This window comes from Amblyomma maculatum, chromosome 2 (genome assembly GCF_055883805.1).
Source record: "Amblyomma maculatum isolate TAMU_Amacu chromosome 2, ASM5588380v1, whole genome shotgun sequence".
NCBI lineage: Eukaryota > Metazoa > Arthropoda > Arachnida > Ixodida > Ixodidae > Amblyomma > Amblyomma maculatum.
The window spans coordinates 196,123,620-196,267,798 of record NC_139345.1 but is presented as its reverse complement, the minus strand read 5'-3'; the positions used below and the strand labels follow the sequence as shown (position 1 = coordinate 196,267,798).

Sequence of the window (144,179 nt, the reverse complement as noted above, 5' to 3'; positions counted from 1 at the left end):
TAATCGTTCTCCGATAGTCGTGGGAGAGGACGTCTGGGGTACAGAGAAAGGGGACGCTGCGTCTTCATGTCCGCCGTCTCCTGTTGTTGTCCTGGATCCGCGTTCATCGTGGTTTGATTTTGGACGCCAGCGTTTTTCGACTTCCGGTAACGAATTACTTCTTTCCAGTCCGGTTCTTCGAAAATATCCTTGCTAACGGCTTCTCCTTGCACACTGTATGCCACGATGGGGGCTCTATTTCTATTCTTCGACTACGCCGAGCTAGGCCTGATGGTAGATTTAGCGCGGTCGCCTCACGGCGCCGGCTTGTTGTTGCTTTTGTGAGACTACTTCTGCTCTGATGGCGATGAACTATGGCTCAGAGTGAAGCGGAAACACTCACGTTGCTTGCCTGGTGACAGGAATTGTGCAGATCGGTGGAGAAATGGCACAAGAAGGGGCAGAAAGCGGAGCCCCATGTCAAAGTACTTGAATGCTGTCACCCGTTAAATGTTTCTGGCATATTCCAGCTGGATTAGCCCGCGTGATCGCCGGGTGATGGGAAAGAGGGCGGCGGCGACGCGTACAAAGCTACGCGCTCTCTCGCGCTGGGAAGGAGGCTTTTCTCGAGCTTTCCAAGCGAGGCCGCGCGGGCCGCGCGCCGTGCCGGCTTAATTAAAATGTGCGCCGATTTCGTGACACTGCCCCTCCCTTAAAGAATATTGTACTACAATGTTCACAACAACCACGAACATCGCGCGCACATGCATGCGCTCACAAACTACATTGGAAAAATGTCCACGTCACCCACATACATCGCACAAATTTCACAAACTGCAGTCACAAATTACAGTTCACGCATCAATGCCATGTTCACAAACTTAATAACAGACTGTTGTGAAGATACACATAGGAATGAACAACACAACAATACGCAGTCATTCAAATGCGAAGCGCACAAACCTAAGGCATGCTTTCGCCTATATTTCCAAACTCGTTTTGCACTTCCTCCTTGGAACGTATCAGTTCCTCTCCATCTTACAGACATGCCAGTTTTCTTTCTGACAAAGCACTGGCGTTTCTTTCGTTCGCGCGTCCTGCTCCCTTTTCTACTCTCTTCTGAGTTTCTCCTACGGGCGCGGTTCCCAATTCTCCTGCTGCTCACATCTAAGTGTGGTCTCCGACTGGAGATTTGACATTGCTCTCTCATAACGCCTTAGGGTTGTTGATCTTGGTCAGCGCAGGTCGTTTTGCGCTTACGTTTCCAGTACGTCAGGAACTTCTTCCTTGTTTCTTTGGGACTCTTCCCGCTCGACTTTGCCTACATCAGTAGCGTTGAGTTTTCTTTTCTTTCTTACTTTCGCCCGTACGACTGGCCGAGGCAGGTTAGCTCCGGTTTCCCTCGCTTAGTCAGGACATTGTTGTCTCGACGGAGCTTCTCGTTGAGAATCAATTTGTTCTCCCTTGATTCTGACGACTTTCTTTCTTTTCTTTACGGCCTTCCGTACCTTCTGGGCGTAGTGCTCATATTTAACTGGAGACTCATTCTCCTCACATTTTATTAATTCTTCTTCCTTAAAGGTGTCCATGAATACCTTCATTGCAGTGCAGGCATGTCTTTCTGGCGGTTTCGGTTCCTCATCTGCACTGTCATTCCCAACGGAGGGAAATATTTCGTCCTCCTCAATGAGTAGAGCCTCCTCGTCAGTCGAACCGTTCCTTGAAACCGGTTCTTGCATTAGTAAAATATTGCTGTTTTCAGTTTCAGCTTCATCTGAATTTTCGGTATCGCTGTTCGACAGCTCTTCCTTTCCGGCAGTCATGCAACCATACGTGGAGCTAGAATTCTGCCCATTCTCTTCAGACGAACAGTACATGAATGAGCATTCTGGCTCAACAACAACCTCTGCAGCATCTGTGCAACCTGTCGTTTCGGAGGGCACATTCCCAATTTCCTGAGAAATTTTTGTTCCAGTAGTCTTCTGAAATTTCTGTTGCAGGAACATGCTGTTCCACAAACTCATTCTGGCTGCTGGAGCTAGTGTTTACAGCACTGGTGGCTGTCAACGAATCGATTGTTTCACTGTACCTCCTAATATAAGGAAAGGTAACCTCCTGAGGCTCGGTAATACCTTTCAAACGCCGAACCTCAGCCAGCTTCTTCGGAAGAATATCTCTCTTTTAAGAATTCTTTTTCTTTTTCTACCTGCTTCCTGAGCCATTCTTTCTCTCTTTCTTTCTCAGTCTCTTCTCTTTCCTTTTTAGCCTGTTCTAGAACCTCCCTTTCTTTTCGGTCCACCCATTCCCGCAGTTCAACTCCTTTAAGACCTTTCTCTAGGACCAACGCAATAATCTCTTTGAAATTCATCTTCAATCTGAACTGCCTAATGCTAACACATAGCACTCTCAATGGGCACTTACACAACCGCTTCAGCGCGGTACCTCTCGCTATCGCTCTGCTGTTACACAGTTTACGACCTCTTTGTAAACTCTTCAAACTCGTTCTCCGTCCTCTGAGCTTGAGTGCAGCAAACGTCCTGTAGCGGACGCCAGAATAATTGTCACCCGTTAATAATTAGAGGGATTATTAACGATGCGCCCTTAACGGTACGCACACTCCCAGACACCCTTAGAGTGAGTGGGGGTAGCTGTTCCGGCCGCAAAGGAGATGCCCTCGACCTGCGCGGCAAGCTCAGCCGGAATGCAACTACCTTGTAGTGACAAAAGGGGGTGGCCGTTTGGTGCCCAGCTGTCGCCGGTTCAAGCCAGAGTCAGAAGCAACAAAGAAAACAAACTTTATACACAGCAAGATACGATACAGAGGCATGCACAAACAGTAAAATTGCACAGACGAGAGGTTCACAGAATAACAAACGCTAAGCATGCAACTACAGAGGTATTCAATAACATAGAGGCTTTACAACACAGATGAGACACGAGAGAGTTACATAAACAAACATTCACCGGGCACTGTTGCAGTCCGACGCCTCAAGAGTCGCGATGTGGCCGCCATACAAGACGAGCACCGCTCCCTCGCAGATCCGTGGGCTTGCCAGCAGCGGGTGATCCCCGGGAGTCCAGCCGAAGCACTGGCGAACACGCCGCCACCACTGACTGACTTACTGACTGCACAAGCGGCGCGGTCTCTTTAAATAGGGCGCGCCGCGTCTGTCTGTTAACCCGCGCCAAAGCTAGCGCGCACACACACTTAGCTTCGCTGGTTAGAGCGCTCCCTTCTCCTCCCGTCGAGCCGCGCGTCGTCATTGGCTAGGTCCCATAGAAGGTTCTCAATTTTTCTGGCATATTCCAGCTGGATGAGCCCGCGTGATCGCCGGGTGATGGGAAAGAGGGCGGCGGCGACGCGTACAAAGCTACGCGATCTCTCGCGCGGGAAAGGAGGCTTTTCTCGAGCTTTCCAAGCGACGCCGCGCGGGGCTCGCGCCGTGCCGGCTTAATAAAAATCTGCGCCGATTTCGTGACAAACTCTGCTGTCTTAAACTCTGCAAATATTCTCGCGTTCAAGAAGAGGGCTTTGTCGGGCTAGTTGGTTCATGATGAACGAAAGGAACAAACAGCTCAAACAGACGGGACGTGTAGAAAGGCGAAACAGACACGTGAGCTAACAACCAAATCGTTTATTGCGACACAAGGAGCAACATAAAGCAGAGTAGAAGCATATAAGAAAAACCAGTTGCGTCACAATCATGGACCTGAGATACACACAGCAACTATCAGAACATTTCCCGATTGAGATAGGTAAGCTCTTGTGGGAATAGAGCAACGGACGGTGCAGCTCTGTCGCGTGTCGGCGTGTGCCCGAGGCAGCAACCATGGCGTGGCGAACTTATAGAGTAAGTTCTACCCGTTCGACAAATTCACCATGCACATCACTAAACAGCGAAATGACACAACTTGAAGCAAGTCTTAGGGCCGCTGGCATGCTCAGCGATGCACATGTCGCGTTACATAGCTCGTCTCAGCATGGCGTTACCAACCCTGTGGTTGACAGAGCTTGAGTGCAATGGTTTACGGAGACAAATGTTTTTTGCTTCACGGTAGTGTCACGCTAGGTCGGCGACAAAATTGCGTGCTTTTTTTATTGATTTCTAAAGAAACCTAATCATCGCAAGTATCAAATGCGCGAAACATCAAATACGGACTAACTCCACAGTCGCCAACATCGCAGGCAGCTCAGGGACGGCTAACTCCAAGCGATAGCAATCTGCCATCAGCTGTCTGCATCAGGCTGTGCTCGTTATCATTGTTGCTAAATATGGTCCTTTTCGGAAAAAGTGACTTCAGCAGAGATAACCGGCTTGGCTAATGCCCTTGTATCTTCGCACCGCATATATGGCGAAGGTCGGCCGCCTAAAAAGCTTATCCTCTAGGCTTCGCTTCTATTTTAATAGTATCAAGCATAATGCTTGTTTACTGAGTCCGTTGCTGTCACTGTGAACGGCGTTGCTTGCTATCGTGCGAATTACGCGATTGGCACTGGGGGCACGTGGCACGTTTTGAGAAGCTTTGCCTCTCCTTAGTGGTGGTAGTGGTTGATTTTTTTTTTAAATAATCAAAAAGAAGGAAAAGAGTATTGCCGGCCGCGGCAACTGCTATCTAAAAAACTGAAGCACTTGAGCTGCGGCCGGCGGGAAGGAAAAGGGGATAGGGAGAGGATAGCGAGGGGAAGTAGAGAGGGGAGCGATAGGAAGAAAGGACAGGGGGAGCTTTGTACATTATCCTTAGTTGAGGTCATAACCATTTCTGTGAGCGTGCCCGTTTACAAGGTTAACGCAATATCGCTATCGCCATCACTGGTAATCGGTTACTGGATAAAATTGAGGTGTGACTTTCTGGGCTCTTGAACTCATTAGCGAAGATTTGCTTTTCTTGTTCAATTATTTGGGTTCTGAAGTTTCTAGTCCATGAATATAACATTTTAAGCTTCATAGGTACTGATCGCATATTGCTCTGGATGCAGGTTTACGACGTCGATGAAGTCGTTCAGCGTCCTCAGGCATCTCAATATCTGTTTTCTTGACTGGCCATGTGCTCAGCGTTGAAGCAGGCGCGCGTTACCACACTCGGGCGTAGTGGTCGGATTCACCTGATAGTCAACGGGAACTGAACGGATGTACGATGATCATTGCTTCCTATACATCTGATAACAGGCTCCAAAGGACCGTTTTTAGACGTCTTCGGGAAGTTCCGTCATTGTGGGGTACCTGAATCATAATCCAGCTGTTATGTTCTTAACGGGGACCAGAGTACTCCGCAGTGTGACTCGCAGCCAGCATTTGAGGGCTCGCAGTCGTACCGCCGCATTAATGCGTCTCTTACGCGTAAAACAATGCTACTTTCGAAACAGAACAGTCCGGTAGTTTTGGATTGTAACTTCATCCCTAAAGCAGGAATCATTGTCGATCTGTATTCAGGCAGCTACCGATAAGCCATTAATGCAGAACCGCTCAAGTTGGTAACAAAGATAACAGAGCGTCACTCAAATCTTCTAGTCGCTAAATTAAACTATCCAATGGCTTACATGGACGACGTCGTGGCGTTTTCAGAGGAGCTACAGTGCACAAATTCAACATAAAAATGGTTCCTCTACTTTTTGCGTCTTTATATAGCCTCGGTTTCTTTGGGCCGCTAAACCATATAAACCAACCAAGCTTAGCATGCAGTCTTATCGCACAGTAAATTTGTTATCGCTTAGACATGCATTAATGTGAAAATATGCACTGATATTAATATCTCTCTGGCACTATAAGGGACAATTATTTATTGCCTATTACCACATTTTTCAGGTTGATTAACAGTTATATCGCTATTGAAATACATGATCTGCACATAAGTCGCGTGAAATGGGAAGCCAAAATGGAAAGCTCAACAAACATATTGCAATATTCGTGGGATGCGGAAGATTGCTCCGGTCCTCTTGCACGTATGATGCAATTGTTTCACCAGGACACACAGTTAACACCGCCGGGTCCTGGCATCAGCAGGAAAGTTTACAGTAGAAATATATGTCAGTTTGGCGCACCTTTTTACTGAAACTGTGTAAATAGGCGAAACGCGAAAAAGCTTTAAACGAATGAAATTACAAATAGGATCAATATGATTTACCGAACCTCGCGCGCGAACAAACGCAAAATAGACTTATCAAACTAAACGTCGAATATTCCTACCAGTAATTTCCAGACATTGCGCCATTTCCCAAAGTTAATCTTTGGTTTCTAAAAGCTACATTGACAGCCGACCACGCGTTTTATTAGGTAGAAATATTTCATACACGGGCGGCAAGAACACATTGGATACTAGCCAGACGTTCATAGTGTACCGAGGAGCAAATGCGTGGGTGGAATGCATGTTGGCGTGATACATAAAGCAGGAAGCTATAATGATCCTGAAATTGGTCGCCACATATTTGCCTTACTTGTTTCTTGAAAGTTCCCGAATAAGTTTCAGTACCCGCCTTATTTAGTATTTCATTAAGACGGGAGCTATTGGTAAAGGTCAAATACGGGCTTTAAAAATGTAAATCTACCGCAAAAGCTCTACTTCACGTAAAGGACAAAATAATCAACCACCTAGGAAACAAAATTTTCATACTTAGGCCGTTTGTAGAATTCTGAAAATCCTCCGATTGGGTCTGTCACCTAATTTCAGTGCTCAATTACAACTACATGGTATACGAGGCCGCACTCTCAGCCTTATTCATAGCTGCTGGTCATCCACAGTGCAGTTCCAAGCTGCCAAAGACAGATTCCAGCTACGGTCTTATACCCACCCCTAAGCCACAGTGCGCATTACTAGGTCGCATTCTGTTACACCCCCACATAAACGATAACAGCTTTCAAATTCGTATTCATTTCTTTCATGCCTCTTAACCAAACTGTTGATCACGGCTATCCATTATGAAGTTCAGCGGTGATGTCGGCGTTTGTTTGCAGCACCTGAAGCACCTAAGAAACTTCTTTGTTGCGCAATTATTTCATTTCCTTTATTCTCTTTACGTGCATTTACTATCTCCGCAGAGCAGGGCTGATTACTCACTGGAGACTCATTCTCCTCACGAATAGTTAACTCTACTTTCTGAAATTTTCCATTTCCATTCAACTTCGCTGTCGCACTGCAATCGTCACTTTCTTCCAGTTCTGACTCATTGAGAATCTGCGCTGCCATCCTGTTAAAGAAAGAGGATTCCGCATCATCCTCAGCGGGACGAACCTCCTCGGTAGTCGAGCTTTCACTCGGAACTGTTTCTTCAATTTTAAGGACATTGCTATCCTCCTTTTCTGCGCCCTCAAGCGAAGGACTCATATATGAACCTTCTTTCTCGACAACCACCTTCCCAACTCTCGTGGAACCTGTCATCAGGGGAGCTCCATTCTCACCTTCCTCAGAAAGCTGAACTCCAATCAGATCTCTTTCTCAAACTTCAGTCGTAGGAACGGTCTGTTCCACAACCATACTCCGACATCTGTAGCTAGTTTCTACCTCATCTGTGGTTGTCAAGGGATTAGTCGGTACACTCTTCCACTCTCCATAGTGATAGGTTACCTCCACAGGATAGGTAATACCCTCAAACGCTCGAACGCAGCCAGCTTCTTCAGAAGGTTATCTCTCTTTTAAAAATTCCTTCTCTCGTAATATACGTCTGTTCCATTCCTTTCTTCGCGCTGCCTCTCTACCTATGATTGCTTCTGCAGCCATTCTTTATCTCTTTGTTTGATCTCTGTTTCCTTTCGCTCAACCAATTTTCGCAGTTCCGCTCCTTTTAGAGCCTTCAGTAGGCGGAACTCAATAATCTCCCACGGATTCATCTTGAGCCTGAACTTCCCAATTGCCAGAACATAGCGCTATTCGGTGGACCTTTCTCAACCGTTGCTGCGCCGCACCTCGTGCTATCGCTCTGCTGCTGCTGTTTACAAGCTCTTTGTAAATTTACCCTTCCGACTTACTCTCAGCCGGAGTGCGCAAACGTCTTGTCGATGACGCTATAATGATTGTCACCTGTAATTCGTTATATTAACAATGCACCACTCTTTGTGGCGCATGGGGAGTGTGGGAGCTGTTCCGGCCTCAGGAGGTGCCGTGGACTATATTGACAACCTGAGCCGGAACGTAGGTACCTGTAGTAATACGAGAGCGTGGCCGTTCGGCGTCCATATTTCACCGGTTCAAGCAAGAGGGATTCACACTAGTGCTTAGAACAAATGCTGAACGTTTTTTAAAAGCTTGCTGCGAACGTTGAGCGCTGTGTTTTTTTTTTTTTTTAAAGGGCGCCACGTTTCCTCTTGCTATACGGGCTTAGGGAAAGCTTTCTTTCCGCGTTTTAAAACGCGTTATGAATCATCGTCCCTGTGACACAAAGTTGTCACTGACTCACTTTCCTCTTCTTGCGAAGCTCTGCGTGATGTTCAGGGGCACAAATGAACGCTTGACTTGTGGAGTTAGTAGCAGTGTCCACTGAAACACCTAGAATATCAAATGATACATATTGTTCAACGCAGATATCCGACCTTGTTGGAAGGAATATGTAGTTATAACATGAACATAACGCTTTTGTTAGCTATGACACATGTTTCTATATGGAACCGAATTTGCATTGCTGCTTTTTTTTTGCGACCTGGAGGATATGGTTGTCGCTACACATGGAAGCGTACCACGCGTATGCTGATAAACTTCGGAGTATGACGTCATAATGAAAGAATTCACTTTAGATTTTGTACTCAAGTGCAAAAGCTGTGGATGGAAGGAAATAAAAATCGAGGGTTTTCTGTCCGGAAGTGCTGATGGCGGATTTATATGTATTCCTTTATTGTAAACTCAGTTGTGATGTATGGATGCGAGAGTTGGACTGTGAAAAAGGCTGACCGCCGAAGAATTGACGCGTTTGAATTGTGGTGCTGGCGAAGATTCTTGAGAGTTCCTTGGACTGCCAGAAGATCAAATCAGTCGATATTCTCGACCATAAACCTTGACTGCTCATTGGAGGGTCAAATTCTAAAGTTAAAGCTCAGCTACTTTGGTCATCTGATGAGAAGAGAGGAGTCGCTGTCGAAAGATTTGATGTTGGGAAAGGTTGAGGGTCGCCGGAGAAGGGGTAGGCAGCGAACGCGATGGTTAGATGGCATCCTCGAGACACTGCAGATGAAGTTATGTGACGTTAGGAAGATAGTGAGAGACCAGAAAGCGTGGCGTGACATGGCCCATAGGGTCACGAAGAGTCGGACACGACTGAAGGACTGAATTAAACTGATTGTAAATTCTCTCATAATGACAAAAAAAAGAAACTAAATAAATGTGAGAGAAAGCCTGCACAGAACCAGGTATTATCTCAGGCAAAAAGCAATTGAAAATAAAATAAATGGGGAAACTTCCAAGAGAAAATTTAAAGAAAGGCAATAGGCAATCAGAAAAAAGAAAAAGAAAACTGGCACAAATGTCGGGCGGCAAAAGTGGGTTTTAGGGCAGAAATTCCCCGAGACAAAATGGCTCATTATAGAGACGAAAAAAACAAACCACAACGCTGGATCCAGCGTGCCAAGATCCTTGCGATGTGCTCGCAAGTGTCCACGATAAAGGAAGGGGCTGGGAACTGTGGGAAGGAAGAGAAGTCTAGAAAAAAAGACGAGGGGAATAAAAATGTATACCGTTCGCCTTTCCGCGAATAAATGAAAAATTAGTTTCTTTTTACGCCAGATTTTTATTTCTTAGTGGATTGTCACATCTGCCTAGAGCGCGTGGACTGTAGACATGTGTCGCGTGGTTGCACTCTCTTTGCATTACTGTGTGTTTGATTTTCCTTCGATTTAAACTTCTTCATAGAAGGAATGCGAATTGCATTGCTTGCAATGAGCTTGTTGTGCAAATGTCAAATTCACATTTCCCTCCTTGCTGGTCGCAGGCAACCGTGGGAACGTTTGACGAATTGTGGATAGTTTTGCCGACGGAGAACAGCAAGCCTGTGGTCTTGTTTTTTTTTTTTTTTTTTTTTTCGATACTTCAACTTCTTTCCGAGAATCTCCGCAGCTCTTGACGCCGTGGATAGCTAGAACATTCGCAGCTATGATTGCTGCTCCAGGGCCGATTTAGAGGATTAGTCCTCCTCCATTGTTACAACGGGGTCGGTGCGTGACTAGACCCACTGGGCGCACCTTCAGTGTCCGCTGCTGCGAGACACACGATGATTCATTGAATAACTTTGGTACTCTGAAAGAGTATTCTTAGTCGTTAGCCCTTTTTTCATGGAGCCTTCCTCTTTGGTCGGTGCCCTCTTCCAGGGATCCTTTTGCTTCTGCCGTCAGTAGACTACGCTGTATCAGCACTCGTTGCTGTTCAGAGCGGTTGCTGAACTGCACTGCATCCCACTGCTCAGAGTTCGGCTTTTGTGAGCCCTGTAGCATGTGAGATTTTTAACTGGCCCGTTACTATGTGATACATCGTAGCTCTTTCTCACGCCAGTCACACACCTGGACATGCCACGGGATTTATATTGTTCCGAGCGTACAGATTGGGGTGAGTCGGGTTCAGCGATGGAATTTCATCGTAGTGGGGTCGGGACGAGACCACGTATCGTGACAGAAGTCAGTCAGGGAGAAGGGGCAAAGATATATATTTTTGCTCTATTTTTACATGACAAAAATGTACCTCTGCCCTTTTTTTTCGAGGCGCCAGATTGATTGTGTGTGAGATATTCGCGTGACGAAGGCATGTTCACTAAAGGTTAGTGGAGGTGGATATATTTGAATCGCACAAGAGGGACCCGATAGCGCAGCCACTTTCCCTACTTATGCACATAATAAAAAGCACACCATACGAACTACGTAATTCATCTTTGTGATATTGCCCAATAACGCCGCAAGATCAAAACAGACCATCCTGAAAAATTTGTACTTTTACTAGCAGGGCGTATTCCTTTACGATGCGTTGTTTGTTGCGTTCCAGCACGCGCACGTAATAGCCTCCCACACTCCTGTTCTTGTCCGCACTCGACGGGCTTGCAGTGGTCGCCTTTATTTTCCTGGTGAGTGTGCTTGTGTGGTTTGCTTGCTGCGTGAATAAAATTGCAGCAATTATGACTCTGCACGAACTATGGCGTCTTCGTTTCTTACATGGGCCAAATTTACTTCACACGTGATGGAGAGCAGATGGATAGCCAAAACAGAAAAACAAATGCCTGCGCTCATACGCCAAAAAAAGGCGAGTGCCATATTTCGTACGGGATGCGCCATCGCTGCTGCCACGCGGCTGCTGAAAGCAGTCCGTAAATATTTCTTTTGTGACATGCTTTCCTTTAATGTCATTTGCATATGTCTGGGATCTCGGCAGTGAAGAATAGATGCATTCCTGTGCTGGGCAGATAAAGTTGTAACAAATATCCCAGATTGCTCCGGCTACGTATTTAACGACGATAAATTGGAGCAGGTGTCTTCTTACAACTATCCATCTTGAACTTCACATTATCAATAGCTTCTTTTTGCAATATACATATGTATATGTACATATACACATGTAAATTTATATACATATACATTTCAATTTTGCCAGCGCTAACTGTACATTTTAAATATCAAACTGATAATACTAGATACTCTAGTAATTCCCGAAATGGAATACACATCGCCAATATGGTATTCAGCTCAACGTACGTCAATTGTCATTTCGAAGAAGAGCAGCGCGACTCAGACGAGGAGGGAAGGAAGACTCACGAAGACAAGCGCTGAACTGCAACAGAAGTTTACTGCTTGGGACGTGCAAATAAATAGACCCGGCTCCAAACAACAAAAGAAAAACATGATGGTGATCACACTTGCCCATAAACATTGAAAAAAACAGACGCAAATGGTGGTGCATCTTCAATTCGCAGCTGCTAGAAATAGGAATTCTTTATCAGACATCTCTACGAAGGGGCTGTTGACAGAGACATCCTTGACCAGCCGGTTTTCACTACTTATATAATTTCTCGAGTTAACTTGTCTGGATGTTTACTTAACACTTTTGTTTGATGGAAGTATGGCTGACAACCATTACTGTCGCAGTCTCTGCAGTGGATGCCGAGATATGTCTTTTAACTGCATTGAAAACGACAGTTGTTAGGGCCAAAATATATGCGTTGTTTTCGTTTTTTGATGATTTTCTTGTCCTGCTAGACACCAATGCCCTTGATTTTGAATCGGTCATGCACGAGATTCGAGATAATTTTGTTCAGTGCCGCCATCTGCTCAAGTTTACTCACGAAATTCACACGAAAAATTTACTCGAAAAAAAAAAAGCCAATACTCAACTCAAGGTTTTTAATACGAGGTTTAGTCTGCGTCAGGCCCAGAAATGCATTTTGAATCTCCACAGTAGGCGGTGCACCTTCTATGGGTACTCAATGTAAAATACCCAGTGCTGCAAATAGGCAGCATATGCCTCCAGAAATGACGAAGCCTCTGTAATCAGAACTGGGTCCACGTAGAGTGCTACTTCTTCAGTGGTGCGCAGACATGGCATGAATGGCGCCTCATACTGTGGGGTTAACGCAGATTCATTTGTATGTCACTACACTGCTCACATGTGTTCATGCAGGGGTCTAAACTACACACATATTTGCTCCTAACATTCTGTACACTTCTGAAAAAGGGTAAATGTTTGGGCTAGACAGAACAGTCCGGATAACTAAAACATTAATATAAAGCACTAATATCCCCTTCAGGAGCGAATTAAGAAATACCAACAGTAAAACTTTAAATCCTTTATAAATTGTCTCTAGAAAAACACTCATAACAAGAAATAAGATTAACAACTTGTTTATTTTGCATACAAAATTTTTCGTGCTGTGTAAAATTTACACATGGCGCCTTAAGAAGAAAAAATAGGCTAGGCTAACTACCGCTTTTTCTAGTGACTTTGATTTTGTTGTACACTTAATCTTATAAAAGTATTATTTTGTGAAGCCTCTCTACTTGCAGCACTTAAGGCACCTTATTTTTTCGGCGGAACACGTAGTAGCAGCCTTTTGCAAAACTGAGGCAACGAAAACCTCCGCACTTGCGATAAGAAATGCTTGACTTGGAAGTGCAGCCTACGTCTCGACTCCTTTGTGGAAAGTTAGCACTCGTATGCATTGACCAGTTGTTGGTGCCATTGAGCCTCGTTGAGTTAGTGGCATTGGCGTCCCACCGTGTGATTACTGAGGAGGCTTTGGATTGGAGGTTGTGGTCTTCCTCGCTTAGGTTGTGCACTCGTGTTGCTTGCAATTAAGCTGCGCGCGATATTCGATTTGAGTGCCATCACATCCTCCATTTATTTTCTTGGTAGTGCCTGTTCATTTGCATCGCGGACATAATCAATCCAGCTTTGCAAACTGTGAAGGAAATGAAGTGAGAGATCACCCTTACTGGCCTCTTCTTTGTTCCTATGTAAAGCGGATACAACGACATCAAGAAATCCAACTTGTCGACGTCGCCAATAAATCTGTTGTATTCTGCGATTACCTGCGCGTAGTCCATGTCAACATGTTCTTTTGCTAGTTCACTCGACCGTTTCACCGTTGTGAGAATCCCCAGTCCTGTTAATGGGACCATTGTCATGCCATCGCACTATGACCACGCTCTCTTCTTCGTTAATCCTGAAATCATGACTTCCACGCCCTGCCTTCTTCAATTCCTTTACTTCCAATTCAATTCCAAGAAGCCTGTTGGACCTGATAGTGTCAGGGGCCAGACGATCTGGCAATTAGAGCTCTCGGAACAGTCGTCATAATCATCAGCCTGACTATACCCACTACAGGGCGAGGCCTCTCCCATATTTCTCCAATTAACCCGGTTCTGCTGCATCCACTTGACCCCTGCGAACTTCTTAACCTCATCCGCTCACCTAACTTTCTGCCGCCCCCTGCTACGCTTTCCTTCCCTAGGAATCCAGTTTGTTACCCTAAGCGACCAACGGTTATCCTCTCTTTGCACATCTCCTGCCCATGCCCATTTCTTCTTCTTGATTTCCACTAAAATGTCAGTAACTTGAGTTATTTCTCTGACCCACTCTGCACGCTTTCTATCTCTTAATATTACCCCTACAATTTTCCGTTCCAAGGCCCTCTAAGTTGTCCTCAACTTAAGTAGAACCCTTTTGGTTAGCCTCCACGTTTCAGCCCCATAGGTGAGTACAGGTAAGATGCAATTGTTGTATACTTTTCTCTTGAGCGATACCGGTAAGCTGCTAGTCATAATCTGCGAGTGCTCGCCAAATGCGCTCCATCCCAAGCTTATTCTTCCTGTTATTTCCTTTTCATGGTCCGGATCTGCGGTTACTACCTGTCCTAAGTAGACATATTCGCCTACTACTTCCAGTGCTTCGCTTCCTAACGTAAATTGCTGTTCCTTCCCGAGGCTGTTGAACAAAACCTTAGTCTTCTGCATATTGATTTTTAAGCCTACCTTTCTACTTTTCCTTTCTAGGTCATCAATCATTATTTGCAGTTCATCCCCCGACCTACTTAGCAAGGCCATCAGCAAATCGCAGATTACTGAGGTACTCTCCATATACCCTTATCCCTAACTGCTCCCATTCCAAGTCTCTGAATACTTCCTCTAAGCAAGGTGTGAATAGTGCTGCGGAGATCGTGTCTCCTTGCCTAACACCTCTCTTTATGGAAATTTTGTTACTTTCTTTATGCAGAACTATGGTTGCTGTGCAGCCACTATATATATCTTCCATCACTTTCACGTACGGCTCGTCTACACCTTGATTTCGGAATGCCTGCATCACCGCCAAGGTTTCAACTAAGTCAAATGCTTTTTTTTGTAATCAATGAATGCTATGTATAAGGACTGATTATATTTCGAGCATTTTTCTATCACCTGGTTGATGGTATGGATATGATCGATAGTAGAGTACCGTTTCCGAAAACCTGCTTTATCCTTTGCTTGATTGCAGTCTAAGGTTGTCCTGATTCTATTAGCGATTGCCTTAGTAAATACCTCATAAGTAACAGACAGTAAGCTGATTGGTCTGTAATGCAAGGTCTTTAGAGTCCCCTTTCTTATGGATGAGGATAATGTTTTCATTCTTCCATGGCTCCGGTACCATCGATGACACCAGGCACTGCGTATACAGGGTGGCCGATTATTATAGCACAATATCCCCCCCCCCTTTCTTTAACAAATCTGTAGTTATCTGATCCTCTCCAGCTGAATTTCCCCTATTCATAGTTTTTAATGCTTCCTTGACCTCGTCCTTCGTCACTGGTGGAACGTCTGACTGTTTTTTCCCTACCGCCAATCTCATTACGGTCCTGACTACTTTGGCTACTCTAGAGATCTGTATAGAACTCCTCAGCTACTTTGACTATCTTGTCCATATTCGTGATGACGTTGCCCGTCTTGTCCCTAATCGCATACATCTGGTCTTTGCCTATGTCCGATTTCTTCTTTACCGCTTTAAGGATTCCCTCTTTCTTTACAGCATGCTCAATTTTCGCCATGTTGTACTTCCTTATATCGGCCACCTTGCGTTTAGTGATTAGCTTTGATATCTCGGCCAATTCTGTCTGGTCTGTTGGATTGTAAACTTTCATACTCTGCCGCTTCTTAATCAAACATTTCGTCTTCTTAGACAGCTTACCGGTATCCTCTCTAACTATCCTACCGCCTACTTCTACCGCGCACTCAGTAATGATATCTCTGAAATTATTGTTCCTTGCCTCTAGGGTAATGTCGCCATCCTCAGTTAGAGCTGAAAACCTATTCTGTAGCGAGATCCTGAACTCTTCTGCCCTCCCCCTCACCGCTAATTCGTTGATGGGTTTCTTTCTTACAATCTGTTGCGTTCCTTCTTCAGATTTAGGCTAATTCGGGACCTCACCATCCTGTGGTCACTGCATCGCACTTTCCCGATTACCTCTACATCTTGCATAATGGCGGGGGTTGAACAGATTATGAAGTCGATTTCATTTTTAGTAGAAGCTTTCAACTGCCTGGTCATCATAACTACATGTGGGTGCAGAGGCCTGTACAACCTTCAGTTTATACCGCTTATTAAGCCTAATTCGATGCCTGCCACCCTCCTATTAATACTATAGAATTCATCCGTATTACCCGCTATAAACTTATTGACAAGGAAACCTACTGCTCGTTCTCGCCTCTCCGGTAAACCTCGATAACACAGTACATGAGAGTACGCTTGTGCAGGCTAGTTGGTGCCTAAGCATTGTTTTTTTTTTTTTTGCGCAAAAAACACGACACAAAAGAAACGAGGCAGACAGTAGACTCAGGTTTTTATTGACGGAACATTTGCTTAAATACAGCAGCTGCTCTTATCAACAAGGAGAAGAAAAGAAGGGACTTCGCATACATACATATCAGATCTGCACAGATCCCATCATCGCACGAGTGCATGCATGTTTCGAGTTTTAATTCTGCGCAAGATAACTGAATTCTTTTTTTTTAGGGCAAAATTGAAGGATTGCTGACACAGGAGTTACCCGATTTTTCTATCTCTTTAGCCTCAATTATTTCTCTTCCAAGTTGAGTCTTGCACCGGCGCAGTATTGACGTTTTTTCGAGCGCGGGAGTGCAGTTGCGGCAATTCCGAATATGGTCAATCATTTTGCTACCTGAATTGTTCCTTGCATCTCTAGCGTGCTCCCTCAGCCTATCATTAAGGCACCTCCCAGACTGGCCAATATACTGCTTACCACAGGCAAGCGGTATCGAGTACACAACGCTCTTTTTACAGGCCACGAAGCGCTGCTGGTGACGCTTTGAACAAGCGATGCCCTCCTCCTCCGCATTCATTCTCTTGCAAATCCTGGAGAGTTTCTCTGGAGCGGTAAAAACCACTCTAACACCAGCCCTAGCACCGATCTTCTTAATATTATGCGAGATTCCGTGAATGTACGGAATAACCGCCACTTTCTTCTGGTCAATTTGATCGTGCATGCTGGCTGGTTTCTTCAGCAGGTTCTCGGCCGTTGATGCCAGCAAGGCCGGCTGACAACCTGCGCTTGAAAGGCGCTGCAACTGGATGTCAAAGCTGCGTCCTACGAAATGCAGGTAGGACTTGCTCAGGGCGTTGGAAAGGCACGATCTCACAATGCCTCGTTTTACGGCTTTGGAGTGTGCCGAGCTGAAGGGAAGTAAGGGCTTGTTGCCTCTGGGCTCGAAGGCCCAACATTACGTGTTCACTTGAAAAATGAAGCCCTATATCTAAAAACCTAATGAAATTATCTTCCGGTAACTCGTGCGTCAATTCTAATGGTGCTAGGCACTCTGCAAACGTCGTTAGATGCTTATGTACACTAGCCGAAAAAGATCCTTTGTCATAACCTACGAACACAATGAAATCATCAACGAATCTAAAAAGTTTTAAAACGTTAGTGTCGCGAAGGCAGTCATGCAGCATCATGTCACGTGTCGCTAAAGCGATGTCACTAAGACATGGTGCTAGGCACGATCCAATGCATACTCCTTGTTTTTGAATTACTGTCATATCTTTCCACTGCGCATACGTGGAAGTCAGGTACATTGTTAACAGTTCGACGACGTTGTCAACCGATAAACCTGCATTATTTTGGAAGGCTGTTGCACCATGGCTGTCAATAAAATCGCGGACATTTTTTAAGAGACATTCGTGAGGTATGGAATAATACAAGTCCTTTATATCTACTGACAGAGCTGACATGCGTTTGTGGTTGTTTGATTTTAAAAACTCAATTATTTCGTCCGAATGTTCTACCCTAAAGGAATCGTCAATTTCTAAAACACTCAACTTATCCTGCAAGAACCTGCCTACGGCTAGCTGCCAGGATCCCTTTTCCGAAACAATCACTCGGAATGGGCATGCATCTTTGTGTGTCTTGGCACTGAAGAACGTGTTTATGGATAACTTCTCAGCTTTCTCTACAGAGTGCACTAGCCCATCCAGCTTTAACGCCTCGATAAACTTCATTGCCTTTGTCTTAACTCTCGCGAGTGAAAGCTTTTTACACTCTTTGAAATTTGTAGCGATCGCTTCTGAAGCCTTCTGAAGATACATCGTTTTTTCCAGGACACAGAAGCCTCTCTCCTTATCGGCCGGTACGATATTCAAGGCATTATCCTTCAGGTACCGAACAGTCTTTTCAACAGGTAGGGCCCTAGTTGACGACCTGTGTCGTTGGAGGAAGTCAACGCCTTCGGAGACACACCTCTCGGCTTCAGCCCCTGAACGTCGTGAGACTTGCCTGACCATTTCCAGTAGTTCAGCTGGAGACTTCCGAGGTTCGGTGGCGAACTTTGGTCCGAGGCTGAGTACATGCTGGGTCTGTTTCGGAAGTGATACGTTCTCCAATGTGTGGATGTTGTTCCCAGGTGCAGCGTTCACTTTTGATACGCACCGTCGAAGGAAGGAAAGTGCTCGTTGCCACAGGAATTCTGTAGTACTGTTGATCACCACGCAGAATTGGCGCCATTGCGATGAAGCTCTAGAAAGCTGCGTGCACTCCTGTAGCAGATTCCAGAGAATTCCTCCCCTTGTTGATAAGAGCAGCTGCTGTATTTAAGCAAATGTTCCGTCAATAAGAACCTGAGTTGTTAGTAAGCGCTTGTCCTGTCTACCTTGTTTCTTTTGTGTCGTGTTTTTTGCGCAAAAAAAAAAAACAGAACACAGTACATGCCCGTCCTTCACAGTACAGTATATGCCTCATTCGGCCTCCTAACCTCACTGAGCCCTATGACGTACATCCCATTTCATACCCTCTAGTTCCTCTAACAGCACTTCTAAACTAGCTTCACTAGATAGGGTTCTAGCGTTAAACGTTGCCAGGGTCAGTTTCCAATGGCTGCCTGTCCAGCGGAGCCAGGAATTCTTAGCACCCCCTTCTGCGTCAAAGGTCTGACCGCCGCCGTGGTCAGTCGTTCCGCAGCCGCTGGTGACTGAGGGCCGGGTTTTTATGGAGCTAATCATGAGAGATTGCGGCCAATTACTGCACGAGGGTGGCCAGCTCCTGTTCTGGCGAGGGCATGGCCTTGTGATAGAGCATCCGCCTCGTGTTCGGAAGGTACCAGGTTCGATCCCTGGTGCCGCCGGGTACCCACCGGCTTTTCAATGGGTACAAGCTTTCCCCCGGCCTGGTGCTCGGCTCTTTGGGGTGAAATGTTTGGGAAAAGGGTTATAGGTCTCAAATAGATGCTCCGATGTGGCAGTGATCAGTTCCGCCATCGGACAACAATAAGTCCGTCTTGTGCGGCAAAAACCCATTATGTGGCCCTTGCTTCTGTGCCAAATGCAGTATTTTAAACACAACTAAAAAAAGGGGGAAATGTCAAGGGTCAGCTTGAGGGAGAGAGAGAGAACTTTATTTGTCCGACAGGGTGACTATCCCGCTCTTCGGGGGTTAGACCCGGAAGGTGGGACAGTCGCCTTAGTTGCAGGCCGGCAGTTCTTGGACTCCGGCGGCATCTTCGGCGAGTGGTGACTGGCCGAATTTCTCTTTCTCTTTGGGCTCTTGGGTCTGAGCTTCGCAGAAGGGTCTCACAGGTGTCCTTAGTTATATTTTTAGCCCTGCCTGGTGACTTCGCACATTCCCATATTATGTGATCTAGTGAAATGAATGAATTAAACCTTTTATTTGCCATCAAATACAGATGGGGGATTGTAGAAAAAAAGCTGTCCATAGAGAGCTTGACGGGTCCACAATCCCTTATTTCGGCAGCATGACAGCATCACATACGTACACATACTCTTCATTATAACACGCATACACATACATATTTAATATTATGCAAACATAAACATAGCACTAATTAGTAACAATTTAAACAAAAGCAACATAGGAACTTATTGTTACAAATGAAAAAGAAAACATCAGCATGGCTAGACAATACTACATAGAAATCAAATACATCTCCCGGAGGTCTTTGCAGGATGCCGTGAAAAGATCAAAACGGACAGAATTATAATAATTTAAAAGTGTTGGTATTGTGTACTTAAGACACTGTTTCCCTTGATTTGAACGCGACGTCGGTACCGTGGTCGGTACTGACAATCTTCGAAATTTCTCGTGATGTAACTTTGAGTTGCGTCCTGTAATTGGCATAGGTTACGTAGATTGTTCACATTCCTGTGGGTTTCCTGTATATATATATATACGACTTAAGCGATATCTATAAAGATTATAAGCTGGAATTACGCCAGAGCTCTTAAAGAAAGTTGATGTCGAAGCAGTATAAGAAGCGTTATATTGGTTCGGAGATACTTTTTCTGTAACAGGTTGATGTTCTCTATATTAGTGGATCGTGTGTTTCCCCATACTAACTGACAATAGTTCAAGTTTGATTGAAAGAGTGAATTATAAAGCAAAAGTTTGATGCGTGTGGGAAGAATATATTTTAAACAGCCTATTACACCAGTTATTTGACTTATTTTGCTGAGAACATGCCTGACATGATTATCCCAGGACAGGTTAGCGGAAAAGGTGACACCAAGGCATTTGAAATTCTCGACTAAATCGATGCATCGTGAGTTTATTTTAATATCTTGATGCGGAGGTATGAGCTTGTTTTCCGGCCTGAATATAATCGCTTTTGTTTTGCTTTCATTTATCTTCATTGCATTCACTCTCGACCATTCCTGTAAGGACTTCATTGCACTGTTACGTTGTTCAACAAGGAGATTAATATCATTGCCGGCGAAAAAAATACTTGTGTCGTCTGCATAGATGATAAATTTTGCTTTGGAGTTAATATTGATGATATCATTCAGATAGATTAAAAAGTAGAGTCCATAAAAAGATCCCCTTCCCTTACATAATGGGAATAGGTCTGATCGTATTTCTGGCCATATATGGTTGACAAGAACTGGATTCGGGTATGTATTTTTCTCCATGCTACTGCTTCCTATTTCCCTAACGTGGGGTCTGGTGGTGGTAGGACCCTCCTGCTTAGTCTGTAGTGCATTGTTATTTCGCTATAGTTAATCAGGTCCTCTTATTTGCCTTGCTCCGGTGGCACTCCTCCAGCCCGGTGTGTGAGATCTCGGGCTACTTCGTGGGCCGTCTCGTTTCCGGGCACGCCTGCGTGGGGTGGCGTCCAAACAAGGGTGACGACTCTTTCTATTCGCTTTTGATCGAGGATTCTACCCGCGATCTTTGCTATTACTCCAGCGGTGCAGCTCCTGATTGCGCTTTTGCTGTCACCGACTATGTATTTTGCCTCGGTCTGAGCAAAAGCCAGTGCTATGGCAGCCTCTTCCGCTGTCTGTGTCGATTTTGTTTTTATAGACTCTGCTGTAACCATTTCTCGCTTGCCATTGAGTACGACTGCATTCATTTTTCCTTTGTCGCAGTATGCAGCGTCTACATATGCAATTCTACCTGAATGTTCCGTCTCGAATATCCGTGTCTGTGTTCCGGCCCTTTTCTCTCGTCTTTGCTTATTATATTCAGGGTGCATGTTCTTTGGTAATGGGGGGATATGAATCCGTTTCCGGACCTCCACTCTCATTTACTCCGTCGTGTCTCAGTATTCCTTCGGTTTTATACCTATTTCCCTCAATATGTTCCTTCCACCCTTAGTTTTCTCTAGCCTTCTTTGTTGTGTAGCTAGTGTTGCCTCAACTATTTCATCTAAGGTGTTGTGTATTCCCAGCATCATTAGCCTGTCCGTGGAGGTACCTGCCGGGAGGTGTAGTGCTCTTTTAATGCATTTTCTGATCATGCTATCGATCTTGTCTTTTCAGCCTTTTTCAGGTCTAAGTATGGGTGGCATACCCGACCTTGCTTTTTACGAAAGCTTGTATGAGCCTTAATAGGTTACTTTCCTTAAGGCCTCCTTTTTTATTAGCTATTCTCCTTATACGGTTTATGACCTGTCCTTCCAGTTTCTTTATCGTTTCTCCGTTGTACCCGTTCGTTTGGAGGACCATTCCTAGCACCCTCATTTGCTCGACTTTCGGCACTGCTTGTCCCTCCACTTCAATATTGACGTCCACTTGTTCTTTTTGCCTTAGGTGTTTCGGATTGTATATAAACAACTCCGATTTTTCTGAGGAACATTTCATGCCCCTCTCTTTTGCATATCCTACAGTGTTGTTTGCCGGCTCTTGCAAGTTTTGCTCGATTTCAGCATCGCTGCCTTTATTTTTCCAAATGGTTATGTCATCCACATATAAGCTGAATTTTATGTCTTCTATTTTCTTTAGCTTTTCTGAAAGTCCACGCATGGCAATGTTGAAAAGTGTGGGCGATAGCACCGCTTCTTGTGGTATGCCCCTGCTCCCCAGTTCGAATATCTGAGATGCTATCCCCTGGTATGTTATTTTTGCTTTTCTGTCAGAAAATATCTTACATATTCATACATCCTTTCCCCTGCGTTTAGTTCCATAAGGACCTGCAGAATAGCATCGTGTTTTACACTGTCAGATGCCTTCTTCAGGTCGAATCCTAAGATAACTTTACCATCTTTTGATCTTGATTTTACTATATCATGGTGTATCCTGAGCTTAATATCTTGCATACTAAGATGTTGCCTAAATCCCATGACCGACCTCCCGGGGCCATAGCTCGTTCTCCTCCAAGTATCTGGTCAGTCGTCTCTGAATCACATGTTCGAATAGTTTACCCACACATGATGTGATGATATTGGTCTCAAATTATCAACCGTCGGAGGTTTTCCGGGTTTGGGTATTAGCACTACCTCAGCAAATTTCTATTGCTCTGGAATTTCCCCTGATTCCCACCTCCTCTGCATGAAATTAGTTCCTTAGCATCTTGTTTGTTATCCCATCCGGCCCTGGGGTCGATTTTGTCTTGGTCAGCTTGAGTATGCAATCTTCCTCGATGCTCAGAACCTTCTCTTGCGAAAAAAAAAAAAGAAGGTGTTCTACTCGGAACAGTGGCACTGACGAAAAGTAGTCCAATAAAAAACCTCATCTTCTAGCCGCGGGGAAGGTTTTCTGCCGGACGGGTTACCACAGATCCTCCAAGGCCCAAGTATGAGTGACCTGGGCTCGCCGTTTCCTTGGGAAAACATGAGCCATGCCATCTGAACTGCAGTGCACAAACACCTGAAGCCTTCAGGATTGGACTTTTTTACGGACTGTTTTGCAGGGACCCTCCCTGTAAAAGGTACCATTGGTTCATCAATGCTGGCCTCTTCGAGTGGTTCCAGATTAAGGCATCGACTTCTCACTGCATCACGAATTGGGGCCACGTTTAAAAACTTGTTATTGGCTGATTCCCTTCGAGCATATTTATATCAGTCACGTGCAGCGCTGCTCGCAGCTTGAAGAATCGCTTGCAGGTCATTGCTTCAGCAATAGTAGGTTCTTTCGTGTCCTTTTGCCAATACATACGCACTCTAGAAAATTTGAGGAGTTCCATGCGTATCATGATACAACAATTAATCATTTCTCTCGTGTGGCATTTGGCTGAGCTCCATCTCTCTGTAGAGCATACATGTTGGTGTAGTCAGCCTGGCCACAAAACCCATGCCTGTAATGTGTTTGCTGAAGTACTCTAGTGGCGCTAAGGGAGCTAATCTGCACCTGGGGATGAAGGAGCATGCAGTGTTCTGTGGCGAAAAGTCCGTCCTAACCCATTTCACTTTCGTTCTATTCCGTTTGGGTGAAAGTCTCAACATTCTGTTTCTCATCCTCGTCACTGCTTCTGACGCAATGGTCTGCCGCCACAGGATCTTTGCTTGCAATCTAGCATAAAAAATTGCAAGAAATGCAGTCACAGGCTCTTCGGTTGAAGTCTAATATGAAAAAAAATTAAAGAAATAAATATTAGCAATGTTTAGATTGTTTTTTTTTTTTTTTTTTTTTTTACTAAATGGAGCACTTCTCACGCATTGAATGGCGAGAGAAATACAGGTCGCTGTGAAATAACGGAAGTAAAAGGCTTGATTAAATAACTTCTAGTTAAGCCTGCAGTCGAAAAGAAAAAAAAATCTCACCACCATTATGGTACATTCTGCAACTTCAGAGGAGAAATAATAATCCGACACATTCCCATCCGCTATATTTGCCAAAAGCGCTTGTGCCGTCTTAGTTGACGCTTTATGTTGGCCTAGAGAATGTTCTTGAATACTTAAAATACTTAAAAAGATCGTTTAGAAGAGAAAGAGAAGAAGCTCAAAGCGAAGTGGAAAACAATATGGTTCTGCTATTATTAGTTCTGAGGCTCCAAGTGTACAATCGTACATGCACCAATTTTGCAATGTGATGTAGGTGGCTACCTAGAACAACCTGCAAAAACTGCCTGTTAAGATTAGATATAAACCTTATATGATAAGATGATATAAATATTATCTTCATAGAGGTTATTTCTATGCTATAACAACAAAAAATTTGATGCACTCAGGAGCAGATCTATAAGTGCCGGCGTCCATCTTAAGCCAAAAATTCGCACTTCTACTGCGTCGTAGTTAAACGAGGTGACACTAGTTGTCCACTCAGGAAGTGTACACATGCGCACGTCGCGTCTCAAACCGGGTGAAGTAATACGCAGAGCATGGGGCATCTTTTAAGTTGATATGTACATTTATACACGTCGCCGCTGAAGGGAATATTTAGTTTTATGCATACTTGTGGCTTGCTCACCTTAGGTGATAATGACGTCTAGTGGATCACCGCGCTGGTTTCCCGAAAACGGCAGTAATCCTAAGATGGTGTCCTCTATCTCTACACACATTTGAAATGCGACCTCATAACAAGGCAACAAGGTGCCTACAAATATAGTTCAGCGCAGGTAAAATGTTTAGTCTTGCAAAAACTAAAGCAAGAATAGTTGCTTTTAAATACTCTTAGACCTATGCTGCTACCATTGCCGCTAAGAGATTTACTATGTTCCCCTTTAGAACCTTAGCTCTGAAGTTAAACTGGAGCAAATAACACAAAAATACGCATGCCAGTAATTGCCCCGTCCTAGTCCAATGCTAGACCTCCGGGCCAAGACTGTTCAGTCGAAGATTGAGCTTGGACGTTTTCACTTACATAAGTTATAGCACTGCCTGCAGTAAAATAAAATATTTCTGCGTGTGCGAAATCGCTAACTGAACAGATGAGATTATGCTTAGTATGAGCTTTTGACCTTGCATTGCATGATATTTTTTATTCCAACCTTTATATATATGTTGCTTAGATTATTTGCTTTTCTTTCCACATGCACACATTTGCATGCTTGCCTCTTAAAATATGACTACATTACACATCTTGCAATGTCAATATTGAACCATTGCAATGCCATAATCATCAATGCGTACACTGGCCATAGCACTCATGCAACAACGCCTGGCGCGGCATGAGGCTTATGGGGCGTTTTGCTTTTTCTGTTTTCATTTTCAGCCTTGGCTGGTGTGATATTGTCTTATAGTTAAGGTATGATGCTTGTTGATATTGCCTTTTGGTATTGCCTTGTAACTATTTCCTACCCTTAAAGTTATGACCGTCATCTGCCTTTTTACTATAGCTCACTGAACTGTTCGAATATTGATTTCATTGCTGTTTCTTTACCTCCTAAATGTGTTTATTGATTTTATTTACAGATTTCAGTATATGCTACGTTCATCCTCTGCAAAGTAGTTTTAACTTTCCATATTTTATACTTAAAATATGGCTGCACGTTGATTCAGTTAACGTTTCCCTATTACTATGTAAATGATCTTAGCACAAACGAGGGTCGTCTTCTGGGAATATTCCCAAGTGCAGCGCAGTACACAGCAATAAAACGTGGTCCTTTAACAGCATTGCTAGAACAGAAATTATAGACAGGCAGATTGTTACGTGGTGGCGTCTGAGTGAATGCCGCAACTTCACGTTCAAGGCTACATTTCAAGATGGAATTACAGAGGTAGTTAAAACTTTTATGAATTCAATTTTTCATATATTTTCGAGAAATGACGTCAAATTCGATTCACAGCTGAAAGAGCAGAAAAATATTCTTATAACTAGAATGTCTAAATCGGCTGAAGGGAATGGAGTTTCAATCAACGTTAGTCTGCATGCGTGTCTGCAAAATACATATGGTTGCATCAAAGCCGAAGTATGGCGATCGCTTCCAACAATGTCATCCCCTTCAGATGCTCATGCCTCTCAAATCTCTCAATGGCTGTAGCACGCAGCGTGTTTTCTAGGACAATGTCATCAGATGTGTCCCTTAAAGCTGTGTCCATAAGCCACGCCTTATAACTAGCTAGTGAACCAAGCATCTCTAGTCCCAGCTGCACTGGAAAGGTGCAGCACAAACGCTCTCAGCACAATAACTTCTTTTTAGCAAGTAGAAGTCAATATTGCTGCTTCTGCTTATGCTTCCGTACCTGGCAGAGCTAACAGTAATTGTAAAAACGATATCCTGCAGTCTGCACCTCGCAGAGCTACCAATAATTCCAAAAACTATATACTCTGTTATCACCTGGCACAGCTAAGCATCAATAAATGCAGAATAAGTGGATAAAAGCTATATACACTTCTGTACCTGGCAGAGCTAACAGTAAATAGTGGGAAAACAGCTATATACACTTCTACACTTAGGAGGGCTAAAGATATGAATTGAAAAAGCTGTGCGCTGTGTCTGCCCCTGGCAGAGAAGAAAATAACATAAATACTCATGAACGTGCAAACATAAATGTTACAAGGGTCAATCTGATTATGGAGTCGAATCGTTAGTAAGCCGATAGCTTGAAACGAAAGTTTTCGCTGCGCCCCAGGTACTTCTACAGCGCGTAATTCCGTTCTCTCACGGTAGGGTCCCCCAACTTCTTTCTCCTCTCTGGTTTTCTCAGCGAGGTAAATGGCGACTGCTGCTTGTAGGTGTCTCTGAACGAAGCGTATAGGTAAGATACACTCATGAAGGCAATTTACAAGCTGCCAAATACTGAAGATGACTGAGCTTCACTACAGTGACCGGTGGGGCAGCGTACTTTGTAAATAGCTCTCTATTAAGAACTCTGATAATTGCAGATAACAAAGCAAAAAAAGCAAAGTAATGAGAATACATATATTTGTATAGCAGTGTCAGTAATGAGAATGGAACAACATATCTATAAGTACACTAGCATCAAACAATCAATAATTTTACAATGAAACATTTAATGAAACTCGAGAATGTAATGAAGCATTCCTGAGAGCTTCGAAACATCCTTGGACCCGGTTTCAGCAGGATTTCCGCAAAATAATGGCACAACTGCTATAAAAAAAAAGTTCAACAACGATGGATGATGCAGATGGACTTTGTCCCACCTTGCCTCATGGCATTCATACCTTCATGGTCGCCTATCTTCCTGCGTTCGGTTGCAACCTGGAGACATTGACGCGTTATAATTTCAGCTGCTGCCAGTGTCTGTCGTGTAGACTGTTCCCAAACGCTTCCGAACTGGTTGCTCGGCAGCTGAGGGTGTGACATCAGCTCTGTGCTTTCATCGTCAGCAAACGAGTTCTATCCACAGATTACGGCTAAGGTGATTGCATAGTGTAAACAGGCCATACCGTCACCTCTTATCTCTATTCACCTTTTTTGCCGCTACTAAGATGAACAAACATCATGCAATTGAGCCTTAAAAGAAACACACCCCAGGAAAGATTTTAGTAATATATTGTAATGTTGTTAATTGTAAAAGAATGGGAAAATCATTCACAGGATTCGAACATATATTTTGAGCGGTGAGACAAGCATATTAATCCATTCCACAACAAAAGCTTTTTTTTTTCTTTGCGACAGCAATGGCGGGCGTTAAATGCGATCTTACTCGTTTTAACAATACTTCCACTATTTGACGCCACGTGACACTGCTCGGAGGACATTAAAGGTACTATATAGGTTTTGCCGGAGTTCCGCGTTCCTTTTCTTTCGCCGTCAAGCAACCATGTAGCATCGTGCAGCCGACCGGACGGGCACCCCGGCTGCATTCGCGGCTCGTGTGCGCTTTTGCTTACTTATCTGCCTATTGAAAAAAGAATTATGAATAGGCTATTATGAACCCTACGCTCCATTAAAAAAAAAAAGAAATACGTGTCCATGTCGAGTATGTCACGCTGGAAAGGACATATCATCAGTCGCGGTTTTCGGCGCTTAAGATTCTTTGACAATTTGGAGGCTTTCTTACGCCGAGCTATCGATTTCGTAAAAAGATGCACTTTCTTTTACCTGCTCTTTTTCCTCACGCCTCCCGGACGGGTCGGCGATCACAACTGTGTCCTCGCTCGTAGAACATACAGGTACTTGAATACCTTCCTGACTGTTGTGTCCGGGCAACTCGTTTTCGTAGCTGGCATCCCGGGGCGGCGGTAAAGCTGTGCTGTTTTCGCTCTCTGCCGGAAGCCTAGCCTCGCTTCCTGTCCTTTCTGCAGCTTTGCCCGAAAAAGAGATGCCATACTGCTAACCGACTGGTTGTCCACCGTTACTTCTCTGTCGTATTTGTGCGACCTGCCTGGGTAACTGTTTTCCACGGCCGGTAGCGTAACTGTTGGCTCTGTGTCGGGAATTGCGCCCACTGCCCTCATCCACCGTGTTGCCATAGCGATCTTCCGATCAGCTTCATGGCGCTCCGCTATTGCAATTTCAATCAAGCGGTCCAAATCGAGCATACTGTCTTACTCTCTCTGCTTAGCCCGCAGAGACGCCCTATCGAGTGCGCCAGTAAAGTTCCGATGGTGGTTCTTTTTACCTTGTGCACCAGGGGTGCGCCACCAGAGACGTTATATACGTGTTACAGCGGAAGTTCTTTGCGCCAGAGACGTCTCGTCGGAGACGATATGAGCGAAGACTTGAGGGCCGGAGTTGACCAGAAGAAAACTGAATTTTATACACACATCAAATATTTACAATATTTATAGTAGAGATATAAGTTGGAACTAGCTAAAAGGGAAATATTCCCACTTCGGCATAGCCGACGATGAAGAGCATGAAAGCCTATTCTGCCGGATCGTGCCCTCGGGCTCGGTTTTAACCCCGTTAGGTCTAGTCCTAACTTCCGCAACGCCCAATCACAACCAACATCAACCTGATTGGTTCGTTCCGACGTCCAGCTCCTCCTTCAACTTTAGGAGGACTAAACCCTCTCTCTCATAAAAAAAAAAGGAAAGGCAAAACACCGATGGTCACGTCGTTCGATTGGGCGCTTACAATCACCTGCCTCCGCGAGGTCGAGACAGCGCGCTCAACCCGGTGTACAAAAAAAAAAAACAGAAAAGGAAAATAAAGAACAGAGCGGTCCTGTCACGACACTCCTGTCGTCACGAGTGCGTTCGCCACAGCGTTCCATCGGGGCCTGCGCTAATCTGTTGTGCCCGTCGGTCCCTTACACTGGGTGTACATCAAAATTGTTTCCAGAGCTGGGTGCTGTCTTATGTATTCCCTCCTAATATGAAATGTTTTGTTCATTGACTGTTTGGTCTTGTGAGCATTTCCGCCTGCCATGCGGGCTTCTTTCTTCATAAGGTCAATGTGACCAGCAAGACTCCTTTCATCGCTAGCATTTAGAAAAGGGGCATTCGAAAAAGTGCTCTGTAAAATCAAACACATACGCGACACATGTGTACATACAAAAGCTATTTCAAGATACTTAAAAGGGCCACTCATAGGGTAAGAGTTACATGAAGGGTAATAAAAGCTGAAATATTGATAGGTATTAAATAAAATATCATTACCCGCAAAAAAAAGTTTTCAGTCAACCCGGTGAATACCGGAGATATCGCCGGCCAAACGCAACCTGTTTGTTTTCCCTCTGAGCTCATATTCGCCGCAAGATCGACCTTGATGTATAGCTGTACCACCGCTGCTCTGATTGTGTGCATTGGCAGCCGGCGGCGCTTGCAGAAATGCACGCAGCGTTGTCCGCTTCCGAATTTACAGCGGGTTTGTTGGCGAAGAAAACGTGCCTTCTGTAATGCATTAAGATTTACTGTTTAGAGTGTTCCAATATTGCAGAAAAAGATCCGTGTATTTCGCCAATGTTGCGGAAAAGAAGTGCGGATATTAGGAAAGCAAGGCACGCAATTACCGGTCTCTTAGATTAACAAGCATAGTTTTGCACTCTTTTTGCTTTGTACCGCACTCATGGGCCTGATATTTTTATTGTGTACCACTTGCCTATGACAGATCCGGAGCTACTGGTCAGAAGCCTAAGGTTGGCAGCCAATGGGCAGCTACTAGTTGTCGGAGACTTCAATGCCCCGCATCCGGAATGGGGATACGTTAAAGCCAGCCAAAAAGGCAACATAGTATGGCAAGCGATACAGAAGATCAGTCTTTTCTTGTTAAACAACCCACAGGAATGCACGAGGCTAGGCAATAGCATACGCGTCGACACGTCACCGGACCTCACCCTTGCTAGGAATATAATGGGAGCCTAATGGCTAAACACAGGTCCCACACAAGGTAGTGACCACTATATTTTAGCCACCACCATCGAAACGGCTAAGCACAAACAAATAATTAGGAATACACATATTACGGATTGGGATAAATTCAGGGACCTAAGAGAGCAAACAGCCGCAACAGAAATCACGATGATTGGATCGATACACTTAAAGAGGATATTAAGCAAACCACATTGGTGGTGCCGATAGAACAGGAGGGCCAAATCTCCGACTCGCGGCGACTCCATATGTGGGAAGCCCACCTCAGCCTACAAAAAAGACTCAGGAAGCACACACACCTAAGACCTCTAAGGAAACGTAAAGCGAAACTAGAAAGACAGAAGCCTACACACTGGAGCTTCAAGAAAAGCAGTGGGGCCAGATATTCGACCGCATGAATGGACAACTAGGATGTAAAAAAACGTGGCAAATGCTCAGACATCTACTAGACCCGACACAGACAAAATCGACACAGAAAAATCAGCTCGCTAGACTGATCCATAAATATGAGGGCACCACGGAAGAGTTAGATATCTCAGCAAGGCCTCTTGGATTCAACTGCCAGGCTACCGAGGACTCCCAAATCCAGAACTAGATTCCGAAATAACAGATGCAGAGGTCGCTTCGCCATGGGACAGCTCCGCACAGCGTCCTCGGCAGGCCCGGACGGGGTCACAAAGCATTAAGGACATTAGACGCAAAATCAGTAGATGCAATCACAGGGCTCATGAATAAGTACTGGAACGAGAGTGAAATCCCTCAAGCCTGGAGGCATGCAATGATTACGTTTATTCTCAAACCAGGCAAGAAACTAGATATAGCCAATTTGCGCCCAATCCCGCTCACTTCATGCGTAGCCTAAACAGACTGCAGGTGTACGCAGAGGACAAAGAGATCTTGCCGACAACTATGCTAGGCTTCAGAGCTAATTTATCCATGCAGGATATCATGCTTCAGCTCAAAGCAGACGTCATAGACACTGGGAAATGCACGGGTACCAAAGCAGTGCTAGGGCTAGGCCTCACCAAGGCCTTCGATAACGTGGCACACGAAGCCATTCTCGAGAACCTCTGAGACATTAACCCGGGAGAAAAAAACCTTCGGATACATTCGCTCATTTCTCAGCCATAGGTCCGCGATAATTAAAATAGGCGAAATAGAGTCACTGCCTTTTCGGCTAGGGGGTAGAGGGACACCGCAAGGATCGGTGCTGTCACCGTTTATCTTAAATCCCCCCTACTGAAAAATCCTGTATAAAATTCGTACAGAAAATCGTATACAGGTTTACTGTACAGGATTGGGATACAGGATTGGGGGCTATTTCAGCATTTTCCTGTACTGCCCTGGAAAGTTCGGAATGAAACCGCGCGGAGCTCTGATACGGGAATGGCCTATATGTTTGATGGCTCTCGTTTCCGGAAAAAAACGCGTCGCCAGGGTGGAAAAAGCATGCAACAATATAAAATAAAACGACTGCATTTAAAATAATAAATAACATTTAAAAAAAATTAAAAACTTCTACTACCCAATGTGGAATCCAACCTCGGTCGTTATGGTCTTCAGACGGGCACCTTAACCACTACTCTATGGCAGATTATGGTTACATTGGTTATTATTCAGTATATGTAGCTACTTTTGCTCTTTAGTACTTGTATATTTTCCTTGGCAGTAGAATTTGTGGCCGTAATTCCCCCATCGCCCTTTAAACACGCTGAATATCTTTGCAGCCTATCACGAGGGTTCACAAATGTGCCGTTTCTTTATAATGCGTCGCTTTATTGAAGGCAAACCTTGAGATACCATAATTTACTAGTGCTGATGTGTTTTTCATCGTCTACGAACGCTTGTAAGTTTTCCTACATACAGAGGTATCCGGTGCACTAATACTTGTAATACTGGGCGTTTTAGCTTCACGTGCTACCAGCGGAGCATCGATGTCAATGAATACACTTCCGACTGAGCGGTTTCAATATGTAAACATTCGAGAACGCGTCGCCCGGTGTGCGGCTATCTGCGCATCTTTCGATGGTCAGCGATGTTTGTTTATTTTCTCTCGAACAGTTTTTTGTCATCGCTAGCGAAACGATACGTTCGTGCTTCTACTTTCGTGTTGTAGGCGGCAGATCTTCAGTCGCAGATATGAAGACGCACCGCAAGACGCACCGCACCGTACGAGCTGCAGCGACTGTTGTACGCGCAAAAGCGACGCGATGCGCGTATATGCTTGCTAGCGCACACCTCGACGGCTTCGCATTTTTGAGGTATTTGGGAAACTGAGCGTGCCCTTTATATACAGAACAGTTGTATAACATGCTTGGTATCATGCTTATTTAGTGCGCTGGCGTGTCCGGCATGGTCGTTCTGGTTGAGCTTCGTCGATCGGCCCGGCTTCTGTTCAGAAGCGGAATACTCTGCCCGGTATCAATTCCAGAAATGACGCGTTCGTCCGGTTTCTGGTTAATTGATACAGGCCGAACAATATATAACACACTACATTTGAAAAAGAAAAAAAAAAGAAAAAAGAAAAAGAAACAAAAAGAGAATAGAAAAGGAAGAAAAAATTTCATGTGATTCGAACTTCGGTCTTTTCAGCCAGCAAGCACGCACTTTAACCACTACACCATGGCAGGACACGGTGATGGTGGTTATATATCTGCTTATGTAGTCGATTTCGATGGTCAGCGATGTTTCATTTATTCTCGAACGTATTTTATCCGCGCTAACGAAACGCTACGTTCTTGCTTGCACTTTCGCATTGAAGGTGGCAGATCTTCAGTCGCAGATTATGAAGATGCACCGCAAGATCGTACAAGCTGCAGCGACTGGTGCACACGCAAAAACAAAACGCGATGCATGTATGTACTTGCTAGCGCACACATCCACGGCTTCATATCTTCTAGGATGTACGAAACAATACGTACTCCCCATATACAGAGAAGTTTTAACGTATATTATGTATGGTTTCATGCTTATTTAGCGTGAAGGCATGTTCCGACGTGGTCATCCTGGCTGAGCTTCACGATCCGCCCGACTTGTACTGAGAAGCGGAAATACTCTGTCCCGTATCAGTTTCATTCATATCGGATTTGTCCGGTTTCTGTTAAACCGGACATGACCTGTCCTGTATATGAGCTCAATACAGGACTGGTCCGCCCTTTTTCATATCCATACCGGATTGGGATGTCATGTATAAGATCCATAATAGAAATGGTCTGCCCTGTATTAACTCGATACCGGATTGGATCGTCCGGATTGAGATTCATACCGGACATGACCTGTCCGATATAAACCCGTTTAAGCTTCGTACAGGACTGGTCCGCCCTGTTTCATATCCATACCGGACTGGGATGTCATGCATAAGATGCATACTGGAAACGGTCTGCCCTGTATTATCTCTATACCGGCCTGGACCGTCCGGTTTGAGATTGATACCGGACATGACCTGTCCGTATAAACCCGTTTAAGCTTCATACAGGACTGGTCACACTGGTATCAAATTTATACGGGATAATACAGGGCCGGTACAAACCCGTTTGTCGCGATACGGGATTTTTCACTAGGGCCGCCATGATAAAGCTTCCATCCAGACTAGAAGCCATTCCTGGGCTGAGACATACATTCTCTGCAGATGGCATCACACTCTGGACCATTAACGGGAATGACGGTGAGATAGAGGAAACGTTACAACGCGCGGTAGACACTATCGCAGAGCTCGCAGGTCATTCAGGCCTCTCATGCTCATATCCAAACTCAGAGCTACTGCCCGGCTCCAGGAGCCAGGCACCCCCAACTTCCAACCCTGCTTAACGTGTGCGGGGGGGGGGGGGACTTTCAATCAAGTAGGTGCAGTCAATAAGAATCTTGGGGCTGAACCTACCAGCTAACAGGAAAAATAAAGAAACCCTGCAAAAGCTGAAGACATCAGTTATTATGTCAATTAGGCTGATCAGAAGAATTGCCAACCGTAACAGAGGAGTAAAAAAAAAAAGACCTCTGTAGATAGTGCAGGTATTTAACGGCATCTAACACGTTGGTTCAGAGACTTGTTAGCTGCTTGGTTGGCGAACTTGTTCGGTTGATGTCTCTGATGTGTTTCCGCAGTGTGACTCCGGCTTAAAAGATATCCTGAAACATCCTGAAACCGAGGAAGGTGTAAGAGATTTCTGATGTGTATGTGACGTCGATAAATGGTATATTTTTATAATGATTTGTTTTTACAATGGCAGTAGATTTCACTGTGCGAGACGTTAACACACTTATCAAAATTTAGGACTATCAGCGCTTAATTTTCAATAAAGTTAAAGTGCAAGCTATAAATCACTCGCTGCAAAGATATAGTCAAAAACTCCGCATGTCCGCTGTCATGTTCAGGCAAGGAATTATCAGAGGCTGAAGATTTCTTTATCACTGTAATTAAAGTGTATGAGTGGCTCAATCTCACGCAAAGAAAAATATTAAGGTTACTTGCAAAACAGGTGCCGGATATAAATATGTCCCGAAGGAAATTAATGGAGTTCGTCTTATCATGAGACTACGAAGATGTGTTTATTTCCTAGCTAAACACCGATATTTAAGCCAGTATGAAGCAATATTTTACTTCTCAGACCTCTTCCCAGACACAAGTTTTTGGGAGACAGCAGTCGCACTTAGACAAAGAGATTTTAATGGGCTACCAGTAAAGTACATTAATCTAGGTGTAATATGTGTGTAACAACTAGTTACTGGCAAGATTTTTCTAAAACGTTTGAGCTTTTCTCTATAGCGAAATTTGCTCACTTCCCCTATTACGGCTCCGCAGAAGCCTTCAATAACAAAAAAAAAACAGCAAAACATGGTGTTCAATGCACCAACGCAACTTCGGCCATGACGGACGACAGTGGCGGGCTTTGATGTCGACCACCATGGTGTTGTCTAACGTGGAGTCAAATCCCACACCAAACGAGTGCCTTGCGAAACAGCCATGACTGAACCCCCCGTTCTAGAACTCAACAGTCGAGCGGCCTACCCTTCAGGATTTAACACCGCGACGGAGATTTAACAGAAGAAAAGAGAAAAAAGAGGTACTCAAACAACTCGATCGTACATATAAAAAGACACAGAGGAGCCTGTTCAAACTGCATTATGCTATGCAGCAGTCTGTGGTCGCATGCTTCAGTAGCTGCGGTATTCCAAACAGAAATGGGAATGTTCAATTTCTGAGCTTTTGTATTAATTTGTAATGACGGCAGTTACCTGTTTGCTTGATGCTTGACTATGCGCTAACAGCATCACCTCGTTTGAGACGCCGCACGTCAAAGCAGCGCTTCAAGGCGTTCAAGCTGCGCTACGTCGTGGATCACATGAACAACTAACTGCAGAGATCCGCGTGCTATACCACTACGCTACATCAAAAGGTCATGATATAATTTTCCAGTGGCTACCTGGACATTGCGGTATTGAGGGAAACCACCAGGCAGACCAAGTTGCCCGTTCTGCACACAACGACGGAACTACAGGGAACAATCCTATATCTAGAGTTGACGCAGCTTGTCGACTTCGTTCCTTAGCGGCGGAGCTAACGCTTTCAGCCTGGAACAAAGGAGAATTTTCCAATCGACGCCTTAGGGAACTAGACCCTGGGCTGCGCCTTCGTGTTCCCCCTAACAAAGGGCGGCGCGAAACAACACTGATGTGCCGTATGTGGCTCGGTGTTGCATTCACCAAAAAATACGCTTATGTGATGAGAATGGCGGATAGCCCTAACTGTGAAAGATGCGGCTGCGAAGAGACCACACAGCATCTCCTTTGCGAGTGCCCTGCTTTTTCAAGCAAAAGATATGCGCTGCGTTCGGCTCTGGACCATCTTGACAGCCGTCCTTTCACAGAGGAGAAAATCCTCGGTCCATGGCCACAGAAGGCGTCTAACGGCAAAGCATTCAAAGCACTTATGTGTTTTATGAGACACAAACTTGATTGAGAAACTGTGACTGTGCTCCTCGCCGCCTTACCTTTCCTATCATTTTCTTCTATCTTTCTCCTTTAAACTCCTCATTCGCCTTCCCCAGTGCAGGGTAGCAAACCGGAAGCTTTCCTGGTTAACCTCTCTGCCTTCTCTCTCTTTCTCTCTCTCTCAAGCGCCGAAGATCGAATGATGATGTACTTATCCCGCATGACTCCTTTTTTTTAGCATGGGATGCTAGGCTATTCACATGTCTATTGCCAGACGTAGATTGATAAGTAAAAGGGCGAGGCTAACACGCATCCACGCTGAGAAGGGTTCGCTCTGTGCCGCAAGGTGATGACTCTGCTCGATCTCGAGGCCAATATACAGCGGGTAAAGTGAGAAAAACGAATATGGCAGACCCGTACCACACTTCTTCCACGAAAATGTAACCAAACCAATCCAACTCAGTTTATGTTTTGCCTCGTTCCTGCCATGGCTAGAAATTAGAGAATTGACCAAAAATAAAGTCGCACCACAGTCTCTTGCCCAGCACGCACCCCATCTTTTTGCTGCATGAACCAGACCACAAACTTATTTTTCAACTGTAACAAAGCTGGACAGTGATATTTCAATTTAATATAATACTTTAGAGGATGTCTTCACCTTTCTTTCAAGAAATATTGATCCCCTAGTACTGGCGGCATACTCATCACTGGCAGAACTGCGTTTTTTTGCTTCGCATCTCCTTGCGTCCGCTTCGACAAAGACGTTTGGCAGTTCCTTCTCGTATTCTTTCCTTTAAACTTTAAGGTAGTCTGCCACGAGAACTGCAAAGTAAAGTTTTTTGCAGTGTGACAGATCAGCAAATCAGCATTTTCGCTTCATACAAGGAGAACTTTTTCGAGGCAAGAGGGAAGGATTATACACAGCAAAGTGTTATATTCAAGAAACGAAGCAAACTGCGCAGTGAAGCATTTCACGTCCAGATATACACAAACAAAATGTAAAGATAATATAACAGATAATCTAAATAAAAAAGATTGCAATTTAATGAAAACAAATTCTAACCAAAATATCTTTACTATCAATTTTATGTTCTGGAACATCTATTCTTTCAAGATGAGTGTGTGGCATCAGTTCTAAATGACTCGCATTTCAAGAGCTCATTATTGCCAAACGAGCAAAAGTTTGTTTCATTATTATCTTTGTAGCATTAAATTTCATGAAGCTAAAGCGCCTGGCCCCTTAGCATTTGCCTCTTCACCATAGCTATAAAAGCTCACGGCCGCTTCATAGACACAAACGTAGCTCGGCATTACATCGTGCTCACTGCAGTAATCATAGCAAGAGCTAAATTCCACTTTTTTTATAAACTGACATCATTCAGTCAGTTCATACAGGGTATAATGAAATGAAGAGGATGGCTACACAGTATGAAAGAGCTGAACAAGGGTTGAGGGAGAGGCTGAATTCGCAAGATGAGCCTATATTTATACCGGTTTCCATTGGGCGAACAGGAGCAAGAGCAACGAGCAGCCAGAGCAGCGCACGAAAGCACTGGGGACGCGCGTTCTCGTCTCCCCAATGGAACGTTCCCGCTTCTCGGAGAGCAGCGTACCGAGGCGGAGCGCGTGACGTCAGACGTCATGTGATAAAACTTTTCCCGCGGTTGCGTTGCCCGTATCTGCCGGCCAAACGCCACCGTTGCCGTCTTTCGCCATTTTTCTCCACCGTCCTGCCCGGGCGCAGGGCGGCGAATAACTAGAAGCACGGCTGGTCTCGAGGGAGAGAGCGCGCGCGCTCTCCCTCGAGACCGGCCGTGCCAGAAGTAACATGAAAAAGGTCACGTGACTTCTTCCGTTCTCCCTGTACTCCGCCGCTGGCGACGGAGCACCGGGGACTGCTCTCGGCTGCTTCCGGGACCCCAAAAGCGCGCCTCCTCTGCCAATAGAACACAACGCTACTGCTCCTGTTCGACCACTGCTAGGCGCTGAAATTCATGAGAGCACTTTTAGTGCAGCTAAAAGGGCTCCTGTTCGCCCAATGGAAACCGGTATTAGACAAGACGACTTGTCTCCTTCTGAGCAGCGCTGTTAATAGTGGTAGGGTTTAAAACGCTTTTCTTTCCAGAGAAGCAAAATTTGAGGGGCCGCTCAACCTCTGCCTTCAAGGGTATGACATAATAGCGTATGCTACCAGCCCTCTTATAAAGCCCCAGTTTAACCAAACCGTATTACGGTGCCTGCCTGGTATAGGGGTAACATTAATCCAAGGGGTATAACCTTCCCATATGAAAGGAAAGGCCCGAGTTGGCAGCTCTTGCAAAACACTATGTCAGGCAACCTATGTTCAGTCAGTGCATGTTTTCTTATTAATGGCGAGTTGTGCAACATAAAAGACAAACTCAAGAGGAGAATGACGGAGATGGAAAGAGCGCAAACTATCGACTGTTTTATTCATATCGGTAGTTCCTTATATAGGCAGTATGCACACGTGCCTTATAAAGGGGCGAAGGCAAATCAAATCTGCGCAAGTCAACAAAAGCCGCGCAGGAAGTTCTTTTCCGTATTATACAACATTACAGAATTATCATTTATACAATCGTTGCCTTTTACTTTGATGCAGTCCTCGCCTTTTACTTTGGTGTGTTACGCTTCTACACGCTCACGAGCTTATTTGTCTTTGCTCTTGCCCAGAACCTTAATGCTCCTGAGCCGTGGCTCGCAACCTTTGCATGCAGTGCAGCGAGCGGGCAAGTTCGCTCCTTCTCGAGACATGCGTTGACCGAGCATGCTGCCCTGCGCGTTTGTCCACGCAGTTGTCGATCTGGCCAACATACGCATGTCCACACTTTAGCGGAATTTCATAGACCACACCCGTGGCACACTTCACAAATGTTCCGGCATGTTTTATATTGCAGCTATTTCGTTTATCGATTTCACCGCTCGACCTCTGGCATAATCCGGAAAGCTTCCGTGGCGCAGAAAAAACCACAAGGACACCATGCCTGTTTGTCACTTTCTTGATGTCCCACTGGTTAGTACCAAGACCCTCAACATCAAGAAAGAGGAAAACAGGCATGGCGTCCCTGTGGTATTTTCTGCGCCCTGATCTCTGATCCTCAGTACACTGAGCAGGGAGCTGGGAAGAGATAACTTTGCACTAATCGGCTTAACAGGATAGAATACCCAATGGCAGATACGACACTAAATAAGAACCAATTAAGCATCTGAAGGCGCTTACAAACAAGGATTTTTTCCGAATCCAGTTAATCTTCGCCAGTGGTACCTGGATAGATGGAAACTGTGTCGGGATAGAGCGTATTTGGTAGAAATCCAAAGTAAAAACCAAGAGACAAAACAAGGATTTTCGAGACATTACTTTTGAGCTCACATCTTGAAACTAAGCTAGGTCTAATCCACTGGCCGAACTGCGCCGCCTTGGTCCAAGGGCTCCCGGCCGCCGTTTAGGCGGATTTAGGAATTCCTTTTTTTTCCGCGTGCTATTTGTGAATGAATGCGTTGCCCGCCGACGCTGTTGAGTGTCCAAAGATTCCCTCATTCTCAGCGCACTTGCTCATAAATGATAAGTTAAATATACCTCTCCCTGACAAATCACCTTCATCATGTAAATATTCTGTTTTGTCCTGATTTATCCCTCAGTGTCTATAGTATCCATTTTTTTTTCTGTTCTTGCTTTTGTTGAATTCAATTGTTCACTCCTGGCTAGCAGCGCATGTCAAATAAATAAATAAATAAATAATAGGCGTCAGCCTATCTGCCTAGATCTATCTGTATCTGTTGGAAATTAGTTGTGCCACCACCTGAAATGAAAAATGAATATTAAAAAGGAAAAAAAAAAAACATCGTCCGTGTCTGCGCACAGCTATCGTGCCATATCCTTAACGGCGAAGATTAGGTCCTCCCCTAATTGTTTTTGTACAATATACCAGCTGGCACTGGCACTTACAACACACTTGTGCGGGCCTTCCTGAGGTTGCAGGACTTTCGGTTTCAGGTACTGAGAACGGGAATAGCATGCGAGGCTTTTTGGCGCGGGGGTTTTAACGCAGGCTTGCTGGTGTGGTGCTTTTACTAAGGCGGGTTACAGCGCGGAGCAAATGCTTCCGAGGTTTTGTGACAAGGGGTTTGCACTAGGGGCAAACACCGGTGCCTATGTGGCTATCCCCCTACACATTAAACACGAATTCACCCAAACCGGAGCAAAATGGCTGCACCTCTAAGGTACTCTTTAAGCGATATTCGATTTAGAACGCTACAGTTGAGGTAAAATGTCGCCCCCCAAATAAGAGAGTTCTGTCGGCTGGCAGAGAAACCAGAAAAATGAGAGTATTTGCGGCTCTCAGGCGGAGCAGACTTAAATTAGATTTTTACCGTCCAAAAATTGACTTCTTTCAGCTGGCAACGGGAGCAGATTCGGATTATCCTTATGCAAAAAAACACGGATCCCTTAATGTTGGCAATGGGAGCAGATTGGGGGTCAGTTTTTCTCGTCGGAAAATGCGGAGCGCGTATGGTTGGCAACGGGACAAATTTTTTCTTGAACAATCGCCGTTTTCGCTGTTAGTAAAAGGGTCATAATTTTACCGCTAGATCCACAGATTCACACTTCATAGAGGGAGCTCTAATTTCTTGCAATTTGTATAGCCGCATTTGGCGCTGACGTAAAGCACAAAACAACGGCTGAGACAAAAAAAAAATTCGAGCAAATGGAAGTGGAGACGAGCAGTACAAATGCCTAATTGAAGTCCAAGAATGTAAGTGTTTTATCTGCAGGTAAATAAGCTGCACCCGGTATTGAGCGGATACATTGTAAAATGCTCGCCATGATATGTAAATGTTAATTAGAAGCACTTTTAAATTTTTTAACAAACTATGAATTGCTAGAATACTCCCAGAGACATGGAAGAAAGCGATAATTGTACCGTTCGTAAAGCTAAGAAACCAGTTGTAAGCCTATTGCACTCACCAGCTGTCTAGCCAAATAATTTGAAAGCATTCTTAACATCATATTATTGTTTACAGTTGAATCCTGTCAACTCCACCTATGTGGCTTTAGAAAGACATGTTCAACAACATACCGTCTGGTTCGCCTTGATAACACGGGAGAGGCGTTCACACACGCAACAATGCCTTGTCGTTTTTTGTTTATTTTTTTAACCAGAGAAAGCGTGCAATACAACCTACAGGTTCGAGATCCTGCACGATCTAGCCGACTTAGGGATCCGTGGCAGAATGCTATAATGCTGAAAGTTCTGAATGATTTTCTGACCAACCGTACATTTGAGATGCGTCTTCGCAATACACTGTAACTAAGCTTTACCCAAGTGAATGGTGTTCCTCAGGGATGTATTTTAAGTACGACGCTCTTTGTAGTAAAAATGATTTCCCTTTCCAAAATATATTATGTACTCGGTCTACATTGACGATCTTCAAATAGCTTGCACTTCCTCCAACGTATCAACATGTGAGAGGTAAGTACAGCTAACAATAAATAAACTTGTGACATGGGCTGGGACATAAAAATGGATTTCAATTTTCCCCACAGAAAACAGCGGTAGTTACGTTCTCACAGACGTGGAATACAACCCGACCCCACTAAGCACCTAAACGAGACCGAATTACTGGGTAAAATAGAGCACAAATACCTGGGGAAAACTTTTGACAGAAAACTCACATTCTTGCTTCAGACCAATGCTCTTAAAAGGAAAGCCACCAAACTCCAAATATACTCGATGTTCTTAAAAAAAATGGGGGTCTGATTGAACATGCCATTTCCGCTTTTATCATTGTTGTGCGGTGTTGTTTTGGTTACGTGTGCGTAGTGCACGGGTCTGAAAGAGCATGATACCTAAAACTCCTAGGCCCTGTGCATAACCTGGGTTTGCGTCTTGAATCTGGTGCATATAGAACCTGTCCCGTAAACAGTTTGTACATTCCAGCAAATGAACCCTTTCTCGAATACAGAAGAACCATGCTTACGCTTCATATCTTCTGGGAATACGTTTATTACCAACACATATATGCTACCCTATTGTTACGAAGTGTGCCTCCAGTGTATTGTTGAACAACAAATCCCAGTTAATCAAACTCTTGTTACTACGGTTTGAGGATAACTTCTAAGAACTAGGAATACTCAATGCCCTCCCTGATATTGCATCAAGGCTTGATCAACTGCCATCGTGGTACACCCCCCCCCCTTTTGTTCGTTATTTCACATTAACTCTGTTTTGTAAACAGAAAACACCACATGAACACATTTCGCAAGAATTCCTAGTTCCTAAAACTTCGAATCGCATATAGTTCTATTCAAATAATTCCAAGACAATAAGCCACTTTGGAAGTGCAGTAGCAGTAGGAAAGGCTACCTCACTGTACTAGCGTTTTTACCGCTTAATGTTACGCACTTGCTATGGCACCAAGCTAAATTTTCAACGGGAACATCACAAACAGTATTATTTGCATAGATTTTCGAAGTGGCCTGACTGCCCTTCACCATAAAAACTCAGTTACGCCACTACTTGAGGAAATCATACACAATATATCAGAAACTTCTGCTCAAGAACATAACATTGTGTTGGGTCCCCATTCATGTCGGTAGGATGCAACGAGAGCAGACGTTTGCGCTGCTTAATGACAAACAGATTTAACACATAAATATTCCGTACAGAGGCTGCATGGTGTTAGTGCACTGCAAACTAAAGGAGGAATGGCCGTCTTCATGGAGTAGGAAGTCAATAACAAACTGCTTTTGGCGACGTCAATTTTGGTTAGATGGAAATCATGTCACCATCAAGACCACTTCATAGAAGTGATTTTTCGCCGTCTCCGCATTTGCCACACACACTTGACGCATAATGTTTTGCTCACAAAAGAACACAAACCCTTGTATGAAGAATGTGGAAAGGAACTCACTATAAACCCGGTTTTATTTTCGCACGCAAGGCATTAAACACAAAGAAAAAGTATTTTAACTCGATTTCACAAAGAACACATTTCGTTCCATTCAGCATTGATTTTCCAGGTCCACATGTTCACAACTCCTAACAATGTCTCGCACATCATTACAATTGATATATTATTCAACCTAAATTCATGTGCACATAATGCTTTAAGGGTAGCATCAATTATGATAATATCACAAAGGCTAAGTTGTAGACGAAATGCAGCACATACTCCAAATACCTGCTGTAAGGCAACAAGTAGACAGTTCACATTAAAAAAGACATGACAAAAAAAGTTTCAAAAATCTATTGTGGTTCACCGCGCTAACACCTAGAATGGCAATAAACACAACGCAAAAATGGCAACTACCCTTCGGTAGATGCCATTCTAGGTGTTAGCGCGGCAAACCACTATGAATAAACAACTAAGCCCGATTCTTGCTATTTTAGCAGTAAATTCATTGTGTATAAGCTCTGCAAAACCTTCTCAACTCAAGGTGCGGAGTTTAGTCTGTGTCACACCTAGAAATGTTCGAATATCTTCACCCCTTTCATTTCAAACCTTACAGGAAAACAGCTTTGAAACCACAGGTTTTCTTTTTTCCCTGCCTATATGGAATCGCTCAAAGACGGGCCTGAATTACGTGGGTACTGAGGGTGAGACATGCTCATCAGTTAGTAAATATTGAGATCCTACTTATTTACGCGCAATTCTATAACTAACTAATGAGGTATCTGAACAGAATAATGGGCCTACCTGTATACACGAGAAGCTAAAGTGGAAGACATTAACCTAATAAATTAGATATTACATTTTTAATCTACTCTTACACACAGCTTTAACCAGTAAATGCTTTTAGTTTGAGCTGGTTTACTTGCGAAGTTAAAGAAAATAAATAGAGAACGGCTATAGAAATCGAACTAGACTATTGAAATCGAATTTAAAGGTTTGTCGATACTTGGAGGTACCGCAAACCATAGGGCGATACACCACACACTGCTGGGACTGCTGCTAATACCTAAACCTTAGCAAAGTACATATAGGCTGTCAGGAAGTGCTGGTGTTACCTATAAGCGGACACTTTAGTGCAAAATGAGCAAACGCGCCTAACTCGTGGTTACTTTTGAAATTAAGAGAGAAAACAAAGAAAGCAATATCACCGATGGCATTTGTCGTGACAGCGACAGCTCTGCCCCTAAACCAAATCAAGCATGGAGCTACTTAGGTAGTGAAAATAATAATAATAAACAATGAAGGACCCTATCCACCCACTAATTTGTCAAAATTGCCGGAGCGAAAGACAAATTAGCAAAGAAATGTATGGAAAAATACCACATACTGGCAATTGCCATCCAATTTACTGATTGGAAAATTAATTTTCTATCAAAATAATAAAGTGAACATTATCCTGAGGCTGGCAAGTGCTAGTTCCCAACAAGAAGTCTCATGCACACAGTTTTTGTGATCTGGCGTGAAGATGAGGTGACACGATGCGGGTGCGATCCGCTGGCAGTTTCTACACAATAGTGAAGATTTGGCCAGAGCCACCCAGGGCAGAAGCCCCGAAAACCTCAAGCGACCTCAGGTTCGCTGCCAAGGCTGGGGAGGCATGCTACTAAGCGCAGTGGGACACAGTAATATTCTCTGTGCCGGCGGTCAGACTGAAGCTCGTGTAGGCTTGCTGTCGCATTTTTGTTACATGCATACACTAATAGCGATCAGGCGCTGGCACATACACACACACCAGCAAACACAACATGCAGCACGCCCGCCAGCCGCACCGAACTCCGATGTCTGCCACCGAAAAGAACAAGACAGCAAGAAGAGCTGACGCGCACGGAGTTGAAAGGGGGGGGGGGAGAAGCAAACACACACAAAACAGAGAGCTCGCGGAGATGAAATGCGAGCCCGCGACGCAGCGACCGCCGCTGTTAGAGAGGAAAGAGGGGAACGCCGGAGAGGATGAGTCACTGTCTAGCCAGCGCGGCCCCAGGACACAGCGACCACCAGCTGTCTTTGAGGATGAGTCACCCTCTAGACAGCGCTGAGGGGGACGTATACTGAACTGCCATCAATTTCTTGATATTTTGAATCGCTTAACTTAACCGATCATGCTTTGTGCACGGAATTTTAAATGAAAATGCGAGTTAGGCGGAAATAGGAGCATGTAGCCATAATACAGCACACTCCTCGATTAAGGAACACATGGCATAATAATTATAGTGCTGCGAAATCTGCAGAATAATTGAAATATTAAGAGTCGTAGCTATTTTCTAAATTGGATACAATTATGTCGAACTAGGCATGCAGCCATGCTGAGTGTAGAAAAATTGAAGCTCGGCCACATGATGCCAATATTGGATATTTGCAGAAGGTAGACAAAGGCCATATATTGCTAATATACAGTCAGTATGGCGCCTACATTATTAAGGCCCCGATGACGCTGTATAAAGTCCCGTCAGGCATATTATGGCCCTGGTCTGTCTATATATGGTCATGACGACGCCAGATACGCCCTTTATCAGGTCACATAGGGTCGCGAGGATACCATATACGCCCCTGATCAAGCCGTACAAGGTCCCATTAACCGTTCAGATATGGATTATATGTTGTATGATATGGCTAAATGTGAGCCATTGAGCAACCTTTTGCACATTATGACCTTATCTGGTTTGCCCAGATAAGGTTGTATTCCATATCTGGAGCAGATATGGAATTTCCATAAGGATGGTCTTGGGAGATCATCCTTACTGGCCATTTCTTTGTGTCCCATGCAGAGCGGATACAACGACATAAAGAAATCCGTCGACGCCGCTAATCAATCTGTTGTATTTAGCGATTACCTGCGGTTAGTCTATGTCAACATCTTATCTTGTTGATTCACTCCACCTTTTCATTGTTGTGAGGATTGCCAGTCCTACATGTTTGGAGATCATGTTAACGGGACCATTGTCATGCCATCGCACTATCACCATGTCCTCTCCGCTAATCCTGAAATCACTTCTACGCCCTGCCTTCTTCAATTCCTTCACTTTTCAGTTCTCAGCCAAGAAGGCTGTTGGACCTGCTAGTGCCAGGGGCCAGAATATCCTGTAATTTGAGCTCTCGGAACAGTGGCACTGACGAAAAGTAGTCCATAAAACAACTGATTTTCAAGCCGCGGGAAAGGTGTTCTACCGGACGCATTACCACAGATCCACCAAGGCCCAAGTATGAGTGGTCTGGGCTCGCCTTTCCCTTGGCAAAACAAACTCATGAGCCATATGCCATCTGAACTTGCGCGTGCAAACCCTTATGAAAATGCCATATCTGGACTTATAAAAAGCAGATAAGGCATATCAGGAATTGGGCAGATATGGCATATTAGAACACATCTGGACAAGACAAGGCATATCTGCCCAATTCCTGATTCGGAGTACCAGATAAGGCATATATAGTGGGATATGCTTGATCTGCGTGATTCTTGATTTAGAGTACCAGATAAGGCATATCTGGTCATATATGCCTTATCTACCCAATTTCTGATTTAGATGTCTAGCTCGGATGGCATGTAGGTTTTGAACTATAGATATATCTCGATAGTTCAAAACCTACATGCTTTAATGCTGTGCATATAAGAACGCTGTGACCTGTTTTGTATTGCACATATATATTTCGGCACCATATCTGCCCAATGCATAAATGCAAATCAGCAAATTTCCTTTATTGACTGTATCATATACAATAAAAATGATAAGTAAAATTGTTGCAAAATAAACTAGCTCACACCAAATTCACTCACTCAAAGCACACCTGCGAAGTGCACAACAAAAGAAAACGCTGCAATTGAGGATATGTCACAATGTTAACCCTGAGCATATTGCGATCAACATCTGCCAAGTGCACAACAAAAGAAAACGCTACTATTGAGGATGTGTAACAATGTTAACCCTGAGCGAATTGCGATCAATATTCCTAAACAGCTAGGAAATGGAAAAGAAATTCAAGGATGCATGAGCATGAGCTCATGCATCCTTTAGTAATCTCAAAAACAGAATGACAGTCAAGAACTGACAGAATTAAGGTCTGAGAGAAATGTGCCGAACAATTAGCTACATTAGCAGTTGCTTCCTGTGCAGTTGATCACTGCTTGGCCTCTTCGCTACGCATTTCACTTAATTTCGTTCCCAGGGACTGCAGTATTATTCTCTCTGAAAACTCCTAGCCCTTCTTCATGGCCATGGTCTTGGTGTAGGCTCAAAGAGATAAAAATAATGTTTACACATGAGAGATTATATATGTGTGATTGTCATTTTCAGCATATATTCTTTCTTTAATTACGTCTGCCTAAGCCAAACTATTACATGCAGACATGTATCAAAAGCTTATTCTGTATACCCCTGTCTAAAGGTACTTGTAAGGCCTTTGGAATCAGGTTCTTCGCCCCAAAGGCGATTGGCGTGCAGCTACACGGCAACAAAGTCTCAAGATATTTGAGGCAGCCCAAACATAGCGCCAGTGAGCGATCAAAAGACAAAAACGTTGACGCATATAATTATTTCAATATTATATTTAAGTCTTCTATTCAAGGGTTAATTTCACACTGCATCATCATCAGCCTGACGATACCCACTGCAGGGCGAAGGCCTCTCCCATATTTCTCAACTTAACCCGGTTCTTTGCTTGCTGCATCCACGTGACCCCAGCGAACTTCTTAATCTCGTCCGCCCACCTAACTTTCTGCCGCCCCCTGCTACGCTTTCCTTCCCTTGGAATCCAGTTTTTTACCCTAAGCGACCATCGGTTATCCTCTCATCGCACTACATGTTCTGCCCATGTCCATTTCTTCTTCTTAATTTCTACTAGAATGTCGGTAACTTGAGTTATTTGTCTGACCCACTCTGCACGCTTCCTATCTCTTAATGTTATCCCTACCATTTTTCGTTCCATAGCCCTCTGGGTTGTCCTCAACTTAAGTAGAACTCTTTTGGTTAGCCTCCACGTTTCAGCGCCATAGGTGAGTACAGGTAAGATTACATATGACCTTTTAAAATCTGAACTGTGCATAACACTTCTGTTGTATTCGGCAGCCACATTGACACTGACATTGCAGCCACAGTTTTTCCTTTTCAAACATATGATAACATATGTGCATGAGGTTTATTGTTCCAAAGCAACTTTGGGAAATATTGCACCACCAACCGAAAGACCTCCACAGTGCCTCTGATGTGCAATTTCAGCCGCATTGCACTTTAAAAATGCAATGCCATCACCTAGTACCTTCCCAAGCAATTTAAGCTTTAATAATAACGATACTTATTATACTTTTGGAACTTCTTAATATGAGAAGTTTCCAATTTCAACACTTTCTAGTGCTGCAGGTACAGGCAGCTTATCACCACAAACTTATATCTTTCTAACTTCTATCCCTGCCGTGGTCGCCTTTAATCCCTTCAAATCCGCTCCTTAAACTTAAATGACTATGCATTGATTATTTTGACAATTAGCAATATATACATGCTGCTCGATCATTCTGTGAAATTAAAAAAAAATATATATATTTACAGACCAAATCTGTGCCAATCAATACAGATTGTATGTATTCTGGGTATGCTTTGGAGAAACAGATCGCTGGTTTCTGTTAAATGATAAACAATGCATCATATAGCAACAATTAAAGGATATATCGTATCTTAGCGCTCATAATCCACTTTTTTCATACAGCCAATGCAGTCACTTATTTTTGTCTCATCAGTATTATCACGAATTAATGACAAAAACCTCTGTAGTGTGCCTCCAACAATGAGCAAAGGCACCAACATGGACTAAAGCAGAAAGAATAGAGCAGCTAATTCAACAGAAACCAAACAGATACAGTCAAGAATGCAGAAACTACAAAATCGCACTGACTGCAGCTGGCTCCAATGGTGGGCGTTGCTCATGAGGCCTGTGAGTGCCCTTCGCACAATTTCTTTTAACAGAGCAAGTGAGTAGCGCTTGCTCCGTAAAGACTGCTTTCAGCAGTCCGCGAGAAGCCGCTGTTGCAGTCTTAGAGAGCTGTTCAATGTTTTTAGCAGACAATGCCATCACAAAAACATATTCAGGCTCCAACTCCATTACCTACACAAACAAAGCACACACCAAATAAAGTCAAGTTTCATGTTCATCTCACCTGTCAGTGCTACTCCAATTCCTTAAGGGGACATTGAGGAAAAGATAGCTTAATTATATCAACAGGCTACTGCATTTTTTTTTAAACGGAGACCACTTCTATTGTAAACTGAGGTATAATATTCTAAAAACTACTGAAGCTCTTAAATCATCTTACATTCTGAGAATTCATAACCATGAAGTGCGGCAGTTTCACTTCTGTTGCTTTCTTTAACCAAATTAAATGTGGTTTTGCATGATTCAGCATTTGATTTTGGATACTAATCGTCGATACTTTTTCAATGGTAATAAGACACTGTAGCCCACAGATTCAATTGTTCATCACAATTCCTTATAGCCACAGATTTACACAGCAGCTGCTCTGAACAAGGTAAACGCTGCCACACGATTATGACATCTTATAAACAGTGTAAATTAGTATGATATGAATGGTGCCGCACACAGAATCTCTAAACATCCTGCATACTATGGCTCAAACTCATGGCTTTTGGGAAGCTGAAGGAAAAATGTCTTATTTTCTTCCTGTGTTCTTCAGTCGATAGAGTATAGATTACAAACGCAAGAAATGTGTTTTAATATTTTAGGCTGAGCTCTTCCACACCACATTTTGCCCAAAGAACTACTTTTTGGAGTGTATCTTTAGAGATAAAAGGGGGGGGGGGGCATGTGAAGAAAATTGTTCATACAGAAATATGTAGTGTGAAGGAAATCCAAACCAAAACAGTCAAGCCCTATAGGCTGGCTGCCCCACAGGTTAAAATATGGCTATCTCTGGTCGAAAGTGGGAGAGACATTGCATGCTGGTAATGTTTTACTTTCACTGAGCGCCTGCCCTGTCTGCCTCCTCTTATTGCATTGTTTAAAAATTAATCACATTTTTTCACATTAAATACTACTCCATATACAAGGAACGTTTTCTTCAGATATTAAAATATGAAAGGAAGTTCTCTTCTTGTAGGACCGTGCTGCATTTTTTCTGTCGGGCGTAAGCCCAACGACACAAGTAGACCTAACAGTAGTGTTTCTCTCAACTGCAACATTTTCACAGAGCAAGAACTGTATAAGATCTCACAGTACCAAATGCCGTACTACCTATTGACAAACTGTATGATAATACTGGCATGCATATTTGATCAATAAAGCTCTATTTCACATTTCTTATAACCAACATACTTTTTGTCTAGGTGTTACTATCACAAAATGCGGTGCGCATTTGTGAACAAACACGCATAAATAAAGACCTAGAAAATTAAAAAATACCAGAGATATGACCTCCAGACTAGAGCAGCAGAGAGCGCTTAAGCGTCATGGTATCACTATGTTCAGTACAAGACCGTGCAGCACCTTCACACAGAAACATCATGCATAGACTACTTGCTCTGGGGTCACTCCATGTGTGCCGCAGCTGTGACGACATGGTCAGGTTAGAAGGTGCCGCAGCTGCACAAACTCCAGCAGCCCGCTGTTCATTTGGAACTGGTCCCACAGCACCTTCTCCAGTATCCTTATGGGCTTGCACGTCACTGTTATCTTCAGGCAGTGTTTAAGCATCTGTCGATTCTTTTCTAGATGGCCCAGCTTCGTCCATGATGGGTAGTTGCCTAGGGCAATTGTTTTGCTCCAGTTCCTTGACGAGCTTTTCAGCTCTTTTAAGGTAGCCGTCAAGCCCTGGTGCCAAAAAATACCACACACTTCAGTAAACTTTGATAAAAAACAATAAAAAGGAAAGAAAAAAGTTGGCAGAGGATTCTCTTATAAAGTATTTACTATAGTTAATGCAAGAACTAACGCAGCAAGTGAAAATGCACCTATACATTTTGCTCAAAACTCTGTACGGCCAGAAAAAAAGTGCAAAAACATTCACACATTCTTGTAAACCTTTCTTTGTGCTAACAGTAAGCGTAGTGACCATGGTAGCAAGAATTTATACATTATATCGCCAAAGAATCCAGGTAGAATTAGAGAAAGAAGACGGCTACATGGTATGAAAGAGCACTGAACAAGGGTAGAGGGGGGAAGCCTCAGTTCGCAGGTCAAGCCAAATGTTTCATCAAGCGGACTTCTCTTTGTGTGGGCAGCGTGGTCATCACTGCAGGGGTTTAAATATGCTTTTGCTTCCGAAGAAAAAAAGCTGGGGAGGGGAAGGCTGGGTGAGAAGACAGTAGGTCAAGAAGTGATAAACGTTTCTTCAGTATGTATGTCTCTAGCTGGAAAATAAATAATTGTGGCAGCAACAAGAAAAACTACAATGCAGGGTGAATGACGAGTCAGCAGGTAAAGCAGGTTCGGTGCAGGCACATCTTTCTTGAAAATGGACAGGCAAACCAAACGGTTCTGATAAAGAATACATCTGCAGAACAATTCTCAAAAGCTTTCCGCAAATGGGGGAGAAGGACAAAAGAAACAATAATAACAGGACTGCGAACCACACCTACCATGCAAAAAAAGGGAGTATAGAGTGTACACGTGCTGTGGATAAACTGTACAATTAGCCCTATATGAGATTGTTTTCCTAACATGTTATGGTGCAGAGAAAATATATTGTATACTGATGTTCCTCTACACATTCTTGCTCCTGCTGGTTCGAATGTTCTGAAATTATGGATTTGATATGCCTCTTTATATTTTCTGCCCCTTCTAAATTTAAAGCCTGACTGGAGAATATATAATTTAATTTCTTCAAACTTATGGTCTAGCGCTTATTGAAATGCTGGAAAACTGCTTCGGGAGACTTTTGCTTGGGTCTTGCCGACGGCCTCTAAGCCCTATGTTCATTGATTTCCCTGTCTATCCGATGTACTGGTTATGACAGAAGGAAAAATTGCAAAAAAAAGAGGCATATAGACAGCTTAACATTTACCTCTTGCCACTATAAAAAGTTAAACACTGATCCAACAGAACAGTTCAGTGAAGTCATCCTCAATAAAATTGGAGATCTATTCGCGAGGGAACTAATTACAGAGATTGGTTATAAATTTCTTGAACCATCAAACAAGCAAGTCGATTTTATGTACTGCCCAATATTCACAGGGTTTCCGCAGAAGCACTGTTTACAACACACATACCAGGAAGGCCAATTGCTTCTAACAAAACAAATTAAAGAGCGCTGTAGAATCTGCATTGGAGTAATGCAAAAGCACAGATGCTGCTGTTGGTTGGTTCTCGTTGCTTCTAGTTGCTTTATTAACTTCTTGTTTACCCATTTTAGTCTTTGGTACTTTCAAATAGCGTGTCAATCCATTCCTATGTCCTTTTTCCGCTCTACTTGCGGTTGCATGATGCCACATCCTCTACGTCACATTAATTCACTTCTTATTTACCCATTTTAGTCTTTGGTGCATTTAAATTGCGCGCCAATCCCTTCCTATGCATTTTTTGGCTCTACTTCCGGTTGCGTGACGCCACATCTTTGACATCACCTTAGTTGACTGATTTAATTACCTACTTTAGTATTTAACACATTAAAGTGGGGCGCCAAGCCATTTGCTAATGAGACCATTTCTGCCTTTAAATTTAACATTTCTGGCCTCTAAATTGTTACCTGTTTAACTTATAGGCCCAATAATGTTTTGGACAGAACATTATGTTACCTTCTATCGATTGACGCCACTCATTAACCTCTACCACTTCTCAATTACTCACAACTGCTGCGTACACGATTTTGATGACGCGGCCTGTGGACACGGCCTTCGGACAGAAATTTGTGAACATAGCGAAGTAATGCTTTCTCCTTAATAATACGCCCACAGAAATCCTATCAATATTGCTAAATCAAAACCTAGCAGACCTCCCAACCCAGCTTAATATTCCTTTGTTTGCGCAGGACAAACCTCATTTTCTACAAACTATTGAGTATATTAATAACACAACCATATTGAAGATCACTATAGACTCGTCGCACTTGAAATCACAGCAGCCTACACTAATTTTTCTATCAAAGAATGTATCGACACCCTCTCTCAAGTATTAATCAACAAACCCCCCTCGCAGGCCTCAAGTTACCTATCACTCCTTGAACAAGTCCTAACTGAATTCTTCCGAGTTTTAGTCATCATATTATCTGAAGATATTTGGAACCAGCATGGGTACTCCATTCGCGCCAACTTATGCAAATATGTTCATAGGAGCTCTAGAATCCATCCAAAATAATTTCCGTAAAAACCAGTTATATATCTTCGCTATATTCATGATATTTCATGATATGGCAGCATGAATCAGAATCACTCCAGTCGTTCGTCTCGCACCTTATTAATCGTAACAGTAGCATTAAATTCACTTGTCAGTCGTCGGAATTCAAAACCAACTTTCTAGACACCATGGTGTAAATGGACAACTTAAAACTTCCATGAACGGAAAAGCCAATGGATAAGCAACAAAACCTACATTTGCCAGTCATCATCCAAGATATTGTAAGCAAAGAATATTTGTAGGATAAGTGACACGGCTTAGAAGAATATGTAGGGATGATAATGACTGCATAAACAAACTACATTGATTGAAAGCAACACTAATTCAAAGGAACTATCCCGGTAACCCCTTTAATATGGCCCTCAAAAAAACAAGCACTTTAAACAACATTGATGTGCTCACGAAACGACCGAAGGAAAACACGGGACGCCAACCTACTTGTGTAAATACTCCAATGCCCTTCCAAATATAAACAATATTTTGCGGAAATTCCACATCATGCTAGCGTGTAATGAACGCCTGAACAAAATATTCCCGGAAGCATAAAGGGTAACATACAAATGTAATACAAACCTCAGAGATATTCTAGTTAGTACATTCTATACTTGACAACAAGCATTCAACACAACCACATCCTTGCTCTTGACGCAGATATAAGATGTGCAATCATATACAAAAAGGCACCAAGGTTAAAACTACTGCAAGCGATGTCACTTTTCACATAAAATAAGGCTTTAATTGCACGTCTTCAAATGTTGTCTACCTTCTAGAATGCTCCTTCTGTCATAAACAGTACATCAGACAGAAAGGGCAATCAATGAACATAAGGCTTAATGGCTATCGGGTAGATTTCAAAGGCAGAAACCTCCAGAAAAGTTTCCCAGAATTTCAATCAAAAGACCAAACGTTCGAAGAAATTAAATTATATACTATCCACTTCCATTTTAAATCTTCAAGGAACAGAAAATATGCAGAGGCATATCTAATTCATAAATTTAGACATTGGAACTCGCAGGAATAAATATCTTTAAAAGAAATGTTAGAATCCCATAAATAAATTCCCCTACCCATAACTAACAGGGAAAACAATCCCATATAGCGTTAATTGTACAGTTTATTCACAGCACATGTACACTCTATTCTCCTTTTTTCTTTTGCGTGCTTATGTGGTTCACAGTCCTGTCATTATTGTTTCTTTTGTCTTTCTCCCTCCTTTGCAGAATGCTCTTGAGAATTGTTCTGCAGATGTATTCTTTATCAGGACTCTTTGGAATGCCTGTCCATTTTCAAGAAAGGTGTGCCTGCACCGAACTTGCTTTAGGCACTGACTGCTGCCAGCGCTTTAATTCCTTTTTCAGGCCACAGAATCACCCCTTCCAGGCTGAGAAGTACATGGTGAAGGAAAAGTTTTTTTCACCCCTTGACCAACTTTTTCTCCTCACCCTCATCCCTCCCTCATCCCTAGCTTAGCTTTTCTTCTTCGGAAGCAAAAGTGTATTTAAACCCCTGCCAGTGATGTTCGCTGTACCCAGATGAAGACAAGTCCACTTGTTGAAATGTTGGCTCGACCTGCGAACTGAGGCTTCCCCCATCTACTCTTGTTGAGTGCTCCTTCATATTGGCAAAAATGTGACACCATAGCTAACTACAGTTATGTGCTGCACTAAAACTAAACATGCCGTCCAAGCAGTGAGGCTGTGTCACGTGGAGTGAAGTATACAACACTATGTGAAAAGGACTGCTGCAGTACAAAGTATTATTTTAGATAACAGTTCTAAGTGCCTATTCCTACTAAGTGAATATTCCTAGTGATCAACAGTGTTGGCATCATTTTCGTAAATGAAGAAGTGAACGTACTATGAAAGAGCATGAGGAGAAAGCAAATGGAAGATTTTTAGGCAGGAATATGAAGAGGAAAATAGAGAAGTGTACGGTAGAAGCGTGAGCCAATTGCAAGAGAGGTGGAGGGTGTGGCAGGAGGAGAAACTCAGAAAGTTTACATCTACTGTACCAAATTCCTCGGCCTAGCAGGGGCACGTCATTGTCATTTGTCCATGCTCACATACCCCAACAGCTGCACTTAAGTTTTGCACTGTTGGGCAATTTTTTACTGACTGAAACTGCACATTTTTCTTCCTTCAACTAATTACTTTTTTTTCCATGGTCGTTACTTACTAAAGGCAAACTGAGAAGAACTTCATTCAACATATCTTCTCTGTAAAGTTCCATTCGATTGCTATTTATGGGCATATGTAGATGTTTGTTCAACAAGACACATTTATTTAAAGAGGAAACTGCTTCCAAAACAGAATACTAAATGTATAACAGTATATTTGCTGCAACAAATGCTTTGCGAAGCGCTCGCAGCAGATCCTAATTGATGGCAATCTATAGTCCCTAGCAGGCTTATTGGACTTTATCAGCTGACAGCCACCAAGCCTATATGCCTGCTCAGGTATATATACTTGCATATCACACACACACACACACACACACACACACACACACACACACACACACACACACACACACACACACACACACACACACACACACACACACACACACACACACACACACACACACACACACACACACACACACACACACACACACACACACACACACACACAAAGAGCATTATATGCAATGCGGAAGGAAAAACAACGCGCCGATGGTGGGAGAGAGAGAGAGAATCTACTTTGTGTCTGTGCATGCACGCTGTCCTTTCCATAAAATGGTAAACTTCTCACCTTGACCAGGACCTTTTTGAAAATCAGTTTGTTTTACTCAATTAAAATTGCACTGAGCTGATACTGAAACATTGCCAATGAACTACTAATTTCCTTCCTGTCCCAGCACTGGCGTTTAGCTGTAGGTATGTCTCTGGCGTGTGGCAATCAATGATAGAATTGGATAGATTGGGCTTAGTAAGTACTCCATGATGATATGCACCAACTTTTTGCAAACATGTTTGATAAGGAGTTTGATTTCCTTCTGAGAAAATGACAGGTTGTGGATGCACTTTTCGGCATCAGCAGGACTTATTTCTGAACAGATCTCTGTCTTCTGTGATCTCTCTTTCTGTTTTATGTTTTAATGTGATATTCCTGCGGCTCTTTACACAAATGCCATGCATTTTTTGCAGCGATGCCAATGATCGGCCTTTTTTTTATGCATGCTAAAACTACAGTTCTTGGCACACTTACTTAACCTTTTATTTATGCAGGGGCATGTCTGGTCCAAAATACTTCATTTCACAGGCTATCAGTATGCAATATATTGAGCATCTGTGTTGTATTCAATGTGTTCCACTTTCTGCTTTATGGTACAAATGGGTTTCGGAACCCGCAGATGATCATTCACTACTGTGAATAAATCATACAGCTTTTTTGGGGGCTGTGAAAATCACAGCAATATTGTGCCTACCTGCAAGAATGTGCGATACCCTGTGTACATAAGGGATAACAGCAGGATCAAGATCTTCCTTGAATTCATCCAAAACGTTTCTATCTTTTCCTGTCAGTGTGCTTAAAACCTGTTCTGATACTGAGACTAAGAAGACATCAAGGTAATCACTCTCCTTCAAGTTTGCTATCTGCTCATTAAGCCCTTGCTCCATTTTGTGCATACATAATGTTGTGATTCTCTGGCCAAAAGCAGGCGCAATGGAATGTTTTGTTAGCTTGGAGTGCCTGGAATCGTATCCCAAAATTCTCTTTCCACTTTAGTCTTACAACACCAACAAGTGTGATTTTTGCTGTCAGGAATTTTAAGGCCCAAAAATCTGAAGACGTGAATCTTCCGGCAGTCTAAGGGTGAACTTTAATTCTTTGAATGCTATTTTAAATAGATGAACAACCAAGCTGGGGTAAACAGGACTAAAATTATCCTTGGGAAAACAAAGCAAAAAAAATCGACATAAAAAAAGGCCAGGTAGCGTACACCGAGGATTTCCAATACAGCCATTTTTCCGTTTGCCACGTATGAGTCTCACAAGCAGGATGGGCGCCAAAAAAAAGCCAATTCAAATGCTAAAGGCAATGCTGAATTCGAAGGCAGCTTTTTCATACAGTGCACTAGGATTTACATTGCATCCTGTTTGGTATGTCGTGAACATTGTTCGCGAAAGAACGGTCTCGGGCGGTCTAATTTATGACCTCCTGGCCCCTTCGAAAAGGACGCCGCTCGACCCTCTGGGTCGCGCCAGGCGCTCGCCGTTCCTGGAAGGCGCCCCTCACTGATTTATTTATAGGAAGGGAAAGGTGCGGTAACTGCCTCACTTGTTTTTCTGTGGACACCGCAATCGCGCCGTAAAGGAAGGGAGTAAGACGGGAGTGGGACACAGTGGCGAGTAGTCGCTATACGAACTTGGTGCGAAACGGACGCGTTTGAATGTGCTCCCTTTTCTATTACCAGTAAATTCAGTTGTTGTTTCAGCTGTTGTAAATTGTAAATTCAGCTGGCAGGGCGGTGAGCCTCCTGCCGATAAGAAACGAGGCGGGCAAAGAGGATGAGTCTCGTTCGCTTCGGTGTGCACGTGCGTTAGTGGACGCGAAATGAGGATAGCTTCCACTTCCGCTAGCGTCGTGGTGAGCTGTTCAAAAGTGAGACAGCTTCTTCCGAGCACCTTTTTCAAGGTTTGCTTGGTCAAGCCGACAAGTCGTTCGTAAAAGCCACCCCACCACGGTGCGCGTTCCACTATGAATTTCCACTCCACTCGGGTGTTTGAGAAGTAAGCTTTGACTTCATCGCTTCTGATAATGTTCCAAAGGGTAGCCAGGTCCTTGCTGGTCTTTTTGAAAGTGAGTGCATTATCGCTGTATACGGTATGAGGTATACCTCGACGGGCGATGAATCGCCGGAAAGCCAAAAGAAAAGACGGTGTTGACATGTCACTCACGAATTCAAGGTGGAGCGCTCGGGTGACGTCACAAGTGAACAGAGCGATGTAACACTTGCAACCCTTTGACGCACCATTCTCTTTGATAAGCAAAGGACCGGCGAAGTCAACCCCGGTAACTTTTAACGGATGGGCCTCGGTTATTCTTTCTCGTGGAAGTGGCGCGCCCACCTCGTTAGCTGGTTGCGCGTGCTAGCGCTGACATATAACGCACTCCTTGACTACCCTCTTCACCAGCTTTCTTGCACCAATCACCCAGAATTTCTCTCTGAGTTGTCAGTGTATCGCGGATGCCTCCATGCAGCACTTGTCGGTCGCACTGTTTGGCAATGAGCTTGGACAAATCGCTGTGCTTGGGCAGAATGATGGGGTGCTTGCCGTCGTAATTCACTTGGCTCTGTTGAAGCCTTCTGTTCACCCTAAGAATACCGTGGCTGTCGAGCTGCAAGGACACATTCTTTAGCGGCGAGTGTGATGCGATTCTCCGGCTGTTCCGTACGCACTCCACTTCGTTGGCAAATCTAGCGCCCTGCTCATGCAGAACCCAGTATTCCTCTTCCTGTTCAATTCTTCCGATATTAAAAGACCGGATTCGCTTTTCTGGCGTCTTGCTTAAGCGACAAATCGCAGCACCCAGGCGGTCTCTCTATTCAAGCGTGAGAAGGAACTGAAACGTTGTATTTCTGTCAAGGCATCCGTAGTCGGTGCGGCTGCGGCTGCAGCGAGTGCCTTCTTTTCCTCTTTTTGTTCCAGCTCCGCTATATCAAGTTCGTTGTACGGTCTTATAGCCACTTCATAATCATCGAGTAGCTCTGGGAATTTTTAAAGACGTCTTGTCAGCTGATGTAGGCGCTTTAGGGCAACCTCTTTGTTATTTTCCAAAGCCGTCCCCTAGCGAAAAACTCATACGTACGAGTTAAACGTGGCACATATATACGAGATTATGGAATATGTGTATAATGTGTCATATGTGCCATATGCAGCATATGAGGTGTATGTGGCATACGACCAAATGTGGCATATGAGGGAATGTGGCATACGAGCAAACGTGGCATAAGAGCATACATGGCATATGCGGCATACGTGGCGTATGCGGCATATTAAGGTGGCACACAAATATGTTGCAAAACCTTTGCACGAGGTGTTGTCCAGACTGCAGCTGATACATTTCAAGCGTAGAGATACGCCAAAAATAGCAGGCTGCCCTAAAGATTGACACAGGCAAGAATGCCCCCTTTTTTTTTCAAGCACTATTTATTTGCAATCACATATATACACATGCTGCAATAAATGAATGGATAAAACTAAGCAAGGAGTTTGCGACTCTCATATCCGTGGGCCCCCACACAGCGTGACTCCGTTATCTCAATGGTAGGGTCCTCTGAGCAGCGTCACCTGGCGACAGATAGTGGAAATATTGCAAAAATAAATAAGAGCGCGTGTAAAGCCTGCTGTACTTGCTGCCTCAGTGGCGCAATGGATTAGTATTACGTACCTGAACCCTTAGCGAATACAATGTTTGTTCGAATCCTGGGTGAAATTTTTTTTCCAATTTTTTTTTAAACTACGGCATTAAAATAAGCTACTAATATCTTTCCTGGAGGCAGTTCCCCTTTAGGTTGCATCATGTGATGTTTTTAATTCTTAATAGCCACAATACTTGCCGTTAACGCAGCCACGAGACAACACAATGACAACGCTTAAACGATTTAATTACATAATCATTTCCTGCCTTTAGTGAGTGTATGTTACCTTTAGGTTGCGTTCAGACACCCCTCTCAGTAACAAACGCCGTTTAACCCGCTCAGAAGCAACCAGTGATGAGAAAGAAGTTGCGGGACCCTACTGTTGAGGAGACGGAATTACGCCCCCACACAGCCCCACTGCAATTAAGAGTTGTAGCACATAGCAGGTGCCTATGAGCCTACTTCAAATCCCGCAGCATATCAGCACGGTAGCGGTTAAGCTTTGCACGACGTGCTTCGTTGCTGATTTCTTGGCTTGTTGCGGCGTGCTTGATGTATGCATCAAATGCATCTGAAAAAATTATAATAATACTTTGAATTTCAGTCACAGAATACATGTGTTTTGAATGTAAACCATAAATATGACATTCTTGTAAGGGCTGCACTCTCTTCACGTGGTTGCGACAGGGTGCCGGGCACTTATCATTGCGGCAGTCTAAAAACAGTGGCGATGTGCGTGTGCCGCGATGGATATCAGTACTCTGTTATGCACGACCGCCCGATACAGACACGCGCTTCATTCCGTCAACCTACCACATGCACTAAATGTCCGCGAAAGAGTTTACGGTGCATTGCATAATAATATGTACGGGAGTGCCATTTCTGTTACAGACCACAGTGCAGCCCAGATTTTGTTCCCCGTTGAAATGCTCTTCTTATGTCGGCGCCACCTGCTCTGGATTTTACTTAGCATAATGTTTTAATGCAACAGCATTCCACCCCATTCTCCAAAAAGTATAGTGTCGGCATTGTCAGTGAAAAATAATGGCAGTCGCTATGGGAAGTGAGCTGGCAGCTGAAATGCCATACACTCACTGGTCATTAAATTGTGTGGCGTCATGAGACCACATGATTTGGCTGAATTGGCAAGCACTGCCAACTTTTGCTTGGATAATACATATGCACAAAAGAAAAAACTGATTAAGTAAGTAGCAGAGTGCATGCATATGAATGAGGGGAGTCAGAAAATGGGTCCCATTGTTGCTGTCGCACAATGTGCCCCCTTCAAGGTGAGGCTCAAGTTCCCTTTGACTTGGCATAAAATAGCAATATAGTTAGCAGCTAGCGCTGATCATGCCCCTGTGTTAATAGTTGCAAGTCCAGGACGCTTCTGTGATCGTATTACGTGTAGCAGAGAAACTTACAGCCAACAGCCTGCAGCTTTTGGGGGCTCAAGGCAGGTTTTTCTACTGCCCACCCGGTGTTCAGAAAGCGGCGGCAGGGGGCACCAGTCACGCTCCCGCCACGAAGCGCTGGCACGCCCCAAAGTAATTTCGCCACCTCCTTGCAGAACAAGGAATCCTTTGGATGGCTCATGAGCCATCGCCATCTCTCTTCATCTAAAAAGAATCCGTTGCCAATGTGAACCTGCAAGAAAAGAAAAGGTTTACTTTAGTGGCTATAGGTGCACTCTCACGACACAATGCTGCAACAGTGGGCTAATAAAGTGATGCGATGTTACCTAGCTCAGTAGTAGACCACTTTAACCATTGAGTCACTACAGCAAGTAACAAAAAAACGAGAGCAGTCTGTGACTATCAAGCGTTTTATAGGTAGATTATGGTCACATCTGTGCTTTGTACAGAGTTGTTGCTCTGCATTGACAAGCAAGAGTGTATCCAGCCAGTGCAAAAAACAAGAGCAAAAGATATGTGTTTAACCTTGTCGGCTCATTGTTTGTGCTTAGAAGTTGAAGTCGACCTGCAATGTACAGGATGAGAAATTAACAGTAAAACTCACAGGGCGCTTGGTGGCAACAATAGCTCCGTACCTGCTTACCACAAGAAATACTTGAGTTCAAATCAGCTCCATGTTAACAAGTTTTCTTTCTTTTGTTGCTCTACTAGTTCCACATCAATTGAGGTCAACACAGGCTCAGAATTGGCAAGTGGCTTTTGCATAAGTAAAGTGCAAAATTATTGTGATTTAAGTAATCCTAACATAGCTCCTCATACATGGCTGACAAGTGAGGCGAAAGCAATATGTGGATGAAGTATAGAAAGACACGGCGCTGTCTTTTCATTCTTCGTCCCTGTGTCCCTTTCATGCTTTTTCAGACCAGCATCTCAACTAACGCGTGCAATGTTCTGCGATCGGCTCACACAAAACTATATGTCCACCATAGTACTACTGGAATGCAGCCATCAGTGGCGCATTCCTTTATATAGGGGCACTACAGTGAAATCTCGCTGATAAGATTCAGCTTAAGGAAGACCGTATATGCATGCGTTCCGAGTGGATTGTGAAAACTGAAACATTCGCCCATACTGCGTGAACACGATACTGCAATCACTGTCACTACTTTCCACCCCGAAGGCAAAAAAAGGGGGGGGGAGCTTTTGCTTTCTACCTGCATTGGCTTGGCCATTTCACATGGTGTGCTTTCGTGTTGTCTGCTACACTTCCATCCAATGTGTTTCCCTTCGCTCCCGCATTATGGTGCCACATCCTCCCACAAAAGGCAGATTGTTAAATATATAGAGTGTCCCAGGTAACTCCGACCAAGATTTTTATCAATAAAGTTAGCCCTATCACAGTGAAAGCAATTCAAACCTGTTCAGTCACCTATGCTAACCTCCAGTATTTTTTTCGTTCACTAAAGTTATTTAGTGAAGACTAACTATTTTTGTAATTATTGACTTGAGAGAAAAAGTGCCAATGGAAAGGTTGTAGATCTCAAACACAGGTAGCTAGATTGTATTTATCAAACTAGCATTTATGCAAAGTGATATTTTTACCAGCCGAATACAATGCCTGGCGCAAAAAAAAAAAAAAATGTCTTCCACTGACTGCGGCGTCACTTTAAAGTCTCGAGTCGCACCCGAGATAACAAAATCTTTTTCTGGGCCGTGCTGTCTACGATAAGCTGGTTGTAGGCACTTGGCAAATGATTTAAAGTAACAGCTGGTCCCGTGACAGCATTTTTTGAAGGCCTGTAAACAAGGCGGCTTAAGTCTTAGCGTGATAGAACATAGCGACCTGTTTTTGAGAAGATCTAGAAATTTTGCATTGGCATATTTTCTCTCAAAATACCTAATTATTCTTCACTAATTTATTAACATCAGTGAATGAAAGAATAGAGGTCAGCATAGGCGACTGAACAGCTCTGAATTAGTTTCACTGTGCTAGGGCTAACCGTATTTTTTTTAAAATCTTGGTCCAGGTTAGCTGGGGCACCCTGTATATCGTACAGAGCTAGAGTGACGAACTGATTGGTACACAAAGGACAATCTTCACTATGTACCTTTTCCCCCCAAAACTAACACTTTCCAATGCATGTATGGCCATAATAAGTTATGTTTATTTCCCATAAATGCTATCATACAATGACACTAAATATTGCACCGACTTGGCATTGTGAGAATCCATATAACTAATCCTGCTGTATTAAAAGATATTCAATTTGAAATTTACCTTAACTGTTCATATACTGATTGATGTTGAACCGATCAGGCATATAGCTTTGAACTGGTAGATAACTTGTAGATAACATTAAGTAATTAATGTGCCTTGTTGGGCAAGTTGGTTGAACATTGTTAAAAGAGCATTAGAACACGGACAAATATAAAGCAAAATACACATTGTACTGTTTCCTCGTTCATTTGACGACCTCAATAATTCAATTGCATTATAGAGCCTACTGGGCTCAATTAATTCGTCGCACTGGCACTGTTACAGAAATCCTGGTTCCTTTTCTGGACAGTAGTATTGGTCTCACCTTTCCATTTATGCACATGTAGAGGGGTGGATTTCCAGGAACTTCTCTTTCAGGAACCGGGTTTTCCTGCATATGCAATTAAGATGCAGTCATCGATGTATATTTACACCCCAGTAAACCATGTTTGCATAGATTATTACTTATAGCATAAAAACAATGCGCAGGATACAGTATTATAGTATACACATTGCTAGCTTCATATTTAGCTTCATCAGGAAGCCTTATACTCGCATAGCCCAGTGAAACAGCAAAAATACACTTGAAAGCTATATAGACACAGAGCAATTGAGGCATATTTTTTATGCCTATGGTGCCAAAGCCAAGACATTCATTTATTTATTTGACAATTCAATGGAAAGCAACTTGTGCTGCTACAGTCAACTCTCGCTTGAGTGAACTTCAAGACACCCAAGTCCCTTAACACTTAACTAAAAGTTCACTAAACTGTATATTCAAAAAATAAATACGGAACCACATTACACACCGCACACATCAAGTCAAAACTCTGCAATGCAATTTACTGAGTTATGTACATATATATATATATATATACATATATATGTGACGCATTAGTTACACTGCTGGCTTTCTCATTTTGAAAAACAAATCTAATTTTTGCTTGCACAGGTACCCTTTGTCAAAAGTTTAGAGCCCAGGGAGTCTACTTCTGAGCTATACTATGTGGCTCGTTATGCATTCCCAAGTTTTCAAGCTTGCTGACGGCAAGGAGATTTTTCATCCTACCCTCTCCAATGATTAGGACTTCCACGATTGTTAAAGAAGTCATAGTTTATGGCTTAAAAGCAAACCCTCTTGGCTCTAAACGTTTGACAAAGGCTGTACCTTTAAGGCACAAGACCTAACAAAACTGTCCAGAGAATCCATGTTTTTGTAAACATCCTCTGGCAGAGCTTGTTGCTGAGACACAGACCCGCAACTTTGCGAGGCATCCTACAACCTGTGGGGATTCACAATCCCCCGCCTTCATTGTAACGGCTGCGCGTAATTAACACTCGTGATTACGCGCGCTGGTAGTTGGTGTGCGGAGGAGAGGGCACGCTGGCCACCCCCCGCCGCCTTCCGGTCTCCTGCGGCGATGCTGCTGCGAGCTTCCCTCTTTGCTGCCGGCGTAACTGGGAGACCTATTTTCCCATGTCAAATCAGTAGCTGCGAAGACATCGTAAAAACTGCACATGGTCGCTTCATGTTCTAGCAAGCAATTTTGAAGGCTGAAGATTTCTTTATCATTGTAATTAGTTAAGTAGTGACTTGGAGCGGTTCTGTCGTTTACTTCCAAAACAGGTGCCAGATATAAAACTATCCTGAAAGAAATGAAAAGTTCATTTTATCATGTGACTATAAATATGTATTTATTCCCGAACAAAGCACCGATGCTTAAGCCCGTATGAAGCTATTTTACTCCCCTTGTCAGAAACAACAGTTTCCTTGAAAGACAGCACAGACGAAAAGGGGTTCTAATGATTCTAATGGGCTACCAGTGTACATTGATCTGTGTGTAGTGCGTAATATTTAGTGTAACAGGTGCAACGAAGATTTGTTCCTCATACGTTCGAGCATTTCCCTAAACCGAAATATCCTCCTTACCACTCTTAAGGATGCGCAGGATCCTTCAACAGAAAAAAAAAGAAGAAATGAAATGCATATATGGGTTTAACGCACCATGCAACATGGTGAAGGAATAGCGCAAGGGACGGGACATGCCTGTCGATTTGTGCTTCCTTGTGTCTCTTTGTCCCGTCCCTTGCACTGTTCCTTTAACATGCAAAACCATCTAGCCCGCCAACTCACTCCTATGGAGACGCTGCTTCTTGGCGAAAATTTACATTGGGAAAGAATGCAAGTGCACGTGGTGTACAGATATAGAATTAGCACTTTAACAAAGCGTTACTGGTGCTAATGGGGCGATCGTTTTTTTAACTTCCATCCAGTCTAATCACTTGCAATGTAAATAAATAAGCGATATCTTGCCCTGCGAGAACAGCCTATGTATTGTTCGCATTATCGATACGTCCACAAGTGAAAACATTGCTCATGGTCACCAGAACTCTCGCATCAACTTCACATCTATAAAAGTCAGAGCAGCAGCGGCCCAGCTGCTGTATGCATTGCTGACTCAGGAAAGTTGACCTTTCACGCGCTGGGCGAGCGAAACTCTGCTGGTACAACAGGTATGCAAATAAGCCTTCCCAACCACATTATACCTCCATGAAGTAAAAACTTAAAAATGGTAATCTTGCGACATTACGCGTGTGTGAGCATACCGCGGGCATGCGTCCTGCTTCAACAACGCGCACTCTGAATTTGCGGACGCTCTACACCTTAATTGATGTTCCTTTTCACAAGTTTTCTTGCGCATTTCTTATAAGGCATCATTAAAGCCAGAGGAATAAAATTTCGCTATAAAAATATTGGTGGAGAGCTTCAACAAAGTTTTCAGTGTTGTCCCTCTGGTAGCGCGTCAGCCGTCGTCTCCTTCGGGAGGTCCGTGATAGACGGCACCACCGTCGAGGCCGCGCCGAGAGGGAAAGCGGAATGGCAAAGAAGGGAAGTGGTTGGCGCTACTTTCCTTACAAGGCTTTATCCCCAGGTCGACGCTAGCGCCATTCGCTAGTGGTGGCGCTCGCGCCCAATAGCACGTGCATGTGTTCCATCATCCTGCACACAACTAGCACTAACCATTTTGTAATATATTTTTAAACTGCATGCTGGAATAGATCTTTCTCCCTTCTAAAGTTAATCACCCAATTTGGCAGAGTCGTTTAGAGGTCAGTCCAGATAGTTAAATGCATTTCAATGTCTTCAATGGACAGACATACCAAATCATATCAAGTCAGCAATTAAAGGCACTAGTTTTCGAGTGTCGCTTTCATGCATTGTTAAATTTATTATGCTTTCTAAAAGTGATGCAATTGTAAAAGCCCTTCATCTAAAAAAATGCTGCTAGCCTTTCATGATCTCACCTTGGAGGTAAACCTGCAAACATACCCAGCACCAGGCAAAACAATCACAGATTGCAGCATGCATCTGCCTTCAACACTGCTGACTTTCAAAGAGCTGCAACAAAAGTTTTCTTACTAAAAGAAGAGTTTTCTTTTAAGTTGAGAGTATTTGAAACAAAATATATAGAGCTGTCCTGATAGAAATAAGTGTCAGGAATCACTCACAGAAACAGTCATTTTACAAATCGAAATTAGTAAAGGGATGGTCATTATTAAGGGCCAAAGGTGATGTAGAAACCATGCAAAATAAAGTCAGCTTAAATACCTGCACATCCGCCCAACCTGCCACACCTTCCTCTACCATTTCAGGAGACACTGGCGCAGCAACAGTAGCTGCAGGCTCCTCTGCAGGCTTCAAACCAAAAGCAAGAAAAAAAATTTGCAATTAACTGCAGGTATGGTACGAGCATGACATAGTATACCTAGACAGCAGAGCACAGCATAGGGGGGCTTAATTGTCACAACACTACTATGACATTTTCATTGGAGTATATACTGTATATCTACATTTCACACAAGTGCATGCCAATTGCAAAAAGAGGTGAAAACTATAAAACTGCCTTTTAGTCTGGGTTAACGACTGCCTACAAATTCAATACCTCCTCTCTCTCATCCCCTTACACAAAATACACTAACTTCATAACAAGCTCCCAACAAAGTGTACAACTGCTCCATGTGGCCAGAAGATGTAACACTTAATAAAAACCATTACAAGCAGCTCTAGACATAAAAATATCTGACAAATGAAAAACAAAATGGCACTACATGTCAAAAGCATAAAGGCAGCCTATACCTTATTGCGTTTACAACTGCATTGCATTTTCAGCCATGTTTCTGTAAATGGAATGGAGAAATAACTTAGTTTATTTTCATCTTTAAACGCCTGCCTCTTTTCCCCAAGGCAAGTAAATGTAAAATAAAAAGTTGTCTAAAGGCAGACCCACATTCTTCCCCCTCAAATATGAAGAACAGACATAGTATAGTATTATTCTAGATGTTTAAGACAGGCCCGGTTCTTGTTCTTCTGTGTCTGAAATATCTCATAAATTTCTTTTTATTCCAGTATGTATAATGGGCATAACAATCTCTTCACAATTGTTTGCATCAAATCACAAATTCCAGCTGGCCCATTTGCATGCCACAGGTTACGTTATGTGGCTTGAAAAACAGCCGTGTCTGGTCTCGACACTTCATTCTCACTGGGTGGTTCACCAGATTTTCCCTTGCTTAACCTGTTTGGAATACCATCATAGGCGTGTGCACAAGGGAGGGGGCAACGGGGGCAGCCCCCCCACCCCCCCCCCCTCCTTAATCCTCTCAGAGGGGTGCCAAGTCCGCCCCGTACCTTTAATCTGCCGGACTTGTGCAGTCAAGTTGTAAACGTGTAAGTTTATGACCATGCAGGATATTTTTTATGATACCGGCGACTGAGGACCCATGATGTTTCATTAAGAACTGCTCACTTGCCACTTCTACCTCCAGGAAGCCGAGAACTCAACAAACCGTTGACAGTATTTCGTTGCATACTTTTCAACTCTGTGTCCATGGCAAAGCTTTAATTTTCAGTGCACACTATTCTTCGTTTTAATTACATCAAGTCAAAATAAATGTTTCATAAACAAATCATCTTTGCGCTGCGTTTTGGCCCTAGGGACTGGTGGGAGAAGGGGGCTGCGGTTTAACGTCGCTTCCCCTAATGCAGAATCCTGCGCGCACGCCTATGAATACTACCTAGAATATTCATACCTCTCGCTCAGGAATGCTTTGTCAGTGCCCAGAATAGGGTGCGTTCGGAGTGCAAACTTTGAATATACTGGCAATGAACTCTTTAAACCACTTTGTAGACTTCGCTTTGGCTTTATGGGATTCATTTATTAAGAAAGATATATATCGTATAGAGATGGTGCAAAAGAAAGCTGTCAGGTTTGTTTATAACAAATACAGGAGATTAGATTCACTCTCCACTCTAATGAAAGCACGCCATATCGCATTACTTGAAGTATGCAAAAAAATGTCCCGCTTATTGTTTATGCAAAGCCTTTCCACACAAAAATTAAACCTACCTCGACCCACAATTCTCGAAGAGGTGACGCACCGAACACATCACTCCCGAAGTCAATTGCTCGAACCCATTTTTGCAAGGACTGACACTTTCAAGTAGTTTTTTCCCCAGACCATTGCAAATTGGAACTGTTTTCACGAGGCCTCTTTCCTTCTAATTTTAGTAAAGCTCTAGAGGAGCATTTTCTTGTGTAAATCAGTGCTGTATGCATTGTTTTTGGTTACTGATTGCAACTGCATGGACTGCCTTTTTTTTATCTGAATCTTTAAATGTCTTGTATTGCCCCTCCTTCATATGGGCCAAAATATTAATTGATGTGCCGTAATTTCAAATAAGTAAAATCCATGAGCTACATGCAATTTTCTACCTGGTGCTGAAGCCCGCATCATGAACATAAAAGCTTACTTCCTTGCGGCGAGACAATCCAGTAATATTGTTAGCACAAGTGACGAGCGAGGCCCCTTTGCTTGTGTAAAAATATAGCTTGCTAAGCACCAGTATTTATCGAGATGCAAGATGCTGTTTAAGCTTGTTTTCATAACTATGTAAATCAAGTGTTTTTGCACACCCCTATCCAAATTAGAACCCTCATAGCAGCCAGAAACTACATTGCATTTAGGTACTTATATAGGCAAGCTCCGAAAGCACATCAAAACTAGACCATTTTCAGAGATGCACTTATGTACCAACCTAATTTGTTCAAGTGCATATCTTCTATCTTGTCATGGCGTGCCTGCAGCTCTCCATTTTTTTTAACACTTGAATCTTTTTTTTCAGTACAGAATTCTTTTCTTGCTCTTCCAAAAGCAATTTTTTTGGTACCATGTCATCATCATCAGAGGAGGAACTTTCATCTGGGAGTAGGTCCCGCATCTTACGCTTCTGCGCTGCAGTTTTGCGGTTTCAATCAGATCTTTTTTTGATGGGGCCTAGAGTAAAAGAAAAAAAGCAACTTCACATACACTAGAAAAAAAGGGGTAACTGAAAAAAATTATTTGCCTGACATGCAGATTCAGGAACGGATGCCTCTTTTGACAGAAAAACACATTTGAAATCAAATATATGCTAGTGCCACTCTGGTACAGGCATGAGAAAATTTGAGAAGACCACGGGAATGATGAAACAACCTGGTTAATCACAGTGCTCTCTAATGATCTGTGCCTGTTGTCAAGACATGCAGTGCACTTTTCCTAACATGCTACACACGTGCATTTCTGTTGGATCCTGCTGTTTCGACATGAATGCAGCAAGCCAGCAAGCCTGCCACTGCATAAGCAAAGAGCATCAGCACACACAAACTGTTCTGCCAGTCAGTCTCTACCAGAAGTCTTTTCCACAATGCAGTGATAAAAACAAATGATTTTCGAGCGGGTTTTGTAGCAGGCAAAAACTGAATTTAGTGCTGCTTATGTTTTGTAGCAGAGAGTCAGAACAGAGAAATCTGATAACGATGAGAATGGTGTTTAAGCTAACTTGCACAACAATGTACCCCACAAAATGTGGATTAGAGCAAGTTTGTAGGCCAATAAATATTGTCATGCAGTGACTTGCTACACAGATGAATGACTGTCTTATGTCAATCAATCAGTTTATTTCAGTTTTCTTTACAAAAAAACCGAGGGCGGCAAGATAAAAGCAGTCGTTACGACCGCTTGACAAGCCTCGCCACCCCTACAAAGAGGCAGTTTTGTAGCGACTGAAAGGGCGAGATCAATATACACTTGTTGTTACACACGGAATAGAAGGTAAAAGACGCATACACTCAAACTTATCTGGGTACATCTGACGCATGCACTCAAAATTATCAGGGTACATCGGACGTTCTAGAATAAAAACAAAGAAAAAGAAAGGAAAAAGAAACATAGTGGCTACATAACATTACAATTCAATACATGTTGGCAGAAGCACAGTACAATCAATTTATTCAAGGAATGTGTTCCGAATAGCTGCGGAAGACATACTCTGCAACTGGTCATAAAACGGTGTGTTTAAATACTTGGGGAGTATATATTTTAGTGTAGTAAGACCGTAATTTGTTCGGCATCGCGGTAAAGAGTAGGTAGGGCTTTTTCGTGTCGTATACGGCGTTTGGTGTCGGGTAAGTACCACCATGTTAGAAAAGAATTTGTTGTTATTGGCCGTTGTTTTTTTATAGAAGGATGCAAACCTGTAGTCAAACATTTTGTTGATCGGTATTATTTTGTATTGCAGGTAGATCGGACTTGTATGTGCGGCATATGGCACGTTGGCAATTACACGAAGTACTCTTTTCTGCAGAATTAAGATCTTCTGGATGTTAGAAGCTGTAGTTTTTCCCCAAACAAGGAAGCAATATGATACATAGGAATAAAAGAACGCGTAGTAAAGGTGCAGCTTTGTCTTGACAGGAAGAATATACTTATTCCGTGCAATAATCCCGACATATTTAGAGAGAGCTGCGCAGACTTTGCTCACATGGGCATCCCAGGACATAGTGGCTGAAAACACGACACCAAGTGAGGTATATGTTTGTAAATACTCAATGGAGCGTTAGCTAAATAGAGGATTGGCACATTGATTATGTGTTGCCCCTTTGGATGGAATAATAAAGCCTTAGTTTTTTCCTTATTTATCTTTAATGAGTTTAGCGATGACCAGTCTGATAATGACGTCAAAGTTGTATTTGCGTTGTAGGTTAGTTCTTTAATGTCCCGCGAAGAGAAGAACAAGCTTGTGTCGTCTGCATATATGATGTATTTAACTAAACTGCTTATGTTGGATATGTCATTGATATATATGTTGAATAAAAGAGGTCCCAGAAGGCTTCCCTGGGGTACTCCATTTCTAATTGGAACCATATCAGAAGGGAACTGATTTATAAGCACATACTGATAGCGAGCGCTGAAATATGATTTAATGAGACAGAGGGCGTGCCCGCGTATGTCATAATGGTCGAGTTTCTTAAACATAGTTTCGTGGTTAAGCGTGTCAAATGCTTTGCTAAAGTCAACGAAGATACCCAAGGTGAGAAGCTGATCTTCGAAGTTATTTAATATGTATTCTTTTTGATCCAGTAATGCGTGCTCAGCTGATCTTTGTTTTGTGAAACCATATTGGCAGTTGGCAATTACGGAGTGCTTCAATAAAAAGTTGTTGTAACGTCGATACATTATTCGTTCTAACCCCTTGGAAAAAACTGGAAGTATAGATATAGGTCTGTAATTTCCGAGATCGTTTTTATCGCCTTTTTTATACGTAACCACGACTTTAGCTATCTGCATGGCAGCCGGAAAATGTCGTGTTCTTAGCGCAGCGTTGTATATATGAGTGAGACAAGGGACTATAAAGTGCAGGACGTATTTTACAGGTTTACTCTGAATATTGCAGGAGTCTAGACTGGACGTGTTCTTTAAGCTTATAATCGCGGAATAAACCTCAGCTTCACCTGCTGCTTCCAAGAACATAGATTCCCCTATACTGTCACCCATATACCGAAAAATTCCTGGGTTATGAACACTGTTTCCAACTTCAGAGAAATACTTATTAAAGGCATTAGCGAGGGACGAGCCGCCTATTTCCTTGCCATTAATGACTAGGCTCATAAGATCCTGAGGTTGGTTATTTCGATTTAGAAGGATGTTTAGCCGTCTCCACTTTTCTTTAGGGTTATGGGAGAAGTTTATATTGAACAAGTCATTATAATAAGCGGTACGAGATGATCTAATTTCATAGTTTAAGCGGTTTCGCAGGGATTTATAACTGGCTAAGACTTCGGGAGCTTTACTCTTTATGAAAGTTGCAAACAACTTATGTTTCTTTCTTACCAGGCGTACTAGGCGAGGAGTCATCCATGGTTTTCGCGCTTTTTTTGAGGGAACTATCTTGACAATAGGAAAACAATCATTATAGATTGGGAGAAAGAGCTGAAGGAATTGCTCATATGCATCATCGGCTGCTGTCTTCTGGAAAACTAGATTCCAATTCACAAGTGAAATACGATTGCTGAATTGATCGAGGCGGCTTTGAGAAACGAGCTGCCGACAGACACTTACAGCAGGCTTATGTTTGGGTTCTTTAGGAAGGAGAACGAAAATAGGAAGGTGGTCACTTATGTCGGTTGCAATGCGACCGGCAAGAAACGCGTTTTCATGATTGATAATGAGAAGATCTAAAGAAGAAGATGAATAGGAAGTGACACGTGTAGGCCCGTGAATCACATTTCGGAAACCAGCCATTTGTATGGCGGTTAGCATTTTTTCTTGCACTGAGCTTTTCGTGCTCATATCTATGTTAAAATCACCCCCGATACAAGTAAGGAAGTTTTCAGAAAGAAAAGATAACTCACGCTCGAAGCTACAAAGAAACTGGGCTATATTACCATGTGGGGTCGATAAACTACACAGAAAGCGTGGCAGCCAGATGTAACTGTCAGCATTTCTATGCTCTCGTCAGTTATGCAGTGCTCGGATAAGATATCAGAAGAATACTTTTCTTTTATCAGTGCTGCTACGCCTCCGCCCCGGTTCTTAACACGATTAAGAAAAAATGATCTGTACCCAGGAAGGCGGATGACGTCACTATCTGAGCGATACCACGTTTCGGTTAGTAAAATAACATCGAAAGGACTGGCGAGGCTGTCTAAAAAGTATGTTAGTTGGTCAGCTTTGTTAACAGCCGATTGCATATTTAGATGTAAGATCTGGCAGTATTTGTCTGTGTTTCGTAAGAAATATGCGCTGAGTTGCGATGGTGTGAAGAGTGGTGTTTCTTCCATTGAGAGCCTGAGTGGAGGTACTTCAACATATGTCGCTGTGCGGTATTTCTGCCGTCATTTTGGACAAATCTGCTCGCGAGTGAATTTGTACTATGGAGGAGACGTCAGTTTGGCGGGCCAGAATAGTGCCGTTCTTTGTCCACACATGTTTCCATGAGACTTCCTTCTTTTTTGCTATGGCAGCGCCTAGGAGCCTTTTGTTGTCCGGTGTTAAGTGTTCGTTCACAAAGATCGGTGTCGTTGATAGGCAATCTGTGCCGATATCCTTGTTTGTGAGACGCAGCTTTTTCGCCTTCTGTAGTACTACGTCCCGTTTAACACGGGATTTAAACTGAACAATAATGTTGGGGCTCTCTGAGTTGCGGGTAGGCACACGGTGGCAACGCTCTACGTCAGACTCTGTGATAGGCTCATGAATAGCATTTCCAAGGTTAGTCACAAGACTCACGACATTTTCCTCGTCCTGCTGCAGGGCACCTTGAATTTCAATATCACACCTTCGGGAATACTGTTCTCCTTGATTAACCTTCCTTTCAAGTGCTTTAGTGTTCTTTTCAAGGGCATAGTATTTCAGGCGCAGTTCCTCATTTACTTGCTCCAGTTTAGAACTTTTTGCCTTTTCATCTTCTAGTTGCTTCTTTAAGTCCTCAATTTCAGCATGTGCGTGGTCAATGCTTTTAATCATTTCTGTTTGCTCGTTTCGAAGTAACCGGATTTCATTGCGCATGCTTCGTTCAAAAGCTTCTCGCGACGTTTTAAGCTCCTGCTTAAGATCCTCCTGCAGTTTCAACAAGTCGTTTTTTGACATTTCCAAAAAATAAAAAAAAATAGAGTACACACAAAAACAAAGCCCAAACTTGGCAGCAGCGGCGACGATCTAGGACAGACGTTTCGCAGAGTGCGTGAATACTAAGCACAAGCACTAACCTGCAGAACCAAGCAAAGCAGAGTGTTAGGCGTTGTTTCCCTTGCGTCGTCGCTACTGCCAAGTGAGGAGTGTAGCCAGCGATAGCAGTTATATAGTCAGGCCGCGGTAAGTCACTGCAGCCGGTGATTGCAGATTGCCTGTGCCGTTGATAGCCGCGTCTCCTGGTGCTGGTTGTCTTGTCAGGCCGTGCGTCCAAGCATCGAGGGTGCTCAGTCGGCGTGGGACTTTACCAATGCAACGAGCAGGAGCAAGAACCAAGCAAAGCAGAGTGTTAGGCGTTGTTTCCCTTGCGTCGTCGCTACTGCCAAGTGAGGAGTGTAGCCAGCGATAGCAGTTATATAGTCAGGCCGCGATACGTCACTGCAGCCGGTGATTGCAGATTGCCTGTGCCGTTGATAGCCGCGTCTCCTGGTGCTGGTTGTCTTGTCAGGCCGTGCGTCCAAGCATCGAGGGTGCTCAGTCGGCGTGGGACTTTACCAATGCAACGAGCAGGAGCAATCTGCAGAACCAAGCAAAGCAGAGTGTTAGGCGTTGTTTCCCTTGCGTCGTCGCTACTGCCAAGTGAGGAGTGTAGCCAGCGATAGCAGTTATATAGTCAGGCCGCGGTACGTCACTCACTTGTGCACTCACTCACTCATGTGCACTCACTTTCTCAGATAGACTGCCTGCCAGCATGGAAGTGGCATGAATTGTGTCGAAAAACCACGCATCCGACAGAATTGCAAGTGCGAACAGTCCCAAACATTACAAATGACACCTTGTGCATGTTTGAGGTAGCACTAACAAGCAGTGCTTCCACTGTTCCTGTTATGACTGGGATACATAATGAAGCCAAACCAATAGCAAGTGCTGGTACAAAGAACAGCAATACACATTAATGAACTGGCAACTGCAATAAAACATCAGATCCCAGTAAGTTTGGGACTGTGTTATAGATGGCTAGCACATGATTCTATGAGCATTTTATAGCAAACAGCACACACCTTCCATACTGTCGGACAAAGCAAGTAGTGATAAGCAGATCATCAAAATGTGCATGTCATCACGGCACTCCTGGTTTGCAAGCACAGCTGCTGTTACATAATGCAAGCCATCTCTGTGCCTTGTTTTGACTTTCTCTCTATTAATTTCATATGAAAGTGCATGCAATAACTCTCCTAGACCTACTTACAACTACACTTTGGTTCCTTCCTCCAAACACATCATTGTCGAAGATGAAATCTTGAACAGGGATCTTGCGTTTCCCCAGCCTCTGAATGAGGTCCACCTTTGTAACTGTGGCAAGGTAGGAAAGAGCAACATGTAGCTGATGGCAGCAGACAAACATGGTTATGTGCTAAGTACATACTCCAAAAAGCAACCCTCTAAAGTTTTTAAGAACACTTAGCACAACTCATAAGTTAACTACTCTGCACAACAAAAGCCTATACTCATCACGGCAATGTGCCGTAAATGCTGATAATTAACCCATCACCTTCCACTAAATGCAGTGATTCGCCATCTGGCAGTGAAAGGGCCAAAGTGAAAAGACTGTGGAAAGCTGTCCGATGAAACAATGTTTAAAATTTGCAAATAATAGACTGCATCACATAAAATCTATTAATTTTGGGGTTTCAATATTTATGCAAAAAAATGTTTTCCAGCCCACCACTTTTTCAGTTGAACACAGCATCGAGAAAAAACAAGGGTCACACGCATACCAAGATTGATGCGCGTCCGTTTGCCAGCAGCAGTTATTTAGGTTGTGGGGATTCAGAAGTTATAGAAGGCTGGCAATTATGCGAGGATGAGAGAACATTTGGGGGGGGGGGGGGGGGCTTGACTATGACAAAAGAATGCGGGTCCTTGAGTGTGAAGCCGAGCAGCTGACTTCGTTTCCAATAAAATCTTTTGGTTTGGTTTGCTTCGGGGTTTAATGTCAAAGTGACTCAGGCTACAAAAGATGCCCTAGTGAAAAGCTCTAGAAAATTCACCACCTGGAGTGCTGAAATTTCTAGAGCCCTTTTTAACATGCCCTGACCTTGCACAGCACACAAGACCCTTATTTGCTTTCCAGTAATGCAGGGAGATGCTAAAGGCTAAAGAAAGCATTTTCATGTGATGGATTTGGCTGTTTATAATAGCTATGCCTTCCACAAGAAAGCAATGGCAAAAACTCACTTTGCTCGAAAGATACCTCCAAACGCTAAAAACCTAGCGTATATAGATGTGCCGTTTACAACAACGGGCAGACGAGCAGAGACCCGAGGGGAATGCGAAAAATATCACGGCCGAATAAAGAACTGATCCTGAGTATTTCAAACTTTTGTGGCTATAGTCGGGGTACTTTGGCGCAGCGTGGCGCAAATCTAACAAATCTCACGTTTATGGCGCAGCTTGGCGTAGAAATATGCGCAGTTGTATCAAAATGGCCTAATTGGTGCAGCAGTTGCACTGGTTGCACCCGTCAGAATTTATCCGATAATGCGCCTCACTCGGACATACGTATGTGCACTGTCCGTTGCGTGCACGCGAAGGTCTTTTTTTTTTTTTTTTAATATGAGCAAGCCAATGTGCACTCATCTGTCCCCGAAAAGGCGAAGTTTCCTCAGTTTACTTGAAGTCGAAACGCGGAGAACGCGTACGTACTCAATTGAAACGCGGAGAACGCGTACGTACTCATCGAGTACGCCATTGAGGACAGACGCGGCACAGGCATTTCACTAAAGAAGACTTTGTGAAGTGAAATACTCACCGCCGAGCTCCACAACATCTGCTTCGTAGAACCCCTCATCACTGGTGTCCTTGCCGGCGCCGCTGCACCAATACACGCTCTTGTCCTTCGCGACGTCGCTCACCGACGACGGGCAGTAGTTTTTCACTAATGAAATGTGCACTAATGCAGTGAATCCGTCTTTATAGCGGACGTACACATAGGTAGATGCCGCAGACATGCTTGCGAATGCTCGTTTAAACACCGCGAGAAACAAAAGAAGCGTATACGGCGCTCACGATGCTCCGTCCGGTATCTTCCGTTATGCCGTTATGATACCGCCCCTTGTTTGCAGTAGCCGACCAAATGGCTTGGCTTGCCGCATGCAGCAACGAGCCAACCACAAAGCCCAGTTAAAAGGGTCAAGTCCGGCGTTTTTTCCATGATTTTTCTATATTCATATGTATAAATGAAATAAACGAAGTTGAAATAGATATAAATGAAATGGCGACTCGCGCTGCCAGACAGAAATATTTTACGGCCACACTGCTTGATTACGTCGCACTCGTGAAGGGGTTTTCGAGCAGACGACGGTGACAATACGGCGGTTGGGCAGGACGACGGCGGCTCTACTACAGTGCTCTAGAATTGGGTATAGCTCTATATAGAAACAGCCTGGCCCGACGCAAGCACGGCCGACAGGTAACTTGCTTAAGGATCTTGGAATCATCGTCCTATAGTTTCAGCTAGCACTTTAATGCACTCGATCCTTCAATGCACCGATGGGTGGTATAAGCCAGCGTTGTGTTAGTTTTTGGACCGAAAGAGGAATGGGAAATAGCTCATCAAAGAAACGTTGGACATGTACCTTTTATATGTGGAAGTGCTTGTTGCTAAACAAGTTAACTTCTGATTGTATGCTTGTATAATATAGCATGAACCCGTCAATTACTGTCTCAACAATCTCTAGAGGAAGCTCAAAACAAGTTAAAGGATCACTAAGGTCGGATAATATAGTAAAGGCTTGTCAAAGAGAAAAGAATATGTGAATAAAATATTATTGCTGAAAATAAAAAACTCTGACCAGTGACCACCGTCCACAGCGTGCATGCAAGAGTGCAGCCCACACCGCAAATAGCGTACGACATGGAGATATCTCGTTGTGACGTCAGTGACCAATGGTTGTCAGACCATAAAACTTCTTTTGCTGTTAATAATAAAATTCATTTTAAAACTATGCACTGTGCTGAATGAGCTCAAATTTTGAAGATTTACAATGTAACGTGAAACGCAATAATCTGTTCCTGCTCAAATATGTTAGCTGTCATGACCATTAAAGCAAAATCAATGAACAGGTATTGGCCTCGAGATCGAGCAGAGTCACCACATAGCAGCATAGCGGTGAACCCCACCCACTGTGGATGCGTGTTTGCGTAGCGAGCCAGCCCGCAGTGATTTACGTGCGTGCGTGTGGCGTGTACAAGAGTGTTTATTGTTTGTTTCATGGTTCTTGTGTGCTTTTGCTTACCTATCTGCCTCTTGTAAACGAAATGTGGACAGGCTATTACCCCACGCTCCACTAAAAAAAAAATACTTGTCCATATCGAGTATGTCACTCTGAAAAGGACATCATCAGTCTGCGATCTTCGGCGCTTAAGATTCTTTGACAAGCGGTGTCTCAAACAAAGCGTTGCTGTTGTTAGGCGGCGTGTCAAAGCAAAACAGGTTGATGCTGTCAATACAACTTAATGCAAATGCTCAAAAATCGTATACTCCCATTTCTGTTTAGAATACTGCAACTACTGAAACATGCGATCGCAGATTGCTGCATAGCAAAATCGTTTGAACAAGCCACTCTGTGTCTTCTGTATCCACAATAAAGTTATCAGAGTACCTTTTTTTTTTTTTTTTTTTTCCTGTTAAACCTCTGTCGCGGGGTGTCAGTCCGTTTCGAAAGGCGCTCCTCGGCTGTGGGATTTGATTGCCCTGAGGGTATATGAATAAATGAATAAATAAATAAACAATCCCACGTGGTTAGCGACACTGAGGCTCGCCCCTACATCATCAGTCATATAGCCGATGTTGCATGGTGCGTTAAACCCATATATGCATTTCATTTCTTCTTTTTTTTTCTGTTGAAGGATCCTGCACATCCTTAAGAGTGGTAAGGAGGATATTTCGGTTTAGGGAAATGCTCGAACGTATTAGGAACAAATCTTCGTTGCACCTGTTACACTAAATATTACGCACTACACACAGATCAATGTACACTGGTAGCCCATTAGAATCATTAGAACCCCTTTTCGTCTGTGCTGTCTTTCAAGGAAACTGTTGTTTCTGACAAGGGGAGTAAAATAGCTTCATACGGGCTTAAGCATCGGTGCTTTGTTCGGGAATAAATACATATTTATAGTCACATGATGAAATTAACTTTTCATTTCTTTCAGGATAGTTTTATATCTGGCACCTGTTTTGGAAGTAAACGACAGAACCGCTCCAAGTCACTACTTAACTAATTAGAATGATAAAGAAATCTTCAGCCTTCAAAATTGCTTGCCAGAACATGAAGCGACCATGTGCAGTTTTTACGATGTCTTCGCAGCTACTGATTTGACATGGGAAAATAGGTCTCCCAGTTACGCCGGCAGGAAAGAGGGAAGCTCGCAGCAGCATCGCCGCAGGAGACCGGAAGGCGGCGGAGGGTGGCCAGCGTGCCCTCTCCTCCGCCAACCAACTACCAGCGCGCGTAATCACGAGTGTTAATTACGCGCAGCCGTTACAATGAAGACGGGGGATTGTGAATCCCCACAGGTTGTAGGATGCCTCGCAAAGTTGCGGGTCTGTGTCTCAGCAACAAGCTCTGCCAGAGGATGTTTACAAAAACACGGATTCTCTGGACAGTTTTGTTAGGTCTTGTGCCTTAAAGGTACAGCCTTTTTCAAACGTTTAGAGCCCAGAGGGTTTGCTTTTAAGCTATAAACTATGACTTCTTTAACAATCGTGGAAGTCCTAATCATTGGAGAGGGTAGGCTGAAAAATCTCCTTGCCGTCAGCAAGCTTGAAAACTTGGGAATGCATAACGAGCCACATAGTATAGCTCAGAAGTAGACTCCCTGGGCTCTAAACTTTTGACAAAGGGTGTACCTGTGCAAGCAAAAATTAGATTTGTTTTTCAAAATAAGAAAGCCAGCAGTGTAACTAATGCTTCACATATATATGTATATATATATATGTACATAACTCAGTAAATTGCATTGCAGAGTTTTGACTTGATGTGTGCGGTGTGTAATGTGGTTCCGTATTTATTTTTTGAATATACAGTTTAGTGAACTTTTAGTTAAGTGTTAAGGGACTTGGGTGTCTTGAAGTTCACTCAAGCGAGAGTTGACTGTAGCAGCACAAGTTGCTTTCCATTGAATTGTCAAATAAATGAATGAATGTCTTGGCTTTGGCACCATAGGCATAAAAAATATGCCTCAATCGCTGTGTGTCTATATAGCTTTCAAGTGTATTTTTACTGTTTCACTGGGCTATGCGAGTATAAGGCTTCCTGATGAAGCTAAATATGAAGTAAGCAATGTGTATACTATAATACTGTGTCCTGCGCATTGTTTTTATGCTATAAGTAATAATCTATGCAAACATGGTTTACTGGGGTGTAAATATACATCGCTGACTCCATCTTAATTGCATATGCAGGAAAACCCGGTTCCTGAAAGAGAAGTTCCTGGAAATCCACCCCTCTACATGTGCATAAAGGGAAAGGTGAGACCAATACTACTGTCCAGAAAAGGAACCAGGATTTCTGTAACAGTGCCAGTGCGGCGAATTAATTGAGCCCAGTAGGCTCTATAATGCAATTGAATTATTGAGGTCATCAAATGAACGAGGAAACAGTACAATGTGTATTTTGCTTTCTATTTGTCCGTGTTCTAATGCTGTTTTAACAATGTTCAACCAACTTTCCCAACAAGGCACTTTAATTACTTAATGTTATCTACAAGTTATCTACCAGTTCAAAGCTATATTCCTGATCGGTTCAACATCAATCAGTATATGAACAGTTAAGGTAAATTTCAAATTGAATATTTTTTAATACAGCAGGATTAGTTATATGGATTCTCACAATTCCAAGTGGGTGCAATATTTAATGTCATTGTATGATAGCATTTATGGGAAATAAACATAACTTATTATGGCCATACATGCATTGGAAAGTGTTAGTTTTGGGGATAAAAGGTACATAGTGAAGATTGTCATTTGTGTACTGTTATATCGGCGCAACGCTTATCAAGCTTGCTGCTGTCTTGCTACTGTGTGCCGCTTGGTTACTGTGTGCCGCTATCTGATGTACGCAGTCATGGTTCGCGTGTGCGACCGTAGCGCTAGCCAATAGCATGCCTCGGTTGCACCCAGGCTTCCTTTATAAACCGAAGCCACTGAATCCTTGTTGCTTGTATGTTCGTGTTGCTGTCCGAATAAAGTCTTGCCTTCTCGGCGTCTCGGAATAACATGGCGACGAGGATGGGATCGTTCAGGAAGAGGCAGTGACCAAGCCTCCTGAAGAAACGACGACGACGCCACGGCAAGCGGGAACATCAGTGATGAACACCACTCTGGGATCGTTGGGCGAGTTTTGCCCGGACTCTGGCAATTTCGACATCTACGTGGAAAGGTTTGACCTGTACGCAACAGCCAACGGAATAGACACAAGTAAGAAGCTGCAAGTCTTCTTAACTGTCCTTGGTGAAAAAGCTTATGTGACTCTGCGTAGCCTTCTGCTGCCGAAGAAGCCCACGGAAGTCAAGTACGAAGAAGCTACAGATGTTCTCCGACAGCACTATGCACCAAAGCGGTCAGTGGTTACCGAACGGTATCACTTCTACCAGCGAAAGCAAGAGTCGCACGAAAGCCTGGCACAGTTCATTGTCGAGCTGAAGAGACTGGCTGCCACGTGCTCGTATGGAAGTTTTTTTGGAAGAAGCGCTCCGGGATCGACTGATTTCTGGAATGCGAGCGGATTCTATCCGATGCCGTCTTCTTGCCCTGTCTGATGATGAAGTCACCTGAGAGCGAGTTTGCAAAATTGCTACCGCCCTGGAGACTGCTCAGAAAGACACCAGAGAAATGCTACCTGAGGGGTCAACCACCAGTCCGGCGGACATCTGCTGGCATCGGGATTCCACCCCGCAAGGCCAGCGACACGCGACAAAGGAGGAGGCCCCTAGCAACGAGCAGCGTGCCCCGCAAAACGGCCCAAGGAAGCAACGTGGGAAAGGCACTGTTCGCGTCTGTCATAGATGCGGCGGACTGCATACGCCTGTGAGTTGTCCTTTCCTCAAAAGTATGTGTTTCAAATGCTCGAAGCCGGGTCATGTAGCAAAAATGTGCAAAACAAAGGTGGTGCACAAAGTTGAGGAGCCCTTGGCGGAAACTGACTTGCTTACAGTGTGTACGACGAACGAAGTTCACGGCTCACCGCCTATTGTGCTGAAAGTAAAAGTAAATGGCAAGAAGATACGGATGGAATTAGACACGGGAGCCGCTGTGACAATAATGTCTGAAAGAGACTTTGATGAAAATTTTCCAAACTATCGATGTTCGAAAGACGACATACGTCTAGGCGTGTATAACGGTACTTCACTCAAAGTGAAAGGCGTAGCAAACGTCAAGGTGTCTTATCAGAACCGAAGCTACGATCTGCCTCTGATAATAGCAAAGCAAGAAAATGGAGCTCGCATGCCGACGCTTTTAGGTCGCGATTGGATAACGGCACTAAAAGTTGACTTGCACAATGCTGTTCAGCAGTTGCAACGTGACGTTGATAACGTGCAGGATGGCAGGCAGATGGTAGCAGCGGAAGCCGAGAACAAGTTAAAACGGCTGTACAGTGATGTGTTTGAGCCAGGTTATGGTTCTATTCAGGGATTCACTGGTAGCATCAAAATGAAAAATGATGCGCAGCCAGTTTTTTGTAAGGCGAGACCAGTACCATATGCATTGCGCGAACAGGTGGAGAATGAATTGCTTGAACTTGAGAAGGCTGGTGTGGTGTACAGAGTGAGGCACAGTGCGTGGGCTACACCGCTAGTGATCGTCCCAAAGAAAGCAGATTAGGATATGTGGGGATTACAGAGTGACTGTAAATCGGGGTATTGAACTCGACCACTATCCACTGCCTCTGCCAGAGGGCATATTCGCGTCATTGGTTGGAGGGACCGTGTTCACTTTACTGGATTTGTCTAAGGCTTACCTGCAGCTTGAGCTGGATGAGCAGGCACAAGAATTGCTGACGGTGAACACGCACATGGGACTGTTCAGGTTCCGGCGACTGCCATACGGAGTGGCAAGCACCCCTGCAATGTTTCAGGCCGTGATGGACCAGGTGTTACGAAACATACCTGGAACTGCCTGTTACCTGGACGATGTGTTAATAGCAGGTAAAGACCTGACGGAGTGCTATCACCGTTCCGAGCAAGTGTTACAAACGCTCAGTAAACACGGCATCCGGGTAAACCCAGGGAAATGCAAATTTTTCGAAGAAAATGTTTGTTACTTGGGACATGAGCTAGACAAGCATGGCGTACACCCAACACCAGAAAAAGTAAAGGCGATTCGAGAAGCGCCTCAACCAACTAACGTGACTCAACTAAAGGCATTTTTGGGTCTAGTAAACTACTACGCCAAATTTTTGCCTGACCTAGCAAACTTGCTAGAACCTCTTCATCAACTGTTGCGCAAAGGCAGCACATGGAAGTGGTCGAGCCAGTGTGACGCATGTTTCAGACGGTGTAAAAATTTGATCAGTGAAGACATGGTTTTGGAACTGTATGATGTAAAGAAAGAAATACAGCTGACATGTGATGCTTCTGCTTACGGCTTAGGCGCGGTGCTGTCGCACGTGATTGAGGGTGTAGAGCGACCGATTGCGTTCGCATCTCGATCAATGACTCCTGCCGAGCGTAATTACGCGCAGGTGGCAAAAGAAGCTCTTGCTGTTGTTTTTGCAGTAAAGAAATTTCATAAATATCTGTATGGGCGTAAGTTCAACGTGATCACAGATCACCAGTCGCTCACCGCTATTTTTGAGGCAAAGCACCACACAAATGCAGTCGCTGCAGCTCGCGTGCATCGCTGGGGAATTTTCCTTGCAAACTACAACTTTCGCATTTTGCACAGAGCAGGAACAAAGATAGCCAATGCAGATGGCTTATCACGCCTTCCACTGCCTGAAGCCGGTGACGAGGCAGAAGAAATATTTTATTTTTCGCCCGTTAGTAAACTCCCCTTAACTGCGAAAGATATCGAGCGGGAAACTGTGAAAGATCCAGTTCTTAGTACTGTTCGTGAAATGGTATGGCACGGATGGCCGCGTGCTGTGGACACACTTTATCAGCCTTTATTCGTTAGGCGGTTTGAGCTTTCAGTCGATTGCGGCTGTTTGGTGTGGAACAACAGAATCGTTGTACCACAGTCGCTTCAAAGTGAAGTTATGTGCTTGTTACATGAACAACACATCGGTATCACAAAGATGAAAGCACTTGCGAGGTCAATGGCTTGGTGGCCACAGATAGACAACTGCCTCGAACGAGCACTGAAGCAGTGTGAAATTTGTCAAAGCACCAAATCCGTGGGGCCACTAGCGCCGCTTTCATCTTGGAAGTGGTGCACAAGCAGTTGGGAGAAGGTACATCTAGACTTTGCTGAAAAGGAAAAAAAGATGTTTCTTCTAGCTGTAGATTCCTATTCCAAATGGTTGGAAATAAAAATCATGACGTCAACGACGGCGCAAAGCACGATCGAAACGGTGCGCTCGTTGTTCGCAAGTCATGGCCTGCTGATAGAGGTAGTCACAGATAACGGGCCGCAGTTTCGTGCAAAAGAATTCGAGGAGTTTCTTTTGACAAACGGGGTCAAGCACACGCTTACTCCGCCATATCATCCTCAGTCGAACGGCTCGGCAGAACGTGCTGTCCAAACAGTAAAACAGTCGCTGTTGAAGCAATTGCTGGAAGACCAGAAGAACAAAAGTTCCAGATCACTGCAGCACAGGATAGATAACTTTCTGTCCGCTTACAGAACAACGCCGCACACATTCATCGGCCAATCGCCAGATGAACTGTTCTTGAGGAGGAAGTTGCGCACAAGGTTATCTTTGTTGAAACCGAATCTGCAAGATGCAATAAATGCCAGATCTGAGAGGAATGTTCGCAGTGCAAACAAGCGAAGGAGTTCACCTCGATCATTTGTTGTTGGTGATAGTGTGTTTGTGCATTCAGTGCGTGGGGAACAGGTGAAGTGGCGTCCAGGCAGGGTCGTGGATGTGAAATCGGCAATGACATACCTTGTGGTTGTAGACGGACAGACGCGATTTGTGCATGCTGATCATTTGCGACGTTCTTTTGTGAAGCCAGCTGTTGTGAACGAAAGTGATACAGATTTGCCCCTTGCAAGTGACTTGCTCGAAAGTGAACGGTCTCCTACAGCTGCCTCGAGCCAGCCAGTGTTGTATCAGAGTGATTGTGTTCCACTCGCAAGTCACGCCCAAAGTGCCTCAACGTCGGAACAAACTGATGCTGGGTTACGTGTGCTACCAAGGCGCAGCGCTCGTGACAAGCGGAAGCCGGATCGTCTAACGTATGATAGATTCTGATTTTGTTGGAGGGGAAGTGTTATATCGGCGCAACGCTTATCAAGCTTGCTGCTGTCTTGCTACTGTGTGCCGCTTGGTTACTGTGTGCCGCTATCTGATGTACGCAGTCATGGTTCGCGTGTGCCACCGTAGCGCTAGCCAATAGCATGCCTCGGTTGCACCCAGGCTTCCTTTATAAACCGAAGCCACTGAATCCTTGTTGCTTGTATGTTCGTGTTGCTGTCCGAATAAAGTGTTGCCTTCTCGGCGTCTCGGAATAACAGTGCCTTCTTGGCGTCTCGGAATCAGTTCGTCACTCTAGCTCTGTACGATATACAGGGTGCCCCAGCTAATTTGGACCAAGATTTTTAAAAAAATGCGGTTAGCCCTAGCACAGTGAAACTAATTCAGAGCTGTTCAGTCGCCTATGCTGACCTCTATTCTTTCATTCACTGATGTTAATAAATTAGTGAAGACTAATTAGGTATTTTGAGAGAAAATATGTCAATGCAAAATTTCTAGATCTTCTCAAAAACAGGTCGCTATGTTCCATCACGCTAAGACTTAAGCCGCCTTGTTTACAGGCCTTCAAAAAATGCTGTCACGGGACCAGCTGTTACTTTAAATCATTTGCCAAGTGCCTACAACCAGCTTATCGTAGAGAGCACGGCCCAGAAAAAGATTTTGTTATCTCGGGTGCGACTCGAGACTTTAAAGTGACGCCGCAGTCAGTGGAAGACATTTTTTTTTTTGCGCCAGGCATTGTTTTCGGCTGGTAAAAATATCACTTTGCATAAATGCTAGTTTGATAAATACAACCTAGCTACCTGTGTTTGAGATCTACAACCTTTCCATTGGCACTTTTTCTCTCAGGTCAATAATTACAAAAATAATTAGTCTTCACTAAATAACTTTAGTGAACGAAAAAAATACTGGAGGTTAGCATAGGTGACTGAACAGGTTTGAATTGCTTTCACTGTGATAGGGCTAACTTTCTTGATAAAAATCTTGGTCGAAGTTACCTGGGACACTCTATATATTTAACAATCTGCCTTTTGTGGGAGGATGTGGCACCATCATGCGGGAGCGAAGGGAAACACATTGGATGGAAGTGTAGCAGACAACACGAAAGCACACCATGTGAAATGGCCAAGCCAATGCAGGTAGAAAGCAAAAGCTCCCCCCTTTTTTTTGCCTTCGGGGTGGAAAGTAGTGACAGTGATTGCAGTATCGTGTTCACGCAGTATGGGGGAATGTTTCAGTTTTCACAATCCACTCGGAACGCATGCATATACGGTCTTCCTTAAGCTGAATCTTATCAGCGAGATTCCACTGTAGTGCCCCTATATAAAGGAATGCGCCACTGATGGCTGCATTCCAGTAGTACTATGGTGGACTTATAGTTTTGTGTGAGCCGATCGCAGAACGTTGCACGTGTTAGTTGAGATGCTGGTCTGAAAAAGCATGAAAGGGACACAGGGACGAAGAATGAAAAGACAGCGCCGTGTCTTTCTATACTTCATCCACATATTGCTTTCGCCTCACTTGTCAGCCATGTATGAGGAGCTATGTTAGGATTACTTAAATCACAATAATTTTGCACTTTACTTATGCAAAAGCCACTTGCCAATTCTGAGCCTGTGTTGACCTCAATTGATGTGGAACTAGTAGAGCAACAAAAGAAAGAAAACTTGTTAACGTGGAGCTGATTTGAACTCCAGTATTTCTTGTGGTAAGCAGGTACGGAGCTATTGTTGCCACCAAGCGCCCTGTGAGTTTTACTGTTAATTTCTCATCCTGTACATTGCAGGTCGACTTCAACTTCTAAGCACAAACAATGAGCCGACAAGGTTAAACACATATCTTTTGCTCTTGTTTTTTGCACTGGCTGGATACACTCTTGCTTGTCAATGCAGAGCAACAACTCTGTACAAAGCACAGATGTGACCATAATCTACCTATAAAACGCTTGATAGTCACAGACTGCTCTGGTTTTTTTGTTACTTGCTGTAGTGACTCAATGGTTAAAGTGGTCTACTACTGAGCTAGCTAACATCGCATCACTTTATTAGCCCACTGTTGCAGCATTGTGTCGTGAGAGTGCACCTATAGCCACTAAAGTAAACCTTTTCTTTTCTTGCAGGTTCACATTGGCAACGGATTCTTTTTAGATGAAGAGAAGTGGCGATGGCTCATGAGCCGTCCAAAGGATTCCTTGTTCTGCAAGGAGGTGGCGAAATTACTTTGGGGCGTGCCAGCGCTTCGTGGCAGGAGCGTGACTGGTGCCCCCTGCCGCCGCTTTCTGAACACCGGGCGGGCAGTAGAAAAACCTGCCTTGAGCCCCCAAAAGCTGCAGGCTGTTGGCTGTAAGTTTCTCTGCTACACGTAATACGATCACAGAAGCGTCCTGGACTTGCAACTATTAACACGGGGCCATGATCAGCGCTAGCTGCTAAATATATTGCTCTTTTATGCCAAGTCAAAGGGAACTTGAGCCTCACCTTGAAGGGGGCACATTGTGTGACAGCAACAATGGCACCCATTTTGTGACTCCCCTCATTCATATGCATGCACTCTGCTACTTACTTAATCAGTTTTTTCTTTTGTGCATATGTATTATCCAAGCAAAAGTTGGCAGTGCTTGCCAATTCAGCCAAATCATGTCGTCTCATGACGCCACACAATTTAGTGACCAGTGAGTGTAGGCATTTCAGCTGCCAGCTCACTTCCCATAGCGACTGCCATTATTTTTCATTGACAATGCCGACACTATACTTTTTGGAGAATGGGGTGTAATGCTGTTGCATTAAAACATTATGCTAAGTAAAATCCAGAGCAGGTGGCGCCGACATAAGAAGAGCATTTCAACGGGGAACAAAATCTGGGCTGCACTGTGGTCTCTAACAGAAATGGCACTCCCGTACATATTATTATGCAATGCACCGTAAACGCTTTCGCGGACATTTAGTGCATGTGGTAGGTTGACGGAATGAAGCGCGTGTCTGTATCGGGCGGTCGTGCATAACAGAGTACTGATATCCATCGCGGCACACGCACATCGCCACTGTTTTTAGACTGCCGCAATGATAAGTGCCCGGCACCCTGTCGCAACCACGTGAAGAGAGTGCAGCCCTTACAAGAATGTCATATTTATGGTTTACATTCAAAACCCATGTATTCTGTGACTGAAATTCAAAGTATTATTATAATTTTTTCAGATGCATTTGATGCATACATCAAGCACGCCGCAACAAGCCAAGAAATCAGCAACGAAGCACGTCGTGCAAAGCTTAACCGCTACCTTGCTGATATGCTGCGGGATTTGAAGTAGGCTCATAGGCTCCTGCTATGTGCTACAACTCTTAATTGCAGTGGGGCTGTGTGGGGGCGTAATTCCGTCTCCTCAACTGTAGGGTCCCGCAACTTCTTTCTCATCACTGGTTGCCTCTGAGCGGGTTAAACGGCGATTGTTACTGAGAGGGGTGTCTGAACGCAACCTAAAGGTAACATACACTCAGTAAAGGCAGGAAATGATTACGTAATTAAATCGTTTAAGCGTTGTCATTGTGTTGTCTCGTGGCTGCGTTAACGGCAAGTATTGTGGCTATTAAGAATTAAAAACATCACATGATGCAACCTAAAGGGGAACTGCCTCCAGGAAAGATATTAGTAGCTTATTTTAATGTCGTAGTTAAAAAAAAAATTGGAAAAAAATTTTACCCAGGATTCGAACAAACATTGTATTCGCTAAGGGCTCAGGTACGTAATACTAATCCATTGCGCCACTGAGGCAGCGAGTACAGCAGGCTTTACACGCGCTCTTATTTATTTTTGCAATATTTCCACTATCTGTCGCCAGGTGACGCTGCTCAGAGGACCCTACCGCTGAGATAACGGAGTCACGCTGTGTGGGGGCCCACGGAAATGAGAGTCGCAAACTCCTTGCTTAGTTTTATCCATTAATTTATTGCAGCATGTGTATATATGTGATTGCAAATAAATAGTGCTTGAAAAAAAAGGGGCATTCTTGCCTGTGTCAATCTTTAGGGCAGCCTGCTATTTTTGGCGTATCTCTACGCTTGAAATGTATCAGCTGCAGTCTGGACAACACCTCGTGCAAAGTTTTTGCAACATATTTGTGTGCCACCTTAATATGCCGCATACGCCACGTATGCCGCATATGCCATGTATGCTCTTATGCCACGTTTGCTCGTATGCCACATTCCCTCATATGCCACATTTGCTCGTATGCCACATATACCTCATATGCTGCATATGGCACATATGACACATTATACACATATTCCATAATCTCGTATATATGTGCCACGTTTAACTCGTACGTATGAGTTTTTTCGCTAGTGTTAGTTGCCAAATTTGGTCGGATCCTATGAGGAGCCCAATATCTCCAGGCCCTCCGTCGTTGCTGAAATCGGTGAGCTCATAACCGAGCGTTCTCGGCCTGTCCATCAATGCCACGGGTGGTTTTGGGATAGGCTGATCGCAAATGACGTCTGTCTCCAGAACCTCTAGTTTGCATGTTTTTCTTTTTTTTAGTTTTAATTGCGACCGATACTCTCCTGAACACTCGTTCTTCTTGGTGACCGCCAAAAACACCGATGGTTAGCATTTCTTCACCAAGAAATTTGCATCCCAGTCTTTTTGATGCTTCAGATGTCAGGTACGAGCGTTGGCTTCCGCCGTCGAAAAGTACTCGCAGTTGCGCCCAGGCCTTTAGGCCACCGCAATTAGCTGACGGCGTTTGAAGCAGGACAGTTTTCGCGGGAGCGGATTCTGTTCCTGCTGCAACTTCAAGGCTAACTTGCGCGTTGTTGACTCCGCTGGTGGCTTCCCTCTGGCGCGCTACCGCATAGGACGGATCACAAATTGCAGTCGCGTGCTTCTTCCCGCACTCATGCATTTTAGGTGCTTTTCGCGTGCATTTGAAGCATCTCCCTGCCGCTTGCAGAAGCCGTTCCTTTTCCTCCAAGCTTTTTTGGGCATCGCATTCCTGTGCCAGATGCTTCTCGGCGTTACAAAAGAAGCAACTTTGGTTGCGTTTTGATGCAAGGCTGCTGCGGTTGGTAAGGGCTTATGCGATTTCCAAGGTGGCTTCGCCCGATCTTTTCTGATTTCTTTAGAGTTTTTGGCCAAATCCATGCTTTTTAATGCAGCCAAATTTTCTCGACTCTCGACTTCGATTTTGAGGAAAGAAATCAGTCGTGAAAAGGACGCCATCGTACCTTTGACACTTGCGTTGGAGCCTTCCGAAGCGCCGTCGGTCGATTCGGCGTTCCCGCCCATGGAACTAGTTGTCTCGATGACACATTTGCGGCTGTAGTCGAGTAAGATGTCCGTTGGCAGTGCTCGTTGAACAATCGGCATGAGAAGCGTAGTGTAGGAGTCCAGCTTTTGGCCCAGTGTCTCCAAACCCTTGATGTGTGCAGCCAGGGTGTCGTAGAGGCGGCGAAGTCCGCGCACATCGTCTGAGCAACGAACTGGCTGGACGTCAATAAGCTTCTTCATGTGCTCTTGAATTAGGAGCTCTTTGTTTCCAAAGCGTTTCTTGAGGAGCTCTACAGCGTGGCTGTAGCACCGTGCCGTCGATGGAAGTCCGGCGAGTGCTGCGGCGGCGTCCCCGGTGACAGATCCCTTGAGGTAGTGGAACCTGTCGACAGATGAAAGTACCTCGTTTTTGTCGACAACTTGTTCGAATACCTCCCAGAAGGCTTGCCAGTCATTGCGCCGTCCGGTGAATTTTGTGAGCTCGAGCTTTTGGCAGCTTGACCCTAATCTTCGAGGTGGTCGTTGTCTGGGCGGCGTTATTCTCCCGCTGAGTCGATGATCTTCCAGTCGGGTTTGAGATGCACTGTTGCAGCTTGGCCAAGACGGTTACGATTCGATCGTTGTACTCAAAAACTTGTTCGTACTCCGTCTCGCCCTGCTCATCATCCAGTGACTCCTCGAGCTGACTGTTCACAGCGTTTAGTTCAGCATGAAGAGACGCTAGTCGAGCGTGCATGACATTAGCATCGCTCTGCGTTAGCTCATTGAGTCGCTCAAGGCATTCCTTTGTAGCTTTGGTAACTTGAGTGCGCAGTACCCTTCGTTTTTTGAAGAGGCGCTCCATCGTTGAACCAGCGTTGCTGATGGTCACGGAAATTCAGATAACCAGGGGATGTGACGACTTCATGCGGCAGCGTTCGGTAGACTTCTTGTCCGTTGCGATGAAAGACCACAATGAGGCGAATATCCACGGTTCGTTGATCTAAATGTCTTCTCTTCGCTTTCTTCCTGTGTTTCGGCACCAACTTTTGTCTGATATGTCTAATCGTTCGTTAATACTTTGTGGTTAGGAAGAAAAGCAAACGATTGAACATATCAGACATGGTAGCCATCCTGTCAGACTTTACATGGCAAACAGAAACAGCTAGGGCCTTGAAACATCGGTTGAACACTCTCGAAGCGGGGCCTGTTTCTAATACGTAACCCTTGACTTCCTGGACCAGTTGTTGATGAGACAGTTGGGCCTCAGACGTTATTTGAGTAGAAACCATGCGCGTTGGGTTTAAAAGAATAAAGCGGGCAGAATTTTAAGAAATCATTTTAGCTACTCCAAGTTCACGAAACCTTCCATTGTGCACATTTGCTAGACCCAAAGCATAAGAGCATAAGGAAATCATTTGTGAACAAAGTGGAGAAAGAGCTGAACTAACAGATTGCAAGGTTAAACGAGGCCTCTTGGCCTCAGTATCTAAGAAGGCTGTAAGAACACTGGCAAGAAAATATAAGAATCAGATTTACCCAAGAAAAAGACACATACTGCAGTTTTTATTTATACCCAGAGTAATGCACGATTTTGTGGCATTCACAGCCTTAAAGAACTATCTGGTTTATACACAGAACTGAAAATCATGGTGGGGTTCCACAACTTACTTTTCCCATCAAGAATGAAGCCAAACATGTCAAATGTGATACAAGTGTTGTATACTGTATACCAGTCTCGTGCAGAATGAAGTATATTTCATGCAGATCGACTGTTGCATAAATAAAAGTTAAGTGCACCACACGAACAACCATTGTTCTAACTCCCACAGAACCATTAAGGTTGGTGACTGAGCATTGTCATCGCTGCAAAAAATGCATGCCATCGCTCTAAAGAACCACAATTATATCACATTCAAACAATAACACAGAGAGATTGTAGGTGCCTTTCAAATTCGATCTGCTGATGTCACAATTAGTGCATCAGGAATGTATTATTGCCATTATTCCGGTAAGTAAACCGAACAGCTTAGGCTATCGCGATGAGTTCGTACCAACTTGCAGTTCTGCTTGTTATTGCAGACATGTTTTCCCAAGTTTTGTGTCCCAAAAATGACACTTGTGTCTCCATCTCCCTTCTTTGAAAAAAGTTTGTTGGAGTACCAACAATATATGCATCTTTTGCCACTCAGCAACTGTCAACATAACCAAAATAATTGGGAAGTAAATTTTTACTGAGAACAATAATCATATAGTGTTGTTCTGAGTGTCTCTTTAAAAACAGTTAGTTAATCATGTGCTTAGCATCTGCTCGGATGAACCAAAAAGCTTGCAATAAATTCATTTCAATAACAAGCTCTAGAGAAACGGGAAGCCGCATATTCACTGCTGTTCTACCCATTCATGCAATCCAAAGAAAATGAACACAGTCGCATGAAATGGCCTGATGTAGACGACAGCTGAAATCGCTGTGTGCATTTCCCAAGAACACATACATTCCACAACATTAAATGATCCTGTAAGGTCTAGCGCAGTGGTTCTCATCCATTAATGGGTCACGGACCCATTATGGACCAGTGGAATTGGTTTAAGGGACCCCTCAAAATCGGTGGAAGGGAAAGAAGAGGGGCAATTTTATGCGGATTGCTGCTGTGCTGCTGTAATTTAGGGAGCAGGTTGCGGAATTGGGTTGAGTCACGGCTAAATTGGCCTCTAGTAAACGCGGACAATTAATAAATAAACCAGCGCGTCACGGCCTGCAGAAAACCTGAGGAAGAGGCGACACACCAGCACTGGTATGCATGCTGCTAGAAGCAATTCGACACCTACCAACAAAACATTGCTCCCTTGCCAGACACCCGAGGTGGTTTGCAACAAACGCCAAAAAGCCCCCCCCCCCTCTCGCCCGTGCTCTCCATTTCTGCACTCCTCTCTTTGAGCAACTGAAGATGGCTTTCAACCTCCCTGCTGGTAACTGTGCAAAACCTGCATATAGGCAGGCCAGAGCTATCATGCTACCCTTTTTTTTTGTGGTCATGGGTATTACAGACCCGAACATTACTATGCAGACCTTCATTTGAGGAACACTGATCTAACAGAAGAAACTTACTTTGGTATTTCCTTACTTGCACCCGCAAATGTTCGTTTTCTCCCTTCAAATCTTCAATTTCCTTGCGCAGATCCACTTCCTGAATTGAAGCAAGCAGGTTCTCATCTTGTCTCCTTCGGCAATGTTGTTTCTAAGATATTAAAGAAGAAAACAATCTGAACCCATCTTTGCAAACATCGCATAAAAACAGAGCTGCAAAAATTATAAAATGACCGAGACGGCTACTGGTTGTGAACTCTGAAAGCCTTATGGCCCCAAGAGATTGCAGAACAGACAATAAGGTATAGGAAAGCTTTCTTTAGAAAGCGACTTTCAACTGTTTTCGTGACATTGAACTTGAGTGCATAAAAGGAAACAAAGAAACTACTTCACTGGCAGTAATAGTGCAGTCTGCCTCTAATATCCTGGCACAGGCAGAGATCTTTCTTAAAAGAATGCACTGGGACTGGGCTTTTCCCGAGGGGGGTAGTATTACTTTACTTAGCGGTAGGCGCTGGTCGTGCGCCAGAGGACGATGAGGTGGGGCAGACTGCTTGAGAACGACGACGTTGAGGGTGTGAGGATGTAAGCTCATAACACAGAAGAGCGTCTGCAAAAAGTTTATCCGTCTGCACTCCCAAAAGTGGTCTTGTTTGGCCTTTGTCACATTTTTTTGTTTGACCTTTGTCAGAAATTTGGCCTTGTCAGAATTTGATGAAAAATGGTTTTCACCTGATTTAAGTATAGCCAACTCAGTGATTACTTCTGAATTGAGGTGGTCCACTTCTGCACATGGGAGGCTATGAGCACCCTTGGATTATTTTTTTTATTAGTCTTGACCCTCATAACGCTGAATTGTTACATGGGCAGTTTTATTCTCAACTGAATTCATTTCTGACTTACATTTGAAGCATATACTTCACATACAACAGCACATGGTCAAGAAGGTAACCTGCTATGCTGCTGGTATGCCTGTCATATTTATCTCGAATACTTTTTGTTCTCCCTGCTTCTGTGTCTCCCTTCATGATGGAGGAAGTTGAGTGCCATGGAAAGTACCAATTTACACCTGCTTTATGAAGCAAGCGAATTATTTTGAAGCGAAAGCTACGCTGTGGTAGTTTTTCAAACCATCGGCGTGACGCATTGTGCTGTTGCCGAGCGACTACCAAGCTGGGCCAAGAGTTGGAGGAGGAAAGAAGCAGTAAAATAAGAAAAAAAGCAAAAGAAGAAAACGAAGAAAAGAAATGCCGACGATTTACTTCCTAATGCTAAATTCGAGCGCAGCTCATCAGCTGTTCATCAGCTCATGCAGCTTTTCGGAAGATTGAGGTATGCGTTTCGGTTCGAGCGGTGCCCATATCGAGATCTGCCACCACTAATTCGGCGCTCTGCTTGCTGCAGCACAAGGGTACATTGGAGGAGGAGCGAAGAGAGCAATTAGGTTATCGGGAGGCATCCCGATGGAGCGCTTGAACCCATAGAAATGTTGCACGGCAATGCGATAGCAGTGACTAACTGATGCCGCTGCTGCCGCTAGCGAGTGAACGTGACTCTGCGTTTCGGCTTGGGATGCTTGCACCATGATCTGCTGATGCAGAAGGGTAGATACTTTTGGCTTGTTGGTACATCATCGACGGGAACAAAATGTAGCTCACCAAGGCAAGGACAGAGAAAGCGGACACACAAAGCGCTAACTTCCAACTAATATTTATTCAAGAAAGAATGAATGGTTTTTATACCACAGCATATCATTTCTGCCAAACGAACATGCGCTAGCAAATCGTATCAGCCAGATACGCAATTTCCTTTGGCAACAACGCGACAGAAGGGCTACTTATACACTCAACTTACAAAAGCGTTATCCATTCAGCTTCAACTACCTCACGTGTTAACCGGTTTTTGTGCACTTTTAAAACAAAATTTAAACTTTGTTTGAGAAGAGGAATGGAATTGCAAACACGGCAATGAGCCGACAAACCTTTACCACACATGTTACTAACATCCCGGCTATGCTCAAGAAGAACAAATCTTTCTTTCTAGAATAAGAGGTTGTGGATTATAATTAGGGGCAAACAGTAGTTTAATTACCATGCGTAAAATTTACCGCCGCAATACATCGCTGCACGATCCTTTTCCGCGAGCGCCCTTTGTCAAACTGGCCTTGTCTAGAATCAGAAACTATGCACGCACTGGTGCCAGCACAGGTAATTGACGGCGTAAAATTTACCGCCGCAATATATCGCTCACGATTCTTTTCCACGAGCGCCCTTTGTTCAAACTGGCCTTGTCTAGAATCAGGAACTGTGCACGCACATGGTGCCAGCACCAGTAATTGACCACACGCGCCTGTAATTTAGTTTCACAGACGTATGAATCTTAAAGAGCGATATGAATATGAGGGCTTACCTGAAACAGCAATGAGTGTAGCAACAAATGACCCCTCATTTCGCCACTGCACCACAACCTCGCATCCCTCGTCAAGGTCTTCTCCAGACTTGCTCCTGATGAACTTCATTTTTAAGCCATCATATGCCTTTTCATCTTCAAAAAACACCAGGCCGTAATGGTCCATGATGCAGGCAAATCCAATGTTTCGTCGTCTAAAAATATTAGACAAACCGGTGCGACGTTCAACGAACGAGCAGCGCAACGGCACAACCGTGGCACAACGGCCTAAAGGTACCGTATACTCAGTAGTCTAAGCGGCAAACCGCCAAAACTTAACGTCCGCTTTTTTTTTTGTCCAAGTACAGTTTTGGTTTCAGTAATCTAATAAGACGCGATTTGGTCTGCTTTGATCGCGTGGGGTATAAAAGTGGACGGGCTTTCGAAGACGAACTAAGCAGCGACCAATTTTGTGCATTTTTGGCCGCATAAAGATCGAAACCGAAACGAAACCGTAAAAAAAAGATAGATTTAGGAAATGTTTATTTTTGTTTAGCGTAATTCACGTTACTTTTATGTTTCTCAATTTATTGTCTATTACTTTATATACATACTGCACAACTACAATTTGGTGCCCTTACTTGCCTTTGACAGAGCCTGCTGCAGATGTCTTCTATCCGCATCCAAATCCACAAGGGCTTGGCGGCTTAGCGGCATTGCCGCGTTGCGGCGTGTATGGCATTGTATCGTTCTGCTAGGTGTCTTTGTAGGCTTTCCTACGCTCTCTCTCTTCTCTGTTCGGTTGTTCCGTTCGCGTTTAGATAACTCCAGCATTTAGGTTAGATAACGCCGTGCTGGAGCCAACAGGCGCAAAGAGACTGTGCGTGTCATGTAAGCAGCAAGCCGGGTGACGCCGTCATCGGGTCTCGGTGTGTTGGTTGCGCACAGTTGTTCCTGCGTCTGGCGAAGCGACTCACGAGTGATGTTGTGTCTACGCCTGTCGGCCTGCTCAACGAACACTTGGATTAAGTTTGAACGACTCAGCGACATTATAACGTAAGTATTCATGGCACCGAAGTGAGCATGCTTATGGAGATGGAGAGCTAGAGCGGTGTGCTGCGTGACAAATAGCGTAAAAACGTAGTACCTAATTTATTTCTGCCTCTGTGCTTATGGTTTATCATTCGTGTAGCTGTGCTGCAGCACTTGGACGAAAGGATTACCTGTGACAGCCGCTACATGCGTTAAAGTTTTCTATATTTTGCTCCAGTCGAAAAATACAACACAAATCTAGCCTGTCGTAAAATGGGACCCTGTTGCCTGTAGTAATATTGTGTGTTGTAAGATGCGACCCTGTTTTCTGTACTAGTGTTCTGTCGTCTGTAGTACTGTTGTTTGTTGTTTGTCGTCTGTAGTACTGCTGTGTGTTGTAAAGGGGACCCTGTTGTTTGTAGTACTGATGTATGTCGTACTTTTTTCTCGTACCGTTTTCAGTAGTACCGTACTGTTGTATGTCGTACTGTTGTCTGTAGTACTGTTGTCTGTCGCACCGTTGTGTCGTATCGTCATTGCAGTGCAGCGGCATTGCAGTGTGCGGCATCGTATGGCATAATAGTGTGGCGTTTCTCATAAATTAAATAAAAAAATTGTAAAATTTTGCTTTTATTCAGATATGCTGCTACAGTAGCACACATGCTTCTGCAATGCGTCATGCTTAATTAGCAGTAGTAGTATTTTATTCAGCTATATTTAACAAATATGCCCCTAAGTGAGGCTAAAGGAGGAAGGCAAAGCAACCTCCTGACGAGGCCTACACCCCAGATTACACATAGTGGCAATGGGTGAACAACAGACAAAAGCAAATTCACAGCAAATGTGCTTACAAAAAGATACAGATAATAACACAATAGTCTGTTCTAACTATACACAAAAGTTACAAAAATATGAACAAATGAATTAAGCAACCATTTGGCAATGAACAAACACTTTCCACAATAAACATATAAGAATAGAAAAATGAGATGCAATGTGAAAGAAAATTATATACAAACATGACAGTAGAACACAACGGATGTAATACACAATTAGCTAAAAATTACGCAGGAGGAAAAAGCATCTTCATTTTCTCTTAAAGACAGACACTAGTACATCTGACTGCAATATCAATGAGAGATTCATGAGTATTGCACAGGGTTGATAAATGAAAGCATGCCTTTATGTACTGAGCATAAGTGAGAATTTGAACATCGCTTCGTGCGCTGGTATGGGGGCGCCACTGATTTGGAACAACTAGCGCCACCTCCAGGCTGCGCCGGGCACTTTCCCGTCGTTGCTGTCTGCCCGCGCTACTGGCCGGCTGCTGTGGCGGCCGTTTCGACATGGCTGCAGGGAGCCAACCGCGAGTGTTGTTTTGCGGATTCCGGCCAATTGAAAACATTGAAGAATATTTTAAAAGATGCAGCGTCAAGCGCGGCAACAACCTCTACGCCGGGAACCATGTTTACGGCGTGAGAGAAGAAGTTTCATGTGCGGGAGGGCCGTCCGACGTCGTCGGAAGATGCATTGCGCAAATGAAGTGCGTTGATTACGACGTGCGGTTGACGGTAAGCACAGTTCACGAGACGTTTTATTTATTCGTTGCATGAGCGTGAAAACGTGTGCTGTGCACTTGCAGTTGTCTGCGCAGCCAAGACATATTGTTGATGCCAGCTGCACGTGCAAGGCGGGATGCCGAGGATGGTGCAAGCACGCAGCGGCGCTCGCCGTGTTCGTGAACAACTCCATGCATACATCTTGTACAGACCTACCGTGCGCGTGGCTCAAGCCTTCTTCGCGGCCAACCCTGGATACCAAAAAACAGATTAAGGATCTTTTCCCAGGTAAGAAAAATAAATGCTCTATGAGGAGATCCATCGAGTAACATATTGGAATCGTCCACCCAGGTCGCCTTATGCCTGTACCAGTGCTTAAGGCACTGTCCGCGTCTGACGTTCATGTCCAATTTCCGGACGTTAGGTGCGCCTTCACAGATGTGCTGCAGTGCATTGAGGGCGATGCAGTCGAAGAATGTGGGGCCGTGTCGTCCGGTGCAGTTGAAGAGGTAGCCGGTATCGCAGCTTCTGAGCTCATGAGAGCAATTATGGAAAACGGGCGCGCCACGTATGGCATGATGGAAATCACCAGTACATTGCCTCTCAGAATTACAAGGTGTGACATGTTGTCTGCGCTGGCGGACAGCGAGAAAATGTTTTATGAGAAGTTCGTGCAAAAAAGCATAAATGAAATTATCGAAATCGAACTGACAACTAGGGGCCAAGGAAAAGTAGAAAGGTTTGTTATTTGCTTTCATGCGTCGCTGAACTTTCTTCCTGGCACTAATGGCATGTTCTTGATACTACATCAGGTGGCATCAGGAGAGGATTCTTCGGATTAGAAGCTCCATTGCTCACAGAATAAAGACAAGAGAGGCAGAGTTCGAGGCTCTTGCACATGCATTGGTTACGCCGAGGGCCTTTGCAACTGCTGCCACCACCTACGGTAAGCAGCAGCACACTCCGTACAAGTAGAACATGCAAGTATAAATAGGCAGTCTCGTTGTGACTTTGTTCGTAAAAAAGGCTAATTGTATATATTGCGTTATCTAGTGCACACTTTAAAGGTGCCCTTAAAGTAAAATCTAAATTTTATGAATCTTACCGAAAAGTACTAGTCAATTTTTCTCATTTTGCAGGTAAGAATACAGAAGACGTGGCAAGAAAGGAGCTCTCTACGCTCCTGCGAGTTCCAGTTCATGAGGTAATTCCATATGTGTTCAAGAAGATTGACACGTTTCCTAATTCCTTCCATTTGTTTCTTTCTGCAGGTCGGACTGGTTATACACCCGGAACAACCCTGGTTGTGCTGCAGCCCGGATGGCATCTTTGTAGCCAGCAATACAACTCGTGTTGTTGAAATCAAATGCCCCTTTTCTCTCAGGAACTCAAAGCTTATTGATGCAGAGCAAGAAGTTAGCTATGTTAAATACATCCACTATGTCAATGGAAAGTTGACTCTAAAAAAAAGTCACCCATTTTTCACACAGGTGATGATTATATTGTATGTTTTAAATATTGATGAAGCGCTTTTTTGTGTACTCAGAAAAGCAAAGTTTTAGCATAACTGTCAAGAAGGATGAAAAATTTCTCTCCGAGTACATACCTAAGCTTCAAGCATACTATTTCAAGTATTATTTAAAACAGCTGACAAACTTGTCACGACCAAATGTTCAGGCGTAATATCCAGTCCACATAATTTTATGTTGTTTGTCTGTGAAGTGTTGGGTTCTTGCAGCATGGGCACAATTAAAAACAGGGTTGATAATGAAAGTAAGATTTATTGCAGTGAATTCGTCTATGTACACTTCATGACATTGGACAACATTGTTTCCTGGGCTCACTGAGAGGTTCTGGAAATGTTCAGCTGAACACATGGTTGGGCTCATTTTCCATCCACACTATGACTGGCTTAAGATCTCGTCACTCATCTGCATTGTCAGTATTTTGGCCGCTAAAGATGGGTGGCTGTAGGTTGGCCAGAATACAACACATCCGCATAATATTGCTCATGTGGGGAATCAGTTCAGTAGGTACCCTTGTATTGAGGATATTGAACGTTTTCACACGCTGGATTACCCTTTCGACATGTATGCGCACCTGGGCTACATTGTATGTTTCCTGAAGTTCCTCATATGTAAATTGTACATTTCCTTTTGAAAAAGGGGGCAATACAACAATGCCTTTCTGACCTGCAGCGGGTGCTCTAATGCCTGGAAAGCCCTTGTCCGCTAGCACTATGTCGCCCGGCTCAATCCTGTCAAGGAACCCTGACTCAAGTGTGATGTGAGTGTCCGATGCGCGACCACCATAGGCCTCGGAGACAAATGTCACTACACCATTTGGCAAAATTCCTAGTAAAACCTTCAAAGTGTAGCCACCCTTATAGTGTGAAAACAGTGCCCGCCTTTGCTCAACAGTAGGTGGCTCTTCAGTTCTTATTTCTGTGCAATCTATGATGTAACGGCAGCGAGGATAGTGGATCTTGAAACATGCTGGCATTGTTGCTTGCACGGTGGCAAGTGACGGTTCTGGGATCCATTCCTTCATTGCAGCTAACAAGTTGCTCAAGACAAAATAAAATATACGGCTTACTGCCGTCCGGTGAAGCCCAAAAAGAACACCAAGGCTAGCAAAGGAGATGCCAAGTTTCAGTTTCATAAGAAAAATTACAAGTTTCTGTGGAACTGGAACATCGATTCGCCTTGCTACTATGGGTGAAAGAACAAACATCAGTAAGGCAAATACATTGGTGCTAACGCCACACAGTTCTTTAAACGCATCTGCTCTCTCCCTCAGCGAGTCATATCCAAGGAATACACAGCTTCTCTCCTCTATTCCAGTGCTTGTGGATGTTGTGGCTGGCACTGCCTGCACAGCTATATCTGTTGTGCTTGTGTGTGACACTTGCGTTGAGGCTGAGCCATGTGATGTCACTGAGAGGAACATGTTGCACTGGCCTTGAGGTAGAACCGTGTTTGTTTGAGTCGCCTGAAAAATATAACACGTGCACAATCAATCTTTATTAATCAATACTAATAACTCCATTGTCAAGCTATAGCAAGAAATTAACAGCATTGGTTAGAACAGAGTATGAGCGCTGTTGGGGACACACTTGCATAACACTGAGCACATAAAGATATACACGAAAGCGAAGGTAACAATACTAAGAAGACTGCCATGGTTGTGCACAGCTGCACTAGCTAGGGTGCACTGGTGCTGGCTCTCTATATTTGCTTTCTTTTACAAAGTTAAACTCTCCTTCAGATTCAAACCACTAAATATACCAGCACAAAAATTTGTTTTAAAACAGCAAACAAAAACCAAAGAACATATTCAAATTGCTTCAGCAGACATGCAGTGATAAGGAAAAAGCAATAATGAAAACTAAACCAGTTGGTGAACGATTTTATTTTCCCATTGGGTGGCGTTTGGCCAACAGTTTAGAATCCGTAAATGCATACTGTATAATCACGCCGCCGCGCATAAAAATAACAGCCTACATACAGCATGGGTTAACATTTGAGATACTGATTCCGAGGACGCGGGTTCAGTCGCAGCCGCCGCGGCCGCGTTTGGATGGACGCGAAACGCAATTAAGGCGCCCGTGTACTGTACGATGTCAGTGCACGTCGAAGAACCACACATGGTCGAAATTACAGGAGCCCTCCACTACGGCGTCCCTCATAGCCTGAGTCGCTTTGGGACGTTAAATTTTATAAACCATACATCTGAGGGGATTCAATAAATGAGGTCCTTACCACGGATACAAACATAACGCTTTCTTCTGACCCTTCTAATTGTTCCTCATCGGGACCGTGGGCCAGACTGCGACACGAAGTGCCGGTTACGGAGTCTGAATCCGTTGACACCTGTGCCGCACCCGCTGATCCGCGTCGTTGAAACCTAAGAAAAAATGTTAAAGAATGCAGATGGCTGTTCAGCAAAACATAAAACTGCGACACTTCGTATGGGCTCGTCCAGATCGCGAGGACGATTGAGCGCAAAGACTAGGAAATGCACGGCATAACACCGACAGGACCTCGCGAGGACGACCCAAAGCTCGTCCCGTGCATTTTGTCCCCCTCCCTGTTGCTGCCGTGTCAGCACACATAATTCTGCATTCTTACAAAGCACTGTATATTAAAGCCTACGCATCATCGGCTGGATTAAAACTTACCGCTGGTATCTCTGGAGCTTCGTTTCGGGCCCAGCGCCATCGTCTCTCCCATAGCAAGCAGGGAATATTGTTGGAATGTAGGCAGGGTGGTGTGCCGCAGAACTTCTCTCGTTGCCCACGAAGTGGGCGCTACATATGCGTGTTTGGCCCTTCACTGGTTGCCACAGTCCGCCGTCCGCACTAATAAATAGAAATAAATGCTGTATTATTCCAACTGTAACCTTGGAGACAGCCAAAATCGACTCTAGAAGACGAAATGGCCACTTGTTTACCTTGCACGTCGTACTGCTCTGATCCACCGCTCCCGTCGCTCCTTCTCGTAGGGCTTCCATGGAAATCCATAGAACTTGATTTTCGGGACCTTGCCTGCAACGTTTCTGTAGCTATTGTGACAACCGTACACGCAGAAATAAACGGTGCCGCCTTTTTTCGTCGGCGGCTTGTCGCTGTCCGAGCGAGACGCCATGCTGACTGCAGTGAGACGGGCCGCTCCGAGACGACGCGAAAGTTACGCCGCGTATTACAGGTGACGCCACTTGTCCGGCTCAAAGCTGCAGCGCACGGAGCCTATGCATGGCTACTTATCCACTTTATTGACCCCAGCTGGGCCCACCACAACCACAGGACCACCTTTGAACCTGCAGAAAGCAAGCAGTACAAAACATTCTTAAAAAGTATAGCCAGCTGTTATTCACAAAGCTAGAAAACACTATCAATCACCAGCCAAAGCATATATCTGACTAACTACACTACAAGGTAAAATGTAAGCCCTTAAATTGTAAGCATTATAGATACTCCATTTGACAAGCTGTTTGCAGCAATGTGAAAGGCGAGACTGGGCTCAATAATGATCACATATGCTGTCATGGGTAATTGTGCTCCTATGTGTCTATCGCTTCCCAAATTGGATGGGGCAACAGCGGCGGCACTATATTGTGGGACTCAATTTTTGCACGTCAGATGCGGATGATCATGTAACAAGACTGTGGTAGAATCTACCTCCCAGCTATGTATTGCCATCCTGGTTCTTGCACTTTCACCACTTTTTTATAATTTTTTCCCCACCTCCAAATGACTGGGAATGGGAACATTCTTGCCCTCTCTTAATTGCATGTTTTTACGACTCTCTGACAACCCAGTGGAGTGAGTGAGGGAGTGGCCGCTCAGCAGACTGAAAGAAGCATGCGCAACAGCTGCAAACTCATTGCTCGAATCTATTCCTTTTCTGTGCATGTTTGTGTATGGATGTGTGTGCAGGTGGGGGTTACCGAGGAAGATGTTTTGGAAGTGCACGTATGCTCTGAAAAGCTCACTCCCCATTGTTGATAACACATCCCTATTTCAATGATTTGTATGAGCGAAATGAACTGTGCTATCTTGCTCCAGTTCACCTTTGTGTATTCGATTTATCGCACACACATTGAAGAACTCAAACTGGTTTATACTACCCAAATCAAAATGGCAAAAATATGTGGACGAGCAGGAGGCAGATGCCTGTAATTACTAGGCAAGCTCATTCTGCTTGCTCTTAATGGGAAGATTATTGGCAAAGAGATGAAAAACCTACAGGCGCGACGGTAGCATTGCACTTCATTTTCTTGAAAGCTGTCATGAATTTATTGTCTCATTATAGTTTATTTCTTCAGAGACTGCCGTGGAACTTTGACTTGCTTGATCTTTGCTGAGTTGGTCTTAGTTTTGTTTAGACATTCTCTTCATGCATGACAGCCACCGTATGGTCTATCCCTCCTCTCCAGATTTTTACTCGAATATGCGGAATGAAACGTAAACATGAAATTACTTTAACTGCTCACCCACTTTGTTTGCTTTGAATTTGATTGCTTGTTTCCTGCCAAGTGTGAAAAGGGCTGTAGAGAATACTATGCACGAAAGCAGTAGCAGAAATCGAGCAGCGAGTGCAGCTCGAGGGTACCATACGCCTACAGGCTTACTTGCTTTTTGCAAATTTTTCCCGTTTCCTTTACAAGGTTGTCAACTGAATTTCAGAAATGATGCGGTGCCAAGCAAAGTATCTTTAAATGGGAAGAGGGGACAGTGCAATGCTCCCGTGTCACCGGCTGCCTAAATTTACCACCTCTAGAGGCTGATCATAAACTCCATCTCCAGCGGCTAGAAAAAGAGAAAAAAAGTGAAGAACCAAAAGTGCACACAGACGAACCACAGTGCTGGAGTGCCTGTCCCCAGAGGTGGAAAAAAAATTGCAACAAAAGCGTGCTGAAGGCAAAGCAGACCAGGATAGATATACGTTTCCATGGCGTCGGTTCTATGTCGCCCTTGTTGCCACATGAACCTCTGCATTCGTGCGAAAATTGTCCCATCTTTTGTAGTGTACAGGAGTGATGAGAGGTGTGTAAAAGCACAATTACTCATTACAGTGCACAGGAATACTGATTAGGCCAGGTCTCCCTTGCCTTATAGAATGCTGCAAACAGCTCCTGAGACTGAATATAGCTAAACAACCTGCCTCATTATACCGAATGCATACATAGACATACAGAAATGAAATTTCTAGACAAAACCCAGTCGAAAAAAACTACAGAACCTTTTCCAAAATACGACAAAACATCCTGTAGTTCTGTCGTAACCATCATATTTTTCTGTAGTTCTGTAGTGCTTTTCTGTAGTTCTGTAGTTTTTCTGTAGTAAACTTCTGTTGTCTGTAGTTCTGTAGTACTTTTCTGTTGTAACTACAGAAATTTCTGATGTTACTACAGAATGTTCTGTTGTCACAGCAGGTTTCCCGTCAAAAACTGCACAGAAATTCTGTCGTAACATCAGAAAATGTTCTGTAGTTTTTTCCTACTGGGAATGAACTTAAAAGCAGCCATTTTTCAGCTTATGCTTCGTTTCACAGGTCTGAGAAAGTGACAGCTCTAGGAAAACAAAATTTTTGACCAGCATGCCATGAAATAATAGAGCAGAAAAGATGTTCTAGAAATGCAACCTTCCAATTAGTGTTTTAATCATGCACTAAAAGTGTGATGATGATGATGACACTGTTAAACCTTTATGTAAAGAACCTCCATGTAGCGAATTTCTCGATATTACGAAGTTTTTCAATTCCTCAACACCACCTTATTGAAGTACAATACTTCGCTAGTCCCTCATATTTCTGAGGTACTGAGAATTCATGAGAGTGATTTTAATAAAAATCAAATATGACGTTTTTTTTTAACTGGAATCCAATTTGCCCCCTTTGGTTCACAGCTTTTAATTGGTTCACAGGAAGGGAAAAGCACAATATCGGTCACACTCGATTCTGTGGACGCCTGAACTGTGCAGTAAGGGAAAGGAGGAGGGTAGGAGTGAAAGTGGAAAGAAAGAGGAGCCGTAGTGGAGAGCTTCAGGGTAATTTTAACCACCTGGAGATCTTTAACATGCGCTGATATCGCACAGCACACGGACGCCTCGTTTCACCTCCATCGAAACGCAGCCACCGCAGTCGTGATCGAACCCAGGTACTCCGGCACAGTAGTCGCGCGTCTTACCACTGCACCATCACGGTGGCTGTTTTTGAATTTCGGGCGATTTTGGTGCCTTGTGGTGAACACACCTAACAATCTAGAGCTCCGAATTTTGTGTGAAATTAAGAATATAACTCTCATAATAAAGGGAAAAGGATTTAGTGCAAACACCCGTAAGTCATCATGCCGGTATGTAAGGTTGAAAGTGAACTTTTTGCACCGCACGTTGCTCCTGAAGGAAAGTTTACGATTTTTTACTAAATTAACTGCAAGCAACCAAAAGGGATTTTAATATTTTTACAATACGAGAAGTTGCTGAATCTATTGGGTAAAAAGAAATAGTTGACAATACGCTGGTGCGAAAGCAGCAAGTCTCCAAACTTGAAACTTTTTGAAATGGCAAAAATGGCGTTTTTCACCTCCAGTGGTATACAGCTTTTTTCCGAGAAAGCAACGCCATGTCTTGCAAAACTAAGGTTCGTTCCTTTGTGTCAAGACATTTTCCCACCAAATAGATTTCATTGCAAACAAAAATAGTCACGCGACCTCGATGACTGTTCTTATCTGAACACACAATATATATTGTTGATCTCCTTCAAAGCTTACCTGATCAGCGACGCCGATCTGCTCACTTTTGTGCAAGGTAGCGACTCAGCATCTTGTGACGCTTCGGTATGTCATCCTCCGGGCAACCACTAGCCTTCAGGTAGTGCAGGAAAGCAGCCGAAAAGAAACCATAAATTAAGCATATGTGAGGTTAAAAAGCTCAACATATTAGGCACGCTAAACCACAACAACACTGCTGATGCACCTATCTATTCTTTGCACTCTTGAAATGGTCACTGCAGCTTCACAGCAAGCAATATTTGCTGCCTTGCTTACATATTTAAAAATCTGAAGTGAATGTGCTAAAAAGGGAAGCTGGAACACTAAAAAAATCAGTTGCGTAGAATTTTAGTTTTCAGTTCATCAAAACGAGACTTATTCCGAAAGAGTAGAAATGAAAGAGAGCAAGTTTTCTACAAGAGAGCACCACCACCTCATGGCGTTAATTGCCATTCCCTGAAAACCGCAGCACTGGAAGTGCCGGGTGGCGTCACTAAAATATAAAACACAACAAAAAAGAAGTCATAAAGCTATGTTTTTGAATATACATTGCGGTGCATAAACTAAAATGCATACGCAATAAAATAGCTTGCTGGAATAAAATTGCTTGCAGTAATCCTCTGATCATGCCAGTTGCATCCGTCGTGCCATCTTTAGTGCATTGAATCAAAATGAGTAAGAGCGCATTTAAAGACCGCACTACCCGTCGCTTGTGGCGTAATGGATTAACACCACGTGCCTGATTGTAAGACATGTATTCGGTTCCTTTAAGTACAACTATTTTTTTTTCTAAATTCACAACATTCAAATAAATTACGACGTATTACTCCCATGCAGCGCTTCTGCATATTTTATTGAGTACCCAACTCACGTGCGTATTGGTTCTTCTACTGTGGCAGCTTAGCCGTGCGCTGACGTAAACTAATATATCGCGCCTCGCCTTGCGGCGCGGCCGCGGTGGAGGCCGCATGCTCTGCCCCCCCCCCCCCCCCCCCCCCCCTTCCCAAATCTGCTGTGCGCCAGCTTAAGATGAAAATGCACTGTAGAATATACCGTGCAATTCTCCCTGACCTGGCGAAATTTCCATGCATGCAATTTCCCTGACAATTGCCGGTTTTCCCGGTCGCTAGACACCCTGACACTGCTTTGAAACAGACCAGTAATTGAAACATGGTATTTTTCACTTCCTATATACACTCTGACAGCCCCTAACAGTATCATATAGTTGATAACACTTGCTGGAGGGACATGCAGACTTGGCATGCACCAAGAGCTGCAGGACGCTTACTCATGATGCTGCATGATACTCACATGACATGCCTGCCACCTTAGTAGGTGACAACGGAGGGTACACCGCTGTTTTCCCCTTTGCAATATCCTTATTGCACTGTTTGCCGGTCAGGCTACGCTGTGCAAGTACGTTGTTCCCCCACAAGGCAACGGCAAGATGCTTGCAAAAGGAAGAATCCCCTGGCTGGCCCACCAAACACTGTCCAAGTGTCAGTGCTCACGACGACATTATCCGCAAGGTGCACCTGCAGGTATAAAATGAAATAGCAGTAGTACATGGAAACTAAGACACCTTTTGTAGCAAACAATGCTAAAAGGCCACGTCACGATATGACCACTGATGGGTAGGACAGATGGCTGTCCTACCCATCTGTCCTACACAGAGCATTCAGTTACGGTGTGTGCCGAAAGAGTGTTTCTCTGTGAACTCCCATTATGCGATCTCGCTTACAATCATTGCCCTCTTGGTACTAATAATGCAGCCGAACACGTATCCCAAGACAGTTAGCTGCAGCATAACGAAGGCTTCCGGTTGCAATATCTCAGAGGCGCTTTCATTGCGTAACTAGTCCATGAGGCCTCTTTATTCTTACGGTCTCATACTGGGCAATCACATGTCTTAAGCTACTTGCTCAGTGAATTTCCTCGCAACTTACACGTGCTAGTGTTTCTGCTTTTTTTCGAATATATGTGCTTTCGATGGGATGTTTTGCTGAATTATAACTCGTGGGCACGATCGCTGCGCCTTAGTGTAAAAAAAATGCCACATCACTCGCACTACGTGGTTGGGTGCAGAGCGAACTTGACTTAAAGCAAACCATGAGCACAGAGGAGGTAGAAAGTTGCGATTCGGTGCTTAATAAACGGGGATAGGGGGGAAGGGGGGAGGGAGCAGCCACGCCACGCCTCACACTGGGTACAGATGACCCTATTAATGACACTGGTACCATGCTCTTCGAGCGTTTAATTCATTAAATCTCGTACCTGATGCTTATTATATCAGTCTTTACTTTGCACTCAGAACTTATTGACTTCAAAAATTAAGCACCATAAAAATATGCAGCACTGCACTAAGTAAATTAACTTATTGCTTTACCCAGTAACCAACATATATTATTTTTCCTCTACCTAATGTAAAAAATAGCGATTTTCAGAAAATTCACAATGATGCGCCGATATTATTTGAAATTATTTCATATAGAAATATGAGGCAGGAATGACAAGCGATTTGTTAAAGCGAAGCGAACTCAAACAGGACGCTGTAGATCGTATTGCTTGCCGAAATGGGACGAGTAGATACAATCTCCAGAGCGTTTTTTGTAACTTTCAAATATTTGCCCAAACAAAAACTATCGCTGAAGATGCCCATAGTTTATGTTACACTGCATTGAGAGCGGATGCTGTTGAGGCAGCAATGCAAGCATGGCGGGAAAATGATTTCATGATGCGAGGACTGCATAGAAACACACGGCTAGCAGACAACGCGGCCGGCTACGCTCCAGGATTTACTGTCAACTTTGCCACCAGTGGCAGGGCCGTCGCTTTGCACGGGGTGCGTATGCTATTTTCAAAATATTATTAAACCCAGAATAAATGCATCCTGAATTACTTTACTGCACCTAATAAATAGATATACTTTCACCTTGGCCAGAAGGTACAAGCAAAGTCTACATAACAACGAGGCCCTTACCACATCCAATGCAAATTTAAGTTTAAGGAAGGGTAGGTACGTCTACATCCTGGTCACCAGAAATTTGGAAAGTTCCTTTTTTACGCACAACCTTTAGCTGTCACATGTTGGAATTTTCACTTCCATCGTTGCTTAATTATCTCCACACTCACAATATAAATGTAGAAAATGTTAGTATGTCAATGTTGAATACCTTTCTTTGCATCATAAAAGAGATGGTACCTTCGTTAAGAATTCTATGATGATTTCTTTTTTTTTTTTTGTCCATACTGTATATATATGTATTGTGTTCATTACACTGATTGAGCAATTTTTTAACATGCAAATGTAGCTTTCTTATTTTATAATGTTTGCTTCAGTTCATGCAATGTTCTTGCAGATTTATTTTTTCTATAAAAGGTTGTCCTGCAGATTATGCACTGCTCATGTAAACATTTGCGACCGCTGTATGCCTTGTACACAGAGGCTTGAACCTCGTCAAGTGTTTTTCACTTTTGTTTGAGCCCCTGCCGTTTTGACGGAAATAAAACTGAATTGAATTGAATATAATATAATATAATATGAATATAATATAATATAATATAATATTATATGGAATTTAATATAATATGTCATCGACGGTACCGGAAGCATGGAAGAATGCAAACATTATCCTCATTCACAAGAAAGGGGACTCTAAGGACCTTAAAAATTAGACCAATCAGCTTACTGTCTGTTACGTATAAGGTATTTACTAAGGTAATCGCTAATAGAATCAGGACAACCTTAGACTGCAATCAAGCAAAGGATCAAGCAAGGTTTCGGAAACGGTACTCTACTATCGATCATATCCATACCATCAATCAGGTGATAGAAAAATGCGCGGAATATAACCAGCCCTTATACATAGCATTCATTGATTACGAAAAAGCATTTGACTCAGTTGAAACCTCGGCGGTGATGCAGGCATTGCGAAATCAGGGGGTAGACGAGCCGTACGTGAAAGTGCTGGAAGATATATATAGTGGCTGCACAGCAACCATAGTTCTGCATAAAGAAATTAACAAAATTCCCATAAAGAAAGGTGTTAGGCAAGGAGACACAATCTCCCCAGTACTATTCACAGCTTGTTTAGAGGAAGTATTCAGAGACTTGGAATGGGAGCAGTTAGGGATAAGGCTAGATGGAGAATACCTCAGTAATCTGCGATTTGCTGATGACATTGCCTTGCTAAGCAACTCGGGAGATGAACTGCAAATAATGATTGATGACCTAGACAGGAAAAGTAGAAAGGTAGGCTTGAAAATCAATATGCAGAAGACTAAGGTACTGTTCAACAGCCTCGGGAAGGAACAGGAGTTTACATTAGGTAGCGAAATACTGGAAGTAGTAGGCGAATATATCTACTTAGGACAGGTAGTAACCGCAGATCCGGACCATGAAAAGGAAATAACAAGAAGAATAAGATTGGGATGGAGCGCATTTGGCAAGCACTCGCAGATTATGACTAGCAGCTTACCGGTATCGCTCAAGAGGAAAGTATACAACAGTTGCATCTTGCCTGTACTCACCTATGGGGCTGAAACGTGGAGGCTAACCAAGAGAGTTCTACTTAAGTTGAGGACAACCCAGAGGGCTATGGAACGAAAAATGGTAGGTGTAACATTAAGAGATAGAAAGCGTGCAGAGTGGGTCAGAGAAATAACTCAAGTTAACGACATTCTAGTGGAAATTAAGAAGAAGAAATGGACATGGGCAGGACATGTAGTGCGAAGAGAGGATAACCGATGGTCGCTGAGGGTAACAAACTGGATTCCAAGGGAAGGAAAGCGTAGCAGGGGGCGGCAGAAAGTTAGGTGGGCGGATGAGATTAAGAAGTTCGCAGGGGTCAAGTGGATGCAGCTAGCACAGAACCGGGTTAAGTGGAGAGATATGGGAGAGGCCTTCGCCCTGCAGTGGATATAATCAGGCTGATGATGATGATGATGATGATGATAATATGGCAACCTGAAAATGTACTTTTGAATCATTGTCGTCATCTTGTAGAAGAAAATTCAGTCAATAAATGTACCGCTTACCTGACCATTATTATCGCCAATTACAAAAGATGGAGGTAGCTCCAATGGCATTGCAACAGCTGGAAACAATGTATGTTTGATCATTACCTTCAAATGCTAAATTTTCGGTTGCAAAATGTGAAAAGTCGCATGTTCTGCAAATCTCAGTAGTACTTGCGAGCGGGCTAGTTGGCTATATGACTCCGACGACCTCTGGCGCTGCATGGTTGTACACTAAAACAAAACATACACACAAGAGAATTAAACCAAGACGTTAACACAGATGATGCACTCGCTACCAACTGCCTGTTTTTGTGGTAAGAAGAAAGCACAAAAAACGTTGGGTTACAATATGAAGACGAAGTAAACAAAAGATTCAGAAAAATTGCGAAGGATTTCGGGAGAAGAACGGGAATGCGTGAGTGTTCCGTCAATGGCGCTTAACAGCAAGGAGGTGATACTTCTCAGTTTGGACAATGTGAAAAGTCGCTAGAACTAATTTCTCATTATTTTCATGTTATTTGCATTTTATTTTCATTTAATTTTTCCATCCTGAATTTCTTCGCATTTTTTCTAAATCTTTTGTTTACTTCTTTTTCATATTGTAACCCCACGTTTCTTTTGCTTTCTTCTTCATTCTTCTTCATACCACAAAAACAGGCAGTTGGTAGTGAGCGCATCCTCTGTGTTAAGGTCTTGGCTTAATTCTCTTGTGTGTGTATTGTCTTTGTGTATAACCATGCAGCGCCGGAGACTGCAAATCTCAAAGGGGTCGTGACTGCGAATATTTGAAGAATAACTATTGCATTTGATTCCACATTAACAAATTATAATCCTTCAAATTAGAGCTCATTTGCTGCAATAAAATATTTACAACAGAATTTGTTTCATTTCTTTCAATAGCTGTCTAGTCTGGCAACCATTAATGACTGCACAACAAAATCCCACCTCTTGGACCGCAAAAAATGAGAAACTCCACATGAAATAACCTTTTGAACCATACTCTATTTAAAATTCTTCTTTCAAAAGTACGCTCTATGGCTATTCAAGATAAAAAAGCTCAAATTTGTCGTTCTCAAGTGACCCCATCAGCTGCTTTCAGCTTTTTCATGACAGGATCCCATTGCTTCCTACTTAATGTGCATGTGTCATTTAATGAGTCGGATGGCTTTGTGACTGGCCATAGGGTTTTCTTGGCAGGAAATACTGGAGTGGGTTGCCATTACCTTCTCCAGTGAATCACATTTTGTCAGAACTCTCTGCCGTGACCTGTCTATCTTGGGTGGCCCTACACAGCAGAGCTCACGACTTCATCGAGTTTCGCAAGCCCCTCCGCCACGACAAGGCGGAGGGGCGGGGTTAAAGCTCAGCTACTTTGGTCATCTGATGAGAAGAGAGGAGTCGCTGGAGAAAGATTTGATGTTGGGAAAGGTTGAGGGTCGCCGGAGAAGGGGTAGGCAGCGAACGCGATGGTTAGATGGCATTCTCGAAGCATTGCAGATGAAGCTATGTGATGTTAAGAAGATAGTGAGAGACCGGAAAGCGTGGCGTGACATGGTCCATAGGGTCACGAAGACTCGGACACGACTGAACGCCTGAACTGAACTGATGGCTTTGTGATGGTTCCTTTAAATATGCTCAATAAATAACATTATTGGATTCACCTGCACATCAACCTGCGTGCTTCCACTAATTTGTGGCAACTCGTGTAGGGCTGGGGAACATATGGAGACTTTCTAAATATGACATCTAATTTCATTTCAAATATCGCGAGCATTTCCTTTGGCGCATTCTTAAGCAAGAATCACAAACCTACCTTTAGAAGTGCTGGAACCAGAGTTGCCTGCATTCTGAGTCCCTGGAGTATGCCCAACTGAAAAGTAAAGAAGCTATAAAAATATTCTCATGTGTACATGCCGCTCACATTATACACTCGCCGATCGTTTTTTGGACTCGGCGGCACCGGGGATATAATCTGAATAATCGAACAGTCCGAAAAATTCCTGAACTTGAAAGAAAATTCACTTTTCTACAGAAGCTTATCTTCTTTAAAGAAATCTTAACTTCGCTGCTGCTCACAGGGAAAAAAAGAAAATGAGTGGAACGAGACCCTACTTTGAATGCATTGCCCCTCCCCCCGCCCCCCCCCCCCCTTCCTTTCACTTTTTTTCTCTGCTCCAACAGCAACGGTACACAGAGAGCCAATAAAGCTAGTCCATCAGAATGACTCCCTTCGCCTATAAGCTTTCCCGGGCACGCAAAACGGAGTTGTCTGCGACGATGTCTGCTCGCGTCTTTTTCATGCCTAGAAAAAAAAAAAAAAAAAAACCCTGGGGGAAAAACGATCACAGTATTGCTGGCACCAAATTTGGTCTGAAAAATCTACTTTTGGACACTAAGGGTGAGAAATATCGGCTGTGAAAATGTACATATTTTTATGGAGTGCGTGACAGTTCCTGAACAAAGTGCGAAGTATTGTGGAAGCCCGAATTATTGGAGTCCAAAAAATCTGTTGGTTACGGTATTCGTTTCTTACACGACAATGTGTGCATATGTTTAGGTTATAAGGGATGCCGTAATGAAGCATTCCAGTAACTTGAGCCCCGAAAGGTTCATTATCCTGCACTGACATCACACAGCTAGTACATGGACACCTTGCTTTTTCCCTTTGGCGGGGGCAACTGTCTCTTACCTAGTGCTGAACTACTGGAAATTTGACAGGATCCTGCAAGTTTCAGGATGATAAAACATGAACTGAAGTGAGATGAGCATCTACTATAGCAACAAGCGACCGCAGTTGATACAATGCACCCTGTTCCAACGCAGACGCCATATCTAAGTGGTAGATGCACAACTCTCCGCTGCTTTTGTTTTCAGAACATGGCATTACAATAGTTCATGCTTAAAAGCAGCAAAAAATGATGAAACAGAGTAAAAAGACTTCGGTGAACAGTGTGAATCCATTGCTTCCACACAGTTACTCGCAGACTCCTGCATGTCACTAGCAGGAACAGCGGAGCAGGCTGGCGACAATAGGCAGAGTTGGTTTTCAGGGACATTTGTGCTGGACGAGCAGGAATATGCCTGAAGACCCAGGCAGCTCCTCGCTTGCAAAGTGGTTTCCCTTGCAATGTATTTTTAACCTGGTTTTCGTTCAATATAGTCCTATTGAGTCTTCATGTGAAAATGCAAAAAAAAAAAAACTGCATGCAACGAAACATTGCAGACATTTTAAATTTCGTTATAATCAGATTTAACTCCAACTACTACTGACAAATCCTGCTTCCCTTTATGGTTTATTTACATTTGAGAAAAGTGCATTAGAGGCAAAAGATATACCCATAGAATAACACTGAAAAATCTTACTGCGTGGAGCGGCAGGCGCATTATCCCAGCTCTGATCAGGCTCAGTCAGTGGCATTGTGAGGGTGGTGCGGTCGGCACCAGGTGCAGCGCTCAGGGGGGGGGGGGGGGGGGTGAAGCTGGGTAGTAAGAGGGGGCGAGGGGGGGCAAAGTGAATTATTGTGGCGCACATTGGTGACGCTGAGACACTGACTGGCAAGTTTGATCTTCTCGTAGAACGAATTATTTTGTTGTGAGGACTGCTTGAAAACACATGCCTTAGTTTATGCCAGAGACTCCATGCCATTTCAACGTTGCACCAGGCCTGCGTACATGCGGGTGCCTTGGAAACACTAGCATTAACCCAATACCCTCCGGAAGCCCCTGTGCAGGAGCGTGTTAGACACTGGTCGGTACCGCGCTGCCTCACGACCTCTTTATGTGAATGTGCAGTTCACTCTCCTTTCCCAAGCGAGCTGGCAGCATCTCCCCGGCAGTCTTTTGTCTTGTTCATTTATCTCCTGTGCCTTTCTCACCCCTCAGCCAAGTCACACATCCGCACCAGTTGAGGGTGACCCTAGCAACGCCACTAGGCTCAGTGCTGACCATTGGCTCTGGTGGCAGGACATAAGTAAGTTTACAGTGCACAGTTGAACCTCGATATAATGAAGTCCTACTTGCAGTTAATTTCGTCAAACCAAAAATTTCTTTAAGTCAAGGTTTCTGTGTTTTAGCTGCCCAACTGAAGTAACAGTTTCAGGAACACTGCTGGGAACTTGTGAATGCAGAAAATAAGCTAGAAATTCTAGCAATAATAGCACTAACAAGCGCACCAGATGTTATTTTGTATATCAGGAGCACATAATGATTGATAGCGAACAGATGTGAGTACATAATATTTCTCCGCAAATGAGTTGGGCGCCGTCCGCTGCCACAAAATTAGATCACTGTAATGTAATAGCAGCAGGCGGCTTTTCCACCAAAACGATGCTAAAAGGCCTCATCATGGTTGCGGCTGACCGCGTGCTTTCTTTGATGATTGATGACTGGGATGGACGACTCGTAAAAAAAGAAGTGGGTTCATTACACGAGTAAATACGGTTAACGCTTTGTCGCTCCGATTGGGCAGTGACGTCCTAAAACTTCCGCACAGTGGGTTTTGTATGCACATGATGGATTGTGCGGCGGTACACCTGTCATAATTTTGTTTTGATCACAGATCCCAGACTGACGGCAAAATTGGCGCATCAAAGAGCCCATGTAAAATGTGGTGTGTCAGAGCTGAAGTTTTAGTGCTCATCCGATTGTCAAGGTGGCTACTGGTGCATGCATGCGATGCACGAGGACTTTGTTAAACCGAAAGCTTGGCATAAAATTACTGCGTTAAATTGCAAAAAAATACACGGTTTTCGATGGGGCAGAGATTTGAAAATAATAAAATTGTGTTACATCGCAAATTTCGTTCGACTGAGGTTCGTTATACTGAGGTTCGACTGCATTAGGCCGGTGGCTACAGCAATACAAAGCTACATTTTTGCAAAAAATGTACCTATGACAAGCTGCACAGTTAATACACAACATTCCCTGAGCACCTGTGATGATCTACCATAATGCAGGTCTCATATGCCTGAAAACTATCTACTGAACAATGAAATCGACCTACCCCATTGGGCTGCAGCTGCCTGCATTTGCATGTTTGAAGCTGGCCTGAGACAGGTTTCCAAGGGGAGTGGGCTGACTGCTGGCTCTAGGAGCAATACATAAATGTTCAAGGGTTAAGGCCATGTGTGGCAACAAAAGAAAGAACAGTAGGCACAAAATCGGAGCTCGAACTGTGCTTGGAATTGAATTAAAGCCACTGCTGGAGTCCTTCACTACTTGCGATTGTCATGCAACTCTTGAAAAAGTCTGGTTCAGGGGCAAAAGCAGCCGTGATGGATGCTGCTTTTTAAAAAGATATAAAACACACCCTTCCTTCTCAGTTTGTTGATTCAGGAACAATATGTAATAATGTCCTGAATGATCTAGGGTACGTTCGTAATGAGGAGGTCTTAAGTAAGAAAAAATGCCTCCACTAGCAAGGTTCTGGAGTACAAAGGCCACGAAGACTAAACAAATGGTGTGGCGATTGAAGGGGGGGAGAATATTTTTACAGGTCTTCGGTGCACAATCACGTGACACATGGGTGACGTCGCCTATACATCATGTAGATGTTGCTCGTGGAAGTTTTTTTTTTACTTGAGAAAGGCATGCTGCTAAGTCAAAAGGCACGATGCGTGGTAATGTAGATTGAGCGTCGATTCTGTGCATTCACAATTTTTTGCTTTCATTATTTTTCTTCCGGAGGTTTGGGGGGTGGCTTGTATTGGAATCGATGTAGAAACTGGAGTCGCGAGCCTGCTTCTTCGCAACGCGCTGCAGGGATTGTGCATTTCCTTCCCTCATTGTAATGAAAACGGGCAAGAGTGAAGGTCACCATACATGGAGTGGTAGATATATTGAGTACCTGCCCATGAGTTATTTGTAGGCACGTGCGCCCACAGGCAAGCAGTTTTGTAGTGGTGGAAAAGACATAACTGCCTAGCTTCAAAAGGGGCCTATTGAGTCCTGTGCTGTAACACAGGCTGTGCACAGGAGCAGTCAGATCTCTAGTGCTCTGTCCGCTGTCGCTCAGGGTAAAGCAGCCCATGCCTCACTACGAGAAAAAAAAGAAAAGAAAGGAACCAAGCAAGTGTGCATACTGCTCTGTACTTTGCTTTGCAGTGGGCAGCACTAAGCCACCACTAGTTTGAAGCGCTGTCCATGTTCGCTAGCCTGCCCTCCCCCTCACTGCTAAGAAAAAAAAAAGGAAGCATGGGAGCTGTTGTGTGTTGTGAGCACAATATGGCTAGATGCTTCCCCTCCTCCAGCTCGAAGCCACGCTCCGACGTCCAAGTGCCTCCCTTCATTCTTCCCGTGCATTTGACTTCAGAGACATTTTGCACTCACCCTCTCACTCCCTCCATTACAATGAAAGCAAAAAGAAAAAAAAAAGTATATACACAGAGAGAACAAGCAGATGTGATGTAGACCCTACGTCACTTTTACGTCATGTGATTGCGCGCCCAGGACCTGCAAAAATATCCTCCCATCGAAGGACGGGGGGGGGGAGGGGGGAGGGAGGGGAGATGCTGTGCCACCACATCACACGGTAAGGCAAAGCTCTGTGTCAGCAAATAGCATTACATTTTTACTATGCTTAAATGGGAACTGCTTGTCTGACTACCTCATTGTTACCTGACCAGAACACCAACTCAAGTGCCTTGCTTTATCCTGCAGCATGCTGAGTACTAGCCAGAGTGGAATTTTACTGGCTGGTTTATTATGTCTAAACATTTGTGACTGCATTAGATGAATATGAAAAACTCGCAATGGCTGCTGCTATGCATGAGTGGACGAGGATAGCGTCGTCGAGCAGCTGTCTGACAGTGAGTAGCTAGACGACCTTTGCACTGCAAGCATCAAAATTCCATCAGCCATCTCATTCTTGGACTCCACGGACGTGGATAGCGAGTTGAACCTTTGAACTGGGCTAAAAGATGAAAAATTAATTTGCCAAGCGCTTGCAGAGTGTTTTGAGAGCAATGATGACGACTCGCCTGCCGCAGCACAGCCGACGCAAGCTGAGCTGATGCAAGTGGTCACAAATTTTTTGTTAGCTTACAGCGACTCTAGCCAAAACTCAGGTAGACTTGCTAGCTCGTAACAGAACCATGGTTCAGAAGAGTATCACTTCTTCCGGCCTCTAAGTAGTAAAGAATAAAATGACCTTTGTGGGGGCAGATTTGTTATTTCGGAATGCTTGATTTTTCACATTTTCACAATGTCTTGAAGGTTAAAAAAATTGGTCATTGACTGTATACTGTTATTTGCTTGAAATGTCATTAAGAAAAAAATCCTAAATTACAGAACTTTGTACTGAACCTGATTCGCTCCCGAATGTGCACCAAAAATTACCGACCGACCTTTCCTCTAAATTAAAAAAGTAATCTGATACCAAAGGATATACAGATGAACCTCGATATAATAAAGTCCTACTTGCAGTGGAAAGTTTCGTTACGTAGTGAATTTCGTTACGTCCATGTTCCCATGTTTCAGCTGCCCAAATGAAGTAACAGGTTCGTGGGACAGCTAACAGATGGGAACTTTTAAATTACAAATTCAGAAAATAAGCAAGCAATTCTTGCAATGTAACACTAACAAGGGCACTGGATGTTGTTTTGTACATCAGGAGGATAACGGGCGATAGCAAACGGGTAAAACCGCATCATTTACTTCATGTGAGCATAAAGTGAGCGCATCGCCCACGCCGACGTGGCTACCTCAGGCCTCACGTATGCGTACCTACTTACATGCGTAATGGGCTTGCTCATATTTTTGCTGCCGACAACTTCAAAAAAAAAAAACTCTGCTCGTCAGCACGTCCCTCCGTTGCGCGCTGTCGCAGTACAGTGTATTTCTTGGCAGGACGCCAAGATTCTGTGAGCTAGAACTTCACGGTGTGCATTAGCTCCAGTGGTAGGGTGAAAGGGGAGGGAAGTGTGTAGCAGCAAATGCCTTCTGAAGCGAACGATGCTAAACGCCCGCGTCATGATCGCAGCTGATTGCATACTTTCTTTGATGATTGATGGGTAAAAAGATAGACAACTGTCGTAAAAAAAATCATCCTTCTTCCCCCATATTGAACCCTCTCAAACCGACGTAGATGCAAGGCAAATGCAAAATGCGGTGTACCTTGGCTAAAGTTTAAGTTCTCATGCTTATGTCAAGGTGGCTGCCGATGCATGCATGTGATGCACAAGGAAGTCAAAAGTGCGACATAAAATTACTTCATTAAATCATGAGAAAATTAAATTGTTTTCAATAGGGAAAACAATGGGAAATAAAAAAAATTTGTTACATTGTGAATTTCGCTACATTGAGGTTCGTTATTTCAAAGTTCGACTGTATACCAAATACAATAAAATCAACTTACCATCCAAGACTGCAGCTTCTTCATTTCGTCCAAGTGGACCCGGTGCCGCGAGACTTGGCCGAGGACTGCAGGTGGCCATCAGCTCTGGTCACAAAGCACAAGCATATACAAAAGGATTCAATTCATGAAGTGGTGGTGCAAGGATAACACTGCCTGAAATGGGCAACATTGACAAAATGCAGATCATTGAAAAAGGGTTTTTATTTCGTGGTAAAGCCCAATATTGTTATTGTTTGAGTTCTGCACCCAAAATCTGTTCCTGAAAAATCATCTAAAATCCAGCTTCCCCCATATCCCAAAACTACTCTGCCCCCAGTAGCAAGCAGGTGACAGGAAAAAAAATGAAGAAATCTATACTGCACTACCACGAGGCTTGCCAAATACTTGCTTTGAGCAGGTACAGTAGAATATGAGCAGGTACAGTAGAATATGGACTATTTTCACTGCAACATTGGACTGCTGGCTAACAAATGCTGTGGTGAGATTGCAGCACCTAGCTAATGGCAGCTCTTATGTTGCTAGACACTTCGGTCAGCTGAAACATCTTCAAGTGAGACAAGTCAGCAAGACCAAAATGATTTGCAAACAGATGGCTATGAATGTTACCGTCAGTAAAATGTCTAAGTCCAGCTTGTCTGAATAAATCATTTCAATTCAACTTTATTGCAAGTGACAAGGGTATTGCCATTGGCAATGATTAGCTTCCATTGGACATGCAACATTCTTGCACCTTTTGTCGTACTCTGCTCGTAGTGACTGCATCCGGCATATGTCAGCAAAATAGTTAATCTTGGGAATTAAGATACACCCATACAACAGCAAAATAAACCAACCATTTTTGTCTGCTGCTCCTCCTGATGCACGGCTTGTGCAGCATTCAGAGGCTGCTGTCGGCTGTAGTGACAGGGCAGAAGTATGTGAAAAGCAGTGGATTGGCATAGCGACACAAAGACAACAGTTCATCCAAAATTAGTAGCATTTTCATAGTTGAAGCAATTTCAAGGAAAGTTAGACAGGAATTATATGTCAGGCTAGACCGAAAGGTTAGCCCCTATGATGGCCAATACATATCGTTACAAAGAACAAGACTTTCATAAGTCAGAATATTGCATACAAGTGATGCATGCTAGATGCATGCACAGACCCATGCGGGCACTATCTGCTGTCCCCCTTCCTGACATGTGAGAGCTACCAGCATCAGAATCTCGCGAGCAATATCATAGCGGCAATGGGAATGCATGCGATCTCTTCTGTGTTATGTTAAACTTCACTCATTTCGATCATGAACTAAACTGCTTAGTGCCAAATGGCGTGACGCTCTAAGGCAAAGTGCCGGAGGCTGCTGCATTTGCCATAAATATACACTTATGGTACTGGACTATGATGCATTTTGCCATCTGCAGTCTCCCATTGTTATCTTAGACATGCCTCCCATGTCAGTTTGTCTTTTACTGTCATGAAACTTTTGCATATTCTGCCAAATTTCCAGTAACTTGTCAATAGCTAACAGAATCGATGTGGCAGATCCGTGTTATCAATGCAAAGAGCCACAACACCTTTTTTCGATGCAGAGACAATTGAGAAGAAATTTTGGTATATTAAGGATTTCACTAAATATGCAGGTCCGTTACATCCAAGTTTAACCATAAAAGGAAATGCCACTTGCAATGTCAGACAGCATATGACACAAGAATATTTTCATACATTTTACCATGCTTTGCTCACAATGAATTCAATGGGTGCTCAGCAGGTATAAAAGGAGGGCAGCTTTATCCAAACAACTCAAATATCAACCTACCATACAAGGCTGCATCTGCTTCTTTTTGTCCAGTTGATTGCTCATGCCCTCGCCGAGGACCGGAGGCAGCTATTTGTTCTAGCAGTAGGGCAGAAACATTTCAAATGGCAAAAATCAAGCAGAGTGGCGACACACGCTTTACAAAGAATAAGTAGCTATTGTGAGCAAAAGTTCCATTTATTTTTTATTTTGTGCTATCTGCCAAATATGGAGTAAAATATTCTGTGGCAATGATGAAATCAAAGCAACATGATGCAGCTGAGCAGTGATTATGCATAGGAGCAGGTACAAAATAATGCTTAATATATTTATTAAATGCTTTAATCCATATACATTCCAATCTGGTAAATCTGGAATGAAAACCACATTATCTGGGATTTTTCTTTGCTTTAACTGCACCAATTTCCTCAATTCAAAAGCAAATTCGAGAAACACTCCAAATCTTTTTTACAATTTTGCATTTTTATACCTGCCACTGCATCATATTTGTGCCTTGTGTTAGGAACATAAATAGCTTTGATTTATTACCTCTTTGTTAAGTGTCATGCCACCTTCAATAGCACACCAAGGACGAATTCAAATATTCATCTGGCTGCTTGCTACATGAGATATAAACAGAATGATGACAAAAAGAAAAATTGTGAAAGTGGTGTTAAGGGAATCGTTAGAAAAAAACAACTTTGCACATACCAGAAGCAAATGTTTTTGAAAGCAGGACTTCCTGCAAGTTGTGATTTAGCTTTCGCAACGTGCCGTTTTCTGCTTTTAACCACAGACTTTTTTCCTGGAGTCGCCTAATTAGTGAGTCTTTACGGCTCTCCACATCCTCAATTGGTAGAAGATCCTCTTCTGCTTCATGCTGCGCCGCAGCCTTTGCAGCCTTGTCAGTCCGTGCCTAAGACATAAGCACATTGATCACCGCCTAAATCTTATACACACATTCAACACAACAAGATGCAGAGCTTACTTCTCTTAACCACATCATTTGGGGCATGTGTTTGCCACCACCCACCAAAATACACTCAAATGAGTAACGGGAGTCTACCCTGCGCAGCCCCAGTGCCTGATCTTCAGGATCAAATCCTGCATTGAACTCGGAAGGTAGCTGAGGCCTGTACCCAGCATAGAACCCCCTCCCTTCCCCACTGCCCCTTTCCCTTATGGGATAAAGTTGTTATTCATTTATGTAATCATATCTTCCACAATACTTTTACACATAAAAGTGCATTCTGACATGCAGCATAACCAGTAGGCAAAGTATGAGTTCACAAAACCACCTTCTGATTCCAGCACCTTATTAATTTCCTGCACAGTGAAAAACAGTGATGACTGTCTTCGCTTCAAAAACTTCATCTTTCGCTGCACAATGGGCTTGCACTGAAAGTCATGACATGGAGACAACTACCTGAAGTTAGTGTTGCACCAAAGTTTGAACATATAAGTCAACATATTTAGTTATGTTTGCACTCAAGTGTGCTGTAGTATTTCATTGTGTTAATTTGCGGCAGCTCGGAGGTACTGAAAAAAACGATCAAACAATGAAGTCACAATAAATTAGCTCACTATGATCATTACAATGCAGAGCTCTTAAATGCTACCAGATGCAAAACCTCCCATAAGGGCCATGTATCAGAGAACGGCCAACAAAGTTTGTTAAAATGCTCGGCCACTGTAGTAAAGGAAAAGTTGTAAAAAAAAAATTGGTCAAAATGACGGAAAATTCTTGGCAGCTCTGTTTCCAAGCATCATCCGTCATTTCAACTGATGGTGCTTTTAGTCATTTTGATGTTTACTTGTCAAAGTAGAATACATTTAAGCCGTCAATATGACAGTTGACCATCATTTCTAAATTATGGTACATTTCTTCATTTCAATATAATGTACTTAAGTTGTAAATATGACAGTTGATTGTCATTCTCAAATGACGGTTCATTTCATTATTTGATATAATACAATTAAGCTGTCAGTATGATGGCTGGCTGTCATTTCCACATGATGGTGTTGTTAATCATTTTGATGTACTGCTTGTGAACCAGGAATACAACGGAGTCATCAATGTGCCATTGTACAATGTGCCGTCATATTGACGGTTGTTGTGTCAGTTTGAAATACATTTAAAACATCAATATGACAACTTGGCATGCTTTCACTTCACGGTCCAATGACAGTAAGTACTTTTTTGCACAGTACAGCTTCAGTTAAACATTTTTTATCATTCAACATAAGGCATATTTAAGCCATCAATATAATGCTATAAGAATCTATCAATATCATTTCAGCTATTTGAATCTGAAACACATTTAGAATTTCCTACAGCATCGGTTGTAAGATGCTGAGCAAAAGTTTGAGCCGCTCTGAAATTGAGCCTCAAGAGCTAAGTTCAACTGCTTCTCTTTGTCATTTGGATCTGTCCCTTTTTTATTTTTATTCAATGACTCACTGCTGCTGCTGTCAAGCTGCAGAATATCTCGCAGAATATATTTAAAGAAGTCACAAAAATTAGCACTTTCAAAAAACCTTTATTGTTATAAATGCGCTAAAATGTAATGTAAGAATACACTTTCAACTTGCAGCTTGTTGCTTGCAGATTCTTCCCAAAATCATCCACGGTGTATCTAGAAAACAGAGTATGACGTGTACTCATATTAGATACATGATCATATTAAGGGTAAATAGAACAATACGGGGCCATAAGAAAAGCATGTAACATACGCTGAAACTAACTTCGGATGTAAAAAATACAAACATTCTAAACGTGGGCAACTTCTGTTACCATCATTGCATACCAGTAATTTCTATAAAATGAGACAACAGAAATGCCCAACTCGTATTTATGAACTTTGAGTCTTGAACCTGAAATGACTTCAATATACATTGCTGCAGCAACTTAACGTGGACATCAGTCACGTTAAACAGATATAAGCAGACGCGTATCCTGACTGTTTTGTTCCCGCCTGTGCTGCTTCGCGAAAATTATCTTGTCATTCAGAAAGGATGTGACACAAGTGCATCATTTGTAGCAGTCAACATTTGTGTACAATTCAGTGCTTTTGCCCAGTACTGATAGGGTGGTATGGAAGTGAAAGCAGTGGAGGAGTTTGAACTGTCTTTTCATTTGCTTTGAGTACCTCTTTTTCATCATAGGCATTTGAGAAGCAGCTTTTTGTTCGTGACCATGCATGCAGGCAAATAGTCAACTGCTGCGTTAGCCATTTTGAGTGGGAAAATCTGCATTCGCATGGGCAGTGTGGCATTCAGATATCAGCAATCGTCACGTTTTGGCTTGTGCCTAACGATCACGTTGCAACTTGGTAATGCAAATTTATGCAGGTGAAGCATCATACACGCACAAAAAACCTCTCAGGGGAAGATTAACGGCAGTTAGTTTTGTCTTCCTTTTTTTCCATGTGCCGTCAACAAGCCAGAACTGTTTGTGTATGCAACCTACATGTCGTATTGATATTGTAACGCAACGCGAAGGTCGGACTTGGGGAATCAGGCTTTATTGCAGACCTGAAGCCTTGGTCGCGCACTGCAGCCAAACACACTCCGCGATGACGATAGGTATCTACAAGAGGGAGCAGGATGAAGATGAAGCAGCACGTTCAGCCGTGTGGAAGATGAAGCGCCACACAGTGCTCACACTATTTCGCCCGCGCAGTTGAAGCGGCCAGCCTGGCCGCAATTAGTCCGCAGGATTGCGCCGAATAAAAGGTTTCATACGTGAAACGTGGACAACTTCAGTGCCACGGTAACGAAAGTCCGGAGGAGGGTAAACAGGGGAGACGCGATAGTTAACCGGGGAGGTTTTTGCAAGAACTGTGTAAGGACCAATGTAACGGTGGTGTAACTTGTCACAAAGGCCAGGAGTGCGTAATGGGGTCCAAAGTAACACCTCGTCGCCGGGACGGAACGAAACTTGGTGATGGGTTGCATCATAGCGGCACTTGCGTTCTTCCTGGCTAGCTTCCGTGTTGACGCGAGCAAGCCGGCGAGATTTGGCCACTCGGGAAAGGAACTGGTCAGGAAGAGAAGTTGAGGAGCTGGCATGTGTAGAAAGGAAAGAGGCATCAAGAAGGGTAGCGGGAGAACGGCCGTAAACGAGGAAAAACGGGGTGTAACTTGTGGTCCGCTGTACAGCCGTATTGTAGGCGAACTTAACAAAAGGAAGTATTACGTCCCAGTTTCGGTGGTCTTGGTCGACGTACATAGACAACATGTCAGAAAGCGTGCGGTGGAACCGCTCAGTCAACCCATTGGTCTGCGGGTGATAGCTGTAGGTCAATTTGTGATGTGTGGTTGAGGCCTCAATAACTTCGGCTACAATCGTCGACAGAAATGTCCGACCACGATCGCTGAGAAGCACTTGAGGGGCCCCATGGCGCAGTACGAGCGATTCCAAAAAGAAGGTCGCGACCTCATGTGCTGAGCCATTAGGCAGGGCAGCGGTCTCAGCATAGCGTGTTAGGTGGTCGACGGCTGTGACGATCCAGCGATTACCTCGTGCTGACAATGGGAGTGGCCCGTATAAGTCTATGCCAACAACCGCAAAAGGAGTAGCAGTTCAAGGTAGCGGCTGTAGTAGACCAGCAGGAGGAGAAGTGGGCCGTTTGCGGCGCTGACATGGCAGACAAGAGGCGACGTATTTTGCCACACTTGAGGCGAGGCCTGGCCAGAAGAAACGGGTTTCCACGCGGTGGTAAGTTTTATGAAAGCCTAAGTGACCGGCTGTGGCATCATTGTGGAAAGCCGCCAGAATATGGGTGCGAAGCGCTCTCGGAATAACGGGGACCCAACGGGTGCCTTCAGAGCAATAAATATACCGGGAGAGCACGCCGTTGTCAAGTTGGAACTTTTGGAGTTGCCTGCGCATCCTAGCGGTAGGAGGGTGAGAAGCACCGGTGAGAAGGTTGATTAGGGAAATACAGTAGGGACCTGCTCGCTGGTGTGAAATAATGGCGTAGCGATCTGGAGCAGCGGCAGGAGTAGCACAGGTGGTGTTTGGAGCTCTGGACGACATTGGGACGTCGAGGGTGCACGCAGGAAGACGCGAAGAAGCACTAGGTGGTGATTCTGGGAGCGGGCAGCGGGAAAGAGCATCGGCATCTCGATGTTTGCAACCCGATTTGGATATGACATTGAAGTGGTATTCCTGCAAACGCAGAATCCAACGGCCCAGGCGTCCAGTCAAATTTCTGAGGGTTGATAACCAGCACAGAGCGTGGTGAGCAGTAACGATCGTGAAATGGCGGCCGTAGAGGTAGGGGCGGAATTTCTGAACTGCCCAAACGACGGCGAGGTACTCTTGCTCAGTAATGGTGTAGTTGCGTTCCGCTGGTGTGAGAGTTCGACTGGCAAACGCAATTACCTTTTCCCGAGAAGTGGTATCACGTTGCAGAAGTACGGCGCCGATACCGAGGCTGCTGGCATCGGTGTGGAGAATGGTGGCAGCAGTGTCGTCGAAGTGAGCGAGAACAGGGTCCGAAGTGAGGGCATTCTTTAGGGTTTGGAAAGCTTTTTCGCATTCTTCGGACCAATTGAAAGTAGTACGGTCGGTAAGGAGGCGGTGGAGCGGTGCAGCAATGGTGGCGAAATTGCGAATGAAACGGCGAAAGTACGAAGACAGGCCAAGGAAACTGCGTAGATCCTTAGTCCGCTGGCGGCGTGCAAAGTTCAAAACTGCAGCAAGCTTGTCAGGGTCGGGTCGAATGCCATCGCGGCTGACGAGGTGGCACAGGATCTTGATTTCTTTCTTGGCGAAATTACACATTTTTGTGTTCAGCTGGAGACCGGCGGATGCCAGGCACGTTAATACTTGATCAAGGCGGCATAAATGATCAGAAAACGTCGCAGAGAAAATAACTATGTCGTCCAGGTAGCACAAGCATGTTTTCCACTTAAGTCCTCTAAGAACAGTGTCAATCATGCGCTCAAACGTAGCAGGGGCATTACAAAGTCCAAAAGGCATGACATTCAATTCGTAAAGCCCATAGGGAGTAGCGAATGCGGTTTTTTCTTTGTCGGCTTCGTGCATCGGTATCTGCCAGTAACCGGAACGCAAATCCAAAGTGGAGAAATATTCGGCGCCCTGAAGACAGTCGAGGTAGTCGTCAATTCGTTGCATAGGGTAAACATATTTTTGAGTGACTTTGTTAAGTGCGCGGTAATCAACGCAAAAACGCACGGATCCATCCTTTTTTTTACCAAGACGACCGGAGATGACCAGGGGCTAGCTGAGGGCTGAATAATGTCTCGCCGGAGCATATCATTCACATTATCTTCTATGATTTTACGCTCTGTTAAGGAAACACGGTAAGGGCGGCGGCTAACAATCGAAGTAGCTTCTGTAATAATGCAGTGCTGCGCAGAAGACGTTCGGCCCAAGGTCGGAGAAGTGACATCAAAGGAGGCTTGGTGTTTTCGAAGTAATTCCTGCAAAGCTTGGCGGTGAGTCGCAGGAATGTCAGGATTGATGGTGCCAAAGAGAACACAGAGAGAAGCATCGGAAGAAGCTGCTGGTGAGGAAGATGGGGCGGTAAGGGTGGTGAGGGACACCGGGTGAATGTCCAGGGCACAAGGAAAACATGTCCCTTTAGTCAGCACAATGGGCTCTGGGGAAGTGTTCGAAGCAGCGACAAGCGCTGTGCCATGCTCAAACCGAACAAGACTTGGTGGTAGCGCGCTTCCACGGGTCAAATGGTGATCAGAAGGCACGATTAGCACATCTGCGTTATCAATGTCAGTAGAAGTAAGCGCGACAAGTTGTTCGCATTCAGGGGGCAACACTGAGTAAGTAGCGGCAAGCAGGCGATGACGGGGCTCGGGAAGTTCAGACGGATCGCTCTCGTTCATGTAAATGACCGTCTCGCGACACGAAAAGCTGGCTGATGCGGCAGACAGAAAATCCCAGCCTAAAATAATTGGGTGAGCGCACGGTGACATCACGGCAAATTGTACATGGTGGCGGACACCGTCAACAAAAACTCGCACAGTACACTTAGCAAAAGGCCGAATTATTGCACCATTAGCTCCACGGAGTTCAGGTCCATCATAAGGCGTTTTCACTTTTCCAAGCGGGAGCACAAGTCAGTGTGTATCACAGAAACAGCGGCGCCCGTGTCAACCAAAGCCTCAACGGATAAACTTTCAACGCACACTAAAATAATATTCCAGGGACGTTCCGGAGGATTTTTGGGAAGGCCGAAGAGTGCAGTTTTCCCTCCTAAAACTGCAGTGGTCAGTTTTCCGATTGGCGGGGGTCGTTAGAAGCTTGACGGAGAGGCGAGGTTGAGCGGCGAAAAGGCGAAGGAGAACGGCGTCTTGAAGGCCTGTAACCAGCAGGCGGAGCGGGGCTTTCTGGCGGAGGTGATAAACGTCGTGGATAATCAGGGAATGAACGGCGGTTAGAGCCGGAAAAGCGAGGAGTGTAGTCTGCTTCAAATGAGTCGTAGCCGCGGCGTTCATTCTGGAGCCTGCGACGACAGAAGCGGGAAATATGGCCTCGGTACCCGCAGTAATAACAAACAGGGCGGGCTGGGCGCCAGTTGGGGTAGTATGTCGGCGCCGCGGCAGGTGGTGCCAATCCAGCGACATGAGCAGTGGTAGGCGCCGGTGGCGTAGGCGCTCCTACTGCAGGAGGCAAGGACGTGACCTGGGCGTACGTTGGCACCTGACAGATGGTAGGAGCGACCGATGTTGCGGGAGAATAGGTCATTGAGACCAGCTCTTCTTTGATAATGCTACGCAGGCCGGCACTTGAAGGATGTGGCTCAGATGCAGGGCGGCACAAATTACCTTGAGCCGAGAGCTCTTCACGAATTAATCCGCGAATAAGCGCACGGAGGTCAGCGTCGGTAGTGAAACCAAATGAAGTGGGATCAGGCTGCAGGCGTATTGACTGTAGTTCATCAAGGCGTTGACAAGTCGATATGATGGCGTCGATTGTGGTAGGGTTCTGCATGGCCAGGGCGTTATAGGCGAGTGGCCCAATACCTTTAAGGACGTGCCGAACCCGCTCGGCCTCAGGCATGGCGTCATTTATGCGCCGACAAAGTGCAAGGACATCTTCTATATAAGAGGTATAGGTCTCATTGGACCGCTGAAGTCGGGCTTCTAGCTTCTTCTTGGCGGACTCCGTGCGAACCGTAGGAGCGCAGAAAATCTGGCGTAACTTTTGTTTAAAGGTAGCCCAGTCCGGAATCGTCGATTCAATGATTTAGGAACCACGTTTTGGCCACATCCGTCAAATAAAAGGACACATTAATTAGTTTAAGAGAATCGTCCCACCGGTTGAAAGCACTGACCCGGTCGTAGCTGTCGAGCCAGTCATCAGCGTCGTCGCCGCGGAGACCGGCGAACATCTGCGGGTCGCGCTGACAGCTACTGACACTCCAAGTGCAAGGGGAGCTGGAGTCGAGTTGGTAGAAGCCGGAATAGTGGAGTGGCCCTCTTGAGTCATGACGATAGTGGTCGGGGTCAAACGGCGGCCAGAACGAAGCTCCAGGTGGATGCAGGTGACGAAGCAGCGGGCAAATCAAGGCGCACCTCCACCACGTGTAAGGCAATGTGAAGGTCGGACTTGGGGAATCAGGCTTTATTGCAGACCTGAAGCCTTGGTCGCGCACTGCAGCCAAACATACTCCGCGATGAAGATGGATATCTACAAGAAGGAGCAGGATGAAGGTGAAGCAGCACGTTCAGCCATGTGGCAGATGAAGCGCCACACAGTGCTCACAATGTATACGCTGGAGGAATATGGTACAATTTTAATATTACCTTACTTCAATATTGACAATCCACCAGCGTTTACGAATGTTTTTTTTTTGCACTTGAGAAGGACTAAGACGCACCACTCAGTCATAGAGGCGTCGGTAAACGTGACACTTCCCCGCCCCCTTACTTTGTGAAGTGCAATACTGCATGGTTCAGCAGCACAAAATTAAGCATACCTTTGTTATTTTTGCTTATTCTGGGGCTTTGTGCAATGAGGAAATGGGTATATTGAAGGAAAATGGCAATGATGGCAAGGAAACGGTAAACCCCAAGTCATTTCTGTCATGCTTGAGCACTAACAAAAAGGCATAACCTTAGTATTTTCATCACCTTTGCATGTTTCAGTGTATAGAGCTGTTTTGCCTCCCCCATTTCTCGTATGCACGACAGAATGGGCGCTTTCTCTATTGTGCTCCCTATCGACAGAGACTGCTGACCCTTCCGTTAATGAACCTCAACCCACAAGAAACGTCTTATGGGTTACTAATACCAATGAGAGGCATGAAAGCATTTTCTGTACATTGCAGTTGAATGTTGTATGACAGAGCATACCATAGAATAATGTGGACATGTGATTTTTCCGAAGTGTATATATAAATCTGCGAGAGGAAGTTTTCTGTTGCGCTCCTTTACGACAAAACAATAGCATACCCTATTCAGCTGTGTTGTGCTCACATTTTGTCAGGACGTTGTGATGCCCTACCCTGCAGTATACTTTGGGGCAGGCTAATCTGCTTACAGATATAGTTTGCAGCATCACTCACAACTTGGCTGGTAAAATTCTGCAATATAGCAGTATGTGCATACGTGTCTCATTCCTGCAGCCAAAGTGCAATTTCCTATGCAGACACTAAGAATGGTGGTAGGGCATGCAGTGGATGTGAGGAAAAGTAATAAACAAATAAAATGTAATTCTTGATTTTAATCGGGCTTTGATACGCATTTTTAAAACAGCCCGTAGTATTACCAGAAAGGCAATGTAGTATCTGCAGAGGTGTAGATCACAGACAGCAACCCTGCCAGGGTACCGCAGTGGTTAGGGCACTCAATGGAATCTCGGCCGCAGCGGCCACTTTTCTGCGGAGGCCGAAAGCAAGGCGCCCGTGTGCGTAGCAATGTCGGTGCACATCAAAGAATCCCAGGTGGTCGAAATTCATGCCGCACTGCGTAAAGGCATCTGTCAGCCCGAGTCGCTTTGGGACATTTAAACCCCACAAACCAAACCAATGCGAAGGAGAATAAGCGAAATGTTAATGACAGTTTCCTGTTACAAGCAGTTCGAAATGTGTGTGATTCACATGCTACTGCTCTTGTACAAGCCACTTATTTACATTCTGCAGTCAGCAGCTGCCTTGCATATTCTCGTTCGTTCTGCCCCGCCGGGGTGGTGGAGTGGTAAGATGCCCGAACTATTGTGCCGGAGTACCCTGGTTCGAACCCGACCTCGGCGGCTGCGTTTCGATGGAGGCGAAGCGGAGTGGCGTCCGTGTGCTGTGCGATGTCCGTACACGTTAAAGAACTCCAGGTGGTCGAAATTTCCGGAGTCCTCCACTACGGCGTCTCTCATAGCCTTGGTTGTTATGGGACGGTTGCTATGGGACAAACCAAACCAAATCATTTCCGTTCTTTCTGTGACGTAAGGCAGCCATGCACACGCGCCTAACCGGACAAAAGCCGCCCCCATTTCTGTTATCTAACCGCTTGCCTATATAACCGCTCGCCTTCGTGAATAAAGCGTCATTCATACACCATGCCTCGTCGTGTCTACATGGTGCTAGAAGTGCCCGGTTAGCAACCGCGCAACGCAACCGGGCAACGTAACAGACGGCAGAAGCGCGGCAATCCGGGAGGCCCGAGTAATTGCATCGAAACAGAACCATGACAGACGCCGAACAGCACCGCCCCCAGCCTGCCGCCCCGGACACTTCGCTGCTGCCACCACCGAGGGTCCTGAATAAAGCGATATATGTCTGGCATAGCTGGAACGCATGGAGGCAAGAGTTAGAGCTCTTCTCAACTGCAACCTACCTGGACCAACACGGAAAGAGGTACAGGCAGCTACTTTTCTCATCAATATTAGAGAAGACTCACGAAAACGTACAGCACTTTCGTATTTGACGCTGGAGAGGGTAAAAGCGACATTGCTTTACTGAAGCGAAAGTTTGAAGCGCTCTACAAACCAGCACTAAACCTAGCTTATCACGCGTTTTGATTTGGAAAGCGTGATCAGAAGAAGGACGAACATGTTAACGATTGATTAACTGAGCTGCGTGTACTAGCAAAAAGCTCTGAATTCGATGAGCTGGAAGAACGCATGCTAAGAAGCAGAATCATTCTGGGAATGAGAGACAAGAAACTTCAAAAAACGCTTCTTTCAGATAATGCTTCCTTAGCCAAAACTGATTAAATGTGTCGAGCTCGAGAACACGGCAAAGAGCAAAGTGAAGAAATACACTCCAGCAAGAACAGTCAAGTGGAGGCCAATGCAGTCTTCCAAATGAAAAATTGTCGCTGTAACAAATGTGCTCGTGTTCACAGCAGTGAAACATGTCCTGCAAAGGGACGCACGTGCTTAAAATGGGGCAAAAGAAATCATTTTGCAGCTGCGTGCAAAACGAAGACCGCTAACCGTTGCATGAAAGAGCAAAACGAGGCGTCACTAGAGGCGACTTCAGACGGACGGGCAGATAATTTCTGGTTGGAAACTTTATCGCAAAGCAGCAAAAAAGACGACCGCTGGACTGCTATCGTGAAAATAGAAGAAACGCCCATTGTCAGCAAGCTTGACACAGGTGCCAATTGCTCGGTCATGTAACGCAGCCAGTTGCAGAAGATAACTCAAAAGCAACCTGAAAACTGCGCTGTCAGGCTAAGCACGATATTTGGCTTACAGAAAAAAGCAACGAGACGTATCACCTTCATGTGACCGGACCCGAGGGAACATTTGATAAGGAATTCTTCGTAATCAAAGACGACGTATCCGCGATTCTTAGCGGCTCAGTTGCCGAGAAGCTGGGCTTGGTTGGAGCCCTAAAAGTAATACGGAGCACGCGAGCTGCTGCTGAACTGGAAAAAACTGCATGCCAGCGCGTTCTATCAGCGGATGCGCGGCAAAGGGCAAGGTCAGTACATCCGGCTGACCCATCTCAATAAATTGATGCTCGCTTTATTGCCTCAACGAGCGAAGCTGAGCAGCTACCATCACTGTCCGCCAGGGGCGCTTTCAATATTTCATGGTTTGTTGTTCATCTGGGCCGTGCAGAAGTGTTTGCTGTCGGCACCGTGCGCTTTATCTTCGTCGGGAACTGCATTATCTTTGCGTAACAGCCGAAGTTTGTGCTTCACTTTGCGGCGAGTTTCTACGCTGACGAGTATAAACGCTCGTGCAACGTTTTCGCAAATGCGGTGAAAATATTGCTTTCCTCTAGGCGACGCTTGAAAAACAAGACACAATAGCATGCATGGGTTGGTATTGATATTTTTTTTTTCTTTCTTAAATTTATTTATTCAAGACAATAATACAGAACTATTGTCTTAGGGGGACGTGACTAAAGGCAGGGAAAAAACTGCCTGACGACGTCACGCCACCCTGAGGCAAGCATCGGTCGACACTCAAGCACAGGTCAAAGGTCATAAAATGTGTTCTTTTACGGGAAAGAAGTTTCTACATGCACACAAATGTTGAGAAAACAAGTTTACAGCCAACCGACGTGGATATGAAAACACACTAAAACACACTAACGAAAAAACATACATAAATAAAGTAGGAAAAAAAATTACGGCACATTGAGAGCGGATTTGTCACTTATAAAACGGTATTGTTCCTTTCAGAACAATGATTTCACCTTTTTCTTAAAATGTTTTAGTAAACGGGAATCGGTTAATAGATCCAGAATGATTGGATAGCAGTTCAATAAATCCGGTATCTGGTAGCTTACTCTTTGATATCCGTAGTTGGTCCGGGTTCGGGGCTTTACTATAAGGTTTTTTTTTAAATCATAGGTGCCGAACGGCATAGCAAGTGAGTTAATAATTCAAGACCAATTTCTTCAACAAAAATTTACTTGCTTACACTGCAGAGCGAAATGGTAAACATGAAAGGTAGAAAGGGGTAGCTGAAAGGAAAAAGCTAAGAAAATTACCTCAGAAGGTGCCATTATATGCAAACTTGAGTTTCATAACCTGTAAAGCCCCCACGCAAGTTTACGACATAGAGCAACCGCCGAAAAAGAGATTCGTGCAGAGACGACGTCGCTTTGGGAGGTTGTTCCACATCTTCTTAACAGCCTCCCACCCAAAGACCATACGGACTCGTTCTGCGGCTGAAATGAGGTAGATTGCTTTCCAACTTTCAAACAACGACCTCACTTATGGTCATATCGGCATCCTTTGGCGTCTACAGCAACAGCAGCACAGCCCGTTCTTCAGCAAGACTTTTTTGACTCGCGCAATTTGGACGGCACTACAGTGTTACGGCTTGAAGTACACATCATCATTAAAAGGATCGTACAAGCCATATGGGAGGATTTAGTGGTCGAGAACTTTGCAGCATGCTATCACCTTGATAATCGATGAGGAGACGGCAGGACGCCTTTTTGCAAGGCACGCCTTCACGCACATATATATATCAACGAAAGCTGTGGAAATTCCTATTCCAGGAAAAATGCCGCGCCGTGTTCCACTGGATGTGTGACGCGAAATTATTCTCCTGTGGGCGCAAGGTTTGCCGCAACAAAAAATGTGCCGCAGGACTGGAAGGTCGATGACTGCAGTGAATCGGATTATACAAGCTTTCAGGGATGAAGGCGGCCGCCTTGGCGATGCTCCACGTCCAGGTCGCGAGCGGTGCACTTCAGCCGAGGCTGACCAACTGATCGTAGCTGGCGCCGTTGAGGATCCTTTTCAGAGTGCAAAAGAAACTCGAAATGCCCTCGGTCTAGACGTCAGTCTGAGAACCATTCGGAACCGTCTCCAGGAGGCCAGATTAAGTGGATGTGTGGCGGCCCAAAAGCCGTATTTAACGGCAAGACAGAAGGCACAGCGCCTAGCATTTGCTCGCGCCCACGAGCAGTGGACTGTGGACGACTGGCGAAAAGTCATCTTTACAGATGAATCAACTTTCTCTTCAAGATGGGACCAGCAGCGGCGTGTTTGGCGTCCATACAATTGCAGGTATGTTCGAATAAGATTGATTTGTGTGATGTAAAGAACACACCCTTCTAAAGCACAGTGAGCCATGGGCAAGTAAATGTAGAATAATGAAACTGTTTTTATTCGCTAGTCCTCTCGCAGCAATCACTTAGGTTCTGTACGCCGAAAAGTGGTTTTCTCTTTCTCTGTGGCCTGACGATCATGGTTTTCAGTTAAATGCGTTTTTTAACCATGCATTACGTAGGAGCTGATCAACGCATGTTTCTTTCGCACATAGGTATCTGGCCGACTTCACGACGCAAGTAATCGGCAGTGGTCGTTGTGCCGTGAACCTCTGGGGAGCTCTCAGTGCAGAAAGCTTCGGCCCTCTTTTAAGACTGCCATCAAAGTTTAACGCAGCCAGCTACTGCGACATCCTCGACAACTATCTCATCCAGTACGCGCTGGACGAGCCATTTAATGATGGAGTGTTCCTCTTGCAACAAGACTATAGCCCCGTCCACACTGCGCGAGTTGTGAAAGCCTTGTTTGAAGAGCGGGCTGTGCAGATATTGGAGTGGACTCCAAAAGGCGCCGATATGAACATCATTGAGAACGTTTGGGAGCTTTGAAAAGTAATGTCTCGTATCAATCCCAGCACGGGCCCAGATGAACTCTGGGAGGCTGTCAAGGCGGAGTGGGACAACCTCCGAGAACAACCCGGATACATCTACACTTTATATGAGTCCCTTCCTCGGCGTATGACCGACGTCATTAATGTGAAAGGGAGCTTCGCCCGGCGATAACGCGAGCATAAAGTTATCGAGATGGGTCAGCCAGATGTACAGGCGTACCCTCGCTCTTTGCCGCGCATCAATAAATAGAGTGCGCTGGCACGCAGTTTTTTCCAGTTCGGCCGCAGCTCGCGTGCTCCGTATTACTTTTGGGGCACCTGTACGACGTAGTCAAGCCGCATGAAGACGTCTTCTCCGGATTAGGCGAGCTCAAGGGTGTCGCCTACCACCTGAAGCTCAAGTAAGGTTCCCAAGGAGTGCTCAAAGCAGCATGCCGGATTCCGTTCGCAGTCGAGGACAGAGTAAAGGCGGAACTGGACCGCATGGAAGCAGCCGGAGTAGTTTCCAAGGTGACCGAGCCAACCGAGTGGTCCAGCCACATGGTTACTGTCATAAAGAACGACAAGGCACGCATACGTCTCGATCCATCTGATTTGAACAAAGCGCTGCTGAGAGAACATTATCCTATGCCAACACTAGAAGTCATTGCACCGTCTCTGTATGGAGCACAATACGTTTCGACTTTGGATACCACTACGGGGACTTGGCAGATAAAACTAGGTGAGGAAAGCTAAAAAATTTGCACAATGAGCACTCCGTACGGTCGTTATAGGTTCCTGCGTATGCCTTTCGGTGTTTCTTCGGCTCCGGAAGTATTTCAGCGCGCCATGCACAAAGTACTAGAAGGTCTCATTGGCACAGCAGTCGTAATGGACGACATTCTAGTCTGGGGTCGAACTAAAAAAGAACATGACGCAAATCTTGTCAACGTACTGACAAGATGTCAAGAGCACAACCTGGAACTGAACAAAAAATAGTAATTTCTTGCAGGAATCCGTCAAGTACATAGGCGATGTCTTGACGCGCGACGGGTTGAGCCTGGATCCAGGAAGACAAAGATATTTTCCACCTGCATGCCCCTCGCAACCGGAAAGAGCTACACAAATTCTTGGGTATGGCGAAATTCGTTTCCCGCTTCATTCATGATATGTCAACGGTCACAGCTTCGCTCCGAGAACTTTTGAAAAAGAATGCCGCATGGGTTTTGGAAGACACACATCAAAAGAGCTTTGAAGCAATACGCGAAGCACTAGCAACAGCTTTCATATTGGCATATTACCAGAAGGGCAAACAAATCACCCTATCTAGAGACGCCAGCCAAAACAGAATTGGCGCTGTAATAATGCAAGATGAACACCCCTCAGCTTACTCATCTCGCTCGCTGACAGAAGCGCAGCAATGGTACGCGCCGATAGAGAAAGCGATGCTAGCAATCATCCACGGCTGTGAAAAATTCAGACTACATTTTGGGCAGCCAGAAGTCATTGTGGAATCTGATCCCAGGCCGCTCTAAATGGTTTGAAGAAGCCATTATGCCAGTGCCCTCTCCGCCTGCAGCGTATGCGTCTACACCTACAAGAATACCACATAAATGTCAAGTACACTACGGGAAAACAACTGTTCATCGCTGACGCGTTATCACTTTTTCCTAATAACGCACAGCTCGTAGAACAGTGCACGCATTTCCACGTAACGCTATCGCTTGTCTTCAAGCTTCAGACAGGCGCCTGGAGCAAGTTCTGCGGAAGACGGACCGTCACCCAACCATGGTGAAACTTCGCCAGTATGCAAGCACAGCGTGGCCCATTGACAAGGCTGACATCACTCCCGAGCTACGTAGCTACTGGAGCTTCCGCGACGAGCTGCATGCGGAATCCGGCCTTGTTTTCCGGATCAGTCAACTTATCATTCCTGCCAAACTGCGCAGTGAGGTACTGGATTCTGATGCTACGCACACAGGAGCAGAAAAAATGAAGGCACACGCCTAAACCGTTGTCTTCTGGCCAAGTATAAACAGCGAGATTAACGCGATAGCGTTAAGGGCCTCATGTCGCAGAAACGTCGGTGTCGTCGTCGGCGGCCGCCGACCCGCGTCGTCCGGCGTTGGCCATTGACGAAAAATCCCAAAAGCATTAAAAAACAAAAATGAGTAGGGTAAATCACCGACCTGAGTAATCGAACGTGGGCCTCCGGGGTGCGAGACGATCGCGTAAACCACTCCGCCACGCCAGCTAGAAGGTTGGAAATGGACAAAGGCGCATCTATTGATCACGGTGTTGTCTCGGAAATGTCCCTTAAAGAAGTGATTGTGGCGTATAATAATATTTATAAGCATGTAAACTACAGAATTACAAAACACGCAGTCAAGCGACTGGCAAATTACTTTTCCGCTGTACTGCTCTTCGCTTGGCGTGCACGTAGCGCCATCATGCGTGTGGCGCTCGGAATAAGATAGACAGGGCATGGCTTCTTAAATCTTCATCGCGCCGGCTCGGATCGGCAACGATCATGCCGATGAACTACGACTGCAACTTGAGGCCCGCGCGTTTCGGCAAGGTGGCTGGCAGCGCTTTTACGTCCAGGAAGGATCAATAAATAAAAATGAGTAACTTTGGACAAGTTAACGAGTGTTGTATCATGTGAACTACGTCTTTGTGTCACTCAAAAGCGCGACAAGCAAATGAGTAAACGGTGTGAACGGGGAGCGATAACGCTATCGCGTTCCATTCTTAAAGGCGAAGCTTAAGCGTCCTCCAAGTTTGTGAAAAAGTAGCTCAACGCTGCCAAACATGCCAAAAGTACAGATTAAAGAAATGCGCGACTACCGCTGTTAAGTCACGAGATATTAACTCTGGCCTGGGAGCCAGTAGGAGCTGATATTTGTCATCACGACGGTGCCGAGTACTTAGTTGTTGGTGACTTATACTCTTTCTTTTTTGAAATCAGGCTTGTGCAAGCGCTGTCAGCAAACAAGCTTATTTCAGCATGCCATGACATCTTTGCAACAAATGGCTTCCCAAGGCGACTTTGCACAGACAACGGACCATCGTTCATTAGTTAACAGTTCAGGGATTACGTCGATAAGATTGGCCTGCAACACTTCCGGTCTAGTCCGTGCTATTCCTGTTCGAATGGAATGGCAGAAAGAGCAGCACAGGGAGCTAAGAAGCTGTTAAGGCCGTTCCGTTTCGGCAGCACTGAATTTTGTGCCGCATTGCTTGAGTGCCGAAATTCACCTCTGTACTCTTCACTGAAGTCCCCTGTGCAGAGGCTCATGGGCGACAGACAAGAACGCTGGTTTATGTACCAACTAGTCACCTACAGCCGCAAACAGTGCCGCACAAGACAGCGCGACGAAGGCTAGAAGACATCGGGAGCAAGCAATGCTGCTTCTGCAACAGAGGTGCACGGCCTCTTCGAGAGCTTTGCACTGGCTCAATCGCAACCATGTACAACATGCCCTCAAGGTCATGGTCCCCTGTCACGGTCGTACAGCAGGCTGAGACTCCTCGTGCCTACATCATCAAAACGGAAGAGGGTCTCCAGTTTCAGCGCACAAGAGAGCACCTCAATCCGGCTCCTCCTCCCTCGTCTCCGGACCACGAGACACCCGTGCCACTACTTCTGCTGTGCAAGCCCAAGAAACCAAAGAGCCATCCGAATCTATACAACTCCGCAGGAGTCAACTGAAGCGGCAACCACCACGAAGATACCCGGCGCCAGAGTTCTAAAGCGTTGCTTTTTACGCGGTAGCGTTAAGGAGCTCGTGTCGCAGAAAAGCCGGTGTCGTCGGCGGCGTTGGCCGTGAGCGATAAATCCCGGCATGCACTTCATTAATAAAAATCAACTTCCAAGATGGGCTGGGTGGAAATCGAACCAGGGTCTCCGGAGTGTGAGACGGAGACGCTATCGCTCAGCCACGAGTTCGATGCTTGAAAGCGGTACAAAAGCGCTTCTAGTGAATGCGGTGTTGCCTCAGAAACGTGCCGTAGAACGTTATACTGCGGTGTATATCGGTAATTATGAGCATGTTACTTACAGAAGTCGCAGTTACACGAGTAGCGAAGTACGTTTCCGCTACATTTCTTCTGCGCTCTGCGCACATGCAGAGCCATCTTGCGGCAAACACAGAAGAACCCCTCCTCGCAATGCGCGGCGCTGCCCCGACACGTGGCGTGCCACTCGCCCCTGACGTTTCGCCGTGCACCCTCACGGGTTGTAGAATCAAGCGTCTTTCCTTTTTTTAGATCACTATCTTCGCTCACCCGCTTCTCCCCTTCGGGCCACGCGGGTACCGGTGCGAGGATGCCCCAATACCCTTGCGTTTAATAAGTTTTCTCGCTCTCTCCCTTCCAACATCCAGCGTGCGTCACCCGAACAGTGGTGTTTAGGCGACGCGGCTCCTCTTTCCGCTCACAGCGTGATTGCTAGGTGCAGCGTCTGATGCCGGACGCCTCTGACGTGATCGCTGCGCCGTAGCGCTTCTGCTGGGAAAGCGTCCCCTGCGACGTGTGCCGAGCTGCTTCCGAGGAATCATGCTTCTGCGTGGTGCTCCTAAGCGAGATAGAGGACGATCCCATCAAGGCGTCAGCCCCATGATCGCGTCCGCCTTCATGGCGCGTCGCTGCCCGGCTTTCTCCCTCCGAGACACCGAGTTCTTTAGTGGGCGGTGCGAACGAGGTGCAATAACGCTATCGCGTTCCACTCTTGAAGGCGAAGCTTAAGCGTCCTCCAAAATTTTTTTTTGACTATAAAAAAAAAGAAAAGAGGGGAGATGTGACGTAGGGCACTCATGCACATGCGCCTAGCCGGACAGAAGCCACCCCCATTTCTGTTATCTAACCACTTGCCTATATAACCGCTCGCCTTCTTGAATAAGGCGCCATTAATGCACTATATCTCGTCGTGTCTACATTTCGTTCACATAGAACCACCTAATGATGTATCCAGATCACCTGTGTGCCGCAATGACATAGCTACACAATTTTAAACACCTTCTCATTCACCAAAAATAGAGATTTAGCAGGAATAGGTGTCTGTTATAGACAATTATTGTTTGCAAAAAATGTATAAAGCACACGAACCCACAATATTTCTTGCGCACAACACATCAACCGCATTGCATGTGGGTGAAGAGAGGTAAGGAATACATGTTAGTAAGCATGTCCTCCCTTCCTATGCAACATCTCAAGACCTTAGGTATGATCGTCTTGAAGGAAGAAAAATACTTGGAAATAAGGTGTCAGAGTTTCGCAAATAAATAGATAAGAATTGGTACAGTGACAGCTGCATACATATTTTCCTAATTTAACTGCTGTAAGGTATGCTTGCAGCGCAGTCGAGGAGAGTGCATGGTAGTCCCTCCAATACATGGCTCACACTGAAGTTTAAAACTGCCATGTTAACTCTGCACAGAGCCAGGCAGCAGTTGCATGCAAGGTGTAAGGTTCATTTCAGACTTTTGTCTGACCGAAAGTTTTCGTGCCACACATGGGCACAGCAACAAGGTACGAATGGAATGAGAAAAAATGCTGTAAGGTAGTGAGATCCTTGCTACACAGTGGAGCACATGTTCTCAATATGGCAGTGACTCAATGTATCCTGTTGCAGGTGTTACACAATGCTTGTACACGTGCAGCTGGCATAACCTCGCATTACTCCGGTACACATTATCCTGGAGCAGTGGTAATGGCACAGTAAACAAATGCACTCACTAGCGTGACACTTACTGAAATTAATTATTGGTCTGAACTGCATCCGCACAATAATCGGGCAGCTGGACTGGCATTGCACTCCACGTGTCAGCTGCTCGAGGCAATAGTGATTTAAAGAACACAGAATAAACGATATAACAACCAATCACAACTGGAACAACCTGGAACAATGTACAAGCGCATGCCCACAGCTGCAAGCATTCATGATGACTCTCACACAATCTTGTGCTGCGAAGACAACGATAAAATAATGCAAAGTTTTGTCAATGTGCACAATCAAGCAGAACAAATTATTTCTGCTTTTTGCATAAAACGTTGGGTCCATAACGAAAATTGTGAAGTAATATAGCATCTATTGGCACAAGCAAATTAAAACACAGATTAAAATAGATTGCACCTCACTAAGTAAATGAGTTATGTGTCTTCGGCCGGCTGAAACGGTTACAGTGACATGGCAGTAGGATGCAAATGAAGGCAAAAATGCCTTCCAACGCACAAAGGGCCACCTGCGACCACAAGTGCAGTCATGCTGTCATGACATCGTAAACATTGTACTCTATATGCCAGCATAATAACAAACGGTGTTGCAGGCGAAAAGGAGGTAAAGCATACCCATAAGACAGTGGCCCAGCAACAATGAAATTAGCCACCATCCCCGACATAACAGCATACTTCAAAAGCACCTGTCATTTTTTCAGACCTGTGGTCGGCTACAGTACATGTGCAATAGAAAAGTTTACTTGATTGCACCCGTGCTTCACAGAGGTAATGAAAGCATTTATTATGGTCACAGTTTTCTGGTCGCAGAGTGTTGTGTAAACATGAATAAACACACGTGCACTTATAGCACAAAGGCAGGCCAACAAATAAAAAACAATAGTAGCATTCACATTGCAGCGGTCGAGCCAATACTGCTGCTCCCTTAATCCAGTTGTGGCTATACATGCAGGCATTGACATGAAAACATGCACTGTTGACATATCGCACTACTATGGTGCCATACGTAATCGAACAGCAGCGAAACATACACACGAGAAGGAAGTGTTCAAATTTGTTTGGTGGAGAACATCTCAGCAGATAGGCCTGCTACACCTGTGGGAAGCTCCTTAGGAGACTGCTCAATGTTGGTGGGTTTGAGACAGTGAACAGTGGGGACTTCTTTGTGTCCATTGA

The 144,179-nt window shown here is 44.4% G+C and overlaps 3 protein-coding genes and 3 pseudogenes across 6 annotated transcripts; 3 read left to right on the top strand and 3 right to left on the bottom strand.

The window, feature by feature from the left end:
* Nucleotides 1-59,994: 59,994 nt before the first annotated feature.
* LOC146200848 (uncharacterized) lies at nt 59,995-77,911 on the bottom strand (annotated as a pseudogene). Its single transcript, XR_014704685.1, has 7 exons — nt 77,393-77,911; nt 75,830-75,933; nt 69,668-69,906; nt 66,877-66,889; nt 61,918-61,948; nt 61,323-61,545; nt 59,995-60,469 (listed from the first exon to the last, which is right to left on the bottom strand). The product of XR_014704685.1 is annotated as an uncharacterized LOC146200848 (transcript).
* LOC146200849 (uncharacterized) lies at nt 70,664-74,947 on the bottom strand. Its single transcript, XM_084595605.1, has one exon. The coding sequence runs from the start codon at nt 71,447-71,449 to the stop codon at nt 70,898-70,900; it is 552 nt and encodes a 183-aa protein (XP_084451731.1). The 5' UTR covers nt 71,450-74,947; the 3' UTR covers nt 70,664-70,897.
* A 3,132-nt stretch (nt 77,912-81,043) lies between the features above and the next one.
* LOC146200846 (BEN domain-containing protein 5-like) lies at nt 81,044-89,313 on the top strand. The gene is made up of 3 exons (XM_084592448.1): nt 81,044-81,115; nt 88,126-88,348; nt 89,201-89,313. Exons 1-3 carry the CDS (start codon nt 81,044-81,046, stop codon nt 89,311-89,313), a joined length of 408 nt encoding a protein of 135 aa, XP_084448574.1.
* LOC146200847 (uncharacterized) lies at nt 81,626-87,810 on the top strand (annotated as a pseudogene). Its single transcript, XR_014704656.1, has 3 exons — nt 81,626-82,672; nt 85,837-85,935; nt 87,793-87,810. The product of XR_014704656.1 is annotated as an uncharacterized LOC146200847 (transcript).
* An 8,295-nt stretch (nt 89,314-97,608) lies between the features above and the next one.
* On the top strand, nt 97,609-100,997 carry LOC146200845 (uncharacterized; annotated as a pseudogene). The gene is made up of 4 exons (XR_014705272.1): nt 97,609-99,326; nt 99,398-100,260; nt 100,454-100,518; nt 100,586-100,997. The product of XR_014705272.1 is annotated as an uncharacterized LOC146200845 (transcript).
* Nucleotides 100,998-101,075: 78 nt separating this feature from the next.
* Nucleotides 101,076-104,063, bottom strand: LOC146200844 (uncharacterized). Its single transcript, XM_084595604.1, has 4 exons — nt 103,767-104,063; nt 103,495-103,674; nt 103,076-103,220; nt 101,076-102,305 (listed from the first exon to the last, which is right to left on the bottom strand). Exons 1-4 carry the CDS (start codon nt 103,958-103,960, stop codon nt 101,238-101,240), a joined length of 1,587 nt encoding a protein of 528 aa, XP_084451730.1. The 5' UTR covers nt 103,961-104,063; the 3' UTR covers nt 101,076-101,237.
* Nucleotides 104,064-144,179: the final 40,116 nt, after the last annotated feature.

What these genes read in the sequence shown, in the direction of transcription:
- LOC146200849 (XM_084595605.1), bottom strand. Translation starts at nt 71,449, where the DNA reads ATGTCCTGGGATGCCCATGTGAGCAAAGTCTGCGCAGCTCTCTCTAAA.
- LOC146200846 (XM_084592448.1), top strand. Translation starts at nt 81,044, where the DNA reads ATGCAGGAAAACCCGGTTCCTGAAAGAGAAGTTCCTGGAAATCCACCC. An exon ending in ACATGTGCATAAAGGGAAAG is followed by an intron (nt 81,116 to 88,125) that starts GTGAGACCAATA and finishes CTTTTCTTGCAG; the next exon opens with GTTCACATTGGCAACGGATT. An exon ending in AAAGCTGCAGGCTGTTGGCT is followed by an intron (nt 88,349 to 89,200) that starts GTAAGTTTCTCT and finishes TAATTTTTTCAG; the next exon opens with ATGCATTTGATGCATACATC.
- LOC146200844 (XM_084595604.1), bottom strand. Translation starts at nt 103,960, where the DNA reads ATGGCGTCTCGCTCGGACAGCGACAAGCCGCCGACGAAAAAAGGCGGC. An exon ending in AGAGCAGTACGACGTGCAAG is followed by an intron (nt 103,675 to 103,766) that starts GTAAACAAGTGG and finishes TCTATTTATTAG; the next exon opens with TGCGGACGGCGGACTGTGGC. An exon ending in AAGCTCCAGAGATACCAGCG is followed by an intron (nt 103,221 to 103,494) that starts GTAAGTTTTAAT and finishes ATTTTTTCTTAG; the next exon opens with GTTTCAACGACGCGGATCAG.